This window comes from Spinacia oleracea, chromosome 4 (genome assembly GCF_020520425.1).
Source record: "Spinacia oleracea cultivar Varoflay chromosome 4, BTI_SOV_V1, whole genome shotgun sequence".
Lineage (NCBI taxonomy): Eukaryota > Viridiplantae > Streptophyta > Magnoliopsida > Caryophyllales > Amaranthaceae > Spinacia > Spinacia oleracea.
In genome coordinates, this window is record NC_079490.1 from 182,959,197 (window position 1) to 183,077,550 (window position 118,354).

The 118,354-nt window shown below is 35.8% G+C and overlaps 7 protein-coding genes and 1 long non-coding RNA gene across 13 annotated transcripts; 4 read left to right on the forward strand and 4 right to left on the reverse strand.

The window, feature by feature from the left end:
- Positions 1 to 7,123: 7,123 nt before the first annotated feature.
- LOC110783729 (uncharacterized) lies at positions 7,124 to 14,048 on the forward strand. 2 transcript variants are annotated; one of them, XM_021988087.2, is made up of 9 exons: positions 7,124 to 7,440; positions 7,932 to 8,909; positions 9,344 to 9,462; positions 10,291 to 11,250; positions 11,367 to 11,664; positions 12,505 to 12,670; positions 12,792 to 12,897; positions 13,024 to 13,114; positions 13,514 to 14,048. In XM_021988087.2, exons 2-9 carry the CDS (start codon positions 8,130 to 8,132, stop codon positions 13,613 to 13,615), a joined length of 2,622 nt encoding a protein of 873 aa, XP_021843779.1. In that variant the 5' UTR covers positions 7,124 to 7,440; positions 7,932 to 8,129; the 3' UTR covers positions 13,616 to 14,048. The 2 variants fall into 2 exon arrangements, with proteins under 2 accessions (XP_021843779.1, XP_021843780.1); XM_021988088.2 differs by lacking the exon at positions 13,514 to 14,048 and having other exon boundaries at positions 13,024 to 13,466.
- A 779-nt stretch (positions 14,049 to 14,827) lies between these two features.
- Positions 14,828 to 16,179, reverse strand: LOC110783684 (RING-H2 finger protein ATL57). Its single transcript, XM_021988026.2, is given in 1 exon segment — positions 14,828 to 16,179. A coding segment is annotated over 1 exon segment (813 nt). The 5' UTR covers positions 15,773 to 16,179; the 3' UTR covers positions 14,828 to 14,959.
- A 2,681-nt stretch (positions 16,180 to 18,860) lies between these two features.
- On the reverse strand, positions 18,861 to 21,437 carry LOC130459704 (uncharacterized). The gene is made up of 3 exons (XR_008919285.1): positions 20,422 to 21,437; positions 19,965 to 20,030; positions 18,861 to 19,259 (listed from the first exon to the last, which is right to left on the reverse strand). It is a non-coding gene; the product is annotated as an uncharacterized lncRNA (long non-coding RNA).
- A 2,532-nt stretch (positions 21,438 to 23,969) lies between these two features.
- LOC110783685 (uncharacterized) lies at positions 23,970 to 24,942 on the reverse strand. Its single transcript, XM_021988028.2, has one exon. It carries the CDS (start codon positions 24,785 to 24,787, stop codon positions 24,122 to 24,124), a length of 666 nt encoding a protein of 221 aa, XP_021843720.1. The 5' UTR covers positions 24,788 to 24,942; the 3' UTR covers positions 23,970 to 24,121.
- A 3,894-nt stretch (positions 24,943 to 28,836) lies between these two features.
- On the forward strand, positions 28,837 to 29,988 carry LOC110783686 (elongation of fatty acids protein 3-like). The gene has a single exon (XM_021988029.2). The coding sequence runs from the start codon at positions 29,033 to 29,035 to the stop codon at positions 29,849 to 29,851; it is 819 nt and encodes a 272-aa protein (XP_021843721.1). The 5' UTR covers positions 28,837 to 29,032; the 3' UTR covers positions 29,852 to 29,988.
- Positions 29,989 to 36,238: 6,250 nt separating this feature from the next.
- LOC110783731 (serine carboxypeptidase-like 51) lies at positions 36,239 to 49,239 on the forward strand. Of its 2 annotated transcripts, XM_021988096.2 has the most exons (13): positions 36,239 to 36,519; positions 36,595 to 36,689; positions 36,782 to 36,889; positions 36,997 to 37,237; positions 38,390 to 38,433; positions 38,888 to 38,955; positions 39,144 to 39,249; positions 39,678 to 39,889; positions 44,168 to 44,237; positions 45,413 to 45,463; positions 47,312 to 47,364; positions 47,441 to 47,573; positions 48,869 to 49,239. In XM_021988096.2, the coding sequence occupies exons 1-13, from the start codon at positions 36,378 to 36,380 to the stop codon at positions 48,935 to 48,937; spliced, it is 1,392 nt and encodes a 463-aa protein (XP_021843788.2). In that variant the 5' UTR covers positions 36,239 to 36,377; the 3' UTR covers positions 48,938 to 49,239. The 2 variants fall into 2 exon arrangements, with proteins under 2 accessions (XP_021843788.2, XP_021843789.2); XM_021988097.2 differs by lacking the exons at positions 47,312 to 47,364; positions 47,441 to 47,573; positions 48,869 to 49,239 and adding an exon at positions 45,552 to 45,906 and having other exon boundaries at positions 36,269 to 36,519.
- Positions 49,240 to 49,245: 6 nt separating this feature from the next.
- On the reverse strand, positions 49,246 to 82,624 carry LOC110783730 (uncharacterized). Of its 4 annotated transcripts, none has more exons than XM_021988093.2 (25): positions 82,145 to 82,617; positions 77,068 to 77,235; positions 72,539 to 72,613; positions 71,249 to 71,327; positions 70,227 to 70,291; positions 70,020 to 70,109; positions 68,417 to 68,506; positions 68,184 to 68,270; positions 66,824 to 66,907; positions 64,415 to 64,534; positions 63,868 to 63,896; positions 63,622 to 63,760; positions 60,694 to 61,248; positions 58,006 to 58,547; positions 57,861 to 57,924; positions 57,642 to 57,744; positions 57,325 to 57,500; positions 56,466 to 56,591; positions 56,101 to 56,171; positions 53,278 to 53,340; positions 51,454 to 51,526; positions 50,088 to 50,207; positions 49,917 to 49,994; positions 49,782 to 49,832; positions 49,246 to 49,612 (listed from the first exon to the last, which is right to left on the reverse strand). In XM_021988093.2, exons 1-25 carry the CDS (start codon positions 82,433 to 82,435, stop codon positions 49,496 to 49,498), a joined length of 3,456 nt encoding a protein of 1,151 aa, XP_021843785.1. In that variant the 5' UTR covers positions 82,436 to 82,617; the 3' UTR covers positions 49,246 to 49,495. The 4 variants fall into 4 exon arrangements, with proteins under 4 accessions (XP_021843785.1, XP_021843783.1, XP_056699161.1 ...); XM_021988091.2 differs by having other exon boundaries at positions 60,694 to 61,263; XM_056843183.1 differs by lacking the exon at positions 82,145 to 82,617 and having other exon boundaries at positions 60,694 to 61,263; positions 71,249 to 71,329; positions 72,540 to 72,613; positions 77,068 to 77,206.
- Positions 82,625 to 96,050: 13,426 nt separating this feature from the next.
- Positions 96,051 to 109,424, forward strand: LOC110783732 (vacuolar protein sorting-associated protein 41 homolog). The gene is made up of 19 exons (XM_021988098.2): positions 96,051 to 96,797; positions 97,669 to 97,938; positions 98,030 to 98,209; positions 98,371 to 98,631; positions 99,612 to 99,744; positions 99,948 to 100,038; positions 102,397 to 102,499; positions 104,521 to 104,624; positions 104,694 to 104,787; positions 104,882 to 105,037; positions 105,125 to 105,187; positions 105,305 to 105,370; positions 105,592 to 105,792; positions 107,034 to 107,111; positions 107,197 to 107,316; positions 107,487 to 107,567; positions 107,659 to 107,744; positions 108,518 to 108,599; positions 108,683 to 109,424. The coding sequence occupies exons 1-19, from the start codon at positions 96,537 to 96,539 to the stop codon at positions 109,100 to 109,102; spliced, it is 2,850 nt and encodes a 949-aa protein (XP_021843790.1). The 5' UTR covers positions 96,051 to 96,536; the 3' UTR covers positions 109,103 to 109,424.
- The last annotated feature ends 8,930 nt before the right edge of the window (positions 109,425 to 118,354 follow it).

Below are 118,354 nucleotides of genomic sequence, written 5' to 3' on the forward strand. Positions count from 1 at the left end.
TCAAGTTGCGTTGTTGACATTAATTGGATGGGTTATGAATAAAGGATATTTTTGGACTTGAATGTTGATTTGAATGACAATTTGATGTTGAAATAATGAGAAGAAAATAAATGAAGAAATTAAAACATACACAAATATTTGGTATTACTCTTCAATGGAGATAGGATTACAAACAGAAATTCTCAAAGGTGAAGATCAGAGAGAATCATATGCATGCTTAGATTTAGGGTTTCTACTTCACTTGTCTCTCTCTCTCTTGATTCCGAAAATCTTCATTACATTTGGTATTTATAGTGTTAGACATCAAAACAATCTAAGAGACAAGTAAAAGCCACGTCGATTGAAGCTTGCGGAGAAGAAAAAAGTTCACCCGTAGGGTTCGGTCGAACCAAGGTCAGGTTTGGCCAAACCTACCCAAAGTTCGGCCGAACCTCTAAAATCTTCAAGCTACTGACTATGCTCGAACCATCAAAGGGTTCGGCCGAACTTTCAGTAGGTTTGGTCGAACTTCAAACAGGTTCGGCCGAACCTCCGCTGATTCAGGACAACTTCCCGTAAAATAGTCATAACTTTCTCGTTTCTCATCTAAAAAATGAACGTATGGCCATACGTTGGAAAGTTATTGAACCAAGCTTTCACCTCCAACTTGAATCAACTCAATCTAATGAGTACATCATGAGATATGTCCATTTGAAGCAGGCCCGGTCCTGACATTTTGAGGGCCCTAGGCAACATACGGGATTTGGGCCCCTTACAAAATAATACGTCGTTAACTGAAATAATATCTTCTCTTTATTTTTTTGTGAATTTCATGAAAATCAATAAAAACTTACTATATCTTCTGTGTAGGATCCTAGAATTTCAAAATCCGGCTCTAGTCGATTTCTTGAAATATTTCAATAAAATAAATACTCACTTAATTACAAAAAAATTAATATGCGTAAAGAGATATTTTTTGAAAATAAAGGTTCATTTTGAGCATATAAAAATATCAGTTAATTTTGTCTTCATTAAAATGCTTATCTATTATAAAACTTATAAACCCATAGTCCATCAAATAAGCATTTTTTTGCTCACATCTAGTTATATCAATTAGAACTGAGAAAGTCAAATACTATGTACATAAACTCAACGTAAAACACAAAAATAAAAATATTGACAAAGTTTAAAAAGAAAAGAAAAGAGTTAGTAAGGGGAGTCAAACCCTAGACTTCTAATAGATATCAAAACTTCAGAAGTTACTTTCTACCAATGAACCAAGGACATAACATGTGTATTTAATGCGTTGTTTATTACTAGGACTAAATTACTGGATAGACAATTATTTTGGGCCCCTTTCCGCCTTGGGCCCTAGGCGGTCGCACCCAGGGGCGGTGCTAGTAAGGGTTCAGTGGGTTCAACTGAACCCTTACTAGCTACGGAGTAAACAAAAGTCTAGCATGTTTACAAAACAAAATAAGGTCAAGTATTAGTAATCGCAATATATTACATAAACAATTGAGGCGATGCAGTGGTATTTGCTCTACTCACCAAACTAAAGGTCAGAAGATCGAATCTCTTTCCGCTCTTTTTTCGGCTTTTCCTGCTTTTTTTTATTTGGTTTTCTAAAACAGTGAATAATTTTTATACTAATTTCTCCTTTTTTCGGCTTTTTCTGCTCTTTTTTGTTTGGTTCTCTAAAACAGTATATATTTTTTATACTAATTCCTATATAAAGTTACTTTTAAAATATGAAAATTTGCTAAATGCAACCATAGCATATTTTGTTCCCATTTATTTGCGTTCTAAATGGATTTTTGACTATAAATCGTGTTGCTAAAATTTCAATGTATCTTATATACGGTATCAAAAGTATTGTTCAATATTTTGTATAAAAAGATGACTTGAGTTTAAATTTCGAACCCGTAGTACGATTTTTCTGGCACCGCCACTGGTCGCACCCCTCGCCTACCTCTTAGGGCCGGGCCTAATTTGAAGTCAAATCTTCCACTATAACAACCTTCAGAGAGGATTCGAGTCACACTTGGCCATGGATTGAAGTCACGTGTTGTTGTTGATGTAGAACTAATTCTTCATGATGTAATGGGCGGTTCATTTTACTTAAAAATATTAAAAATGCTTAAAATCATTCTACATCACTTGCTAAAGATAGAGAAGATCATGTAAATTGGCGTTGGATATGGCTGAGACATGTTAAATTATGTGCTAACACGTATTTTTATCCCACTAATATATAATTAGGAAATTATAAAAATATAGTTAATGACTAATTATGCGTTATTTATTATACCCAAGCCGACATGTATTTCCTGCCAAGTTGCCAACTACTTCGAGTAAATGATTTTCAATTTATCACTATAATCTCCTCAAAACCTCAACCATTAACCTTGTTGTTCAGAGAGCAACAATTAACATTAATATAGGCAATATTGTTTGACACAAAAAGAAAACATACATTTTTTATTAGACCGCCTTAATTATCAAACAATATTTCGGGGGCATTTGGTTGGGAATTGGGGCTCCGGGTAATAATCTAACGGAGGTGATAAATCCAAGGAAATTCACAATTTTTCAAAGTTGATTTTCTTGGAATAAGTGAATTTTTCCTTGGATTTATCATTTCCCATAATCTAAGGGGACGAAAATGAGTCGATATCATTCTCTTTGTTGTTGTTTGTTAGCTTTTTCTTATCATTCTCTTCAACCATTTTTCTTTTTCACTTACCCCAAAACTCCTATTTATTGAAACCCTACCCCCTAGGTTTTTCCATTCCCTTTCCTTCCACACCACTCAAAATCGTTGACCACCATTGACCAACATTATAACACATTAACACCACCATCACCATATGAACCACCTTCACCATCGACCCACCCCACCTTACCCACCTTATTGTTTAGAGAGCAACAATCAACATTAATATAGGCCACCATCTTCTCCCTCGCCGCGCTGCCGCTTCTCCCTCCACCTCGCACCCACCTGAAACCATCCCTATAGGCCTCAATGCAACCACCCCTATCACATGCATTGTCGACGTCACCTAAAATCCACCTAACACCCCCGAAACTCCACCAGAACCACCAACTGCCACAAATCGTCCAACAAAAAAACCCAGCACACCGTCCAAAATACCCCCACAACCATGAAATATTACCTTTTTATATTAATCATTGCTTTATTTGATCAAATTTGACCATGAAAACTCCAATTAGACATTAAAATCTCACATTTTCCCATGAAAATGTGAGAAAAATAATAGGAGTCGAGAGAAATGAAGGGGGCGGCGGCGACGCGAGGGTGAAGAAGGGGAAGGCAGCGATTCGTCTTCTTCACCGAGCAATAACCAGTTGCTTGGCGCGAGGGTGGCGACTCTCATGTGGTGGAACAAAAGAAAAGATGTGTAATAAGGAGTATTGAACAAATGATAACCCAAATAACTTTTTAAATCAAAGTAATTTATTCCCATTCTCTTTTTTTCTCTTTCTTGATTCCATTCTCTTTACCTCGTGTGAACCAGACAACCCCTTAGTAATATGACACTTAGATAGGACGTTATATGCGGTATGACCTAATTGTCAAACAATATTTATCAATAATTTGTACCACGTATAAATGATATAACGGTAAGTAACATAAATACTTTGTTATTAAAGAATAACCCGTTCAGATATTGGTTAAGAGATAGATAAGATATCTAAACAAAATTAAGGAGTAAAGAAAATCAATCACATTGAAATCCAACAAGATCTCAAAATTCAAACCCAAAGATCAAATGAATGTGCATCTAACTTTGACAATCTTTAAAAAAAAAAGTTAAAGAGTGTACTTAATTACTACTCCGTACAAATTAAAGGATACAGTATACTTTTAAATTGAATTGTATACTTATAAGTTATAACTAGTTTTTGGACCCGGGCGATGCCCCGGGTTAGTACATTAATGACATTCACATATACTTATGTATAATTTTTTTTTGCAATTATAACATCAAATATCTAATAGCTTAGTGGTAAAAGCTTTAACGTTTAAACTCAATGTCAAGGGTTCAAACCTTATGCAAAACATGTTTGACATTTTTATGTACATGGAGCGAACGATGACTCATAAGCAGAGTGCCACGTGTCACGTAAACTTTCTTATAAACGCCTTTTAATATATAGTATAGATATGTTAGTCAAATTAATCAATAACCAAGACCGGGTTTTAGCGATTGATTAATTAGGATGATCAATTTCCTTAAAAAAATGTTTAAATATTTCATAGTTTATTTAAAGTTATACATATCTTAGAGTGGGTACAAATCTCCTTATTTTAACTATTTGAAGGGGTAAAAAGTTTCATATTGAGTTTTAAAAAAATACAAATCTCCGTATAAAATAAGTTTAGAAAAAAATAAGGTTTATATAAGTAAAAACTGAAGTATAAATTTAAAAATGTTATGATAATTTAAAATAAGGTGAATAGAACATACCTTTAGTTTGATTATTAAGTCATAAAAATTGTGGCTTACATTTGACCAAAAGGTTAATTTAAGAAAGAAAAAAGCTTACCAAATCTTGGAGAAAATAAAAAGGGAAATTAATAGTGGTGTGTTATTATGATCCGAAGAACTTTCACCTAACACCTACCAGTCTACCACTACTATCACTTCACAATCCAAGTATTAATAAAAGCTGCAACGACGTCGTCTTGCAGAAGCTTCATGCCTTCATACACTCGTAGACTTACAGTTGTACGTAGACCTGTCAAACGGGTCGGTCGGGTCGGGTTGTAAAAAATTATTTTCGGGTTCGGGTTAGATCGGGTCGGTCACTTTCGGGTTCGGGTTTACAAATGCTTGTTCAAGACCCAGAACTTTCGGGTTCGGGTCGACCCAACGGGTTGAGAGATTTTAAAACGCGCATTATATTTTCATTAATTTAGGTGATAAATATACAAAATATGGGCACAAATTAACAAATTTTCCTACACAAGTTTATATTTAGTCAAATTCAACCATAAAATGGCGTATAATTCAAATTAAAATCATATTACACACAATAATAGTAAAAACAGCGTGTTTATTATGCTTAAATTTTCTCATAATCGCATTTATTACTATAAATACAACGATTTTCAATCGGTCGGGTCCAAAACGGGTTCGGTCGGGTTTTGACCCATTACTTTTCGGGTTGCTCGGGTTCGGATAAAATCGGGTTACGGGTCACAAAATCTTGTTCAGGACCCAGTATTTTCGGGTCGGGTTCGGGTCGGTTTTCGCGTCGGGTCGATTTTTGACAGGTCTAGTTGTACGAAGTACTAAATATTAATAGAGCTAAATCAGGCAATTAAAACGGAAATAACGAAAATAAAAAAATAAAAACGGATATAACGAAACCTCTATCCTGTGTACACGCGTCTTTTTTTCTCTTGGATTCCCCATAATTATCGTTGGAGTTACGGCTAATTTTACTCCCCTTCTAATTACTATGACGTGTCTTTTGTTTGCTTTTATTAAGATCAAATTTCGGATACTAGTAGTACAACACTACAACTTATGGAAATACACTCAAACTAAATCACCTTTTTAGATATAATAAATGACACTTTTGATAATCTCTATTAGATAAGTGAAGAAGTGAAATTATTTAGTAAATTCACTTTTGGTGTTCCCTTGAATTACTAAAATAACCTCCACACTTATAAAAAGAGAATATAAAGACAACCTACACCAATAGGAAAAACCCAAAGAAGCATTTTAATCAATCATATCAAGCCCCTTAAATAAATTCTTACCATTTTAATCAATTTGTTTATATGCGTTCGGCTCGATCTAACTTATATGTTTCTTATATTCACACAATCGCACGCATCGCATTTATATTATATTTTTTACATGTTATGTCAAATTTAAATGTAATAACACAAATCTGTTTCTTATATTCGCACGCATCGCGTGCATATAAAACTAGTTATAACAATACTACAACACAAACCAGAATAACAAGCACATTAAAATCTTATGAGTAGATTCGTAACACCATGACCTAAATTCTAATATTCGTTGTGTGAACCCAGGTCCATAATAAAGTTTATTAGCACTTGTGAATAAAGTAGTCCTTTAAGGATTTTATTTGGCTTTTCTAAAGTCGGTATGAATAAAACTTGAAAAACTAACTTGAAATTACTACCTGTGTATTTTTTTAGGAGTTACATGTTGATCGACATAAACATTAATGTAGCATAGTTGAATTTGATATAATAATGATGCAAGTGGGGTAGTTGACAATAATAATAAAAAAAAAGAAGCAAGTGAGGTGTAAAAGTTACCAAAATAGAATTATTTTAAGTGGACTCACAAAAAAGTAAAAATATGAAGTAATAAACAATTGAGAAGTAGATGTAAAAGTTACCAAAAATAAAATTTTGACTTTTAAAAAAATTATGACCGAAAGTAGTGATTGTGACTCCTAAACAAATATGGAGGGAGTAAATAAAAAGTCACTTAATCATTAATATGCGGAGTATTTAACAAAAAATGACTATCCAATTGATTGACTTGATATGACTTAAAAGTCAAAATGATTTACTAGCTCTATCTCAAATTCTAAAATTCCTCTCTTTTATAAAAAAAAAAAAGGATTTTTTTTGTCATTTAACACCTTAAAAAACTAGTTTTTATAATTTAACACATTACTTATTTTTATTGTTTTTAAACACCTTAAAAAACAAAAAAATTTAGAAATCAACACCACTTGACAATTTTTGTTAGAAAAAACATTAGTTTTTAACTATGCTAAAGTTCCCAAGGCATGATATGGTGGTAAACAACTCCTTCTACCATCAAATTATGCTTTGGAAGTTATAGCATGATTAAAAATCAACGTTTTTTTCTTATGGAAATCGTTAAACGGTGTTGATTTATAAATTTTTAGATTTTTAAGGTGTTTAAATATAATAAAAAATAAATAAGGTGTTTAATTACAAAAACTAATTTTTTTAAGTTGTTAAATGACAAAAATCTAAATTTTCATTTCCCCCTCAAAAAATAAAAATAAAAATAAAAGTAAAAATCAATGTGTTTTTTTTTCGAATTTAAATAAAATGGAAACCATAATAAATATGGAGTAAATCCCTCCATCCACACTTCTCCTGCTGCTCTCCCTTCTCTGTCTCTCTCTCCTCCTCTCACTAGACTCCTTCATTCTTTCTCTCTGTCGTCTGTATTTTTCTGTGACCTTCTCGACAGCTTACTAAAAATTAGGGTTTATTTTTCAATTAATTTTATCCCCTTTTTTCTCTCTCACTAACTTTTCAGGATTCAAATTCAAGCACAAAAACAGCTTTCTTCTTCTTCACAGCTACATTTCCAACGTTACTTTCTCTCTCTAAAAATAAAAACTAGGAGTTTCTCTCTTTGCTTGGAAGTTTCAACGAATACGACTCCTTCCAATAATAAGGTTTAATTTTATTATTGTTATTATTAATTAATTTTACCATTTCTTGTTGTGCATTCACGATCTAACTTCTCGTTTTCACCAACATTTCTATTTTCATTTTTTTATTTCTATTTGTCTATATTTATGTAGATTGTTTCTCTTTCTTATTTCTCTTCATTTTCTTCAATTTGGGTTTTTGGTGTTTTTCAATGCCAATAATCTGAATTTCAATTTCTGGTCTTTTTTTGCGTGGTGGTTGTGAATTGTTGTTTGGAAATGGGGTTGTTGAGAGAATTCTTTTAGATAAATTTGGAATTCTTATTAAGTTTTCTGGGTGGAAAATATTATCTATTTGATGCAATTTTTGATGTTGAATAGCACATATGTATATGTCAATTAAATTTGAATATTTGCACACAAAAAAATTAAATTGGGTTTATTGTGAATTAAGTCAAATGTATTCTGGTTGTGTTGAGAATTGGAATTGAGGGTGTGCAAATTTTTTTCTGCAGATCCAATGATCTGATCATTTGAAATTCGAAAACGATAGCGGGCTCAGGTTATTTTTTCAATGCGTGCGCTGTTGGTGATATTTTTTTGATTTAGAGGTTTGTTTCATAAATTAGAGAGAAAGTTGCAATGAATAATTATTGTGGAGGTGAGGCCTAATTTTTTGAGGGGTTTTGGATAGTTGGTAGTTAAACATAGAGATGGCGATAGCGGGTTTGCACAATGTTCCTGTGATTGAGTCTTCCATTCTAAGGGAGTCTCAATCATCATCGGCAAGAATTGGAAATCCAGGGAGTATTAGCACCCGAGCATCCTCAATCCGGCAGATGTGGCTGGAGCTTGAGGATGAATGTGTGGTGAATCGTGTCCGTGACAGAGGAAGGTTAAGGTTGCAACAGGAGAGAAATGATGGTTTGTCTAATTGTCAAGTTGGGGAAGGTAGGGGTGGTTTGGAGGATTCGAGTGAGAGCGAAAATGGGTCTGTGATCAACTCTGAGAGCCTCACAGGGCCTCTAAATGAGCAGTATGATCGTCAGAGTTTGGCATCCGAGCAATCTCAAGACTTTGGACTTGTTGAAAGAGCGAGAGTTAGGAGAATTTTTCAGGAGTGGAAGAATACTGGTGTAGCTAACCAAGCAACCAATGTTCCCCACAGGAACCGAGGTGTAAGGTCTCAATGGCTTGGAGAGACTGAGCGTGAAAGGGTTCGAGTTGTGAGGGAATGGATTCAGATGACTAGTCAACCAAGAGAAGACCAAGTTTCTGAAGTTGGTTCTCCAATTGAACGAGTCCGAGATGGGCAAGTTGTTGATCATAATGAAAGTCAAGTTGAAAATAATCGGAGGCCAATTCGCAGATTATGTGGCAGGCAGGCTCTGCTTGATTTATTGGCCAAGAAAGAACAGGAAAGACGACAAGAGCTCCAGGGTTTGGAGGTGACACAACCTGTTAGTCGTTTTGCTCACCGCAACCGTATTCAGGTAAAATTTGCATTCCATATCTATATCTGAGCTGGAGTAGGAGCCAAGGACATTGAATTGAAGGCTATTCCAGACATTGTTTGGTTACCATCTGCATACTTTTACTGTCATCATGTAATTCTTATTGTAATTATTAGTTTTCCAATTTCAAACGACTTAGATAATGATCTCCATCGCAATTCCAAACCAATAATATGAGTCTATATTCCCTAAGTTTATTAGTCCTTTTCTGTTGTACAATGTTTATATAGTGTTGCGTGTTGTTAGACTATCTGTCATCGGACTAGAATAAACAAAGAATGCGGTCTTTAGAATGTGTTGGTTAATAATATAAGTACTGACTTCTTTTTTTTGCAGTCATCAGTCATTACCTAAACAAACAATGGGGTTTTCAGGGTGTGATGGTTAATCAGTACTATGTCTATGTTTTGCAGTCATTACTTAGAATTCGCTGTTTCCAGAATATGCGGTCAGCTGAATCTAGGAGGCCCAGTTCCACTGCAGAAAGTGAACTAGGGTTGCTCAGGCAGCGACAAACTGTGTCAGGTTTGAGGTATGTTTGTCATTTATCCATGATTTGTTGCAATTGGTGCTTTTGAGAAGTTTTGGTTTTTGATAAGTGTTCAGGTGTTTTCTTATAGTAGCTGAGTGATTTCCTCTCATGTTATATGCTGTTCTATGATCCTCTTGGATTTCTCTAGTGATTGTATGTAACTTCGTATATGTTTTCATTTTCCTTTAATGTTGAATGATGTTTCTACATTTCTCTTAGTATTATCTTGTGATTGTATGCGTATTAGAAGAGATTACTTGAACCTAGGTGAATCGATCAGTGATTTGAATCTGATGGAATGTTCATCAAAATTCATTAGATATGCCTTTTCTGGTTAAAATTTGGTGCTTTCGATGAAGAGTAGATGCCTATATCCCAAGACATTATTAACTACATGCATTTATTGCATTTTTTTGGTTGTGTCTGCTTACTTAAGGGTGTATTGATTTAGCTTCCAGAAGTGGTAAACCGGGGGAGGAAGTATTGATTTCATATAAACAGAGATCATGCCTTTTTTGACCTTATGTACCCATGGAAGTCATTTCTAATGCACACTTGGAGTGACTTCCAATTTATTTAAATTTTGTTGTTCTTTTTTAAAGTAGAGTACATTTGCTGACCAATGTACTGGACGTACTGAGTAAACTTTAACGGTGTAGTTGCCGTTTTATCATTCAAACATTTGTATATGATGTATATTGATCTAATCGTTTCCTTTATGTTTTACTTTGCCCATTAAAAATTAGGCAGCCATTTTCAAATGTCTATTTCTGTGCAGTTTACCTCTCTTTTCATGTATTTTTGTCTAAATCTCATGTAAACTTGCAGAGGAGGTTTTCTCTCCAGATTGGACAATGTTCAAGTTCAAGCGAGTGATCTGTCTGGTAGTTCTTTGGAAAACAGTCCTCATAGTTTTAGAGATGATCAAACCGAGGCTAACAGCGCAAACGAGGTTGTTGATGGTGCCCATGTGCCAAATAATCCTGCAAATGGGTTCCTTGATGGTGCTGATGAACAAAATCAGCCTGCAAATGAGGTCCTCAGTGGTGCTCATGAACAAAATAATCCTGCAAATGAAAACCTTGATGTGATTTGTGAACAAAGTAATGTTGAAGGAGATGCTAATGTAAATAACCCTAGAGAATACAGTGGAAACACTAATTTTCAAGAACTGGAAGTTCAAGTTGAAACGAGGCTGGAGGTTGCCTCAGATGAGGAGAACATATCAGAGACAGCTACTAGTGGGCCTGCTGATGGTTTTTCAGATGAGGGCTACTTGCTTATGAATTCTCAAGAACCTTCAAGAAGTGGAAGCGAGGAGTTTGGGGAGATAGAAGGAACCCATGAGTTATCCCGTCACTTTAACACTCATAGAGAAGAAATCAATGTGCTTAATCAATTAGATAATGAAGTCCACGAATCTGAAGAGGTAAATGACCAAGATTTCAGTATCCAGGTAGAAGACTGGCCGGAACAAGTTACAACGTATAATGAAAGCGGATGGCAAGGTAATGTTCTATCAAACCAATGGAGAGATGGTGATCAAGCTGAAACAAATAGACAACATGTAGATGGTGAAGAACACTTTGATGGTGCTCTAGAGAGTGAAGTTGGAGAGCAGAACGATGCACAAGAAGACTACTGGCATGAAAGTGGTTCTCTGGAGACTCCAAGAGAATGGTTGGGAATGCCTTCCACTTCTGGGGTGACTTCTGGTAGACTTGATACATACTATTTTTCTGATGATGATAATGTGCATCATATGGAGCTAAGAGAACTTGTGAATAGGTAAATGTTTGTTGTTATTTTTTTCTTTTTTAAACATAAGCAGAAAATTGTTCTTCTTTCTGTTGTTTGCTTATTCTTCGTACTTCTGTAATAATTGTAAATGTCATCTATTGCAGAAGAAGAGTTTCAAGTCTTCTTCATAGTGATTTCCGTGAGAGCCTAGATCAGTTGATACAGTCTTATGTGGAGAGACAAACTAATGTTCCTGAGGACTGGGAGCTACATGAAATGTCTCTTCCTCCTTTCACTACGCAAAATCAAGATCAACTAAGCACAGGCCACAGTGAGGAGTCAGAACCCATTCATGTGGAGGAAACTCAGCGAACCCTCCCTAGACCACCTCCTCTCCCTCAGGCACATTGGGGGCACCATGCCAATTGGTCGAGGCATGAATCACGACAGCGCCCTGGAACTGTAAGTTTTATAATTGCACTCTCCATTGTTGCTAATACTTTGCAACTTACTCCTTAATAGTGTTTTCTGTTAATCTTATGCATTCTAAAATTTGGATTCCTAGCTTGAGCTGATATTGCTTCAATTTTGAAATATTTGTGTTATTATTCCCCTTTTTGTTTAGGAGCCATCACCAGGAATTTTACTCTTAAGCCTTGTTTGTTTTAACGGAAAACATTTTCATTGGAAAATAATTTTCCATGGATAACAAGTTTCAAGGGAAAACACAATTGTAAATAGCTTTGTTTGTTTGTTTCCTTACAAGAAAAGTTATAGGGATAAAGGAAATGGAAGTGGGAAGTAAAGGATGGATGGGAGGAGAGACAAAAAGGATGCAAGGGAGTAGAGAGGAAAAGTTGGCACTCTTCTTTACTAAAGGAAAAAGATTCCACCTTTGGAGGGTTATCTTCCACCTTTTGGGAAAAATGTTTCCACCCTAAACAAAACAAGGAGCCTTAATGTATAACAAGTGTTCACACTGTTTCTGGCCCTACTCAACGAGACCCATTTTGGTTATTAACTTGTTATTATGACATAAGTCTGCAATTTCCGTACATTCTTCTTGTACTTCTCAGGACTAAATTGGTTCCCTAGCTTGTCTAGGAAAAATGAAATGGTGTTCTCGCTGATTCCCGCTAAAGTCCAATCTACTATTCTATTGCATACTTGATGTGCATCTTTTTGGCTACTGGATTACTCTATGATCCTCATCTGTGTTTGGGTAGATTATTCCTCGTCAATCCGTGGCTTTGCTGTTTAAAATTATATGTGGTTTATAATCATAGTTGCTCTTCTGCACAGGAGTGGGAGATCATTAATGATTTGAGGATTGACATGGCTAGGCTGCAACAAAGATTGAATAACATGCAAAGAATGTTAGAGGCCAGTATGGATATGCAACTTGAACTGCAACGTTCTGTAAGACAGGAGGTCTCTGCTGCTCTGAATCGCTCAGCTACTCCTTCAGGCAAGCTATTAGCAGCATATTGTCTCGTTCTTTTCCCCTTTTTGGTAGTCAGTTTATAATATGTTCTTGCAAATTCTTGAATTTGGGTGGGTGCTCATAATTTTTCTCATGCTTTCAACAGAGTTGTTCGAAAATGTATTGCCGAAAGACAGTTTCAAATGGGATTGTGTAAGGAAAGGCATCTGCTGTATATGTTCTAACACCAACATTGACTCTTTATTATACAGGTAAAAGAAATCATCTGAAAATCAACACTGTTATGTTGTTTTTTTGACAAGAGCATTTGTTATCATATTTGAGAATGTAATTTGTTGTATATTCATAATTGGAATTTTAATTCATTGATTGTGCAGATGTGGGCACATGTGCACATGTACTAAATGTGCGGATCTGTTGGTTCAAGGTGACGGGAAATGTCCAATGTGCCAGGCACCAGTTATTGAGGTGATCCGTGCTTATTTTATACAATAGAATAAAATGGAGGATGATAGTTGGTAAAAATACATGCCAACATAATCTTATTTCATTCTTTGGGCAGTTTCTCAGTGCTCATTCCTCCTTGTTTACAAAAAAAAAAACTTACCAGTACGATTATGATAGATTATACACATTATTTAAGTAAAGGAAAAACCACAGGAACAAATGGCTATATTGATTATATACGGAGCTTAGTAGAAGCTTCTGGATCCAGATTTTTGTTCTGTTTGTCTGATTGTACATATAATTTGTGCAATCTGATTGTACATATATTACTCGTTAATAGTAAAACTGGATAGAATCCATAATTTTGTTTGTAGTTGGTCTTGTTCATGCTTCATGCTTCATGCTTCATGCTTCATGCAGGAAGGATTATATCGCAATATTCTCAAACTGAGTAAATTGGGTCAGTCTATCAGTTTGCAGATGCCGGTGCTTACAAAGTCTCCAGTTTTCCTTTCTCTTTAATATACTTGTATTATAAGTCGCGTTATAATTACCGAGTATGTCTTAATTCTCTGCCGTACCTATCATCCTATGCCCCTGATTTTTGCCGCACGTTACATAATCCTCTGATGTATTCCTACCTATTTTTGTTCTTATTTTGGGACTTAAATTTCAAGTCTAATTAAGGTGGGGACTGAGACTAATGTAATTGCTTTATAAGGACCACAGTGTGTTAAGATTGCCCCTGAAGAGTGAAGACCATTTGTATATAAGTTTCTAGACTTCTATTGGAGACTTTGTGAACAAAACAACTATTGTAACACCATAATAGGTTCGGGTGGGTGATACCAAGTACTCCGTACCAGTTACTAAAAATGTCCACATTCATACATTTGTTTTTTTTTTCTTTTGTTGTTTGGTACACGAAATATTTACAGCTTTTACACCTCTTTCACTCTATCTTCCTCATTTAACATAAATTCACCATTTAGTCCTTAATAAAATTAGCACTTTGAAAGACGCACTATATAATTTCCCGTTAATTAAATGGGCTTAAAAGCTAGTTATCTTTTAAAGAGAACTCCTCCCTCACCACCGTATATTTCTCTCCTATTATGTTATCCAATCCGTACTGGTTACTGAAAGTGAAAACGCCCACATATAAATAACGGAATTATCTTTCAAATAATGTCAATGTCAACCACAATGGTGGTGGAGGGATCGGAAGAGTTGGTATGGGAAATCAATATAGGAGAGAGAATTGAAAAAATTGTGATGAGGACAAAGGAAAGAGAATATCAACTAAAATTGCTCTGGATTAATGAGAAAAGTTGGTGAATGACAACATACGAAGTTACGAAGTAGTATAATTTCCCATTTTTCATTTCAAGTTATACGTATATTAATTTCAAATTATTTTTTCCTTATGCTTTACGTGTTTACAAATTACAATAAGCAACTTTATATTTCATTACACTTATCATTACTCCCTCCGTCCCTTAATACTCACACCTATTTGACCGTGCGGAGTTTAAAACACTTGAATGGACTTATTAATTTCATTTATAGAAGCGGTGCAAGTATTAAGGAACGATTTAAGAAAAAATGATGTGCGTACTAAGGGACCGAGGGAGTATTACCTTAGTTCGTGTAAAGACGAAATATAACCATAAAATAGAAACAGATGGAGTATTTTTTATTTTTTAAAAAAGCTACTTAGACTTAAGTTGTAACTGCATTTGAAAAATAAAAATTGCTTTAATAAAAGCTCAAGTCATTCATTTTGTATGATTCTCAATTCACTGATTTACATGATGCCATTGCCACCCATTAAAACAGAAATAAACTGTTGTTGATACTCCGTTATCAAAAACTCAATGATCGATGCAATCTCACTCTACCCTCACTTGTAGGACCCACCACCCTCACCTCTTCATTCCACGTGTCACCACCATCCACCTCCAACCTCACTTCTCAGCCACCACTACTATCTACATCTCCCTGCTCCACCTCACCCGCATCCAATCCCCTCTCTTCTCCCTCCACCGCCACCGCCACCGCCTTTTCCTTCTCTGCCGCCACCTCCTCTTCAGTCAATAGTTTCGCCGTCCGACAAAGCGGACACGTCATGTGATTCGAAAGCCACGTGTCAATACACTCAACATGGAACACGTGACCACAATACGGAATCTCCTTTATCCATTCCTTCTCCTCGAACTCACTCAAACAAATGGCACACTCAACCTCATCAATCATCCGCTGCTTCGCTTCCTCAGCCCCAGGGAAGTATGCATACACCGGCAATGACTCCACCACCGCCGGATCCACCCCTTTCGTCGTATCCCTCGTCCTGGATAAATACGACGTCGCTGCAGTATTAGTACCGGACGAGTTTCGTCGGCGACGAGCGGTGTCAAAAGATGGCTCGTCGGCGAAGCGGCGAATGTAAATAGAAAAGAATCCCATAAAAAACAGAGCCGTCAAAAGCACTAAAACGGTGAGCGCCATTGCCGAATCAAACGGAGGGTTCAACTTAACGTTGTTGTAGTAATTAGTCGGATTTTCTTTCTCCTGAGCTTTTAACGGCGAAAGAGTCGGAGAATGTTGTGATGGTGATGTAAACAACGTTGGATCATGGTTTTCTAGTAATGGGAGTAATTTTCTGGTGTGCAGTGTCATTTCTTGATTGCTGGGCAACAAAATTAAGACAATCCTCTTTCAAAACTGAAGCTCGCCTTAGCTTAATTATAAAAGGAAAGAAATTAGGAAGATTTATTGTGGACGACGAAGGAGTCAATATCTTGATAGGTATCAATGTATGCGAACTCAAAACTATAAGAACAGAGTATGTAGAGTTTTATATTTATGGTATTGGGTTTGAATGGAAAGGAGGGGGAGATTGGAATGAGAAAATAGGAGAGAAAAGATGGAATTGGAAGAGAGGTAAAGTGGGTAAAGTATAATGAAGAGAGGACCCCATGTAGTGTTTTTAATTCTGGATTCTACGTGAATGTTTTCAGAGGTTTCTGGGTAATATGATCGAGTGAGAGAATCTTGACAGAATTTAAATTATTATGTCTATTATTATAATAAATGAGTGAGTACTGAGTATTGATCTTGATTGTTGATTGTTGATTGTGGGGTTTTTCTCAATTCTGCCCAAGTTTGTAAATTTGTCTCTAACCTAAAAAGCCAAACACAAACTGCACCTCTTGATGCCTGAATCTTATTACTTTAAATAAGTTATCAGAAGCTAGAAATTACAGTATGTTTTTCACTTATTGATGCCTGAATCCTGTTCACTAACTATGAGTATATGTATATTCTAGTGAGATTATGGTCGTCTGACTTATTTTGACTATCTTTTGATTGAAATATAACTCTGATAAGTTTAAACAAAATAAGAAACACGGAATAAAATTTAAACAAATAAGTTCCTACAAAGAGATACGGAGTAAATGTATACTCCGTAGGTTCTTTCTAGTACGAGTACGGAGTATTATGTACGAGTACGAGTACGTATTTCCTACAAACATATATCTTTTTTTTTTAAGAGATAAGGAACATAAATTTAGGAGGTCCTCTGCACGAGGGTAACTCCTAAGCTGTCATTAGTAACAATCAACTCTAACTGTGGATTATTACAAGGAATGATATATATGCATAGAATCACAATAATATGACCAATATTTGCTATCCAATCAACTGTCCTGTTAGCTTTCTTGAAGATATATTGGATATGAAAACTTTGAAAATGCTGAAGAAGGATCTTGATATATATTAATTATGCTACGTAAGTTGTGAAAATAAGTTATGGTACGTATATAGAGAACTAGTATTACAATAAAGTAAGTTATGTAATACATAGTAGTAACTTTCATATTAGTTCAAACGTACGATGGTTACGGTAATATAATTATACTAAGTAGATAATTAAGTTGAGATAAGTACAATCAATATTAATCCAAACAAATTACGTACTCCATAGTACGTACGTACGTACGTAAGTTGAGGAAACAGCTTTGAATCTATAACACCCTATTTCTTTACTCTAAGGAATTGGAAGTTTTCAATATACTCGTGATGAAGATCAAACTCTTGTACGTATCCATGTCATCATATCATAACTCATAATTATGGAGAATTTAAGGCAACGTATTGACAAAGTGGTCCAAGAAGGAAATTTGTGATCCTTTAGAGATGTTATTAGTTACGTACATCTCATGATCTCACCAGAGTGCTCAAGCAACCTCTATGTCTTCAATGTTATTTGTACACTTTTCTTCTTTGTACAAATCATACAAGGGTGCCTAGTGTGTGTGTGCTCTGTCACATTGTGAATTGTCTACCTCTAGTCCGATGTCAATGAGATATGTTTGGTTTTGTAACTTTTTTACATAAATTTAATTTCATTTTAGTGCTCATAAAGCGTGTACGGCATATAGATCGACCTGGTTATTGGGCATAGGTTTTTTTTTGATGCGAATGAGGGTGTAAAGACCCGAAAACAAACTAATATAATAAGTAATGTAGGATTAGGATCAAGTTAAAATAGTTCTTATTAGACATGGTCAATATCGGTTCAAACTATAATCAACAATTTGGGATCGAAATTAAAATAGTTAAAATATATAAAAAAAGCTATATACATCGTATGTCAGTTCTTATTTCGAGCATGTATTGGAGGAAAGTCTGATCACATAATTATAAAAGGATGATATATAGGGTTCAATCATAAAATCAATTGGTGATATGTAGAATAACACATCATCTTATTTATTAGTCAATCTTCCTCTATTTAATTATTCAACGTGGGACAATTAGTCTCAACTCACACGTGGTTAGTATTCTCAATGGGTGGAAATCCCAAATGAACTGGAAGTACTATCTTTCATAGTTGTTCTTATACTACGCTATCCGTATTTTTTTAGGAGTCACATATTGACCAGCACAATTATTAAGGAAGAGTAGTTGAATTTGATATAATAATGATGGAAGTGGGGGTAGGTGAAAATAAAGAAATGTAAAAAAAAAAAAAAACAAGTGGGCAGTAATAGTTACCAAAAATGGAATTATTTATGAATTAAGTGCGGTCACAGGAAAGTAAAAAATAATAAAAAATAATTATTGGGGAGTGAGTGTAAAAGTTAAAAAAATGCATTTGTGACCGCTAAAAAAATACGGCCGGAAGTAGTAATTGTGACACCTAAAAAAATACGAAGGGAGTACCTCCATTTCAAAAGGATCTACACTTTTCGTTTTATTTTGTTTCATAATGTTCTTTGCATTGTACTTTATACTAGTTTTGGACATAATATTTATTACCTTATCCCTATTTCCACACAACATTTACAATTTTCAACTCAATTTCTCTTACTTTATTAAATTCTTCTTACACCCACCCACTTTCAACACATTCCTCTTACTTAAACCATATTTTATTATATTCATCCTTTTTTTACACACGTTTTTTTGTTCTAAATATTAATTTGTGCAAGTAGTAACCATATATATCATTTTAAAACGGAGTAATAATTAATCATGCACGGTTTCTTGAAAAGCTACATATTATTAATTTATTGACATCTGAAAGTTGCAATATTAATATTAGAGAGGATGATCAACTAAATCGTTATAGTTTATTACAAGAAGTATCAATTTGACCGTCCGACTAAAAGCCTGTACAAACTGGGTTATAGTACAAGAAGTATAATTTTGTATTTGGCAACTCATAGGGTCAACAAACATAAATTAGCTAAAAGGGCCTTTAAATTTAGATTATATAATAAAAATGTGCAATAAATAATAATTAGCACTGCAATATCTTTAGCGCTATAAGTGGCGTGGATTTTTACTTAAATCCTTAATTTTACATGTAACACCCCGACCTCTAATTACATTATTAAAGCATAATTAGCAGCGGAATTAACCTAATTGGTCGGGGCATTACCTGTCGTAACTCCCTCTTGGGAATTACAAGGCAACCATCAATCATAAGATATTAAATCCCAAAAATTAATATAATAATCTTTAATATTACCAAAATAAAGGTGCATAAATTACTAAAAGTCTGTAATTAAACTATTAAAACTTAAGGCATAAACTAGGTGGGAATTATTAAAGTGAAATCCTCGCCACTACTCGTTCCCATCGTTCCCAGCGGTACCTAAAACAGAAAACAAAATAACGGTGAGCCGAAGACTCAGTAACGAACTATTCTAGCAACGTAAATTAATTTCAATTCATTTTATTTAATAACACAGGGAGAATAGAATAATGTAAAACATTTTATAAAGTCCTTTATTTAATTCATTTTCAACTTTAGGGTGCACATGCTAGTCGTGGCAAGTATGACATGGTGGAACGTCTTCCACGATGGACCGCTGTCCATAAACATGGGGCCTTGGCCCGAAAACATGAGAGCCTTGGCTCAATGGGCGGATGCCCCATGGGTACATGCATGACCGAGAATCGTAGCCTGTGAACATATACTGCCAAACGGACTAGGAATTTCACTTTCATTTATCATGTTTCGTTTAATTTTACATTTTAGCCTTTTTACTTCAGTAGAAGTAACATAATTCCTTTAGATCATGAGATCATGATAAAACATCATTTAGATCCTGGGATCCATAAAATATCATTTATTTCCTGGCATCATAGAGACATCATTTCATTCATGGTTTCTTATAAAGATCGTTTTATAAGAATTTCAATCAATCATATTATAATAAATAATTTAATCAAATCACATTTCATTTCCCGCAATTCATAAAACATGTCAAAGCATTCAATTCATAAATAGATCATAACATTGTATTTTCATAAACGCATTTATAAGGGAATTGCGGGTACTAGCAATAGCCGTTACCTTAATTCTGCGACTTTGCTAAGGGATTTTCGTTGGTTCGTTCGTCCTGAGCTCCGAGTCCAATTTCTTTAAAAAGTAGTAAATAAATGAATTAGTATTAGATTGATAAAAATCAATATCTTGTAAATCATAAATTTTATAAGTAACGAATTTGAAAATAACGAATTTTAATAAAACATAATTTCGAATTTAACGAAATATTATTATTGTTAACCGAATTTTCGATCAAAATAGATATATATATGCTTTATGAATCGATTTTCATGAAAATATTATTTCATTTTTATTAATTCAAGATAGTGAATTGATTTTGGTAAATCCTGAAAATTAAATACATATTTCTACTTGAAAAATAATAAACAATTTGATTGGGAAAATAACTAAATTATCAAAATTTATTAAAGCAAGAAAATTAATAATTAGAATTTCTGAACATGCAATTCAGTTGGCAACTCACCCAAAAGCCCAAAGGGATTATGGCCCAAATTTTTAATGTGGGATTTTAAGGAGAATTAAGACCAAAAATTAGAAACCAAAGTTTCTGGTTCTTTGGTTTCTGAAAAAGGGCACGAGTAGGGGAAGGTAAAGGGGCGAACGAGGAGGAGGAGAAAGAGGAGGGAGGAAGGGCGGCTGGCTGAGGTGGGTGACGCCGATTGATGCGACGGCGATGGTGGGTGGTTCTCGGCGGCGGAGCAGCGAGGGAATGGGTGGTGGGTTGCGCGAAGGAGGGAAAGGCAGGGGAGATTTTGTGTGGTGGTTTGCGGCGGTTCTGGGAGGAGTTGGGGGGTGGCTCGTTGGTGAAATAGGGCGGCGGAGGTTGGTGTGTGGGATGGTGATGTTGGTCGTTGGTGGGGTGTGATAGAGGTGGTGTGGGGCGGCGAAGAAAGAAGAAAACAGGGGAGGGGAACAGGGGAGTGCGAAGAGAGCAGATGAGGGAGTTGTGGTGGAGTGGTGGTGTTCGGTGGCTGGGGGCGTTTGCGACTGATAGGTGGTGAAGGTGGGTGACGGTAGACGGTGGTGGTGGTGGCTGCCGGAGGCGGTGGTGGTTCGATTTTAGGGAGAATAAGGAAGGATTGTTTTCAATTTTGTGGATTGATTTTGGTATTGAAATTTATCAGAAATTGAAGGAATTTTTGTAATTTTTTTGAAAGGATTCTAGAAGGGGAAGACCTTGGGGCTCAAGGAATTGAACATGGACTGATTTGAGGGAAGGAGAGGAAGTCAAAACTTCCTGGTTTGAGCGTGGGGAGCAAGAAAATAAAGCTGACATCTTTTTTTTTTTTTTTTTTAATAATAAATTCACAATATTTGGAAAAAAATTCAGAATTTGTAATAAAATGTTTAATTAAAATAATTCCTTAAAAATAAATAATTTATCGTTAACGAAAATAAATAATTCGGTTTATAAATTTATCGTTTAAAATAATTCGTAAAAACGATTAAAATAACGAAATTCGATTATTCGTAATTTAATTAAAACGAAATTAAGTTAATAAATATTTTCAATTTTAATAAATCGAATTTAAAATTTCGGGGTATTACATTACATTAGTACAAGACCTCCATTATATTTGGGACGGTCCTGAATTTGACTGAAATTGGTGGATTTGTCGAAGCTCTTATCAACAATCCGATGGATAAGGGAAGAAACACAAATTTTTGGAGATAAGAAAGTTACATATATAAATTGCAACGTCGATGATGCATATGAAGTCGTGCTCAATTGTTCTCGAAAGTGACACAATCATGCATAATGAGATGAAATGCGTCGAATTCATTTAAAGCGTAGGGTCCATTTTTGACATTAGGCATCTCTACCTCCCAACATTATGATTTGTGATTTGTGATTTGTGATTTGTGAACCATGCATTTTGTAACAGTAATACTTCCCCAATTTTGGAGGCACTACCATTGTACCATTATCTTTGTGTGTTACGTGCATCTTAGGTCACACAACCAACTTTTACGGCACCATTTGCAAACCCCGCTGTGTTTGAGTTTTGTTGCGTGGATCTCAGTCTTCCACCCCTTTCAAATACAGAAATAACAAAATATATTTTTCTGTCTCTACTAGTAAACTCCTAGGGATGTTGTTGTAACAGGTACCCAATTGCTAAAGGTAGATAGCTATTTCAAAAAAAAATTGCAACAAATTTCTAAAAATGTGAGTCGAAAGTCCGAAATCGAAACTGTTCGCCCCCCTGTGGGACGCACTTTTACATAAATTATCAAAATACCCCTCCTAAGGGAAAATACTCACATACCCTCAAACACAAACCCTCTAATGGGCTCAGACTATAATTTTGGGGCCCATATCCCAGTCTCCTGCAGGACCATGATTTCATACCCTTACAATTGCTCATATTTACTTATAATGCCCTACGGTATTACTATAAATATAACACATCTAATCATTACTTAGGTATGCAATTATTCTCAAACTCATTCTCTGACTACTTTCTCTCTCTAACAAGACCCGACTTGAGCGTCAGAGAGGGTTTTCTCGGAAATCCCCGAGCCAGTTTACGTTTGCCCTTTTGTAGGAAAAACGACAGCCGGATTGGAGGAAAACAACAGCCTGGTTGACGAGGCTTCTTCGGTATTACTATAAATATAACCCATCTAATCATTACTCAGATATGCAACTACTCCCAAACTCACTCTCTGACTACTTTCTCTCTCTAACAAAACCTGACTTGAGCGTCAGATATGGTTTTCTCGAGAACCCCCAAGCCAGTTTACGTTTGCCCTTTTGTAGGAAAAGCGACATTCGGATCGGAGGAAAACAACACCCCTGGTTGACGAGGCTTCCTTTATTTTCACACTTAGCAATTTCTTCGCAAAAACAAAATCTTATTGTGATTGCTTTCGGTTCGAGGTACTCTTTCATTTACAGATTTAAATAAATTGTTGACAATTTATTAGGGAAAAAAAGTTATGTAATGATTTGAACTTTGATTATTTTACAATTTAGACTTAAATTGTTATTTTATATTTATATTTTCTTAAACAGGCTTAAATTATTTTATTTTTTGGGCTTACGTTACATTTTCATTTGGTTCCGGTTATTGATTCTAAAAATTGAGAAATGAAATGATTCAAATGAACTATAGCAACATGTTCCCAATTTTTGTTACCCATAACCATAACCGAATCCTGAGCAACAGGTTTGGGAACAGAAATTTCAGCTTATTGGACAAAGTTGAAATAAATTTGTACGAATATAAATGTGACCAACGTCCAACATAACTTCCAATGATTGTGATAAACTGATAAGCCATGCCAAATATTAAACTAATTTGGCTAGCTGGCCCACTGGCCACTATGAGCTTGAATACTTTGGACTGGCGTGACGTCGTATAGAATATTCGATGATGATAATTAGTAGCAACTTTTAGTATTTGGCTATTTGCATATCTATCTAGTATCTAGTAATCTGTTAAGTAGTTACAATACCAGCCCAAGTACCCAGGTCCACGATTCAGTTAGTACTCCGTCCGTAACTTCTAAGCTTGGGGCTCATTTTAGTTCTCTCCCAAATTGGTACTCCGGCCGTATTTATTTAAGGGATACACTTGGCATTTTTAATAATTTATCAACTCCACCATTTAATTATATAATCTCGTATGTCTCTCCACCATATTAAACAAATAATTTCATAACTACACCCCCAACCCCTAAAATGACATGATCCCCACTTATTTTACATATTAAAATATCTACCGAATCCCACTTATTTTATTACTTTATTTTATTCAACTTTTTTTTCTTAATACTCGTGTCCGACCAAGTGTATCTCTTGAATAAAATAAATACAGAGTATGTTTTTAGAATTTCGTAACGCGCGTTGCATGTATTGTAAATCTGCAATTAAAGTCCCTAATTACAACTAAGTGTTGCCTTTTAAGCAAAAGATTGGTAAACAGAAACAAAAAGGATCCACCATACTACATCAATTTGTAGTTTTGTACAGTACAAAATCACTACAAAATTAGAAACACCATCTACCAAAAACAAACCTACCGAAAATCCCCTAATCAACACAAAATGTTGGGCATGTTACAATCTACATAAAACTTACACAAACATTGAAATTAATTACTCCTAAAACATTCCCTACAACAAAAGGTCAACCCTACAAATTAAATTATAATACATCATTTCTTAGAATCATAGGTAACATAATTAGTAACAGCTTTACTCCCTTCAGCAACTGCATGCTTACCAAGCTCTCCAGGTAACACCAACTTAACAGCACCTTGTATCTCCCTCGCTGTCATCGTCTGCTTCTTACTGTACGTACTTAATTTCGACGCTTCACCGGCTAATCTCTCGAACATATCCGTCATAAAGTTGTTAATTACCGTCATTGCCCCTGACGTAATTCCCATCCCCGGGTGCACTTGTTTCATCACCCTAAACACATACCTTTTATACCCTTCTCCCATTTCTCCCCTCATTCTCTTCTTCCCCCGTTTTCGGCCCGTTGTCGATGTTTTTGCCGCCTTCTCCTTTTTCACCTCTTGGGCCTCATTTTGGGCTGATGGACCGTCAACCTTGGTCCGGGCTTGGCCCTCATACTCTTCCTTCCTTGGAGGGGCCTCTTCTCTCGGCGGGGTTGGGAGTTTTTCAATTTCGAGGTCTTGAGTCTCGGTTTCTTGGTCTTCGATTGGGATCGACTTCGTTACCGAGGTTTGCTCCTCGGTGACTTCGGGTCGGGCTAGGGCTTGGTCTTCTTGTGACCCGATAACCGAAACCACTTCAACCGTTTCTTGTACAACTTTCGTGGTAGTCTTCACCACCTTCTTCTTTCTTGGAGCCATTTTTTTAAAATTTCTTACCTTGTAGAAAATTCTAAGCTTTTTCTCTTAGAATATGTTTGAGAATGTTGCGGTGAAAAATGAAAACCTAGCTTCAAAGGGAAACAAATTATAGTGGGATAAAAGGAGTGGTAGTTTCGAGAGGATGACACATGTGGGACACGTGTTGTAATGTGTTGCTACGTGTGGTGAATGTAAAAGGGATGAAGGTGACTAGCTAAGGTAAAGTACTGTTAAAAGTTTTTAAGAGCACAATCAGCTAATAGACTTTAATTAGCTTTTTCCTTGAGATTAATGACATTCACTCATCAATTAATGGACTAATTATACTATAGAATAAAGTTTTCATCATATATTTATAATAACTCTTCCTTCGCAATGACGAGTGGTCGGACAGTAGAGTCTTAAGATAATTGTTTCATATTTTATAAAATTTTATGACACATAACATATAATGTTACGTAGCTCTGTCTGATGGATTTAAAAATGATCAACAACAAATATATCTTGTTCTTGATAAATTTAGAATTGCGTATATCTAATAGTTAAGGGTATGTTTATGGGCTTACTATTTACCGCCCCATATTACTCAAAACTGCATCATTTATTTACCCATATACCCTTCTTTATTTACTCTCCTCATTCAACATTTACCCGCCTCAAATCTAACCACCACCGTCAGCCACCATCGCCGGCCACTACCATCACGTCGTAGGCGACAAAATGGCCGAGTCGATCTTCACAAGAGTTTTTTTTCTAATTTTTTTTGAAACTTATGCATTTTTAGCTTTTACCATGAGTCTTATGAATTTTAAGCTTGTACCATGGCACAGACTTATGAGTTTTTAGCTTCGACCATGGTATTGACTTATGCAGTTTAAGCTTGTACCATGGAAGGAGCTAAAAATTCATAAACATGTAACATGGTACAAGCTAAAAATGCATAAGTTTCCAAAAAAAAAATCGGTGGTGGTGGTGGTAGTGGTGGCCGAGTGGTTGGGAGGGAGACAACCACGGGTTGGTTGGACAGTGGTTGGGAGGGTGGCGACCACGTACGGGTCAATTGGATGGATAGTGGTTAGGTTGGATAGCAAGTGGTGTATTGGTAACCTAAGGAAAGGGGATACAAAAACCTAATTGGGGGGTGGGTGGGGAATCAATATTACAGTTTGGGGGGATAGAGAGGATAAAGGGAATGATTGAAATGATGTTATAAACAACAACAAAGGGAATGAACCCTGCTCATTTTCTTTCCCTTTCTTGAAACCGTACCAAATGGCCTTCAGTGTTTTCAAAATCGATCAAATGCCTTATAAAAAAAAAGTTCAATAAAACCAGTTTTGATAACTAGAGTTAATATTGTCATATCAATTAATTATATTAGAATAATAACATAAATTACTAAAAATTAAAATACACGAAAATTCGGTTATTACATTTATTCCCCCGGCCGTTACAATAATGAGATGCCCCTGAGTTTTGAGAAAATTAATCAATCAAGGTTCAAAATTCACCAAATACCCCTATTCAAAACTTATTACACAAATACCCTTAGTGATGTCATCAACCCGACAACCCATAATCAATCCAATTAATATCCAATTAACACCCTAATTTCCCTTTTCCCCTTTTCTTTTTCTCTTTCCCCTTCCTGCTTTCCTGACCTTTCCTCCGTGGCTGCTCACCTTGTTGATAATCCACTAAGGTAATCTAAGATAACTAAAAAGTCATCCAGCTCTAATTTAATTCAAATCCATTTTTAAGATACAATTTTCGAATTCGTGTTTATCTTGTAAACTCAATTCTCTCTCACATCAATACCTAGTCATCATTACCTAGTATTTAAAAAACATAACCATCTCCCTTTTAAGGACACATAAGCAACATCATTTTGAAGACATGTGGCGGACACGTAATCAATAACATTTTGAAGACACGTGGCCTTCAATCCTCCCTTTCAGCTTCTATAACCTCCAATTTAATTCAATTTAATTCAATGAATTAATGAATTAATTTCTTCAATTCTTAATCTTCTCATCTTCTCCCTCCACCTTCCCTTCCAATGTAACTGAAATGAGTTTGTCATTTAACTCATAACATCCCTTACAAATTCAACATCCCTTATAAGTACCTCACTTTCAGATACTCACTTGGATTGCATTTCTCATCCCAAACTTATCAAGGCACAATTGAACGTTGTCGACTGCCTCAAGATCTCTGGTGACTTTCTATCTCTTTCACTCAATTTTAAGTAGAATTCCATTTATATGTAGATATGAGCAGTTGATAGTTGATAATTATTATTGAAATCAATGTGCAGAATTCAACAATAAGATATTCTATCAAAGGATTGGATTATAAGGTGAGAAGAGATGATGTTAAACAAGGGGGTGATGAAAGACTATTTTAAATTTTTGGAAAATGGTTTCAGCTATGAGAGACTATTTTCTACAATTTTAGACAGCAAAATTATTGATCCATCTTAGATGAAACCATTCTTTTGCAGGTTTAAATTGACATTCTCTTTGTAAATATATGCATTCGTGTAGATTGCCGTTATTTTTTCTTGTAAGCATTATAATAGCAGCTTGTGCAATTGTGTTTAATGTAACTTATCATTTGTTTGAAAAATTGTAGTTTCTCCCTCAAAAAAATAGTTTCAAGTTTCAAGTGAGTTCCCAAAAGTTAGTTCCATTAAAAACTTGGATGCTACTTATATATATTACTCACAAATCAAAAGCAAAAGTACACACAACCATATGACCACCTTGGCAAATTTATGTGACAAAAACCAAAAACAATACAAGTATAAGCAAAACCACCAACACCACCACCACCAAAAAACGAACCATATGACCACCTAACACCAACACATAACACCAACAATGCTATATCAACATGATTAAAGAAGGATATTTGTTCATCCTCATCTACAGCCGCACATTCATTAGGAGGGAGAAAATCAAATTCTAGAAGAAAATCGAATTCAAATTTGGGGAAAACAAATCAGGTGATTTTGGAAAGAGAGATTCGAAGGTTTCAATCAAATTACAGAAAATAAAGCTTACAATATTAAGCACAAAATTTGAAAAACTCGGGCTTATAAACCTTCGAAGCCATAATGAAAAATTCCAAAATCGACCAGTAGGTGTATTGATTAAGAGGGGCGAGGTCATACACATTCGTCACCACTTCGGTTTCGATTTCTCCATTTTTAGTCGTCGATGATTCTTCATTCCCCATTTTTTTAATTTCCCCATTTCCCCCTAAAATAACAAAATTTCTCAGAAAATATACCGAAACCCTCCTCCAAGTACAAAACTTTGATTTATGGGGATGCAGATTTCTGCAAAATCCCCGAACACCCAGTAAAAATAGAGCTTTTGAAATCAGCCCTGCTGCTAGGTGTGGAGGAGAAAAAGATTGGGGGTTTTCTGAGAGAGGATTTTCTGAGGAGAGAGATAGAGATTGGGTTTGCGGAGATTCGAAGGTTTTGGGTTACTTAGGATAGTCGTTTCTGTATTTTTTTTCTATTAATAATTTGTTTTTCAATTAACAAGGGTATAATGGACTATTCTAAGGGGACACCAAAATTGATTTTACAAAAATAACCTCACATTTTCACTTATATAATAGAGATAAATTTGATCCGAAAATGGCATCAAAATTTCGCTATTTTAATGACATTCGATCCTCTCTTCGAGTTATATATTAGATCATTTTGTACCCAGCTTAATTAGTACGGAGTAACACCTTACCCATAACCAAATTTTATTGATTTAATAAATCCAATCATTCTCTTACACATTTCATTATAGATTATTAGATTTTGATTCCCAAATTAAGTATTATGCCTCTTCCAAGTTTATATATTGAAAAACATTTTCTTAGACAATAGAGTTGAACATTGATCGGCCCAGTAAGTTTTACAATCCTATCCGACCGATCTATTTAATAGGTCTACTTAGGTGCGACCGTGTGAGCCCCGTTAAGTTATACGGAGTATGAATTTTACCTTAACGGGGCTTACTCTCACTCGTATTAATCATTGTTCCATCTCCCTATGCACTAAAAAACACACGGTAGTCATTCGTCCACATGAACCCAATCATCATTAGATTCCTCACTTCTCCATTTTAATTCCTGAAATTCCAAAAGAAAGAGCAACTACCCAATTAACCCTAACAAAATTCTAATCAAAATCCCAAGTCAATTTCAATCAAAAAATAATTGTTGAAAGCAAAACAAATGTTGATAAAATCAATCAAATACTGGCTAGTTGATCACCCAACAATCACAAATTTCGAATGGAACCATGAAATTACACATTTCTCCTCCCCCCAATTCCTCATCCTCACCATCCTTACTTACCTCACTCTCACTTTCCTCCTTTCTCACTCATCTCTGTCACCGCTCCCACCACCGCTCCTCCGCTTCATCTCCGCCATCCACAACCTCATCATCCTCCTCCTCTCCTTCACCATGGCGGTCGGATGCACCCTCTCCAGCCTCTCCCAAATGCCCGCACCACACTGGATCTTCTGCTTCCCAGCCAACCAAACCCCTCCACGTGGTCCTATCTTCTTCTGGGCTTACATCTTCTACCTCTCGAAAATCCTTGAGTTTATCGACACTCTTCTTATCATCTTAAGTGGGAGTATTGGACGGCTGTCATTTCTCCACGTTTACCACCATTCAACGGTCCTGATTATGTGCTACATTTGGCTTGAGACATCACAGTCGTTGTTTCCGGTTGCATTGGTTACGAATGCGAGTGTACATACGGTGATGTATGGGTATTATCTGATGTGTACGGTTGGGATTCGTCCGTCGTGGAAGAGATTGGTGACCGACTGTCAGATAGTTCAGTTCGTGTTTAGCTTCTTGGTTTCTGGGGTTATGCTGTATTATCATTTTGCAAGGGCCCCGTGCTCTGGGGTTTTAGGTTGGTGCTTCAACGCTGCGTTTAATGCATCGCTTTTGTATTTGTTTATTGATTTTCATTCTAAAAATTACAAGAAGAAGAAACAATTGAAGATGGGAGGTGATAAAGATAAGGCATTGTAACACTTTTTTAATGCTTGTTCCGATGCATTTGCTTAATGTTAGAATTGTTTATTGTTTTCTTCGTAAGTTGACTATTTGACAATGTAGTTAATAATTTTAAAACGTTAATATAAACATGGTTTCTCCCTTTATTTTTATATTTTATAAATGTTTGGATGTACAAACAAGCTAAAATACGCCATTTTTTAAATATATTTTTTTTAATTCGTTTTGAATTTGGTAAAATATACTACCTCCGTTCCTTAATGTTTTTTACGCTTACTATTTGCACGGACTCCAATGCAATATTTAACGACTTATATATCCATTTTCGTCTGTGAAAAAAATATAAAAATTTGATATTTTGAAAATACATAATGAGACCAATCTAACAAGATCTTACATCATAACATTTTTATGTATACAACAGTGAGAATCCACGGTCAAAGTTTTCACACTTTGAACACATATTCCAAAGCCTAAAGAACATTAAGGAACGGAGGTAGTAATTAATTTTCTATATCTTTCAAAAAAGATTTTAAAGAAGTTTTGCTAATGTAAAGGTGAAAAAAAATATCTAACCAATTTTACGTTATAGACAACATGCACCATTTTCCAATCTAGGTAATTTTTTACCTTTAAATTTTCTTCGACAAACACTGATTTAGTAGTTGGAGTAGGCCATCAGTCAAATTGCATGGAAAAAAAAATTGTTTACATTGATTAATGAATTTATTTAAGTTAAAATTTAAATTCTACAATCACAAACATTGGTTGTAAATTATCATGTAGCTTAACACTTTTAGTTGCTTCACATGCTCGCTCCTTCTGCTTTTTAAAAAAAATATAATAACAATATACTTTGTATCTAGAATGAAAAGATACGGAACATAGCTTAATATACTCCGTATTTTAAACAGAACCGAGCTTAATAATTATGATGAATTACTATTATTTTCTTTTTGTCGAACAGAACAGAGCTTGATATACTCTGTATCTAAAATGAAAAGATTTAAAGTTGGATGAATTTTATGAAATATCCTTAACAAAGTACATGAATAAAATACTATTAATTCTAAAGCGACCAATGACATTATTTAAATAATAGGGATGGGGGAAAGAATTAAATAATAAGGATGGGGAAATTTAGGTGGGAATATGGTTAGAATCTTTAGGTATTTTGGTAATTAGATAGAAATGTAAGGGTATTTTAGGATAAAATGTATGTCCAAAAATAGAAACGGATACAACAAAAGGGAACGCTTAAAATGAAAACGGATACAACATTTATGAACGGAGGGAGTACAATAAATCATAAAATACCATTAATTAATATAGTCCTACCTACGGAGTATAAGCGTATTTTGAACTAGATAAATATGTTAAAACAAAATTGAAATGAAATACCCAGCAAATTCAGATATCGACCGCTATAAAATATACTTTATTAGAATATGAGATTTTTTTCTTAGGCATCTACTAACGTTTAATTATTAATTAATTTTTAATTTTAATTTTCAATTAACTTTTATTATTCATTATTCTCTATTTATTTTTTTATTGTTTATTGTTTATTATTTATTTTTTATTACATATTATTTATTATAGAAATCTAATATACATATATAAAGGAGGCATATTTGCTGAAATATTAGAGCGCCACCTAGGATTACTAATGGTTTCGGCCAATGAAAAATAAGATTTCTAATTTATTTTTGAATTAAAAAAATCGAGTGCCACGTAGATAATTAATTAGGTGCCCCGTATATATTGAAATTAATTAATTAATTACTAATATATACAATTCCATTCAAAATCAAACGCTCTAATAATTAAAAAATAAATCTAAAATAAAATCCATCCAAAATCAAACACTAATCTAAAATAAAATTCAATCCAAAATCAAACATTAATCCAACATTAGAGCGCCACGTAGGAAATCTAATGGTTTCAGCCAATGAAAAATAAGACTTCAAAATTATTTTTGAATTAAAAATTCGAATGCCACGCAGATAAATAATTAGGTGCCACGTAAATATTTTTATTAAATAATTATTAATATTTCTTATATATAATTTCATCCAAAATCAAACACTATAATAATTTTTTAAAAAAAATCTAAAATGAAATTCAATCCAAAAAAATAATACCAATTTAATCTAATCTAATATATATATATATATATATATATATATAAAGGAGTCATATTTGCTGAACTATTAGAGCGCCACCTAGGATTACTAATGGTTTCGGCCAATGAAAAATATGATTTCTAATTTATTTTTGAATTAAAAAAATCGATTGCCACATAGATAGTTAATTAGATGCCACGTAGATATTTAAATTAATTAAAAATTACTAAAATATACAATTCCCTCAAAAAAAAAAAAAAATTTCCATCCAAAATCAAACGCTCTAATAATTAAAAAATAAATCTAAAATAAAATTCATCAAAATCAAACACTAATCTAAAATAAAATTCAATCCAAAATCAAACATTAATCCAATATTAGAGCACCACATTGGAAATCTAATGGTTTCGGCCAATGAAAAAATAAGACTTCAAAATTAGTTTTGAATTAAAAATTCAAATGCCACGTAGATAAATAATTAGGTGCCACATAGATATTTTTATTAATTAATTATTAATATTTCTTATATACAATTTCATCCAAAATCAAACACTGTAATAATAATAAAAAATCTAAAATGAAATTCAATAATAAAAAAAAACCAATCTAATCTAATATATAAAATATAGCAGTTGATATATATATAGGTGTTTTATTTTAACGTAACAATTCAATAGAAACCGTGCATCGCACGGGCTAAAATCTAGTTATTTATTATTTATTACCCTCCCTGTATTGTTAGAGATCTTCTCATGTATGTTTCAAATTTTATAACACATGTACGAAAATCATCTTAAAAGGCTAATATATAGCACAAATTCTTATTTACAAGGGATGTACAATAAATATGGTACACCGGAATAAAAGTTGACTCAAAATGCTTAAAAGTTAAGGTCATATATGTAAAAGTTATATTTTTTTTAGTGATAAATTTTTTCATTTTAATAAAACTTATTTCTTCAAAATCACTAATAATGTATAAAATTAATCATTTAACCCTTTAAAATGTTTATCTATCAATTTTTTTTAACTAATATAAAAGTTAATCAGAACTAAGTTAAAGTTACAAAAAAATGGGTAAAAGTTATCTTGGTGTACAATAAATTTATTGTACACCTTGTGCGCGCAAGACCTTTAATAGTAACGGCATTCGGCTATTTTAGATTGACACAAACTACTTAAAAATTGACTTGTATAAGTCGTACTCCCTCCGTTTATTTTTGTTTGTTATGTATTCCTTTTAGATTGTTTCACAATGTTTGTTACGTAGGAGAATCTTTCCTTTTATAAATTTATTATACAATCAATTTTTGTGCCATCTTTTAATTTTAATTGGTCCAATTTTTTCAACTCATTAAATATCTTTGCAATTTCCCAAGTATGTTAAGTTAGCAATCTTTGTGTTTTCCCATTATTGGTTTATTTTGATAAATAAAACAATCTTATTGGTTGTAGTAATGATTAGTGGATTGAGGTTTTACTTGGATTTACTTTTTCTAATAAAAAAGAAAAAGAATCTTTATTATACGTTAATAAACATGCAAAAGTCCAAACATAACAAACAAAAAGAAACGGAGGAAGTACGTTGTAATAGGAATACCAGCATAATAATTAATGGTCATTATTTTTTGTAAGTCAATTTTAATGGTAATTATTGTTACTTGAAGTTACTTCAACGTACATGTTGGATTAATTTCGCAAGTTAATTAGTTGGCATTGACTTAAGCCATGAGTCTTCAAGTTTTGGGCCCATCTACTCAAACGAATTCATGTTATGGGCCAGTGACTCACTCAGCCCGTCACTGAGGCATTTTGATGGAATTAGTTTTTGATAAACAAATTAATTCATTGATAAAAAGTCATACGACATCTACATAAAGATATAAATCTAATAAATACATAACAATCGAATTAAATAAAAACTTCCTTTCACCATAGCTACGATCGTAGTATATCAAACATTCTGTATACCCTCTTTTATATCGCTATGATTTACAGCCTTCATTGACGAGGGGGTCAATAGATCTGTTGTAGCCATGACAAATATGATTTCCGTCTGATTCGTCTGATTGTAGTCGTGGACTCTTGAGATTTAGAAAATTCCTTTTGAGTGATTATGAGACTCTTTTTGTTTCAACTTCCTTCTGAGTGATGATTGATCTCAGGTTGAACAGGTGCACAACCTTGCTAAAATTGCAGTGGATTGTGAGATATGCTCGGAGGTTTTTTCGTCTATAGCCGGAGTAGGTTTTTTTTTTTTTTTTTTTTTCTTGGCTTTTAAAGTTATTTTATTTTGTTTCTTTTTCTGGTTCGTTCAGCCGGTGTCAAAAAAAAAAAAAATTATAATTTATTTTTAATAATGCGAAATATACAAATACGTTTTTTTTCCAGATAATTTTATTGTTGAAAACAAAATCGAGCCACGAATTGATTGGTTAATTAAATCCCACTGAACTATGGAGTACCAATAATATCATGGTCTAGTGGTTGACACTAAATGCCTAATAGCGATATTACAACTACATGAATGTTAGACTAGATCCAGAGTCGTTTTGAAGGGTTTATTAACTAAAAATAGCAATGTGGGAAGTAGGGTTGAATTTGAAATAAACCTTAAATAATTAATAATAATAATAATTATCAATTATAAAGGAGCCATATTTGCTGAAATATTAGAGCGCCATGTAGTAAAGAAATCGAATATTTTTTACCAATGAAAAATAAGATTTCTAATTTACTTTTAAATTAAAAAATTAAATGCCACGTAGATAATTAATTAGGTGTCACATAGATATTTTAATTAATTAATTACTAATATATACAACCCCATCCAAAACAAAACAAGACACTCTAATAATTAAAAAATAAATCTTAAATAAAATTCATCCAAAATGAAACACTAATCTAAAAAAACTCAATCCAAAGTCAAACATTAACCTAATATTAGAGCGCCACATAGTAAATCTAATGTTTTCGGCCAATGAAAAATAAGATTTCGTAATTATTTTCGAATTAAAAAAGTTGAGTGCCACCTAAATAAATAATTAGGTGTCACGTAGATATTTTTATTAATTAATTATTAATATTACGCATATACAATTTCATTCAAAATCAATCACTCTAATAATTAAAAAATAAATCTAAAATGAAATTCAATCCAAAATCAAAAACTAATCTAATCTAATATACTTCTAAATTCAATCCAAAATCATAATCTAATACAAAATACAACAATTGGTATATATAAGAGTTTTATTTTAACTTAACAATTTAATAGAATCCGTGCATCGCACGGGCTAAAATCTAGTAATAATAATAATAATAGAGATAAAAACAAACTGATTTATTTGAGCTTGGGACTAAGTTCTACAATTAGAAACACAACAATCAAGACATTAAAAAGAGTTAGATGAGAGGATTCGTTAGTGAGAGCATTGCTATCCGAAATTGAACGGATTACAAATAGTCGTTGAGCATCAAAATGAGGAATTTTAAGTTATGGGTATTTGGTGAATTAAGTTTCAGAATAGGAGTATTTGATGAAATAAGTATTAAAATATGGGTATTTGAAAATTAAGGATATTTAGGATACTAAGTCATTTGTGAGGGGCATTTGGTGAATTTCTGAAAGTCGACGACCATTTAGTGAATTTCCGAAAATCGAGAGGCATTTAGTGAATTACGCCAAAACCCAAGGGTAATCCGTAAATAATACTTTTCCGACCCCGACCTGACGGCCTACCCCAACCCCCTGTTTTCTCACACAAAACTATTACTTCCTCCATTTTTTTATAATTGCACCATCTTGGTTTTAGCACTATTCACATATTCTTATATAGTTATTTTTTGTGATTTATATGTAAGGAAAAATATATTCAAGTGGGATCTTGTTAGATTCGTCTCCAAATATACTTTAAAATTATCAAATTTTTATATTTTTTTAAAATGTATAATGAGAGATACTAGTGGTTAAAATAGTGCATTGGCAAGCGTGAAATTCAAGATGGTGCAATTAAAAAAAATAGAGGAAGTAGACAGTCTGCAATCTCACACACTATTATATCACCCAAAAAAACCCAACATTGAAACCCTACTAACCCCATTTATAGAAAAAAAATTCGTACCAAACTACCCAGTCTTTAATTACTAACACAATTGTTATTAACACAAGTCTACAACCCCCATTATTAATTTAATCATTTCACTTACTTTTGTATCCACGGCACGATTCCCTTATTATTATTATCTTTTCTTTTTAATTAAAAACAAATAAAATTAAAATAAAATAAAATATTTATACTAGACTGTAACAGACAATAGAAGCTTTTTGGATTCCCAATTCTATATAAACCCAAAAATCCAGCAGCTTTCCTTCAACTGTGAAACACTTTTACAGAAACAAAAACAAAAACAAAATGGCAAAATACTCTGTTTTTCATATAAATCCCCTGTTTTTTGCAACTCTGTTTCTTCTATTTCATGGAAATCTCGCTAGTAAATTCAGAAAAAAGAATAGTATTGGGTTAGAAGAATGGGGTTATGTTCAAGTCAGACCAAGTAAGTTCTAATTTTTTTAAAAAGTATATTTAGGCATTGTTTGGTTGATTGGATTAATTTGTTTGTTTTTCGTAGAAGCACATATGTTCTGGTGGCATTACAAAAGTCCGTACAGAGTAGACAATCCAAACAAGCCCTGGCCAATAATTCTATGGCTTCAAGGTGGTCCGGTAAGTGTTAGTGATTTTCGAGTAATCGTAGTAGTACTATAAGAAGGTTGTGTTCATCTGAATCTTGTTCGTATCATAAATTTGAAATGTAGGGAGCATCAGGAACAGGAATTGGGAATTTCCAAGAGGTTGGGCCATTAGATACAAACTTAAATCCTCGAAATTCAACATGGTTGAAGAAAGCAGACCTTCTCTTTGTTGTAAGTTGTAAACTCTCTCTCTTAATTAAACCTTATCTAATTATTATTATTATTATTATTATTATTCCAGTATAATTAAGTATCTTAATTGGGTTTTTTAATAATAGGATAATCCAGTAGGAACAGGATACAGTTTTGTGGAAGATGATAAATTAGTGGTGAAGAGTGATGAAGAAGCAGGGGATGATCTGACATCATTATTGAAAGGGTTATTTAACAAGAATGTTGAGTTGCAGAAAAGTCCATTGTATATTGTTGCTGAATCTTATGGCGGCAAGTTTGCTGTTACTCTTGGATTAGCCGCACACAAAGCCATTCTTTCTGGCCAATTAAAACTCAAACTTGGAGGTAATCCATTCCTTTTTCTTTTTCTTTTTCTTTTTCTTTTTCTTTTTGTTGGGGGAAGATAATAAGTGGAGTAGAGGCTAGCCAATAAAAAAAAGAAAAAAAACTGCATGTAGTTATCTTTTCTTGTATAAAACCTTCCTAAAATCAGACTTTTAATTCTATTCATCTTATTTTCACTTATTTTAGTAAAAATAAGTTCAAATAAGTTTAGTTAATTTCAGATAAGATAAATTCAGAAAAAAATAATAGTTAGTCAAAGTACAATTTATAACTAAAATAAGTTTTAATAAGTTTAGATAAATCCATTTAATTTCAGAGAATATTAGAAAAAATAAGTGAAAATCAGGTGAATAAAACGCTATATTTTTTAATCAAACATTAGTTTCTATGTGGAGTAACATGGAACATTACTGGTTAAATGATTTAGGTTAATCACAAATTCTTATTTACAAGTGGTGTACAATAATTCAATAAATAATTAAAAGTTACCCTTGTGTATTGTGTTGCTTTTTTCGTTAGCAAATATTTCTTGTATTTGCACAGGTGTTAGTTTTACGCAAGTACTACCCGTAACTTAAACTTAGTGAGCAAAGTTATCATTCAATTATATCGATCACCAATTAAGCATAGTTTCTGCAATACGACTGGGAATTGTTCATTCATCCAATTAACTATTCTTTATTTTTAATATTCAATTGAATTAGTGTAGTATTAGACTATTAGTTGCACTTTCAACCTTAATTTTTTTTGAGTAGGCGATCAACACATAAACTAATAATGAGGAATTATATCAAAATTTAAGAATTTCTTTTTCTACAATCTACACCACAGATATGAAATTAATTATTGTCGTCCATTAACGCATGGTTTATTATTAGATTTTCAATATGTAACCCATACACAAATCTTTAAATAAGACCGTGTTTATTTGAGTTGAATTTTACTGAACTGAACTGAGTTGAAATTCAACCAAAAAGAAAAGGGCATAAACATTCTATTAAAACAAAACATAACAAAAGTTCGAGTACGTCATAATGATAAACATCTAAGAGAGGATTTTTCATATTGCATTTAAAATTTCCCTCTAGATTATTATTATGTGTAAATGTGTTATAAATTAGACCTTGATTTTGTTTATTTTACATTATGTAGGTATTGCCCTTGGAGATAGTTGGATTTCTCCTGAAGATTTTGTTGTAAGTAACCGATTTCCATTTCTTATACCCCTTGTTCCGAAAATGACCTGTTTTCTTAGTAGGAAATCATTCTTTGCGAAAGGTAAAAGTTTATTGTGCAACAAAAGTATTTCACTACAAAAATTTGCATCTTTTATGACAACCTAATAACGACGGGTAAAAATCCCGTCGTAAAAGGGCTTTTGCGACGGGGATAACAACCCACAAGGACGGGAATAACCGTCGCAAATGTCTTTTACGACGGGTGAACAACGGGATTTTCCATTAACAACGATCCTCTTTTATGACGGGAAAATCCCGTCGTTAATTAACAATTATTGGTCTTTAATGACGGGATTTCCCGTCGTTAATAATACTAGATCGAAATGACAAAGAATGAATTTGAGTAACTTTGTTTTCCCCTTTGATTTATTTTCAAATATAATAAACATTGTTTGTGTATTTATTTGGGCAGTTTTCATGGGGGCCTCTTCTTAAAGATGTTTCAAGGCTTGATGACGATGGATTTCAACAAGCTAACAGGTAACACAATTTTTGTACACCTCGATCACTAATTAACAATAGTATTAGATGCTTAGTAATCGTTCTCGAGTACGTTATCAAATAATTTAGAATGAGTAAAAAACGATAAAGAAAATAGTACGTAGTCTTAATTAATTAATTAATTAATTAATTAATTAATCAATTATGTTGAATATGTGTAATATCAGTTTGGCAGAGCAGATTAAGCAACAGTTAAAGAAGGGACAATATGAGAATGCTACAAATACATGGTCTACACTTGAGAACGCACTTGGCTCTACTACTAATTCTGTGGTATGTACGTCCTAACTACGGAGTATTCCATATGTTCCATTTCATTTTATTCTTCAAAATTCTCCTCTAAATTAAATTATGTTTTGTATACCACTAAATAATTAATCTAGATAAGACAATTGCATTGTGTTTTATACCAAAGGAATTGTTAGGTAGTATTAGTATCCCTTCACCTGAATTTCACTTATCGATCGGAACTTAATAAATTATGCGCTTGTTTTATCTCAACTTAGCGCCACAAATTAAATATATATGTTTTGAACTTATATATATTACGATCGTTGGAATTATCTTATCTGGACTTATTTAAGAGTTTTAGGCATAAAAGAAGTGAAAATAAGGTGAATTACTCGCCTATTTGAGACGTGAAATTATGTTATGTGAGTGAAATTATGTTATGTGAGCTTAATTATGTAAGAAATTTGCAGGACTTTTACAATTTTTTATTGGATTCTTCAATGGATCCACTTACAACAACAACAACAACAAATGTGGTATTATCAAAAAAGCTAACGTTTGGAAGATACTCAAAGTACCTTTCTTCTTTAAGGAGTCTTCCTGCAGGAAATGGAGAGAGCCTTGGTACTTTAATGGCAGGTCCTATAAGAAAAAAGCTTAAGATTATCCCACACAATGTCACGTAAGCGATTACTTTTTATTTTTTGTACATTATATTATTATTATTATTATTATTATTATTATTATTATTATATTTATTATTATGGAAAACCACCAAAACGTTACAAGCTTAACAAGCTACAAAGATCAAGTAAACTACAAGAAGTTGGTGGGGAGCCGAGATACAATCTGGGCCCCCACTCCTCTAGCTATGGCGAACCCGATCCTGCTGAAAATGTGGGCAGCTGCCCGTGCCCCTATGTCTTGAGCCCTGGAGTACGTCTGGACCCGCTTCAGCAACGAAACAGCCCCTTTCTCTAACTCCCCAAAAGAAGAGAAGGAAAAAGGAAAGAAACCGTAACCCAAAGCCCTACAACGTGCCGCATACTTAACCTGCTTCCGCTGCGCAGCAACCGCCACAACCCGACCCGGAACGAAGTCTGACAACCCAGATTGCGTCATAGGTGAAGACCCAGTCAAGTCAACACACACATCTACACCGCCATCCCAAGAATAAAGCAATATATCTGCAGGACGAAGAGCTCCATCACTCTCACTAGTCAGCCCAACATCAACCTCCTTTCGAGCAGAAATCCCCGACCGATAGCAAATATCCAAAAGGGTATCACGAACAACATTATGTCGATGTTTGATACCCACGATCCCAGCACAAGACACGGCATGATCCCCATAAATATCCCCATCGAAAACCCGAGAGCAAGCAGAACACGGCGTCGAATCAGAGAACAACGGAATACCCAACCGATAGCAAAGAACCGAACGATAAGTCTTACCGTTCATAGTCTGGCCTAAACCCGAGATGGGGACTGCCCGCAACCAAGCTGAGGAGTGATCCCCCTGCTGGGATTTCCAAAGGGCAACATGACGCGAAGATAAGGAGTAGGCGGATACCGCATCAGCAGTAACCTTCGTGAAATATATGTCTGCCAATTTCTTCATGAGAGTGGGGGCAGCGATTTCACTAGGGCTACTCATAAGGTCGCTCTCCACGGTCCTATTGAAAAGACCAAGAGCATCATCAAAGGCCGACCCCGGACCATCAACACCTGAAAGCCGAAGAAGCGAATCCTGCAAACCAGAAGACTGCAAACGGGATGCAAGAAAAGCATAATGCCGAACATCACCAGCTGAATAAACACCCAATCCTCCATACGAATAAGGCAAGGTAGCAAGACGCCATTGCCAGTCACCGAACCCAGGTCCCGAAGCAGTCACGATACGCTCTAAAGAAGCCCGAAGAGCCACATCAAAAGATACTTGGGCCGCTTCAAAAAGATGAGGTGGACAAGTGCGCATAGCAAAATAGAGTTTAGAAACTCCAGTGCACGCACGAAGAAGCAACAACTCACACTGGGAATCATTAAGCTTAGCTACAGCATCCATCAACACAACAGTCTTCGACACCCGTCGCGAAACCAACTCCTTACAAAAAGAGGAATCCGTACTGACTGGACCACCAAGCAACTTAACACCAAGCGCGGGACGAGCAATATCAGTAGGAAAGACACCCTCTAGACGACTGCGTGGGTCCTCCGAAGGCCAGAAAACCTCTGTCTTCTCAACATTAACATGGAGACCTAAATGAGGACCCTCCTCCAAAATCAACTCCAAGACCTTTCCAACCACCAAACTGTCACCAACGATAGTGCCATCATCCAAGTACCACGCCTGCAGAGATAGATCAAAAGAGTCCCTGATTCGACACACCAATGGATGTAGAACCAAAGAAAATAGCAAAGGGCCGAGAGGATCCCCTTGCTGCACACCTTGACAAGACCACAAGGTATGCTCCCCATAATACAACCGTGCTGGAGAAGAGTAGCAGAATTCAACCCAACGCGAAAGAGCAGGACAATGTAGCCGAACCTCACGCAACAAAGCCGAACGATCAACCAAATTGAATGCATTCTGAAAATCCACCAATAACATAGAGAGGCCAACATCGGCCCCACGAGCCTCAACCAAACGATTGACAGCATGGAGAATAGCCTCACCACCTGCTGGAACCCCAACTCCAAACTGAAGCCCCCCAAAGTAGTTCCCTAAACGCGGACCAATCATAGCAGCCCCAACCTTAGAAACAAGACGCCTCCAAATAGTGCCCACAGCAATAGGCCGAATACCACCACCCGGCTTAACAAGTGGCGTAAGAGGAGCACTAGCAATATATCCACCAAGCTCAGCAGGACACTTTCCAGCAAGAAAGAGATTAACTACCTGAGTGATAGAGTCCACCAACTCATCAGAAACAGCTACAGCAGCACCACCCAAGCAATCCAAAAGGTGTTGAGCACGCAAGCCATCTCTACCGCACGAAGTACCACGCGGAAAGCCCCTAATCTGCTCCAACACAACAGCGGAGGAAGCAGTAAGGTGATGATCAACTGGGATATCCGGAAAGGTAGGTTCCGGAACTGAAGGGTGCTTTGCTTGCAAATCAGCAAGAGTAGCATCATTGTAAGGGGCAAGACCTGAGGACGAAAGAACTCTAACGGCAGCCGTGTAGTGACCGTCAGAAATTTTTCTCTTGCATTGCTTAATATTACGCTCCGCCAAATCATGGTCGTCGTCAACATCCAATAGAGGGGGAGACAGGCTAGCCAATGTGTCCATAACAAGCTGCTCAGAACCACCAGGCACACCCCAAGAACGAATAGCAGCGGTGATACTCTCTTCCTGACGACGACGCCTAACACCGGATGAACACTCACGATTACTCCGCGGAGAAAAAGTCGTGAGGACACAAAGAGGTAACACGAGCAACTGAACCCAACAAGCGATGTCATCTGATCTGCAAATCACCTTATCAAGCGCCCCTTTCAGAACCCGCGAAAAACCCAAACGACATTTGGGAGGGATGGATTTCACAGAACGCAACCGCTTAGACAACAAAGAGTCTAGAAGAGCAACATCAAAAGAAAAATGATGTTCCCGAGGCGCATCAGAAGAAGGCAGCTCGGAAGTAGGAGCTAGGGGTTTTTGAATACCATAGAGAATAAAACGGGGAATACCATCCCCAGAATCAGGAGGGTCCACAAAAACAGTACTAGAACCACTGCCATGTCGACACCTAGTACGATGAGTATGAGTCTTGAAACAATCTCCACATAGCCAAATTCCCATACGACGAAAGGTCACCTCAGCCGAAGTAAAAACCTGCAAATTGGTAGTAAGGGAATGACGGGTAGCATCCCGCACACCAAAGCAACAGTGACGATCCCGTAAGTGAGTGAGCAGAGAACTCCTCACCAAACCACGCCCACCTCCATCCTGGCACCCGCTAAGTCCCACAAAAGGGCAATGAAACTTCTCCACAGAAGCCGCCATATCAAAGCACTTCAACCGCACTGAATCTGAAACGGAACTCACCGAAACTGCCAAACTGCTGGAACGCAATGACCACCACACCAAACAACTACACCTACACGGCCTCAAACACAGTCACCGAAATTCCAAACACTGCCAAACACTGCCAAACCAACTGAAACACTGCCAATCCAACTGACTGAAACTACTGGGGACTGAAACTGCCGGAAAAAGGAACAACCAAACGCAGCAACGAACCAACCAAAATTCCACGCAATTCTAGAACAAACTCGCAGCCGAAATGAACCGTAGTGCCCTCCGTTGTTGTCACCGGAAACTGCCCACAAAAAAAAAACTGCCCTGACGGCCGCCTTCGAAACTGACCTTGCACCACTCGCAATGACGCCGCCAAACACCCAAAAACAGACCTTGCACTACTCGCCTGAGAATCGACCTGCAATAGACCCAAAAGTGCACCGAAAACTAGACCCAAGAACGCACCCAAACTGGTCCCAAAACGCACCGAAACTGGACCCAAAACTAACCCCTGCAACTGCCGTCTGAAAAGCAGCCACTACGTGCCCTTCACCACCCTACCACCGTCGGAAAAGATGCCGGAGAATGGGCCTGAAACACCCTGGACTGCCGCCTGAATATTGCACTCTGACGCACCAACACACTGCCAACTGCTCCAAAAGACGCACCAACTGCCCCAAAAACCACCCCCAAACTGGCCGAAAACCACCGACCAATCTCAGGCAGCCCTCGCCGCCGATATAACCGGCGGATTTGACGTCGAACCGCCGAACGTGAAAGCCCTAAACCCCCATAATCGCCCCTTTGAGAGAAAAACGTATTATTATTATTATTATTATTGGAATTATTATTATTATTATTATTATTATTTATTATAATGATGATGATGATGATGATGATATGACTAATAAGATATGTTAAATGATTGCATATATAGGTGGGGAGGACAAAGTGACCTCGTTTTCCAAGCATTAGAAAGTGATTTCATGAAGCCTAGGGTTGCTGAGGTAATTATTTATTCTTAGTTAACTTTTTTTTTTTTTTCTTCCAAAGATTTCTACGTATTCATGTTCTATTATTAAACCAAATTTTTCTTTTTGGATCATACCATAAATGATTTACTATCCTACATTTTGTTAACACGAGACAATATATTATTTAAGAGACGTGATGGAGGGAGTGGAATGATGGAAGGAACTAATAATTCAGGCCGGCACTACAAGAATTTCTATCTTTAACGACAACCTAATTACGATGGGTCAAAAATCCAGTCGCAAAATAATAACCGTCGCAAATATCTTTTACGACGGGTTTACGACGGATTTACGACGGGATTTCTATTAACGACGGCCCCCTTTTATGACGGGTTCGCGACAGGAAATCCCGTCGTTAATCAACGATTATTGACCTTTCGCGACGGGATTTCCCGTCGTCAATAGTACAATTTCTTGTAGTGCGGAGCACAAAGAAGTCAACAATAGTAAAATTACAAAGAAAACACGTACTATAACTATAATGTGGAGATGCTGAGAAATCAGAAATGTAGTTTGTCATTAGCTAATAATGTGTACGTACCACAGATCGAAGATACGAAAGAATGAATGATATTGTAGGGAGTATATGTTTTGGCATTATATATAGGAGGAAGTAAAAACACATATCTGATATGTGTGTCCAAATACATATCAGAACATAAGACAAAATAGGAAAAAGGACAAAAAAAATATTAAATGGTACTTTTCTAAACACAAATGGTACTTTTTTTTACAGAATGGTATTTTTTTTTTACAGAATGGTACTAGAATGGTACTTTTTTTACATGAATGGTACTTCCTTTTTTGTCTTTTAGCTATTTGTCTTTTAGTTGATATGTGTTTGTTGTTGCATGCCCGATATCCGCCTCGACGCACTCTTATATATAGAGACATAAACATGTTAGTTCAAGGAAACATCCGCATTCGTATTTGATAACGAAGCATGCTTGGTTTACTTATTTAGACTCTTTAGGTAGGTACGTTGGTGCATGTCCCTATTAACACTATCGAAAGTATTATTAGGGACAGATTAATTAGAGCTCTCTTTTTTTCTTACAAGTTTTTAAATTTTCTTGTACTAGTAACACCATTTCAATTTCATTTCATTTGATTTCAAACATTCTCGTATATTATTGTGATTAATGTAGGTGGACGAGTTGCTATCCAAAGGGGTTGATATCACTATTTACAATGGACAAGTAAGTCAATCTGTATACACCATACACATCTATTTCTTGTAATTAAAATTATATTTTTGATAGTGTTCTGGGGTTGAAACGATGGTAGGAGCGTCCTTGATATCTTGAGTTCCGGTCACGTACGGTGCCTGCAAGATGAACTCCGGGCCAAGGGGGGGTCCCCGAGGCGGAGCCTCCGACGCTCAAGTCAGTACAATTGATGTATAAAATGAGGTGTTTTGGGGAGAGAGAGAGTAGGGTGGCTTCTCTAGGGTCAGAGAGTGACCCCTTTACCTTGCCCTTTGAGGGGTATATAGTGCCTTTGTTGGGCCTTTGAGGCCTTATTTGTGGTATTGGGCTTCAGTGGATTTTATTGGCTGTTGGGTTAAAATGGTGGGCCCATTTTAACACCCCAACAGATAGTATGGAGTAAATGTATAATTTATATATATTGTATATACTTACTATGTATGGAGTACTAGTAAGCTAGGTTGCACCAAAACGGATACGGACACGGACACAATACGGGTACGGGGATACACCATTTTAAAAATGACGGACACGGGGACACGGGAAATAATAATATTAAAATAATAAAATATAATATAAAAAAAGAGATAAAATTACAATCATTTGTAAAATAATATGCAAAAAGTAATTAAATTTATTAACAGCATTCAAATAAGAAAATAGAACTATTCTACACGATAACCATCTCCTCCTACACCCCACATTTTTGTTCTTCCTTTGTAATAACTTTCACTCATTCTAGAAAGTAGACGGAGATTGTTGTGAATGAACACCAATCCTTCATAAACATAAGATCATATTCATGTGATGATGGAGTAATCCACAAATGAGACCTTAATTAATGTCATGGTGGCTTGTGAATATGGTCATTTGTTTATGAAGGTTGTTGATTAGGAGACATTCGAAAGAATTGTGAAAAAGAAAGAAGTAATTGAAATATGTGTTCAAGATGTGTCCAAAATGTGTCCATCGTGTATCCGGTCGTGTGTCTCGTGTACTAAATTTTCAAAAAGAACCGGACACGTGATTTCGCGTGTCGGACACATATTTTCGCGTGTCCAAGGCGTGTCGGTGTCCAATACGTGTCGGACACGGGACACGGCAGCCCAATGGCGTGTCCGTGCTTCCTAGCTAGTAAGAAGTGTATGACATCTCGGTACAAGTACATACGGAGTAAGAAATATAGAGTACGGAGTACTCCGTAATAGACATAGGTAGCACCATGTGCATAAGTACGTATGCCTGTATGGCGTTATGTAGGAGTAGACAATAAGTCAATACGTGCATTAGTGCCCATCATATTTCACTAACATTGTCATGTTTGAGTTTTCAACAACGCATGTTATGGAAATGATAATGAAAACACATGAAATGTTTTAGTGGCATAGTCCACTAAATGTATACGTACTATACGCGGAGTAATTATTTCAAAAATTTCAAAAATTTCGAGATTCTAATATTCTCCTTTATAGGAGTAATTATTAAGAAGAAAACGAAGGTGTTTTGTGCCTTTAAGCACATCTAATAAATTATTTAGAGCAATTTCTTTTTATAATTATTGCTCCCCAATTTTTATTCTTAAAGACATTTTATCAAGATCAAACTTGAAACAACTGTTTAAATTAATTAGAGAATTGCAAAATTAAACTTAAATTGGAAAAAAAAAAAAACGGAATTCTTAAGCTAATTAAGATGCCATAGTTCCATCATCGATCTCACGCTTTTGTAAGTAATAGTTGGCAATTTCCTTAATATAGGAAGCACATATTTGACATTTCCTTATATTATCAAAACAAAAATAAATTTATTTGTTCTAATTAATTTTGTTCGTTTGATTAGCTTGATGTGATATGTGCAACCAAAGGAACTCAAGCATGGGTGGAGAAGCTTAAGTAAGATTAATTGGATTATCGTGGATGAACTAAGAATAATCCTTTAGTTAATATTAATGAAAATGTGGATTTGCAGGTGGGAAGGTCTAAAGAGTTTCCTAAGTGAGAGTAGGACACCCCTATACTGTGACCCTAATGCTGGAACTAAGGGGTTTTTCAGGTCTTACAAGAATTTGCATTTCTATTGGATTCTTGGAGCTGGACACTTTGTAAGTTTCTTTCCAACTTATTTCTCCTAGAAATAAGAGTTTATCATGAGGGGATAATCTGGTGGGAGTATGTTCTTGGAATGATTTCGTACTCAACCCATAATTAATGTGTAATTATACACTGATGCATATCGATCTTACACTTTGATTCACTTAATTATTCGTTGAAATTTGAAAATTGCTAGCAAGGACCAGCTTTCATCATTAGTACTAATAATTTAATCATTTTTGTCATTATAACATTCATCATAATGTCTGATGTTGATGTATAGTCTCATCATCATTAATGTTCTAATGACCCTACATCCGTGCTGTTTCATCATTTGATTTACAACTGTTGCATGAGCTATCATGACTATCCTTTTTTTTTAAAAAGCCATCATATACTCACGAGTAATATGACCTACGATTGACCAACATAGAGTTGGCTCAAGTGGTAAGCAGCTTGATGTCGCTTAAGGGAGGTCTCGGGTTCGAGCCTTGCCGTATGCAGAAACTCTTGTTGGGAGACTCACCCACCATAAGCAAGGTGTGCGACACGGGTCGATCCGGATGTAGTCGGACGTAAATATGACCTACGATTGGCTAATTGTAAAACAATTAGTCGAAACATTGTAATTTAAAAAAACAACATTTCAAATAGGTCTTGCTAGCTCTTTTCACCTGATTTTGTTGATATTGTTCTTTTTATTTCTACTTATTATCTGTTCCTATTAGCATTGATTTTGGGTAGAGAATAATAGGGCCTTAGTTTCCAACTAGTAGAGAAAAATAGACATAAATACCATGAACTCATGAGCATCGTGTGTGAATTTTGGAAGTTGATCAGTTACACACTTTTACCAATCCAAAAAAGAGAGGCTACTAAAATCAAAAGGATCAAGTGATTTCCATCCAAGATTACCAAAATTGAATGAGTAGTGGGATACAAATATTAGCTCTAAGTTTGTTTGTATGAACACTTTCACTCAAACGTCATCCTTACTTTGACGGATCTTGATTTCCATTAATTAATTTTTGAGTAGGTTATTCCATTTCGATCCATACACATAACAAACTTAACTGGCCCTATCATTTATTACATGAAGTGTGACTCAGGATAGGACTGTTTTCTCACCAACCAGAAAACAAGCTAACTACTGAGCTAAACGTGTGCATTATTATCATCGCAATTTTGACTTCCTGAATCTTTGTACTTCCTTTCTGAATTACATTTATATCATGTTTTTAGCTATTATTATTATTTTTCCTATGATGAATTCCTTCTTTATATCTGTTTGGTATCGATTAAACAGGTACCCTTCGAGCAGCCATGTATTGCCTTAAAAATGGCGGGTAGCATCACGCAATCTCCTGCTACTTAGAAGACGCGTCTATTCAGAAAGAAGAACGATAAAGAAAACACACCTTGTGTTCCATAAATTACTATTACAAATTTAAAGAATGCCAGTGAAAAGGGTACATTTAGGGAATTTATGAAAAGAGAGTAATATTATACGGAGTACTACTATAGAAAGGAAGAGTTTGTATTTCTATGAAAGCTGAATAATTTTAAATCTGTTTTTTTTTCAAAAATTGTAAGCCTTCACTGCTTTTTTGTCTTTCACATCGGGAAACTTAAAGAGTTTAAAATATCAAATAAATAGGAGACTGGTGTACAGAGGGACGCTGCTGAAGATGAAAAAATTACTTGGTATATTATTATATGCTTCGTAAATTTCAGTGTGATCCAGAATTACATCTAAGTTCCTGTTTGTTCTCTCAAAAGGGGTGTTTCTAAACCACCTTATATATTACAGACTGGGAATTACATGATGTACAACCTTCTATCTACAGAAAAATGAAGATGGAAGATACTAATCCAATTTACATTCCAAGAAACAAAATAATTAGATACAGAAAACCCTAACACAATGTCCAACTCAAACCATGTTAGATGACTCAATCTTCTCAATAATTTCCAGTCTGGTTTTTCTCTTCCAACTTTTCATAGTTGCTACAAGGTTAACTAGCCCTACAACTTGACTTTTGCTATATTCCTGCACATAATAATCATATTTTTTACATAAGTTAATTGCATATGACAAACGATGATTGATTTCATTTCTTTTCTCCATCCATTATTCATGATGAACACAGACACACACACTGACACACAAACATTAAAGCAGAAGACAGATAGCAAAACAAAACTATATTTTTACATACCGGATGTGCACGGGCCCAGTAAACATACTCAGTTTCTGGAAGATAGTAGGCCTAACAAAAGAATAGATTAAAGTTAACCCCAAACAATTTTGCACTGATAAGCTTCATTACAATTATATGCAGACATATCCTTACCTTAATGAATGTCTCAACAATGTGCACTTTTGCTTTTACATCTTTTGACACGAAGTGCTGAAGTCCATTAATCAACACCTGAAGAAACACAAGTAGAACAGTACAGATAAATGTAGGGATAATAATAATATGGAACAAATGTCTGAATTGCAAAGCACTTTTGAAGAAAACCTGTAGATCCAAAGACATAAGAGCCCGGCCTTCATCAGTACATTTCTTTAAACGTGATAGACCCTCAACAAGTGTTTCTGCAACAATTTCAACACCATATTCCAAAAGGTGTTCTTGAACCTAGTGGCACAGAAATAATCATCAGATGTATCACAGTTAGATAATTTCATTTACAGACCAAAAGGAACTACTAACAGAGTCAGTGACAACTATTGGCCAGTAAAATCATTTCTCAAAAAAGTTTTTTTTACCTATGTTGATTAGAAATACCTCTAGCAATCATCAAGCGCATTATTTTTTTCATTTTCTTTCTGATCCCCCCCCCCCCCCACCCAGTATCTTCGGGCTGCGCGCTCAAAGATCCCTTAATTCCCTAAATCCCTGTCCAACCTTAACAGACCATAATTCTGACGTTCAACGTGAAATAACTAATTCAACAAATCATTTCAATGCTGATACTAGGGCTCGAAAGGAGGAATACTACTGAAACTAGTTAGTGGCCCGGGCGATGCCCCGGAGTGTGCATATAATTCGAGTTTTTTTAATCATTTCAAATTCACTTACTCCGTAATTTTTTTTATATTTGCAGTTTGACCATAATATGAATTTCATTACATATCCAGTTTAAAAATAAAATTGGTTAACCAACTACCGTTAAACTACTTTTTTGAGTAATTTTGCATGATTTGTGTAAATTTTTATTTTTTTTACCCACTTTGCTTATGACTTGTAAGAAAAATTTTAAGTTACAATTGTTTATTGTGTTACAAAGACGAAATACATTTTGGAGGAAAAAAACACATTTGATTAGTTAAAGAAAGCGCAACATTATTTTTTCCTATTCTTTTCTCTGTTAATTTCATGGTTTTATGTTTAGTCTAAATACATGTCTAGAAAAGATAAATGATTTGATTAGTAAATGAATAAAAATTAAGAAACTTTTTGTTACTATAAATTATTATTCAAATACATAATTTTGGGTATTAAAGGTTTATGCATTCATAAGTATGATTTTTCTCCTTTTTAATTGTTTTAGAGTCATAAGTTGTGTCATTGGAGTGATGGTTAAAACTTTGCATTAACATATAAGAGTTCATGAGTTCAAAGATGGATAACAACATTTTTTTTATGAGGACACAATAAACGATGTGTGTGTATGACATGGCACTGCTATTCTATGTCACTTGCCAAGTTATCATGACACATGGAGAGATGTCATGGAATGCCTTGGAGTTTAAATATATATATAGATAGGAAACCAGTTACCTGAGAGAGTACCATTAATGCCACAAAAGAAAATGCTCATTAGCCTGAACTATAACAAAATAAAAATCACTGGAGTTATTAAACTTGCCGCTCTAATTACCTCCATGTGAATTCCGGCATGAGCAAGCCTCGTCTTGTAGTGTTTAAATTCTCCCAAAAGCAAATCAACATAACTGTTCATATATGGAAAACCATCAGACTACTTGCAGTAATTTTGAAGTGCTTGTCGTATAGGTAACTGATAGACAAGCTTTAATTTAAAGTTGAAGGGGGCTGGGGAGAGAACTGCGTATTCCATTAAATAATGCTCTTTTTCTAGTACTGAAGGCTTCCTTAATCAAACAACAAGCAATTGGATTGTTGTATCTTATTAATAAAGGGGGGGGGGGGTGGATGAACATCCGGCGGATCATAAAATCTATATCTTGTTCTCGGTAATAGAATCAACAAATAAACAGAGGATCAATTTTTTTTCTTCATGCGATGATAAATTGTGTACACGGTCGTTGACGGTTTCTTATGACAGTTCATGTTAGCCGACCCCAATCATTTTGGGACTAAGGCTTGGTTGTCGTTGTTGTTGTTGTTGTTGTGATGATAAACTGTGTAAACTAGAATGCAAGGAATACACCAAAGTACGACATTCTAATCCAAGTTCCTTTTCAAATGTTTACTCCCAGATAGAGCTGATCAACATTGGCCAGGCCCGACCCAAAAATTACCGGATTTTGGGCAGAATTTTTTGGCCCGATGTCCGGTCTAGTCCCGGATTTTTTTTTTTAAATGTGGGTTTTGGGCAACGTAAAACAACAATTTTAGTTATGAATTTGTCCCGGCCCGAAATGGCCTGAAAAAACAGCTATTTTTGGCCCGAAATAGTGGGTTTTGGGCATATAAATTTGGCCCGAAGCTGGGCCGGCCCGACATAATGGGCAGATTTTTATGGTCCCGCCCTGCCTTTTGTTCAGGTCTACTCCCAGATTACTTGGAAAATATTGTGAAGAACATTTCCACAGGTCATAGGATTTAGTACACAGGGAAGTGTCATTGTGTCAAGATACCTTTTCTAGCAAAATGATGTATCATAGATGGAGACATCTTGCTAGGATGTTGGTGGGCTCATCATGAATTAGGTCAGGGTGGTTGGTGGACTTCTCCTTTCATGATATGGGTAATCATACTTTATCAACATGAGGTCAAGTATTGAAATTCATCAACAACATACATGTCCACAGGTATAAGGGTTCAGTACACAGGAAATCTCTACGACACCATCTCTCACAAAGAGACAAATAACAGTAAGAGAAAAAAACCAGATTTCTGATTTCAAGAAACTGTAGACATGCTTTCTTGCCATATTTTAGTGGTCATTCACTGACAAGTTGTCCTCAATATTGGCACAGAATGTAAGTTCCTTCGAGTGCTCAAAGGAAGTTGATATTCAACATGTGAAAAAGTATTTGATTTCAAAACTAAATACAGTGGTGTGGCACCTTATAAAACTGCATGGTAAGGCCTAAAAGGCTACAACCAGAGAGTATATTTTTTAGCCTAATGAAGGTATATATTAGAGCTTCAGAAAATACGAAGTAAGAAACATAGTACATAGACATTTGCTGTCCGTGATTAATGGATAAAGGGGTAATAGACAGCTTTATAGAGAGACTTTAGAGTTCAGATTATGGACAGTACAAATGTTATTGTGGTTCTGTATAGATGAACAAGAGAAGCTTAACATTCTTTATCTTCCAAACTACATCCTCCAAAACACTAACATTCCAGGTGACTTTCTCCACAATTTTTTCCTTTTTATTTTACTTTATTTTTCTGTAGGGGGATGACAATGGGGGTTTGACTGGTTGTAAAAGAGAATAAAAAAAATGTAAAACAATGCTAAAACTTGCAATAATTAAGATAAACTTACCCATTATGCTCAGTTCCAAGGTCTTTAATTTCCCATTTAGCATTCGCAATACGCTCAACGTACCTGGAAAACATTTGCCATGATTAGTAAATCCAGAAAAATATGACTTAATAAAAGAAAGCTTGTGCCCACGACACTACAGCCATGTCAGAACTTGGAATATACTACAGCCATGTCACAAATACATTGATGGCCCTGAGGCCCCTGAATGTAATAAATAGGTACTCGGTTTAATATAATACCACCTCAAGGTGCATGTTTGCAAATATCAATATTATTATCCACGTAGCTGACAGAAAATAAGATTTGTTGCTAACGCATTGCTAGTGAAGACTATTTAATAGGGAGCCAAAAAACAGTCTATTCCAATAGCTGAAAAAACTATCTCTCCTGATTTATCAAAACAAAGGCCTTCAGATAAACCATCCTGCTTCAATTCAGATAAGGGGGGCTATCCATTCTCCCAGGGAGTAGTCCCAGGAGGCAGGACAAAACCTCATTATGCCATGTTGTAGCCTACAATAGGGAATTAGGGACACTGTTTCTACGTCTTACTAGTAATGAAAACAAAAATGGTAAGCTCCTATCAAGTCAATATGTTTTATTCTTAAAAAAGAAGAAGTTATACAATTAATGAGTAAAAATAGAGTGCCAGCTATTAAATAATAAGAAAATAGAGTCAAAAGGCAACTCCATGATGGAAATCATAAAAATACAAAGGCCAACAACCGAAAATCCATGAAATGAAAGGGAGAAAATAGAAGTAGCAATAAAGAAAACAAAAGAGAAGGCTAAATGTGATATGGTTACAAAAAAACAAAAAAAACAAAAAAACAAAACAAAAAAGATGATGAAAGGAGATAGCACAACTGTACAAAGAAGAAATTGAGAAATTTTAGTATGGAGATGAAATGTGTAGATGATGTTGAGAAGAGAAAATAAAAAATAAAAAAAGGAAGAAAACGACCAAAAAGTATGGATAACAAAGCTTTGATCAGATGAGCCCCAGGTGAGTATGGTTTATAAAGCATAGTCCCAGCTTGTATATATATTATAACATTTCTAAGCAACTATAGGATATGCACAGGACCCACATCGCAGTGTGGATTCGCGGCATACACCTAGGAATTCTTACATTATTCACAAACTTGGAAGTTACGATGTTCTTCTCACAATGATGAACTTGACTCCAGCCAGAAAATTATAGAAGAAATTTGTGGCCTTAATGTTTGTAGGTACTTCTATTCGTGTACAACGTAATATAAGAAGGAAACAGGTTCTGCAGATTATGCACACAGATGGGATGTCCAGCTATTTGCATCATTTAATCCAGGCCCAAAAAAAATCATTGTCAATCTAGCTAAAAAATTTTAAAAAAAAATCTTTAAGAAACAACTGAAATATCACTGGACAGGACACTGATGTTTTCTAGCGATATGAATTTGGAAATTTGCTAAACAGGTCTTCCAATACTTCTAAATGCTATTATATACTTTTCCAGTTTCCAGCATAATTCACATTGGCTTCCAACATGCTTGCTCGAACTAACTAGAGATGATGGTGGCTCAACGTTACAATGTTACCATGTTAAAAATAGATCCAATTCATAATGCCATAAGAAATCTGACCATACATATTAATCCAGTACCCCAACCACCAGCATTCAAATCATTAAACAAATGAACTAAATAATACAATAACAAAGCAGAGATAGAGCAAGCCAATATTCTTCATTGTAAACTAATATTGACTTCATCCCGGTATTTAAGTGAAAATCATGCATTTAGGTTAACATCATGCATTTAACTTTAATCTACTTTTGAGAAGATTTTCTCTCTATTTTCTCGGAAGATGGAACCCACACCCAGCGACCCACCACTTTTTTCTCTACTTATTTGCTTTCCTTAATCTCCACAAAAAAAGTAGATGATACATCAAATCAATGTATAAAAAGGCTCAAGGCGCAACAAGGCTATTTGGATTTCCCAGCGCCTTAGGCGCACCGAGTGAAGTGAGGCGCCCTAATAAAAAGTTAAAAAAAATTTGTGAAAAATTGGCGTGTGCCTCGGGAGGTGCGCCTTTTTGCGCCTTAGGTACGCTCGAATCGCCTCGCCCAGACAATAAAAGGCACTGGCTCCAAACGCCTTGCGCCTAAGGCGCACCTTCTTATACACTGGCTCAAATACAGAGCACAGGGACTATCTTTTAGCTGGCTCCAGCAGTATCTCATTGAATTGCATTGAACTCTTGAGTAGCAGTAGTTTCAAAGAGTCTGGATCACAAGTCTGGGATCTACTAGCAGTATTTCGTTTTAAAGAGTCCCGGGACCTTCTAAAAGATGCATCTTTAAGGATTAAAAAAAAATGTCGGCTTTTCCAGTGCTAAGGCTCCTTGCATTCAAACCCTTCCAAAACTTTACATTGGAGTCTCGGTATGCAGTTTCTGTTTTGGATGACATACATCTTTATTGTATACCATTATTGAACTAAATTCGTTGCAAGTTATTTTAGTGGAGACATTTAGCGGATAGAAAATCATCTTATGTAATGTTGCCATTCACATATCAGTGTTGATATTGTTAGTGAAGCAAACAATTCTTATCCCACCATCCAGCAACACATACCAAAAATAAAAAAGGATTCAAAGTTACAAAAGTGAAAAGTGGACAAAGGAAACAAAAACAAGGACTTTTACACACATGTTCTGATGCCAATTGTGCGAAACACCGTAGACACAAAATAACATACTCCGTATTTATGATTAATAAAATCATATAAAGAAATACACCAAGAAATCTTCTTTTAATTATATTGAATGTCTTACCCATTGATGTGAAGAAGAGATCTTGCAGTTGATCTATAAATATGCTCTGCAAGGTCTGGCACAGAATCAACCTGAAACCAAAAAGTATCATATCATCACCGGTTATATAGAAGTGATTAAGAGAAATAGATGCGAAAAATATATTAAAAACTTATTTAGCAAGATTAATTAACCATTTTTAGCAGCAAAACAGAAGGTAGGGTTTCAGCAATAAGGCTCATGCTTTGAGATTTCCAAAACAGATGTCCAGGCCATTATAAATTTATAACAAAAATTTAGAGATTAACATGTAGCAATGATATGTTTCCCAAGTGTATAAGGATCTATACGTGTCAAGCCACTTGTGGTATAGAAAAGGTACATACCAGAAACACGAAAAAGTCTTCAACTACAGCTGAATTATTTTGCCAAAGCATGGATTGAAGATGAGGCTTTGATCTACGCAATATGCGAGCAATCAGAGATACAGTATTAACCGCAGCACAAGTTTCCTGCACATCAGAAGGATATTAGGCAACATAGAAACACAAACTGCAGGTTGTCTTTTAACAGATAAAAAATGAAAAATGCATTCCTTTAGCAGAAGAGCCAAATTTTATGTTTTCTTATGTCAAAGATGGGGGAAAAACCTTCATCCAGTACACGTATGATTTGCAGACTGAACACATTCAATCTAGCTACTTGTGATGCGACACAGCAATGTAAAATAGGATATAAATCTATTGAAGGGGGTCAAAAAGAAAATTATACAGTTAAGAAAACCGATAATGCTCAGAGTGAAGCTCTTAACAATACAGAAAAGAAACAGTTGAATGACAACTTTCCACTTCTTAACATGGCTGGAGAGTACAACAAGAACACCAAGGATGACAATGAATTTAAAACTACCAGTTAATAACAAAGTACAACATAGAAGTACACAGGGTTCAACTGAGACTAGGGGACACGTAGCCTAATTGGCTAGAGATGAATTAGCTAATTTAGATGAATTCTTGATGCTATGTTTCGTCCGTACTTAATACAAATTCGCAGGTTAATTGAATGTCTCATTATTTCATCCGAAAATCCTTGTACAGGAACCCTCACACCCCCAATTCCCCAAGAAGTGGAAGAGGTAGACTAGACGGATGGGGCTTTAGGAACTTGTTTGTGCATCTTTTCTATTCCAGTTAAAGAAATTCACATAAACAATGATAAAGATTAGGGGCCCTACTAAGCAAACACCTTGAGTCCTGGAGATTGACCAAAATTTGTGCCAGGAGGACTTGTAGGTGTAAGATCCATGTTCTTCGATGATGAATTTAGAGACACAGGCAACGACAAAGAAGAGCTAAGCTGCTTAGGCTTTAACCATTGTTCACAGTCTTGTGTTATTCTGTTAACTGCTGTCTTCAAACGATCTGCAAGCCATACCAATAAGAATGATCTTTGAGTGACTTGATACAGGTAAAAACTAAAGGCACTGGAGGAAACAAAACATGAACGTCTTAAGACATGGGGAATTAAAGCATTTAGGAAACAACACGGAATGTGGAGCTTACGATTAAGAGTCTCAGCAACACCTTTTCCATTTGCATAGCTGTCTTGATGACCAAATGTGTCGAACACAAAATAATAATAGATCTCAAACAATTGGCATAATCCCTAAAAGAACCATAAAACAAAAACTTAATAGATAATTAAAAAAATTAAACCAACAAAAGGGGGGACAAAGATTATCACTGCTTAGAATTGCATAGGATATACTTTTGGGTACACACCTTGAATAACTCAACATTGACCATTCCTAGCTTCTGCATAAGCCTTGCATATTTGTCCATGAACCTAGTGAAGTTAAACTTAGCAAAGTGAATTATTTTATGTCTGCAAGCTTAAGAATCTCAAGAGTAGGAAAACCCATTTTACCTCAAGAGACAAAGTGAAGACCCTGTTTGTGCGGCAGCCTCATCATCTCTCCATTGTGCAGAGTGATTACGCGGAAAATGGTGTTTAGATATCCGGCTGGGGAGTTGACTATCCTCATCAATGAAGTCAGCAAGAAGATCTTCATTTTCATCATCTAGAATAGAAGTCCCGCCGTTGGCATGATTCATGTAATTTTCAACAGGAGATGCCTTTTTAGTTTCAGATTCAGTAGGGATTCCATCAGGTTCTACAGAACAAGATGCCCCATCAACAAATGGGGATGGTGTATGACAGTTCATAGGAGATGAAACTTTCATTAGGAAAGGGTTTCCAGTTTTAAGCCAGTGAGAAAACCCACTCCTTTTAGGCCCAGCAGAAGGCACCGATTTGTTAAAATGAAGTATCCCAGCATTCATTGAACCAACATCTGAGGAAGCAATTAAAGGTGCTCCATCACCAACAAGACCAGAAAAACTGACTACTTGAATAGCATCAGGTGGCAACTTCTGCCAACTTTCCTTTTCCAAAACCATCTTTAACGCCTGAAAATATAACGAAATGAATTAATAGTGCGGCACAAAGAGGACAATCATACAAAGTGAGTATAGCTGATAAAAATGAGCATTGGGCACTAAAAGAGGCAGTATTATGCTAAATGCAAAAACATGACCATGTGCACAATGTGATTCATAACATGTATAGAACCACCTAGCATTACATCCTCCGTTTTTTTCCTTCAGTTATTCTACTTTGACTTTTGAGACTATGCATCCACCCCACTTTGTCCATCTTGTGCTAGTTATACATAATGAGAAACATAGTTTCTCTGGATCTCATCAGATTCATCTCAATATATATTTTCAAAATATATAATTTTTCTAACTTTTACCATTACACAATTAAAACTATTAAGGGCCAAAGTTGTGTGTTGGCAAACGTGCCAAGTCAAAGTGGAACAAGTAAAAATACACAGGAGAACTGTATAAACATGAATGAAAAGTACAACCCATGGACGAGAAGTCCTCACAATTGGAATGAGAAAACAAAAAATAAACAAGGATGTGTCATTGCAAATTGTTTCACAAACACACTAAGCATGCCCATACTAAGAGCTTTAAAATCAATATAAGGTAAGTCGTCTTTCTCTATGCTATTCATTCTGAAACTTTCCCATGTTTGTTATTCCACCATTCTGAAACTTTCCCATGTATGGTTGCCTTATTAGTAATCACTAGTCATCCATTCCTTGTCCTTATTCACTGTACTGGTTTTCCTTGTCCTTCTCATTGTACTTTCTATTCCCTCCATCCAATTGTTTATAACCCACTTTTAAGTAGGTAATCAGAAGTACTTGTACGACAATTGCTTTTCCCAAAATCCCCTTCAACAGATGATACACTTTCCAAAATGGCAATGTCCAGCAGTTTAGGACATGAAAGATGGAAACCATGTGACATAAATTGGGCTGGAGGGAGTTTTTTTCTATCAGTGATAATAGCTCAGAGGATTGGACCACATCGCTACGAACTGCAGTATTGGGGGTTCAAATCACTTGCCATTTCTTCCATATCCAAAAATAATTAGGGCTTTTAAACCAAGTTTCTTTAACAGTTTTAACGGTTTAACCATATTATCCTGAAAATGCCAAGTACATATCATGTTATATAGGGTAACTTCTCCAAACATGCAGGTTTCCTTTCTGCACCCACAATATCCATTTTACTGTAATATTTATGTCCATTTTCTGATAACACCTGTTTCTTTGTACAACAATGATAAAATCCAGGAAATCACAATATCTTATCCCAGCAACTTAGGGCTATGTTTGTTTCAGACCATACAGGTAGGACTAGAACAAGGAATCTAGTATTGCAAAATGTCTATCAATTCAAAATTCCAGGCCATATTAAGGTGGACCACCACAAACCAGCGCTCATATACCACAAATGGTTATACCTTATACAGAGAGTAAATCATGAGCTTAAAGCAATAGTAAGTCTGGAAACAGATGTAGCTTGTACAACAAAATAATAATGTTCTTTTGAATCCAGTACCGGAAGAAAAGCAATAACTAGCAGAAAGCGAACATGATAAATAGAAGAGGAAATAAGTAATTCCTCTCTCGTAAACAGAACATCGTAGTTGACTTTTGCACAAGTTTTAAGAATAGTTAATGAATGTAGAAGGGGAGAAAGTGTTGTGAAAGAGAAGGTATTGATGTGATGGAGAGATTGAATTTTTTTATTGTAGAATTAAGGACAGAAAATAAAAGCACCACTGCAAGCTTTTTGAAAGATTTCAGATTGCATGACACTGATGCTTTTGGGGGTCCATTTCTCTTCTTACAATGCCATTTTTCTCATGAAAAGGAAAAAGAAATTCAGTTAAGTTCAGGAAAAATAAGAGCTACCCAAGTACACTTAAAACTAAAATAAGTTTTGATAAGTTTTAATAAGTTCAGATAAGTTCATAAGTTCAGATAATATAAGTTCAGAAAAAATAAGTGAAAATTAGGTGAATAGTACGCAGCATAATTCACCAAAAAAGAAAACAGACGTTTTTACAGAAATATATCTTGAGATCCTTGAAAACACCTTTTGAATTTTAGCTCCCTAACAACAACTTGGATAAATTTCAGATGCTAACTGTAGGGTAATGCATCCTAAGAACTAATGAGAGGAAACTTACATATATATTCTGCTTATGAAAATTACTCAAGTAACTTTCACATGCAGCCTTTAGTTTTTTCCTGAACTCAGAAGCTTCAACCCCACAGAATGCTTCCCCGGCCAAAACATATATATTCAAATCCTCATAATTTTTGAGGAATTGGTGAATGCTTGTCGAACAAAATGCAGCAGATGAAAGCAATACTGATACACGACTTGTCATAAGTTGCCAAAAGTTTTTACATCCCCTCTGAAGAGACTGAGAAACAAGAGCTGTAGCATCCCTTCGCAGTTCATACCAAGGAGATCCATTGTGGGAAGCGACATTATCATCTAGGGACAAACTCGATAAGTTATTGGAATTTCCAGGATGGGAACCATTAGTTCCAGAAGCATCAGTAAAAGAACTTCTACTCTCATATTCACCATTGGAAGACCGTTCCAACATCTCAGCAGTGGCAGCTATTGATTCATTATCTACTCTATCTTCATTAGTTCCTGAATCTAAAATCATTAATTGAACCTCTTCTGGTTTCTGAGAACAATCGCATTGTCTGTCCAAGTGCTCTTGCATCTGAGAAATGGGAAACTAAAACAACATAGTCAGCAAATAATACTCTTGTACGACAAAGAGCAGATAAACCTACAAGGATATGAAGGCCAAAATAATCCAATGACCAAGGAAGAAAAGGGGAAAGAAACTAAAAACAGCAGTATTGTTTCATGTGCTGACCGAACTCTCCCCCCCCCCCCCCCCCCTCTCTCTTGAGGTCTTACAAACTACCAACAACTCCACAAGAGGGGGATTAAGCATATCAGCCGCAAAGTGAAGAAAGAGAGGATAGCCCCTAATACAGCCCCCTTGAGGCCTAAACCACCACCAACAGCAACCATTAAAAAATAGAAAAGCAAGCAGACAACAGATGATTGACTCTAATTCAACATGCAAACCCAAACCTTCTTACTTCATCTCCTTATCAAGGAAACTCCTAGATTATCATAAGCCTTCTCAAAATCAATCTAGAGACAATGCCTTCTAATGATAAACATCATTCAACCCACCATTCGCCAATAGAGAAATCAAAAGACCTGCCTTTACACTATCACACAAAACTAGATGACGACACAACACCATCAAACCAGTTACACAGAACCTTCTTTATAACATACACACTTTCCATCAACCTGAAATCCTTCACCTTCATAGAAGTATCTCTTAGACATGAGGAGAGTAGAAGTCGGTTTTGTGCTTACAGCTACAAGCCCAGCAGTAAATAACTCTTTAACATACTTAGATGACCAGCCTTCCCCACCTATCGATTAAGTATAACAAAAAGAGAAGTAAAACATCCATCAGGACCTAGAAACTTATCTCATCCATACATAAAAAACTGCAGAACGAACATCCTCCTAAAATTTTCTCAAACGGCTTCCTGTTACAGAATTAAAACTCAGTCGTTCTGGAACGGATTTTGGAGTGTCGTTCCAGGAAACCCTGTTATGGAACACTGGGATAAAAATCACATCTGTCCATTATGAAATGGTGACTCGCCACGTTAGAACATTTTCTTCCGGTTATGTCTGTTCATTTGTCAAAATTGGCCAAAAAAATTGTCTATTAATTATGATGTTCATGTAACTTGTTATTTAAAGCAATACCAAATGTATAACCAACTCATATTATGATAGGATTAGTTATATTATGTTGAAAGAATAGTTCTTAACCATAAAAACAGTTTTTCCTCCAAAAATAAATAAATAAATTAGCTAAAAGCATATAATTGAGGCTAAACCGCATTAACGGGAATTTTCACCACGTAGGTTGCAAGGTGTGACATTCATTTGTTATAAGCCGCTATCGCGTCAAAGCTATCGCACCCGATAGTTTTTTCCATGCTCCCTTTCAACATTAGAAATCAAAAGATCAATCACAGCTCTCTGACATTGGACTATCTTCCAACTGCTCACAAAAAAAGGCCTTCCTTAAAAGAATAAATCATTACGATAGCTCTCTCCTACACCACCATAACTCCACCCTCAACTTCTGACTCCTTGATAGATCCCCTTCATCACATTATGAATAGCAAGAAAGGACCAACTAAATCTTTAAAATATGAAATAAAATATCAAAGTCGATTTGAGTTGTTCTTTCTGTCAATAAGCAAACTTTTAGCTCTTTTAACCAGTTGAGTCTCTCCCATTGCACATATCCCTCTTTTATCTCTCTATCTATCTCCTCTACACATGGGCTCATGTACTGTATCTAGCAAGTACAGAGAACAACAGTTCAGATTTTATAAGTGAACGAATAGTAAGTCACCCCCTTTGTCATACTGTCAGCCTGTCAGGCCTATAATACATGGTAAAAAGTTGTTAAAACAATCAGGTTTTCTCCCTGATTAATCATTTACGATAATTTTAAAAACAGATGCTTTAAGCAGTTGACCTTGTTTATTCCTGGTCTTAAAGGCTTTCAAATTAACGCACCACAATTTAACATGTGGGGATGTGGTATCCAATGAAATGGACGGAAACTACTACTTTTCTTTCCCAAGAGAAATAACAGAAATTTATTCCTATATTGTATGAAATGTCTATATGAACATATGTAAAGGCAGTTTGGCCAGCTTTTAGAAGGAAACAAATCGGGTGTATTCCATCCCAAGTCACAAGATTAAGGTAAGCCAACCATACTACAGGAAATTATGTACATAATACTAGAAAGTATGATCACTCTTAATCTTTTGAATTGACTTAGAAAGCATAAACACATGCAACTATGCAAGTGCCCAAAGGATAAGCAATGATAATAAAGTAGGAGGCAAGATCATATATATAACATATGTAGCTAAAGCGCTGAGATTTGTAACAAGCAACTAAGATCAAGAAATCAAGCCCAAGCTCATCATAACCAAACTGAGCATCACTAACTAAAAAATTATTTTACCTCATTCTCTGGCCGAAAGCTCATTATAGCATTATAAGAACACATCAGCCTAAAAAGTACAGCTAGTGTTCTTAGCAAGCATTGTCTGAACTTAGATTCTGGTATCTGGAGACATAGGTCGCTGTAGGTAAGTCTTGAACTGAATAATCAAGCAGGATGCACATCAGAACTTTGTGCACGAAAACATAAATTCAACTTTGTGCAGAAAATACAAAAACATTAATTTATTTAACAAAGATTACTTGCCTATTTTGAAGACTCTCTCTATCCTGATCCTGCAAAAAGTAGTCATCTAAATAAATATCTCCTTCAGACAAGAGGAAAAAGAAGAAGAAAAAAATACGATATCAAGAAGCCGAAGAGATTACAAGAATCTAACAGAAAACCTGAAACCTACAACGACTCCATGCACTCTCACACCGCTACATATAAAAATTTAAAAGAAAAAAATCCACTAGGGGCATGAATATGTTACCCCTGTAGCCAAAAATTCTTATTCCTACAGATCTTTTCATGTCTTGATACCACTAGGTACCCAGTAAATTTTGGCGTTTATCTTACTCCGCGGAGCAATTTGGAAAACACATAACAAGACACTCAAATTTTGAAAATGCATCTTTACAGTAGCTAACAACACTGAAATGAGGGTTTTTCCAAAGCACCAGAGAATAGAATCCAACCAAGACAGAAGTCGTTATTTCACGTTGTTTATTTGAATTCCTTGAGAATTGGAGAGCCATCACATCAGAAATATTAACACTAAGCATCCAAATTTCATCCTAACAGTTGTTACCTCTTGAACTGCAGTCTTCAGTACAGAATGAGTCTCTGAAAGTACTTCCTGCATGAAAAAGCTCTGTATCTTTTCGGCAAGACCAGACACATCCCCAATCAATGCATAAGCATCGACCACCTGGGGAAGATGATGAAAAGAAAGATGATTAGGTCAGAGAGCATAATTTAAGATCAGATTAATATCAGTGACAAAATAGACAATATAAGGGAGGAAACTATAAAGAGCAAACACTGAAACAAAAGCATGAGAAGCAAAATTGCTCACAAGAAGAAAAAAGTTGCAAAATAGTGCCACTCTTACAATGACACAAAATTATTTTATCGTTCCCTTCCAAAAAAACCAGTTCAACTGAAAGATGTTTCAAAAGCATCAAATCGAATCTTCCCAATTATCAGGAAATCTCGAGAAGTTAATAGTCCATGCTTCGGGGCTCTTGTACTCAAGACAATACATGATGCCTAGGAGAAGAGGCGACCCCCCCAGCCCAGAACAAAAGGAGAAAAGGAAATGGGAGATGCAGCAGACCAGGCCTGATTGAAGATACAGGTGGGTGCAAATAATAGATTATGGAAAACCCTAAAGACATTAACCAGTCCACTGTCAACACTGATAGATCGTGTAGATCAGAGGGCGGCTCTAAGGTTTCGCAAGGAAGGTTAGGCCAAGCATTTTTGCAGCAGACAGAGCTCATTGGTAGAGACACATAGAGATAAAGTGAAAAGAGACCACATTTTTAAAGGGGGTTTTCTTCAGATCTGAACTTATTTCAAAGCACATTGAAACAATGTTCTGCAGAAGTTTCATAGGGAAACACACTTCAAAGTACACTGGAACTTTTAGGATGTTTCATATCCATTAATCATTTTAGGAGCGTTTCAGACACCGAAATACTGAGTGACGTCGAAACATTTGGGTCGCAGTGTTTTAATGCTTCATAGGTTTTCATCAAGTAGAAGGGTAAGCATGAAAAATATGACAATTGGTTATATTTATGGAAATAAGATAAACAAGATAATTATATTCCACGACGAAGATCTTGTTAGCACTTAGCAGCCTACAGTGGACAATATGTGTACATGCAAAGTAGCATTATTGAGATCATGGATATGATGAAATGGGATCGGGGTAAGAAAAGCATGGAACTAAATAAGAAGAAAAACCTAACACTTTCAAGACTTATTGCAATTTGCGGTAATATATCTGCCCTTCTTTCCGAAGTGATGAATTAGAAAAATAGATTGATTTTATATTGATGTTTAAGATCTACTTCTTCTCAGGAATGGTCATTCTTATAGTTTTATAGATGTCATATGGCTTCCTTCACATGCCACAATAATAATTTTCCTCTTCCATCCCAAAAACATTTAAATAATGAAAACCCTTGCTTCCAGCTCCTTAGAGGAAAGAGTAGAGACCTTTAGCAAGTCTAATACTTCCAAATCATATTGTGGAACTTCATAGATATTGGATTGGCTGCAGATTTCTTTAGGGGGGTTTGGTAAGGGTAAGGAGAAGAGATTGGTATGGCGTGATGTGTTCATTGCAATTATGTGGTGTGTGTGGTTGGAGACAAACTCGTGACTTGAGGGTCTTTTCACGAGTTTTGTTACCTTGTGAGTTATTGTGGAATATAGTCACATTTTTAGCATCTTTATGGGCCAAGGCCAGTGGGGCTTTCAAGAGTTACTCGGTTGGGGAGATACAAAGAAATTGGAGCAATCTGTAATTTTGCTTTCTAAAACAGAGGACACCTTGTCCTCATTGTTTTCTCTCCTTTTTTCCTACCGTTAGTATAATATAATCGCTTTTCTTATTAAAAAAAGTACTTTCATTACACACTAAACCCCTCTTTCTACCTCTAATCTCTCAAAAGCTGAACAAGAAACCTCTAAACAAAACTTGAACTATGGGATATTTTCAGTGGAAATAAATGATAAATGATAAATGATGATGTGCTCGGCTGCTCGCTACATGAAGCTTCAAAGGTTCGTATACCTCTATCTCCCTTTGCTTGCATCTTTGTGCCTTAGTCTGATAAAGGCATCTTTCATGCAATTATGCAAATAGATTGAACTGTCTTCAGATACAACCTCCAGAAACAGTGAAGTTTTCGGTAGTTTTTGGTGTTTAGGTTGACACTTGGGTTACGTTTTCTATAACAAGTAAATGAAAAGGTAAAATAACGCAAGACACATGAATCATGGAAAGGAATTGGTTTGATATGTCTATGAAACGGGAGAATCTTTTTACATCTACATTTTAATGACAGACACTTTTGAAGAAAACCACAAGTTGCTAGATGGCATTTACAGATACCATACATGACACATAAAACAAAAATGAGGTGGCAGATCACTTCAGTGACTCCCTCAATCATGCATGAAGTATAAAGGAAGATTTACATACAGTTACATATTTCTCCTCTTTGAAAACCTGGCAAACTTGTAACAATAAGGAATCCAGCTTCTGAAGAGTGTTTTCTAACCAAACCTGTGGATATATGTGGAAAGAAAAAGCATATAATGTTTTATCGTAAGACCCATGTGAACTGTAAAGTATACAAAGAAGAAGAAAAGGTGCATCTTAAACAATGATATAGGCGAAAAAATGGAATTTGAAGCAGTGCAGTCGAATATTATTGATTACGTAACAAGAAACATTTGCTGACAAATGATAAGGCATCAACGTGCACACACTCACTGATGATTTTGGAGTGTATGCACATCATCATGACCAGATTAGAAGAAATACTAAATTTTACCCTGATCCAATTTGGTTCAACATTTGCATGCAGAAGTCCCAACAATATTATTCATGCTAATTACAAAAACATAAACATCATGCTATCACATATTATTCATTTACTTTGTAGCTATAGCAGTACCTTTGTACTTACAAAATAAGAACCAATAATTCTATTTATCTGTAAAGAACATTAGAAAATAATAAATTAAAGAATTAATTACTCCCAAAGTTTTGCATTCAATAATGACAGTAGATTGTCACTACATAAAAATCAACTATTCTGATACCATGTACGAAAATATTACTTCATACCACCCGTGTCTGGAAAAGCACAGCCAAACTCTAATGCTCTAGGCACATGGGGTGGAGCACTTTTTTCAAGCTAGGCAAGGCGCAATCAAAAAGGCGCATGAGACACACGACTTTCTTTTATGAACAATTTTTTTTAGATTTATTAAGTGCCCCTCACTTCAAAGAGGAGCACCGAGGCGTGCCTAGTGGCAGCAAGATCCCTATCGCCTTAGCGCGTCTTTAGCCTTTTGATACTTTGTGTACCATGTTTACTCTTTCAAATATCGTTTAATTCACCTATAGGTACAAGCGTACAACGATGTAATCATATTTAATTAGTCATACAAGCCCCTTCGACATAAATCTAGTTCATACTAACTGATGAGTTGGAAATTAATATCCTATTAATTTATAAATCAACAACTACAAGCAAAATTAAGTAACCCACAGAAGAATAAGATGTCACGACTCTGGAATTCCATAGAGAGATTGACTGAAGCTAACTGCGGCTTTGCATTACCAGCCAAGTCACATATATCCAACATTAATGAAGACAGTATCAGAAAAAAAAACATAAATTTTGACAAGGAAAAGAACTTAGAAGCATAACGGAAAATAAGCAGTTTCTTCGTTGTTTATATGAAAGCCTTTTGTCCCCACCACCAAATCCAACTAAAGACGGACACAGATAGGAAAATAAATATATCTACCTGACTAAATTAATATTTACCTCAACACTGCGGCTCATTACTTGTATAGCTGAAAGCTCTGTAAGGGTATCTAGAAGCTGCAAATATTCAGAAAGTACTTGAAATGCCTGCAATGGGGTAGTTTTCAGTGAGAAGCAAGTGGCACACTATCTTGCACTTAGAGAAGTAGAAGTAGGAAATGAGGTAGATGATGACTGAACTGATAACCATTTGGATACAAAGGAATAGCAGTGAGATCTATACAAAAATCAACCTTACAGAAATTCCCTTCCTCGACAAGTGTTTCAAGCTCTTTCTGCATGTTCAGAGCATGGCATATTTCAGTTAATACTGGAAGCACATCCTGCAAAATAAATCCAAAAAAAAACGACACCATAAGCTAAAAAACATTGGCTTGCGTCTTACTTTTCACAATCTAAGTGCCAATATCCATAACATCTCGGGGTATTAAAGCAAGTCTATACCACATGGCCCGCTATACTTAAGTGCGCTGCACATGCATACACACACAATACTTTCATATTGTCCCAACCACACATAACTAAAAAAAGTTGGGTTATGTTTTAGAAAAAGAAATAGTTGGATTGGTTACAATTTCCTTATCATTGACAGTAACATTTTGGAAATTCATTAAACCATTACTACCTTAAAAATTGACCCAAAATTTCAGGACATTGTAAAATAATACAAGCGAATATGGAGTATTATAACAAAGGGAATACATACGTGTGTTAATATTATAAAAGGTTATAGTTGGCCTATTGATTAACATGTACTAGAGTATTTACATCGTGTTAATTTATGGTACCTATTCTTTCATGCCAGGATGAATAATCTTATTCCGACTTTCTTCAAAAATTGCCAACCCTACTTGCAACAATTTTTAAACGATATTAGAGGCCCCATATATTCTATGAAATTGGTAAGCTTTTAAGTATCTTATAAAGTTACAAAACCAAAGTCCTCTTGTATTTCTTTGCATATGAGTTTCAAATTTTCATATTAGAGGCTTATTTCCTTTTCCAAGTACCCAATTTTCAAATTTAACACAGGTCTCATAAGTGTTAGAAATGACCCTGCTCGGCTGCCTTGCCCTGAGAAGCATCATTACTCAATAAATAGACGATTGTTCAAGATCATATGCCCGTATATTTTTAAGTGGAAGAAAAACTAATAGGATTCCCAATCAAGTTTTTGTGATAAACCCAACCATGTTATAAAAACAAATTTTGACCATTGATCTGAACATACAGTACGACCCCCATCTGGAATTGATTGAGACATTGTCCCTACCCCTCATAACTAAAGATACGACATATTTCTACCCAAAAGTAATACTTTTGTAATCTAGAAAAATTCCCACCATTCTCATTACTTGGCCTTAGTTAGGGTGTTTAGGAAACCACTAGCAAGCCTTACTATTTTAGGAAAGGTGGAAACTATTCAAATACATCTTTCTAGACAAAGGGGGCAACTAATAAAGAAATGTATTGAAGAGACATTAAGCGGATGTCCATCTAGGACTCCCATTCCAAAAAACAAAAAACCTGTAAACAAATACACAAGTCCTCATTCTATAAAATCATTCTATTGGTTTTTGTTGGTTCTCTTAGTTATATTAAAAGCACAAACAGCAGGATCTTTAAGGCTACTATAATGAAAAGTCAGACTGACTACAGTCAACAGCCCGTTTGTTCCTTTTCTTTTATTCCAGTGTTAGGACTCAACTGCAGCTATAACACAGGCAAAACATCCAAGCAGATCAAAAAAAAATTAAACAAGCCTTATCTAAGAACAAACCGCGTTAAAGTAAAAAGCGCAGTTCAATGAAAAAACATATTAGGAAAGGTTAATACCAAGAGAGCTTGCTTCTTTCTTGAATTTTCTGTAACAATGAGATCCCTTGAAACCTCATGCATAGAAGAAGTCAGATGCCTCCTCCCATTCTGCAAAGTAATAAAGTCTAATATAAAACATAGTTTATTGCGAATGCTAAAGTTAAATAGAGAATAGACCCTCGTTGCAACCAACAAGTTTGTAGAACTTAAAGAAGTTTTGGATACCATGCAGATTACAGTGGCAATCTTCAAGTCCCTCTCCAATTCTCTGACCAATTGCATTCCCCTTACTGCAACAAAGAAATTTCAATATGATTCAGTCTATATATTTTAACCCAAGTCATTAATCAGATAAATACATATTTATCATTGTGAAAGCCTCAGTTGTTTCATTGTAAAAGCCACGGTTCTTTGACATAACTTTCAACCAAACCATATCAATAGGCATTTGACTCGTATGCTAACTAAACAACAACAGCAATGCTAAAGCCTTGAACCCAATAAGATGGGGTCGGCAGCATCAATCAAGATTTCTTTCTAGTGGCACTCCACAGAAACCCTCTGCCTCCATAAGAGCATCTCCAAGGGTAAGCTACAAGGCGTTGTAGCTTACCTCGCCACATTAAATAGGTAGGCTACTACACTTTCTAGCTACAATGTACTCCTATGTTGGCTACAAATATAGAATAAACTTTATAATACAAATGTCACATTTTGAGTGGATCTTGCTTTTCTTTTTTCCAATCAAGCATGTAGCTTGTTTAAGCTACAAGCTTTTGCAAGCTAATACATTTTTTGATCTTCAATGGCAAGCTTGTAGCTACACATTTTATTGTAATTGGGGGCAGCTCCTTAAAATGTACCATTGTAGTTGCTCTAAACCTCTATGAAGTGTTATATGCTTCTGCAGACCCAATTTCTTCATATCATTCTTAACACCTTCCCTTCAAGTCCTCTTAGGCCTCCCTCGACTTCTCCAGAAACCCCCAAAATCCAAACTCTCCTCTTTCCTTACTGCTGCATCTAACTGGTCGAAGTCTCACATGCCCAAACCAATGTAACCAATTCTCTCTTTTCACCAATATCCACAACTTAAAATTCTTCCTAGTATATTCATTCTGAATTACATCTCTGAAGGTGTTCCCACACATCCATGTCAATGTACGCATCCGATGATCCGAAACCCCTATCTTCTTCTAAATATGCCAACAAAAAGTCAAAAAGTTACAAAAGAAAAAAATGTGTACCCATTTCTTCATGATGCTCCATGACATGGCGGGATAAACGTGCAGATATCTTCTCCAGCTGGGCTAGCCTAACTGTTGCCTGAAAAGGAGCAGAAATTAATCAAGCAGAGAAGCATATCAAAATCGACTTTATCAAATATTCATTTTAGGTGGCTCGGAAGGAAGATCGTATTCTGTGACCACGATATAAAGTCATAAAACAAGAATAATAACTGTCAGGTAAGAACCACGCTGGTTTTGCTCTTCTATATAGATCGTGTTCGAAATAAAGCAAGCTCAAGTTCAGAAATTACAGGGGGTGAAAACGAAGATGCTTCGAAGGAGGTCTTACCCTATTGGGATAGTTACTATCAATAATGTAGTCATTATGAATAAAGAGACCTCTAATAAAGGTACCAAAATAACTTCCATAAAAAGGATCAAACAATATAAGCATGTTAAGAGCTAAAGAGAAAAAGAGGTAGACACACATTATTGAAGGTAGTCAGGCATTCAAGATCTGAAGTCACAAAGGCATATAGACATGGCCCTACATAAATGTTGCGGCACACAAAAATTCAACAAGCCAGCCAAGTAAGGATCCACATTTATTGCTTTTATCTAGGTTCTTGCATGAAGTACGCTTTCCCTCCACCTTATTACCCTCTTCTCGTATATGTTCACTTAGTATATCCAGTGTCTCTACTTTCTACAAGAATTAGTAAACCTCCATCAGATTTCCCTCTCATCTTACTGCTGAAAGTTTGTTGACCTCATTTAGGGATCTGTTTGGTTTCCCTAATTTTGACTGAAATTAAATTACCTGAACTTATTTGAAATTATCTGGACTTTTTTCTGAACTTATTTTGTCTGAAACAAAACATATTTGCTTGTTAAATTGTCTGGAAAAAAACTTTAACTTATTTTGTCTGAAAAAAAAAGTTTTTGTGCTGAACTTATCTGAACTTATTATTCCTAAAGTAAGTCAAAATCAATTAAAATAACTTGAAACAAACAGACCCCTTATAATACCTAATAATTTACCACTTACAGTTCTACTGGCAGTTGCATACATCAAACTGGGGGGTCCATTCTAAGCATGTGTCCTTTCATTCTCAGAGCTTACTATTCCTCTATATTTCAGATCTCATTTTAAAAGTGTATGCACGCCAAAACAATTGGATCACCAAAGCTGGCTGAAATCAAACTCATTACACTAGTACATCATATGCAACAATGCCAAACAAAACCTAGTATTTAACAATCTGCATTGTTATAAACAACAACAGCGAGAAGCGAATAAAGTCTTACCTTTTTTTCATAATGTTCCAATTCATCTTCTTCTGATGGAATGTGCTCTAGAACATACATAACTGGGTCAAAATCCTGCTGACAGAAAATCACAATGACATTGCATAAAATGACTAGATTACAATATTCAAACAAACAGGTTTTACAAATGTATAAAAGCCTTCAATTACAGAAGAGAGCCAATACATACTTGCTTTCTAGTAATAGTCTAACAGACATATCATACATAGTACGATAGAATGAAGACATGGAATGTTCCCCGCCATAAGAGGATGAAAATTTGAAGTATGAACTGATCAAGCCAGGATTAAAATGATTACTTGGAATAAAATTTATTTATAAGTAAACTTTTATTGGAAATAAACCAACAAGAAAAAACCTAAAGGTGAGGAACATAAAGTCAGACCCAGAGGAAGCCTTTCTTTTTAAGAAACAGGAATATTTTATTAGAAGACTGAGATATACTTACAACTAAAGGACAGATGGTCATTAAAACTAACAAGAGAAGAACCAAAAACATCAAAACCTAGTTTAAGGATACATCTTTTAAGACCTCGTCTCTCATATTAACATACATCTTTTAAGACCTCGTCTCTCATATTAACATCCATATTCTAAACTTCACTCCAGGAAGAACAACAATGGAAGTCTAGTTAAGACCACGGCCCTCATATTTAATTCTGGATTTTATGTTTTCCAAATTCCAAAACCAAATATTTTACATGAAACATGGAAAACTAGCCTCAGAGTTCTCTTTGCATAAATAAAGCTCCATCTTTGTAAAATGGTTATGTCCACAAGTATACACTCCCTCTGGGTTTTTTTTAAATGCATTGGACCGCCTTACTTGTCAATGCATCATTTGACCATTAAATATCTCTAATTTTCTATTTGTAAAAATTATAAAAAGTTGATATTATGAAAATATGTATCGTCACTAATACAACAACATTTCACATAACATTTGATTTTTTTATATATTAGTAAAAAAAAAAATCAAGTCAAAAGTATATGAATAGTGTCAAAGTCAAAGTAATGCATTTAAAAAAAAACGGAGGAAGTAACTCATTTTTTATTGAAGATCACGGGATAAAGCCAATGAAAAGGGTCAACAACCGTTGGCGTCCAACCATAACCTTCAGCCTCCTACTTATGGCCTTTTCTCTTCATCTTATTTTACTCAACATAAGTTATTTCTAGAGATAAATACTTATTTTTACTGATTGAAACTAATTAAAACTGATTTTTATGATTAACTATTGTTTTTGTTACATGAAATTATGTATTGTAGTTGTTAAAACTATTTATTTTATAGAATACGGAGTTATGGAGTATAAATTTTACTGAATATAACTGATTTTACTATTTAAAACTGAATTTTAATGTATGAATCTTGTACTTTTACTGTGAAGAGAACAGGATCTACGAGTGTTTACTTCTTTCAACAACACAGACTTCTCATTTTCTCTTTCTCTAGAGATACTTAAGACTGTGTTTCAGTGTAACCTTTCTCTGTTTCTTGGAAAGTCTTAATATCTTGCAAATCAATGCTAGAAGTTTCAAAAAAAAACGTGTCCGTTACAACAGTTTTCCTCCATTCATCATCCTCAAATCATCCAACAGAAGTTCTCACCTTCTAAGATCCATCATCACCCTCAAAAGGAACTCAAATCATCCCCTGGACTGCCACCTTTGTCCGAGGCGTCTAGTACCTTTTCTCATCTCACCACAAACCAAACTTGATCTTAGAACCTTCCACTATGGAAGTTGTAACATTATTTCTCTTGAATCTTCAGGCTGCAACTGCTTCCTTACCAACTCAATAAACAGAATTTGAGAGAACACAATTTGATTAACCAGAAGCTGAAGACCAATTAATATCAGATTATCAGGTTATAAACCACACAATGAGATACTCCTTTTACACACCAGACCCATCTAAGGGAGGAAAATCTCACACCCAACACAACTAGGGTAAGCCACTAAAATTACTCTCAGCCATATAATTTATGAACTGGTTAGAACAAAACAATAGTTTGGTCCAGTAGACGTTTGACAATAGCTTCATTTCCTTTGTATTAAAAAAGTCTTTCAATTATCTTCAATGCGTATATAACATGGTTTTAAGCACTGGCTAGGGCTATTGTGATTCAAAAGTCACAGTAGAGTTGGGAAGTCAGATTGGGGATCTGGAAAAAAAGATAAAAGATGAATACAACTCCCATCAAATGGCAACAACAGTAAATAGCGTACATCTATAGACCAATAAAATCAAAGAGCACACAACAGCTAACTGCATAATAAATCATTGGTTAGAGAAGAAATCGATTGGATAGATTAGATTAGTTGCCAACTTGTACAAATAGAAATATTCAAGTTACTGGTTGCTTGTTTAAGCATTAGGTCCATCTTTACTGACGTCGATTGACCTGAGGACGACAGTTGGATGGAAAAAAAAAAGAGGGAAATTGTATTGGACTGCAAAAATGGTGCTTAAATGGTCAAAATAAGCCTATCTCCAATTTATAGCAGATTGAAGTATATCTTGTCTAATTCTATTCTACATTCAAGAACAATGTAGTAGTAGCCCTTGTATACACACAACCAACTAATTTTGAGAAAATTGTAGCAAGACAATTATTAGGTAGCAATCTAAACTGGTGCCTGATCTATAAGCATGATGAAGAAACATCTAGTCATCACTTCACAAGTCTCAATTACTTGAGAACCCAGTAGTCGACATATGAATGGTTATCGGGACCTTGAAGCTCATCCTAATTACAACAGTTACCTACAATTCTACAAATCAAAAGATAAGACAAGGTTCTTTGAGCGTGTTCAATAATCATTGGTGTGTCATTCCTCAACAAAAATCACCAGACTACAAAAATTCGCATATACTTCCTTTCACTGCTAATGAGCTCACTGATGCTTCATGCTTCTACAAGCAATATAAAGAGAACTCGCCAAGCGTGTTGACTATTCAACGAAACTTGTATATCCCTTTTTTCGGGAGGGCTACCAAGAAAAGAAGCAAACACTGAATTCTGTCATTCTTTTCAAGTAACGAGCACATAGCTTGTCCAATCAACATTAGTCAGATATTTCAATTATTATTTATTATTGTTATTATTATTATTATTATTACTATTATTAATTATTATTATTATTATTGTTATTATTATTATTGTTATTAATTATTCATTATTATTATTATTAACTTATTATTATTATTATTGGCAATTTATTATTATTATTATTATTATTATTATTATTATTATTATTTTGTTATTATCTTCTTTCCTTGGATTCAAAACAAAATTAAAACTACAGGAAGGAAAAAGCAAGACCAACAAGGATTTGCCAGACATAAAAGGTAGATATCTTATAGCCAACAATGCCTGTCAAACCTTCTGTAAACAATTCACTCCGTTTTCAAACAGTTATCAAAGATTCAGATGGAGGATCGTAGGGTGGAAGCATTCCATGGAGCTTGGTACATGTCCATGCCATTTTCGTGGTGCTTTGAAAGCATGTGTTGCACTAAAATGTGGCAAGGAGCAGCAAATGCAATGAGGTTTTAAAACCCTTGCAGCATAGCAGCAGTGCAGATTTGTGGCTCACATATCTCAGCTGGTTGCGATAGCTAATTTTGACTAATCCTTTCATTTAGGGCACTATTAGATGGCAACAGATAAAGGTCAGGGGTGTTGAGTAGATTTGTTTTGAAACTTATCTAACTACACGTTTCTACCTAGCTTAGAACAGCTCGACTTATTTTCAAATTCTGTAGAAATAATGTGAGCCCAATATTTAAGGGACTTAGGATTTAGGACTATATTATTTCAGTGCTTTATTTAACTTAGTATATGTTTAAGGCTAGAGAGGTATAGGATTTATGCAAGCAGAATATTAAAACCTAATTGTTTGCTATGCTTTATTTTAGATGTAGTTGATTAATTATACTGAACATTTCCCTGGAAAAGTTTTAAGTTGTTTCACGAACTTGAGTGTCCAATTAACTTTTATTTTGAGAGTAAATCCAAAACGCACATCTTGTTTACGTTTATGTGTGTTAAGCTGATACTAAATACATATACGAAGTACTAAAATATGAATGAGATAAGCTTGAAAATAAGTTGTCTACTGTTGCATTTAGTTACGCCGTCACCGTTGACCCTGAGAAGCAACAACAGTTCCACAGAGTGAGGAAACCTCTATGTCAAAGAGGCACTCATAAAACAAGACAAGAAAGATGGGAGAAGGCAAAGATAGACCAAAATTATGTCCAAATCCTCAAAACAGATCGGCCACTCTCTGGTGGACCTAAGGGAATACCAGGCATCAAAAATCATATTGAATTATACAAGAAAGGGCCAAAGAGGGGGGGGGGGGGGGGGGGGGGGGAGGAGGAAACTGCAGTGAAATACTCAAATAACTCTGGTGTTCTACTACATACACAACAAGACACGTGAGATAACTATAGAATAATGGAACTAAAAAGTAAAAACCAAGCAGCAGTAACAAACCTCTTCATAGAATTCTTCTTCTAATTCCTCTACAATTGGGTGTTGAGGCCTGCTTCCGTATATGGAACTAAGTTCTGCAGAACTTGATGGCAGATTGAACCTCTGGTCAGGGGCCAGAGTTGCAAGAGCTCGAGCAACAGCTGCTGCTGCTTCTGCCCTAGCAGGAACCTGCACAAAGTCAAACAGCAATGGACACTAAACAATCGCTACCAGTGACAAATAGGTCGGTGGAGACCCCTTTATTTACGAGAAAATGTTGTTACAAAGAGGGAGGAGCAGCAGTCTTCCAAAAACTAAGTAATTCAAAATAGCATTCAGAAGCCTTAAGTCAATTAAAAAAAGTGATCCTGCGAAAACCTCACTAGCATGTGAACAACGAGAGTAAGAAACAGTAAGCATACAACTCAGCTACACAGACACGTTTCTAAACACCCACCTAAAACTAATCATTCCTTTCCATCGCCTTACGCATATAACAGCAACGACAAAGATTGCCATACAAGCTTTCTATCCTTATTCCTCTCAGAGAAAATACCCAACTTACCCCAACCACACATAGAGGCGATATAGCTAGTTTCGCAGGAAGGACAACAGCTTAAAATGCAAAAACAAGAGGAAGACATCTTCCCGTTAGCACCGCACCAAAACATACACATTAGATGACGATAACTTGGGTCTCTACACATGCAGCTTATCAAAGAACTGAATTTCTCCCTCTTGGCTGCCCATAGACAAGCTTTTGGATTAGACTTCAGAACCTTAGCGAATCAGTGGGTCTCTCAGAAATGAGAATTCTGCAAAAAAGAACTACCATCTCCCACCAACAATGGAGGCCTAAATAATTAATAATTGCAATCAGCTGACAGTGGCGTCACCTGAATCTGCAGGCTTATTCACACGCATCAAATCATCAGCAAGGAGACTACATAGCAGAGACTGAAATGCTTTTTGGCTATGTACTTCCAAGTTCCAACCACAATCTCATCATATACTCCCTCCGTCCCAAAACTATCTTCCTGCTTTCCTAAACGAGCGTCCCAAAATTATCTTCCTGTTTCTAATTTTGGCTACTAAGGCCCCCACTTTCTCATGTACTATATTAATTAAAATTGAATTGAAAACCCCACCCATGTACTATATTCCACTTTTCCCATGTACTATATTCTCTTTCACATGTACTTTATTCCACTTTTCCATATAACTCAATCATCATTTGTACTTTATTCCACTTTTTCATGTACTATATTCCACTTTTCTTAAAATCCGTGTTTTTGGTCAAACAGGAAGATAATTATGGGACGGAGGGAGTAGTAGAAATAGAGAAGTAAATAGTGTTTCAAGGCAGAAGGACTGCAAGCCAAAGTACTTTACACCCGTCACACAGTAATACTGTGAAAGACGAAATGAATACCATTATTTCAAGAAAATATAAACAACAATAATATTTTCTACTGACGGAAGCTCGGAAGTCATGTCTTGCAGTACTGTATTGTGTACTCATTTTTAAAAAATCTATTGACAAAAGTCAGGTCCACAAACCCCCCAAAAGAAAAAATGTTGCAGACACAACCTCAAATAAGAGATGATCTTGTTTCTCAATCAATGGAGATTAGTTAGATCACTAATAACCCTAATGAAGCGATTGACCCCGACTGTAAAAATCCTAGAACGTAACTTAAATATGTTCTTTGATAAGTCCTTAGTCAAAAACATTTTTGGCTCCTCTACTTCCATGTACATCACCAAATAATCAAAGAACTAGATTTCACAATATTGCAATTTTGTAAACCCTTTACTTCGGTGTTCTCTTTCAAGCCACCTAACATCTTTCACTTATCCGGTAAACCCAAGTAAGTGTGAACAGAGACAAACTTAGTGCCGCAGAAAAGTATGAGATGATCCACTGACTGTTCATCAGATTTGCAAAAAATGCATCTTTTAGCAAAGCTGTCATTTCTTCACTAGAATTCATATCCTAACAAGATCCTTGCCTTTGTAGCTTCCCAAGCAAAGGAACACATCATATGAGAAGCCCTAGTCCTCAAAATGGACTCAAAAGGGAAGTCAAAGTTTATCATCTCCTTCAAGCATGCTAAGGAAATTTTTCATAGAAGGACACCTCCCAGAAATACAACCATGCCACAAGTCATCATCATCATCAATTATCCAGAAGCCAAACCTTCTTCCTACTTTTTTCTACACATAAGGTTCCAACTATATCCATTTCCGATGGAGCCAAAGATTCATTTGTTCTTTGGCTCTGGGATGTAATGGACTAAACCAAAATGGCTCTTAAAACCTCTTCGCTTCCTTTCCATGAAGTAGAAGATGGTCGTCCCATTGTCATCCCGTTATCACTTTTGGGTCAATTGGAAACAACCTCTCTGCACTTGTAGGGGTAAGGTTCCGTACATCCGACCCCCCTTACCTCGCTTCTTGCGGGAGCTTCTTTGAGGCAATGGGGTAATGATAATGATGATAAGGTTCCAACTCAAATAATCCTCGTCAGTCATCACCTACCACTAACCAAAGAATTCTCACACAAAACTGACTATGTACCACTAACCAGAGAATTCTCACACAATATTGACTATGTCATAAGCCACACCATTAGGAATACTAAAAAGGAGTACCACAAAAAGTTGGTAGGTAGTCTAATGATCGTGATAGCCCTCTCCTACCCTCCCTCCATTTTGCGAGAATTAAGTTGTCTTCCACCATATAATTTTTAAAGACTTTAAAAGCCATCGAGAATCAATGTCAATATTACCCCCATTTCCTATAGGGAGCTACCTGCTTGCACAGTAAGTGGGTCGGAAGTATATAAACTTACCCTTGCCAAGTTGCAATATTCAAGAGGCTATTTGAAATTAACCCATGGTATGATTATTAAAGAACCCCTCGAGTATCAACATTACCCCCATTGACTGTAAATGTCCACCAGCTTGCACGGTATGCTGATAGGAACAACCTTAAGCCCTTAACCTTGCAACAACCAGAGAGTATAATGAACCCATGATCTGATACGCGATGAAAATATACTACTCCCTCCGTCCCAAAATTAGTCCTGTTTTCCAAATCGGACATCCCAAAATTATAGTCTTGTTTCTATTTTTGGCTATTAAGGTCCCCACTTTATCATGTACTATATTAATTAAAAAATGCATTGAAAACACAACAAAACAAAAACTAATACTATATTTCACTTCCCCTTGTACTATGTCTCTTTCCCATGTCTTTTATTCCACTTTTCCATACAAACCAATCATCATTTGTACTTTATTCCACTTTTTCATATACTATATTCCCTTTTTCTTAAAACCCGTGTTTTTGGTCAAACAGGACTATAAATATGGGACGGAGGGAGTACTTGATAACAAATACTCCCTTCGCCCGTTTAGTTGTTAAATTTCCTTTTCTGGATGCCCCCTTTTAGTTGTCATGTTTCTGATAATAATAATAATAACCTAAAGCAGTAGGCCACAAAGCTAAGTAGATATTGATTAAGAAATAATATAAATGGTAGGAAACATCAACACATGATGCTCTTTTAATATTCTTCATTCCCAAAGTATGACAAGTTTCGCGACTAACATGAAACAAAGGGAGTAAATATTGCACTCAACGATTTTAAATCAGTTCATTATGATCCAAAAACAAGAGCGGGTAAATCTTTGTCTTCAACAGAAATATACATAAAATTAATCTCTCTCTCTCTCCCCCCAATGTCTACGCAATAGATTTTGTCACTTGAAGGTCTTGAACAAGCAACTTTACCCGGCAAGTCCAGTGTCATTTGGGCGTGTAAAGGCTGATTAAATTAGCTATATTATCCAATTTTGGCTGCATAAAAAGAATTAAAGTGACGGATGTCATGCTGATGAAGTAAGGGGCAAGGTTTATGATTAGTTTGCAACTTGGTATTGTATTGTCTACTCAAACACTCTATCTTACTTGGGCTACGAGAAACAGAATTTTGCGTAACATAACAACAATATCAGTCAAATTACAAACCCATTTTTGCTGCACCTAAGTGAGAGAAGAAGATATGAGCTTGAAAAGACCAAAAACATGGAGTCAATGACAGTCACAATTTGGGCAAAATAATTGTCATGTAAATAATTATATGTGCTCAAAGGCCTCAATTTTGCTCATATAACCTCATAACATCATGTTTATCATATCCATCAACATCTCCAAGTAATTAAATCGTCGAAAATCAGATTGCATGTAGCATTGTTCCACTAAGTTTTTACATGCTAATCCATGAACTCAATTATCAATTTATCATAACACATTTTTTCACATTCTAGTGGACAAAAAGTTGTTAGTTGATAGTTTGTTACCAGAAAAATATTCCCAAAGTCAGAGTTCAACTAAAAATAAAAGGTAGTTGCATGACTTGCATCTATATTAGTATTCTAAAACACAAACCATTTAGGCCAAAAAACTAGTTGTACCTTAAAGCTGGGTATATTTCTAATCTTGGAGTTGCTTGGTGGCATGATAGTTTTTCAAGCAACGATCACCTAAAACCATCACTCAGTCCTCATCTCCAATCGACAAATATTCAAGCAAGCCAATATACTCAATCGAGGTAAGACTGAAATTACATCCCCCGTCTCAATGAAAGCAGATTGAAGCAAAAAATCATGACCAAATCTAAATAATCCAAACTTCTACGGAGTAACATTTTTGCACTACAACTAACCCAATTTATCAGCTTCTATCATCTAATAGAATGTAATCCACGTCAAAATATTTTGATCACAATAAGTTTGTCACTTATTCCCCTAATTCAACTTTCATCTTTGAATCACGAATACTCAATCGAGGTACACCAACGCCGAATCAAACTGATAACACCCAAAACAACACTTTAGCATAAACATCGCCAAATGGACAACCAAATGAACTCAAAAAAAGATTCCAAAACTAACACCATTGAACCAAGATTAATTTAGGACATCAATTAGCTACAAAAATTAATACCAGATAATTCTAATCACAGTAACCTAATCACATTATCACAATCAAACCCAAAAAAACGGAAATCAGAGAGTGGGAGATTAAAAACCTCAGGACGATCGGAAGTAGAAGGAAGAAGACCAAGAGACCGAGCCGAACGAACCGAACTTAGTATTTTCTCTCCAACCTTTGAAAAATCCATTGAACCACCACCACCGCCGCCGCCGCCTTCTTCACCACCAGCACCGCCTTGAAACAACCACAAAGAAGCCAAGAAAAAAACCCTAGAAGTGTCGAAACCTTCAATGGCGGTATTGCTTAATTCGCCATTAATACTGTAGATGAAAGGCAGTGGACTCAACGAAAATAGCGATGATGATGTTCCACTTCCTGGCTGCATTTCAGTTCAGAAATCATGGGATTCAGAAATTGGATTCCCATGCATTGAATTTCATTTGTCAGTTGATTTTTTGGATTTTGGTGTTGACGAATTTACTCTAAGAAGCTGCTGCAGATCTGATTTTCTTATTTTTTGTTCTGTTTTTAAGTTTGGATAAATGGTTTCTTACCCCTAAAAAAAGCGAAAAAATGTTTTTTCAACCTACAAACTACTTTTTTTTTTCAACTTACAAACTTTAAAACCTGTATTTTACGGTACCACTTATACAAAATATGGAGTAAAACTTGTTTTATACCAATTGATAATGGTAAAATTGATGAAACTATATGAGACCCATAATTCAATTTCGCTCCAATTTTCTACACTCCTTCTGTGATTTTCTTTAACTCTTTCGCTCTCCTCTTTTTAGTGCCATTAAATTTTATTCATTTTTTTTATCATTTTTGTGAATTTATGGGATGAAAAATTGTATGTTTCATGTAAGAGGAGGAAGCACGAGAAAAGAAGGGAGATAAATACATGAAATCGTGGAAGAAAGAGAAAATATCATAAATATTACCGTATTGCGGGCCCCACATAACGGTTTCATCTATATTTCATTTTCAGGTGGTAAAAAACAACTGTACTTTTTTTAGGTGGTAAAATACAAGTTTTAGTTTTTTAGGTAGTACGGAATAAAAATCAATTTTTCGATTTTTTTAGATGGTAAAAAACAATTTTTCCTTTAAGTTTTAACGTATTTTTTGTCACATGTTTTTAAAAAATAAAAAATTTCTTAGAAATGTTGGTTGGTGAAAAAGTCCAAGTCTATAATAAATACAACCATTTTTAGTACCAATAACACAGAATATATCAGTATCAATAACGCAAATGACTTGTATTGGTATTTCTTGACAATTTTACATTTTTGTTACTATCATATTATGTATTGGTACTGAAGATGATTGTATTTGGATCACTTGTATCCATATAGACACAGTCACACAAGCCACTTGAGGTTTATTATTCCTCGTTGATCTCCAAAATTAATATTCAATATAAATTTTGAGTTATGTGTATTTCCTCTAAAACAAATTTGAGTGTATTTTTTCAATATCTTTTTTTCTACATCCAAATTTATCAATTTTTCCTTCGGAAAAAGTACTTATAATGATGACAACGTGTTATCAATCCTTTCAACTACTAAATTATTTCGACTACTCCCTATACAAACAAATTAATTACCACTTAATTTCGCATGAAATGTAGTATGAAGATCATTTACGATATACTTGACCAAAATGTCGAAGTTATCACCTCGACGTGTGTGCAAACCAAGAAGTGGTCCTCCTCGGCGCGTGTGAAAACCAAAAATTAATCAATCCCACAAAATTATTTTAATGCCAAAGAGGTCTTGTTCCGGTGGTTAAGATCAAGGATTTGTGTACTGTCTCAGGTTCGAATTCTCGCCCCTATTTGTAATTTATATTGCCTTTGTGGCTTAATTATTCGCAACAAAAAGAAATAAAAATAACATAAAACTAACCCATGTGGCCAAACTAATCGCGTGGCCACAAATTGTTTTGCGCCAACAACAGTGAGTGAGTGAAGCTTCAGATAATTTTGTAGGTAGGGTAAAAAATAGTTAGACTTCTGTTGAATTTTAGCTCTCATCGTGGTATAGATTTCTGTTGTTTGGGCTTCTACTGTGGTGGAATCTTAAAACAAAGAAATTTCTGTCATGGTGGAAGCTTAAAACGCAAAAGCCTTCATGTTAAAATTAAAAATTAAAAATAAAAAAAAGTATTTTTTATTACTGATATTAATTTTTTTTTTTTGTAACTTAATGTTAAATATATATTTCTATTTTGCAAAATAGTTAGACTTTCTCCTTTTGAGCTCGCACCATGGTGTAGACTTCCACGGTTTAAGCTCCCACCATGGTAGAAGCTCAAGCAGCGCGCATAAGTTATTTATTAGTGTTGGTTTTGAAATTATTATTCGGAAAAAAATTAGTTAGACTTTCGCCCTTTGAGCTCCATACATGATGTAAAAAGGACTAATAAAAAAAGAACTACTCAATTAGGAAAATGTGTCCATTACAACCCCAAAATTTTACCAGTTTACCAGTTACAACCTCAAACTTTCATTTTTGTTAATCATAGCCTAAAACTTAATCACACATTTTAAATTACAACATCGGGTCGAGTTTCGGCTAACAATGTCGGATATGATGTCATTATTATTATTTTAATCACTTTCTCTTAATTAAATAAATTTAAAAAAATTTAAAAAACTAAACTATTTTTTTATAAAAAAAGTCCCTCGGCTTTCTTGCAATTTCCCCTAATCAATTTTCCCAGCCCATTTCACCTTGATTAAATCAGTCCTTCGATACAACCGTTAACCGCAACTCGCCGGAAACACTCTACATCAGGCGATGAAGCGGTGGAGATGGTGGTATTGCACCAAGGAGTAAGGTGGCGCTAGTCGCTGGTGACAAACACGGTGGTTGAGGACACCCCGTTAACAAAACCATCAACTCCTCTCCTTAATGCAACCCCAGTAGACCACCCGTGAAACTGTAATCCCCCGTAAAATTATAAATATTATTAATATATTTTAATGTATAGTTAATTATATTAAATGGAATTTACGAATTTCAGAAATAAATATGTAATTAACGAATATTTATTTTTATACGTTTTAAATATTTCAACGATTTATGAAATTAAAATAATTTTAGAATTTTATGTTGAAAAGAATTCGAATTACGAAAACACGTTCGATTGAATTTGGAAAAACAATGCTAACCATTTTGGTTTCAAACAACCCCAATCTTAATTCTAGCCCAATTAGGTGAAGCCCAAATAACAAAAACCCAAAACTCTTTACTCCCTCCTTATTCTATTTCACGTAAGAAGCAAAAACCACCAAAACCCTCCTTCTCTCCTTCAACAACCTACGTGAAGCATCAAACCCTCAAGCCTTCATGTTGCCGTCCTAACCGCCGTCACCACCGCCGGCGTTTTTCCCCCTCCGTCATCCGCCTGTACCGCCGGTAACTTCTCTCCCCTCTTGTTTCGTTTTCTTCCCTTTCGTTTTCCTCCCCTCATTCGTTGTTCTTCTTGTCGAACTAGCACAGCCGCCCTCGACAGCCACCACCACACCACCATCGACCAGACACCACCACCACCAGTCGCGCAACCACCGCGCCACCCTGCTGCTGTCGCGCCCTCCACGCACAACAACACCCTTCTTTCTTCTCCGCGTGTTCGTCTTCCCTTCTCCACGTTGGGCAGCAGCCCTCCTGCCACCTGAACCACCATCGCGCCGCCAGCCTCCGCGACCACCTGCTCCTGGTGCCGCCGCCCCTTGTCGCCGACCAGCTTCTTCTTCCTCTTTTCTTGGTTATTTCTTGAACTCTAAGCAATTGAATCAAGTATTCTAATTTAAATGTTATTAATTTAAGTTATATTTTAATTAAATTGAATTTATGAATTTATGATTTAATTTAGAATTTCAGAACTTTATATTTTGTCTAAATAATATAATTCATTTTCAGATTATATAAGTACATGGAAATATTAATTTTTGATATCTAAAGTATGAATTTCAAGGTTTTATTATTTGTAAATCATGGTAGGACGATTGTGGGTTATTAAATTTATTGCTTCGATGTACTAGGAACGTAGATTGGCCTCGGTGAAGTTATAAATGAATTTATATTGCTGAAAATTTAAAGTACGATGTTTGCAAAAAGTTTTCAAGGAATTTCAATCACTAATTCAATAATTATGATGCTTGGAGAGCAAATATTCAAGTTTCGATATTGGGGAAGGTTCTAAAGATGTTTAGGGTGCATTTAGAATGCTTTATTATGGTTGCCAATGATTAGAAATTGATTGGGATTATTTGTTGGTTGTTTTAGGCGGAGGATTCTCTTTAGGCGACTTTTGGAAGTGTTAAAGTGGCCTATTAATTGTTTACACAAGGTACGTACATACCTGTGTGCTTGGAATGTGTGCTAATTGTTGAAACCATGTTGAATTTGTTGTTGAACTTGGCTATGTTGATAGTATTGTTGAACTTGGTGATGTTGATATTATTGACGAACTTAGTCAGGTTGAAATTGCATGTTTAATACTGTTGCATGAACATATTGAACCTATATTGCATTATGAGAATTATAACATGTTAGTATGGCTGATTGATGCAAACATGTTTGATTGGGAACACTAGATTACTTTGTATATATTGATTCAGATCAGTTGATTGTTGTTCCCTTTTAGCTTTTCACTACTTTATGAGGGCCGAGGACCTTGTTTAGTAAGTTGAAACCTTATACCCATATAGAGGGGTTAATCAGTATTAAAGGAAAGGTTGGATTTAATTGGAATGAGTCTTGTTTGATCCCTTTATGATCACTTACTTAATTCCAAGATAAAAACAGTTGTGAATACATGTGGTTTGTATGCCTTATGTGATTGTTGAGTCATAACAGAGTTTCAATTTGTAAATCATGTAAAGTGAAACTGAGTAGCAATAGCTTTAGACTGTGCACGTCTAAAGTGACAGACAAACAGGAGTTGGGGTTCATGGTGGTAGCCCATGGCCTTTAATTCGGACCGGATTGATCACCGTGTCCTATTTTTATTCAAACGTTCCTCGATATCGCAGGTCACTGAGGTTACGGAGTCGCGCCCGTACCTCGTCTTCCTTAGTGAAGCCTCTAGCTAGAAAACTCGGTCCATTGTCTATTTCAACTAAAATAATATTATTGTTATAAGTCTAGCCTAGTCTAGTCAAGTATGGTCGTCAAATTATCATGTTTGTCTGCCCTTATTTATGTTCATTAGTATCATGTTAGGATGGTTCGTTTAATAGTATCATGTTAGGATTATTATTGTTTTAGTATGTAGTACTCAGCTTTGCTGATTACGTGCTTTGTTTGTGTGTGTTGATCATGGCTATGCCTTATTGATCCTGTGATGACCCAACTTTGGTGAGCAGTCTCTAAAGATCAATAAGCGTTGCCCATCTACAGGTTTGAAGATGATGCATCATTGGGATCGGGATTAGAGAACTTGTAGTTATATTTGTTTTATTAAGTGATTTGGTTTGTTAACTTAGATTTGAAAGTTGTCGTACTATTCGTATTTCCTTATTTCCGTTAATTGGTTTTGGACTTAATATGTAATCGATTATTTATGAACCTAAAAGTTAGTTTTATGTTTTCCGCTGCAAAATTCTGAATAAGCCGTACGTTTTCACACGGACGATAATGCCTTGATAATTCTCTATAGTTATATTTATAAAAGGGTTGTTTTAGAAAAAGGGAATTGTCGGGGTGTTACAGAAACACCAGCAAACATCCACCACACCGACTGCAACACACCGGTAAAACCCCAAGTAAACCCCCTCTAAAGTCTCCAGCAACACACCATCAAACATCCCCAAAACCACTAGCAAAAACGCCCCAACTCACCATAAATCCTCTCAAACACACTTAATTTTCAATTCCGATCTTTATCTCATTTAATTCAACCAACTCGCGCATTAATTGGATCGATCTTGAGCTAAATTAGTGATCCAATTTTCATGAAATCGGGTTCGTAATTAATCAATTTGGGGGAAAAATTAGGGTTTATAATTTTGTGTATAAAATCAATTCAAAATCACCTTGACCTGAACTTGGGGGGGGGGGGAGAGATAGAGCGTGAAGAGCATAGAGAGAAAAGAAGAACATCCATCGAAGAAGAAAGTTCAGATATGTAATTTTGAGTTCTTATTTTTTGAGATGATGATGATGATTTGAGTGCTTGCTTTCTGACATAATTTAGTTTTTTTTAAAAAATTTTAAATGCATATTAATTGTAAACCCATATATGACGTCATTATCAGACATCCGTGGCCGAAATCAATTGGTAGGTTGTAATTTAAAGTGGTGGATTAAGTTTTGGCTATAATTAACAAAAATAAAAAGTTTGAGGTTGTAACTCGTAAAGAGGGAAGTTTTGAGGGTTGTATTTGGCAAATTTTCCACTCAATTAAGAAAGGGGACTAATATTCAAGAACGGAGGGAGTACAAAATCTATTACAATTGCCAAATTCTCTATTCTGTATACAAAAAACTAAAATTACTTTTGTCATTCTTTTGACTATAGACGTAGTGTGAGTTTAACCAATTCAAAGAAAAAGGAGTAAATCAAACAAACATAATATCGAGGTCATCCCTAAACACTCCACCATCGTTTCTCCTTGAGATTGAAATCGCGCCGATACATGTAAGATTATTTCTCTCCTGAATCCATGCACAAACTCATTAATCAACAATGGGAAAAAAGTAGTGGAACACTTCCTAATGTGTTGTTTCTAGTCTGTTTTAGGTGTTGAGGTGCAACTCCTAAATAAATATTTTCATCAATTTTGTCTTCTATATTGAAAAAATTCATCCTTTTCTAAAATGAAAAATCTATACCTAGTATATAAAAAGGATAACCATGGATTATTGGAAGCTATGTGTTTTATTGGAAGCCATGTGTCATCTCAAATTTCATTCATCAATTCATTATTAGTTTTTTTTTTAATTGTTTCTATGTTTTACAACTTTAACTCCTCTTCCACTTCATCTTCCTTATTCAACATCAATTACTAATATTCCAATATACACATTAACCTCTTCCACTTCACCCCTTTAACATTCAATATTAATTCAACATATAATTTTTATATTTTTTCAACCTTCAAATTAGGGGTGATAATTTTATCAAAGTCCGTCGGATATTCGAACAACCCGAACCGAATTTATGGTTGAAACCCGATAAACACTGTTGTTAAACGGGTGGCGCGTGGATCGGGTGATGGGTCGGGTCAGATTTGGGTGGAGCTTCATCCAACCCGTCACCCGATCCATCATCTGATCCATCCATCCATCCGTTAAAATTATTAATTTTGTTTACTACAATTACTTAATTATTAATATAATCATGTATGTATTACCTAATATTTTTTATTATTAGCATTTTCGGTTATTTTATAATGTAAATGTATCAAAATTATAATTCATTGTCCACTATATTAACACATATTACTTTGTATTGATTGATATTATAAATAAAGTTGACGATAATTTTAATTACACCGGCTAATCATCCGATCCACCTGATTCATCCACGGATGCATGATGGATGAGTCGGATGTGGATGGAGGGTAAATGGAGTGACAGATGGGTTAGATGATGGATGAAAAGTTGACGGATGGAAGTGGATGAATCTCCATCGGCCCGATCCACCTCCGATCCATTGCCACCCTTACTTCAAATTACACCTCTATTTAATTCATATATTACCAAAAATCACAGGTACTCACTAATTAAAACTTTAAAAGATAGCCGAACAACCATTATAAAACCGTCCGTTCTATGAACAGGCTCAAAAACTAGTTGATTATAAAAGTATAACCTTTGACCCGTCTGCTTAAAAATTGCCAACTTTTGAATTAACTAAGAAAATTACAACCTTTTGCACTTGTCTTCTTTTATATGGCTGGAATGACCAGTAATCGAAATTTGTTCATACCCAAAAGATAGATCGGATGGAGTGCGAAATATTTTACATTGCAATAAACTTTCAAAACAGACTAAAACGGCAAATAAGGCAAATGAAAATAGTTCGAACGGAGTATGAAATATTTTACATAAAAAATAAAAAGGTACCCCCTTCGCCCCCTTTTTTTTTTATTTTTTTTTTTACGTTTGGTATTATGAACGTAATTTAACGACTAATTAATATGTATTGAAATTCCTCTATTTTTTTAATTTAAACAAGGAAAATTACGTTTATTTATAATATTTTCACTTTTATCAAAAATCTGATATTGGGAATGAAAAAGATTTAATGCCCCAAAGAATGTGAGAGATTAAATACCGCAAATAATTTAATTGGTTAAAATAATTTTCGGACACAATTTTTGATAGAATATTAAAATATTTATGTGATAATATAAATGGAAATATAAAGAACATTTTGGGCAGTGGTGTATGCAGGATTTTAAAATAGGGTAAACATTTTTAATAGAAATAAAAACTACAAATTTACTATAAAGCATATAATGAAAATGACAATTTCATAGTTCATCTTATATAAAATAAACTAGAATAGATGCATACAAACTTAGAAATTCTTGTTCTATCAAAATAATAGTGTAAAAGATGCGTAGTACAAATTAAACTATCTAATAAAAATAAGGAAATTTTGTGAAACACTACCTTTAAGTTTGGTGGTTTTGTGAATTGCTACATTTGATAAACTTTTTAAAATTTTACTACCTTATAAATTTGATTTGTTTGACTAACATTACCATTTGACGTTTTCTGTTAATGTTTTCCGTCGTGTATTTCTTCTATTCTTTTAAATAGCTGCTTCCTTTGCCCGTTTTGTTCATTTTCCATATTAAATAATCGTTGTAGTGGAATTCAAAGACGGAAAACATTAACGAAAAACGTCAAAAGGTAGTGTTAGTCAAACAAACCAAACTTATAAGGTAGATATTTGTCTACCCAATGTGTAATGGAATACCAAAATAGAATACGTAAAGAACATTGTGTGACGAAGAGATTACTCCGTAAGTATTTTACATTGTTAAAGTCAAATACTCATTCTGTATATATTTTAAAAAGAGATACACTTTTCTAAAATGACCTTTTTTAAAAAAGAGATACACTTTTTTTTTTGACATGTTTTGGTCCCCACTTCCGATTATGTTAATATGTCTCTCGCGATCCTTACACTTACTTACATTATCTTTTTACTACGGAGTATAATAAATAATCCACCCACTATCCCACTTTTATATTATTTTAATAAATTCAACAACAACATACCCTTCAAAGTGTATCTCTTTTTAAATGCGGAGTAGTAACTGTTCTTATTTTAAAAAAAACACCCAAAAATCAACCATTACAATCAGCAACGTCAGGAACAAATCGAAAAGGCTACATATACCCACTAGGTATAAAATAATAACATACCCTGGACAATTGGTTTAGAATTTTAAATTCCACGTGGGGTTGCTATTTTGGATTTAAACTAAATTAGATCCCGTGCATGCACGGATTTTGATCATTTTTCCACAAAATATTTAACTGAATATCCTCCAAACTACTGCGTAGTTATAACATTTTTTACATATTCATTTAAATTAATACATCTAATATGCATATTTAAAATGCTAATATGGTAATTTAACCTAAATATTGAGTGGTGTATTTTCCATTATTAATATAGCGATTTGACTAAAATATTACCAATTTAGAATAATTATTATTACGTCGTATCTATTATATTGTCATAATTTATAAACTAAATTTACTTTTCCATACATAAATAGTTTATAAAAAAAGTAAAGAATATAAATAAAATAAAACAGATACACCTTTTAGGAAAGTGAATTTTGGCGGGAAAAAGTCGCACCAGGAAATGACACGTGTAATCCCTGGTGTCTCTTTTAGTATATAGTAATAGTAATAGATAATAATAATAATAATAATAATAATAATAATAATAATAATAATAATAGGGCAGTTTCTCTCAAACAGGGGCGATTATGGCGATTATGGCCGTTTAGGATACGTCCATTCACCGGCGGATTCTGTGGCGGCGGCGGGTCCGGTGCAGGAGGTTGACGGCGGCGTTTTCAGGCCTTGTTTTGGTGCGTTTTCCAGGGAGTTTTCGGGCGGTGGTTTGGATCGTTTTCCAGGGTGTTCCACGCGGTGTTTGGGTCTTTGGGTGCGTTTCACAGGTGCGTTTTACAGGGTGTTTCAGGCGGTGTTTGGTGGTCTGGTTCTCGGAAATTCACAGGCGGCAAAGCAGTCATCATGTACGTTTTGATTTGAAGGAGTTTTGAAGGACGTTCGAAGGAGTTTCGAAGGGGGTTCTGGTTTGGTGGTGTTGCTAAGGAGGTTCTGGTTACGTGGTTGGTGTGCGGTGTTCGGCAGGGTGTAAGTCGTGCATTGGCTGGGTGCAGTTTGGCGCTGGTTGTTTAGTTGCTCGGGGGTCTGGTTCAGCCGGCAGGTTGTTTGGTCCGGTACGTTTTTGGTTCCGGTTCGCTGTTTGTTTTGTGGGTGTCATTTCGAATTTCGGCAGTGGTTATTTGTTGGTGTCTGTTCATATTTTATTGGTGTCAGTGCATTGTGGGTGTCATTGTTTATTCATTGTTGGTAGTTGGTACGTTGGTGTTACTTTTTGGTTGAAGTGCTTCGATATGGCGGCTTCCGTGGAGAAATTTCATTGCCCTTTTGTGGGTCTTAGCGGGTGCCAGGATGGAGGTGGGCGTGGTATGGTAAGGAGTTCTCTGATCACTCACTTACGGGATCGTCATTGTTGCTCTGGTGTGCGGGATGTAACCCGTCATTCCCTTACTACCAATTTGCAGGTTTTTTCTGCGGCTGAGGTGACTTTTCGTCGTATGGGAATTTGGCTGTGTGGAGATTGTTTCAAGACGCATACTCATCGTACTAGGTGTCGACATGGCAATGGTTCTAGTACTGTTTTTGTGGACCCACCTAATTCTGGGGATGGTATTATTCGTTTTATTCTCTACGGTATTCAAAAGCCTCAAGCTCCTACTGCCGAGCTGTCTTCTTCTGATGCGCCTCGAGAACATCATTTTTCTTTTGATGTTGCTCTTCTAGACACTTTATTGTCTAAGCGGTTGCGTTCTGTGAAATCCATCCCTCCCAAATGTCGTTTGGGTTTTTCGCGAGTTCTAAAAGGGGCGCTTGATAAGGTGATTTGCAGACCAGATGACATTGCTTGTTGGGTTCAGTTGCTTGTGTTGCCTCTTTGTGTGCTCTCGACTTTTTCTCCGCGAAGTAATCGCGAGTGTTCCTCTGGTGTTAGGCGGCGGCGACAAGAAGAGAGTATCACCTCTGCTATTCGTTCTTGGGGTGAGCCTGGTGGTTTTGAGCAGCTTGTCATCGACACATTGGCTAGCGTGTCTCCATTGGATGTTGCCGAAGACCATGATTTGGCGGAGCGTAATATTAAGCAATGCAAGAGAAAGATTTCTGACGGTCACTACACTGCTGCTGTTAGAGTTCTTTCGTCCTCTGGCCTTGCTCCTTACTGTGGTGCTACTCTGGCTGATTTACAAGAAAAACACCCTTCCTTTCCGGTCCCTACCTTACCGGATATCCCTGTTGATCATCACCTTACTGCTTCGTCCGCTGTTGTGTTGGAGCAGATTAGGGGCTTTCCGCGGGGTACTTCGTGCGGTAGAGATGGCTTGCGTGCTCAACACCTTTTGGATTGCTTGGGTGGTGCTGCTGTAGCTGTTTCTGATGAGTTGGTGGATGCTATTACTCAGGTAGTTAATCTCTTTCTTGCTGGAAAGTGTCCTGGTGAGCTTGGAGGATATATTGCTAGTGCTCCTCTTACGCCGCTTGTTAAGCCTGGTGGTGGCATTCGGCCTATTGCTGTGGGCACTGTTTGGAGGCGCCTTGTTTCTAAGGTCGGGGCTGTTTTGATTGGTCCGCGTTTAGGAAACTACTTCGGAGGGCTTCAGTTTGGTGTTGGGGTTCCAGCTGGTGGTGAGGCTATTCTCCATGCTGTCAATCGTTTGGTTGAGGCTCGTGGGGCTGATGTTGGCCTCTCTATGTTATTGGTGGATTTTCGGAATGCGTTCAATTTAGTTGATCGATCGGCTTTGTTGCGTGAGGTTCGGCTACACTGTCCTGCTCTTTCGTGTTGGGTTGAATTCTGCTACTCTTCTCCAGCACGACTGTACTATGGGGAGCATACCTTGTGGTCTTGTCAAGGTGTGCAGCAAGGGGATCCTCTCGGCCCTTTGCTTTTCTCTCTGGTTCTACATCCACTGGTGTGTCGAATCAGAGACTCTTTTGATCTATCTCTTCAGGCTTGGTACTTGGACGATGGCACTATCGTTGGTGATACTTTGGTGGTTGGAAAGGTCTTGGAGTTGATTTTGGAAGAGGGTCCTCATTTAGGTCTCCATGTTAATGTTGAGAAGACAGAGGTTTTCTGGCCCTCGGAGGACCCACGTAGTCGTCTAGAGGGTGTCTTTCCTTCGGATATTGCTCGTCCAGCGCTTGGTGTTAAGTTGCTTGGTGGTCCAGTCAGTACGGATTCCTCTTTTTGTAAGGAGTTGGTTTCGCAGCGTGTGTCGAAGACTGTTGTGTTGATGGATGCTGTGGCTAAGCTTAATGATCCCCAGTGTGAGTTGTTGCTTCTTCGTGCGTGTACTGGAGTCTCTAAACTCTACTTTGCTATGCGCACTTGTCCGCCTCATCTTTTCGAAGCGGCCCAATTATCCTTTGATGTGGCTCTTCGGGCTTCTTTAGAGCGTATCGTGACTGCTTCGGGACCTGGGTTCGGTGACTGGCAATGGCGTCTTGCCACCTTGCCTTATTCTTATGGAGGATTGGGTGTTTATTCAGCTGATGATGTTCGGTATTATGCCTTTCTTGCATCCCGTTTGCAGTCTTCTGGTTTGCAGGATTCGCTTCTTCGACTTTCAGGTGTTGATGGTCGGGGACCGGCCTTTGATGATGCTCTTGGTCTTTTCAATAGGACCGTGGATACCGACCTTATGAGTAGCCCTAGTGAGATCGCTGCCCCCACACTCATGAATAAATTGGCAGACATATATTTCACGAAGGTTACGGATGATGCGGTATCCGCCTACTCCTTATCTTCACGTCATGTTGCCTTATGGAAATCACAGCAGGGGGATCACTCCTCAGCTTGGTTGCGGGCAGTCCCCATCTCAGGTTTGGGCCAGACTATGAACGGTAAGACTTATCGTTCGGTTCTTTGCTATCGGTTGGGTATTCCTTTGTTCTCTGATTCGGCGTCGTGTTCTGCTTGCTCTCGGGTTTTTGATGGGGACATTTATGGGGATCATGCCGTGTCTTGTGCTGGGATCGTGGGTATCAAACATCGGCATAATGTTGTTCGTGATACCCTTTTGGATATTTGCTATCGGTCGGGGATTTCTGCTCGCAAGGAGGTTGATGTTGGGCTGACTAGTGAGGGTGATGGAGCTCTTCGTCCTGCAGATATATTGCTTTATTCATGGGATGGCGGTCTAGATGTGTGTGTTGACTTGACTGGGTCTTCTCCTATGACGCAATCTGGGTTGTCAGGCTTCGTCCCGGGTCGGGTTGTGGCGGTTGCAGCGCAGCGGAAGTTGGATAAGTATGCGGCACGTTGTAGGGCTTTGGGTTACGTTTTCTTTCCTTTTTCCTTCTCTTCTTTTGGGGAATTAGAGAAAGGGGCAGTTTCTTTGCTGAAGCGGGTCCAGGCGTACTCCAGGGCTCAAGACATTGGGGCGCGGGCTGCTGCCCACATTTTCAGCAGGATCGGGTTCGCCATAGCTAGAGGAGTGGGGCCCAGATTGTATCTCGGCTCCCCTCCAACTTCTTGTAGTCCACTTGATCTTTGTAGCTTGTTAAGCATGTAACGTTTTGGTGTTTTCTTATAATAATAATAATAATAATAATAATAGATTGTAATCCCATGTGGGTTGCTTATGTGAAAACAACTCAGGTAGGTTACTATTTGATACCTAGGGTATATATATCAGTTTCCGGAACAAACCCACGTCTTCTGACCTTCTGAAAATAAAAAAATCGAACAAACCCAGATCAACTATTCCTCATCGCAGCGCCACGCTTCCTCTCCTTGTTGCTCTCTGCCCCTCTTCTCGCCGGATTAGCGCTTGAGGTTTTATGGGGTTCCCCTTTTATCTTTAGCGGCAATGCTGAATTTTGAAGGGGGGAAAATGCGCCGGAGTTCTGGGTAAGGTTACCCGCCGGAGGTCTAGGAAAGGGAGAGTTCTGCCGGAATCTGGGTGAAAATAGAGTTGGGACAAGAGATTGATGGAGAGAGGAGGATGATTTAATAATAATAATAATAATAGGGTAATTGGTGTTATTTAATAGGACGGGTAATAGGGACCACAAACTTTCCCAAAATTGACAATCATACCAGCACTTGAAAAAACATTGACAACACAAAATCACCATCTTCCTCTCTCCTCTCCTCTCCTCTCAAGGTCTCCTCCATCATTCATCATCACACCTTCTAAAACCGTGATCCAAATGGCCCCACTTCCGTCGGAAAACGGCGTCGACGGCGATGACGAACGAGACGAAGAAGAAGACGACGATTTATCAGAAGATGAAGAAACCACAACAATTGCTGAAGAAGAAGAGCCGAAGCTCAAGTACCAGAGAATGGGCGGCAGCTTATCCTCTTTGTTGTCGACTGATGCCGCAACTTGTATTTCAGTTTCCGACCGTATGATCGCCCTCGGCACTCACTGCGGTGCCGTTCACATTCTTGATTTCCTCGGCAATCAGGTCTTTTTCTGTGATCTTATTTGTCTTCATGTTGCTCAATTTGGTGTTTTAATCTTGTTAGGGTAATTTAATTTTCATCAGCTTCGGAATTGTGTTATTAGCTGAAATTTGCAATTTTTTTTTTGTTTTTCCGTGTCGATTTTTCGGTGTTGTGATGGTTATGATGTGTGGGAGGAATTTTAATAATGATCAGCATCACCTAGAAATTGAAATTCAGGAGCTCGGATTGCCGAGCTATATAAATATTGTATGTAAGACTGATGCATTTTTTAATGAGTAATTCTTGAATGGCAAAGTTTGGAAAAGCATAGGGAGTTTTGTGCCTAGTGCGTTTTCCATAATAGTTTGTTTTTTCGTGTCGGAACTTGACGATGATGATAATGATGTGTGGGAGTGTTTCGAATTATCACCAGTATTTAATCTCTGTGGAAAATCAGTTGTTGTTTTTTGGGTAGGTTGTTTGCTCATTGAGGTACTGTATAATCTGGAGTTCAGGACTCTTCCAAACTCAATCTTATCTTTGATCCAGGGAATTCCCTACAATATCATAATTTGCTTATATTCATATACTAGATATAATAATTACATAAGGTAAGACAATCATTTTAAAAGAGTACGCAAAAAGTAAGGACATTTTAGGTACTTTAGGTGGACACTGGACACTCAGCTCTTCAAGAGTTGGCTTATATAATAGAGATATCCTCTCTTTCCTTTCACGAGCTTAGTTATGGTGAGAGATGTTTTTCAGTCTTAAGAGGCTACTCTTTGTTGTTTTCTTTCTGTTGGAATAATATCTATCCTGCGTAGTTAGAAAATTCAGCTGAAATTCTCTGATTTTTTTTATCTGAAAGGATATGATTGGATTTTACAGGTGAAGGAATTTCATGCACACAAGGCTGCTGTAAATGACCTTAGCTTTGATATAGATGGCGAATATATTGGGAGTTGCTCAGATGATGGATCAATTGTTATAAGCAGTCTCTTCGCTGACGAAAAACGCAAATTTGAGTATCATAGACCAATGAAGGCAATAGCTCTTGATCCTGATTATGCAAGAAAATCGTTAAAAAGATTTGTGGCTGGTGGATTATCTGGTCAATTGATATTCTACACCAAGAAGTGGTTTGGATATCAGGAGCAGGTTTGAAATTGTTTCTTGGCTTATGATAGATATATAGATGATCTAATTTCATTATTAATACATTTTAATCTAATTATGTATCTTCTTCTAGGTATTGCATTCTGGTGAGGGTCCAATACATGCAGTGGCATGGAGGACAAGTTTCATTGCTTGGGCTAATGATGCAGGTGTGAAGGTTTATGACACTGCCAATGATCAGCGTGTGACTTTTATCGAGAGACCACGAGGAAGTCCACATCCCGAGCTCTTGCTCCCGCACTTGGTTTGGCAGGTTGTCATCTTTCCATTAGTACTTCCAGTATGCATGATAAAAATTATTTCTTGTCTCTTTGACATTGCACGGCTTTTGACTCTTCACATATTTTAGGCTTGTTTATTTGTGTCCCAACTTTTGACTTCATGCTTTTTCTTACTTAAATTAGCTGAATTCAGGATGATGAACTTTTGATTATCGGCTGGGGCACATCAGTGAAGATTGCTTCTCTAAGGGGTAATCAACATGGAAGAGGGAATGGGACCTACAATCCTGTGTATGTATTAAGCTCAAACCAGGTGGATATCGTTGCATCTTTCCAGACAAACTATTTTATTTCAGGCATTGCTCCATTTGGTGATTCTTTGGCTATTCTAGCCTATATCCCTGGAGAGGAAGATGGAGAGAAAGATTTTAGTAGTACAGCTCCATCACGGCAGGTATTTCTTTTTTGATGGATCTGATTCTTTTAGTACTTCTGACATTTTATTTTCTTTTTCTTTTTCTTTTTTCATAATGAGTACTTTAATTTTAAGTATCTGATGTTACTATTTTTTGGTGGTTCATTACCTGTTGGATGCTTATTTTTGTTTTAACTGTAGTCAGATTTCGCTATCAAGGAATTTTGAAACAGAGATCCTCGATAAAAAATTTGGCGCCTCTTAAACTTCTGATCACCAAGACTAGCTAAGCTAACTTATGTTGATACTTGTTTCAAGAATATATGCTTCAAGGGAGAGGTTGTACATGTACAGATCTATTTACTGACTTAGATCATGGTTGTGATTAGGTTTGGGAATAGTTTAGAAGTAATGTCACGCGAAATTAGAAGGCACACATATACTCATTGGAATGTTGGTGAGAGATAATTTTTATCATTTCAAAGAATAGTTGTGATAATTTCACAGTATAGTTGTGATTAGATAGATTGTGCACCCCATCTACTTAACAGTTGTATTTACGTATTGGTTTCAGACAAACAGAAATGTGATTTGTAACATATTAAGCTTAACTTGGTTGTTTTGTTGCGATTTTGTGTTTGGGGTTTATGACAGTAAATGCAGAAGATAACATGTACGATAATATAATTTGGAGAGACATGATCCTGTTCTCTTTTATGGAATGTATGGTATGCTTAGATTATTGGCTGAATTTGTTGTAATAGTTCTTGACCTTGTTGTTGCTATTACACTAATAACTAAATGATGGAAAACAATTACTTTATAGTTAGCCTGTGTTATTATGAGGAGATATTATTTGTCAAAATAGCATGGACAATTTCTCTTCCGTAGTTATTTCTCTTTCTCTGTTTTTCGCAAAGTTGAAAATTTCGTGAGCTTGGCATTGGGTTTGTAACACATTACCAATTTTTCTGGTAAGTAGTCTTCGACGTGCTTGATGTTTTTGGCTATTTAAGCAGGCTAATGCACAGAGGCCAGAAGTACGCATTGTTACATGGACTAATGATGAGCTGGCAACTGACGCTTTACCAGTTCATGGTTTTGAACATTATAAAGCAAAAGACTACTGTCTTTCACACACTCCTCTCACAGGTTAAGTATATTAAATCTTTTTATTTTCCACAATTTGTTTTCTTTCTATTTCCTTGTTTTTTTTGGGTGAGGCAAGAAGGGAATTATTGGCGAGGCTCCGTTAGGGACTAAGGTAGATGGGATGGGACTCTTTCTGCCTTTTCTTTGAGTTGACTACCCCTTTACAACTTTGATTGGACGTCTAACGTTTGTTATTACTGCAGGAAGTAACTATAGTAATGGCCGATGGGCTGCTGGTGACGAACCACTATACTATGTTGTATCCCCAAAAGACATAGTAATTGCAAAACCAAGGTTAGTATTTGTTGTTCCACCCTCTTCCCTTTGTTTCACACGCTTCACATCTTCCCCCTGCATCTCTCGTTAATATGTCTTATGTTAGATTTGATTAAGTGGTTGTTTTTCTCCTTTCACTCTTCTTTTTCCCTTTTCTACTCCTGTCAATCAAAATGAAAGTAAGTGAATGGAAATGGAAAAGCGAAGAAAGCTAAAAGATATAAACAATCGGGTGTTACAGGTTATTTAGGTAGTGTTTGGCCAAGCTTCTAGAACAGTTTCTCAACATAAAAAGTTAAAACAAGGCCAAACAAGGGTATATAGAGAAGCAGTTTCTGTTTCACAAGAAGGCCAAAACAGCTCCAAAACCCTCTAGAAACAGAAGCATCAATTTATGGCTTCTCAATATGGTTTCTCGGGGAGTTGTTTCAATCACTTAAAATCATTTTCTTCTGGACAATAATACCCTTGTGAAAACAAAAAATGACATCACATATTACAAAAATAAGAACTCTCATACAATTACCCACCTTTGCTTTCTCTCTCCTCCCACCATAAGATTGTTCCGACCCTTCTTTCATCTTTCCAGTAAACCACCTACGGCACGGGCGACCCCGATCCTTCTTCCACCACCGCTTGTAAATTATTGGTCCGATCCTTCTTCATTTTTTGTTGGTCTCTCTCGAATTTTAGATCTAAAACTGTGTAAATGACAGTACGTGTTGGGCCTCAACTGTTGGCAGCCATGGTGAGAATAGCTCTCATCCGGCCGTGGTTGTCGACCTGCGGGGCGGTGACGTTAGGTGACAGGGAGGAGATTTATCCAGTCTAGTGCCGTTCATACTTTTTAGATAATTATCAAAATAACCACCACTCTTTATTTTATAAAACTTGCGAATTTGCAAAATTGAAGAGCACATAAATAAATAAATAAATGGAAACGCATCAATGGTGTAATTGGTATAAAAGTTTATTAGCCTAGAAAACAGGCCACCGGAGAAGATGAAGTCAGGTTGTAAATATGTCTGTGAAAAATGTTTAATTAATACTATTTTGATTTTTATTTCCAGAATATTTTATTAATAGATACCTCTAGAATAAGAAATGGGCAAAACACTTGTTTGTTAGAGTATTTCTAAAACTTTGGGCGAAACACTTTTATTTCCCTCAAGTATTTCTCTAGAAACAGTTTCTAGAAAACTACTTCTAAAACCAGAAATTGTTTTCTAGAAACTTGGCCAAACATACCCTTAAGTCCTTAACTAGCTGCTAATTTGCAAGTCATTTTGGACTGATTTGGGAAGACATTTCGAAAGTTGGGACTGTTCCTAATTAATTGAAAGTTGGGATTGTTTAAAAAAGGATGGAAATAGTTGGCATTGTTTTTATCTATTTCTCTTTTATTAAACGAGCCAACTTCAAGCTCAAGCTTGGCTTGTTTCTACACAGGCTGGCTTGGCTTGCGACCAGCCACTGCATATGGCATGTCGTATCACGTATGTATGATCTGCACATGGTTCGAGAGCGTTAGAAACTGAATGTTCTCCTTAACAAATACACTTGGAATAAAAAATAAAATATCTGCAGAAATTTGTTCTCAGGTTTCATACTTTTCTGGGTGAGTTCTTAGTATAATGATCATTATATATCCTCGAAAGAAGTCAGTGGTTTGCTCAATTTTATTCTCCCTGAAGAAGGGCGGGACTTAGGAGGCACATTAAACTTTTGACTTGCTCTGGGCATTGGCATTTAAAAACCAGGAGAATGCTAAAAGGGGGTTTCTCCAATGAGCTAAATGCATTAGTCTTGCCCAGGGAATCAGGGATATGACTGTTATACATGCCATTTTGTTATAGAATGTTGTCTGATTTGTACAATATCTCCTTTGAAGAAGAAAATTTGCTCTAGTTATTGCTTGCAAGTAATATTCTCCATAAGTCCAACTATGTGATTCCATTGCAGTGTTTTGTTCATTTTAAAACTTAGTTTATGTAATGTGTTTAGTTGTTTAGAATTTTATGTCAACTTGGAAAAAGCTACATGTTGCATCACGTCAGAAAACCTTTTCATATCACACTTGCAGCTTCAAGACATTAATAATCTTTGGGTCATATGCTCTCCTAGTCTCCTGTGGTACTTGCTCTAATAGTACACAGACAAGTAACAGCTTATCAAGATATATGTGAATTATCTTTTGTTTTTGTGCTGTCCAAATCAGCAAATCTAAATCTGGGGAACCAACCAATGCGGGCCCCACAAGAATTTCTCCTCCTTCTCCAAAACTCAAAAGTGCTTTTTGTTTTTCATCAATTATTGCTGCATCATCCTTTAACAGAATTAAATAGTGTTTGGCTGATATGACTTGTGACTTACCAGGGATGCTGAAGATCACATCAATTGGCTTCTTGAGCACGGATGGTATGACAAAGCTCTAGCAGAAGTTGAAGTAACACAAGGACGAAAGGAACTTTTTGAAGAGGTTAGTGGCTCCTCCTCAGACTGATTAGTTTTCTATGATTAGAGTGGCATTCACCTATTTGCCACGTCTTGCTCCTTTGTAGTTTTATTGCCCTAGAATTATCTGCAAGGCAAGTGTCCTAATACAAAGGAATCTTAGCTTTGGTGGCTTCAGGGTTCTATGTGCTTTCCCTCCTTAACAACTCTTCCTGTCATAAACGTTTCCAAATCCATCATAAATGTATACCTAGGAGACCATGTTGTCAATTATATTTTCGAACTGCATTTTTTATGGATAATTTTTTTTTCTCTAGCTGTCTCTTAGTCTCTTAGTTAGTTCACGTGATCCCCAGTTTCTCATGTTCTCCGCAGACTCCACACTTCCCGTATCTCCCATTACCTTTTTCTTCTTTCCCTAGAGAATGTTTAGTTTTAAAGGGTGCGAGGGTACTAAGGTGCAAAAGTCCATGGAGCCTAGGCGCAAGGCACAGGCGCGCGCCATTCGTAGGCGAGGCGCACCAAAAAGTACCCAGAACCTTAGAAATGATTTCTAAAACATATTTTGTACACAAAACAACATAATACTATTATAAGTGAAGAAATTCACAAAGGGAAGCATAATTTGTTTCTATTGGTGCAACATTGTTTTTTAATTTTAATTATATTATTTTTCTATTTTTTATTTTACTTGTTTGTGGGATTAAGGAAAAATATAAGGGGGTGTTTGGTTGGGGGTCTTCACGAAAGGGAAATGTAATCAACCTACCTTTTTCTTGGTGTTTGTTAGACCAATTCAATCATTCCCTTTACCCACTTGATTCCCCAACATCCCTCTACCATAATTCCCCCCCCCCCCCCCCCCCCCCACACCCACCCCCAAGGAATCCCCCAAACTCCTCTTCACCCAACCAACTTAACTACCACTTTGACCATCCTTTACCACCACACCACCACCTACCCCCTGCTCCGCCCCCACCAAAACCCGCTGAAACTCCTTACAATCACCGAACCACCACCCAACACCACTCTATAGCCACCGAAACCACCTACAACCACCATATCACTGTACAACACCATCCTACAACTACTATAACCACCATACCACAACCAAAACAACCCTAATACCATCGAAATCATCTCACCCAGCACAGAAACCAAGCATCCAACCCCCGAAATTGACCCAGCTACCCAAAACAAACCCTAATCTCGCCGGAAAACTAGATCTAAAGAGAGATGAAAAATAGAGGAGAGAGAAAGAGGGAGAAGGGGCGCCGCCCTGGAGAAAGTGGAATGGGCGGCGCTCGTAGGGGTGGCGGTGGAGTGGGCAGGAGATGAAGTTCAGTGATGGTGGATTGGTGGTTGTAGATTGAGGGATGGGGTGGTGGGAAGAATGGGTTTCCTTTTGAATTTTGTAAACCAAACAGCTCGTGATAATGTAGGGATTTCCTTTCCACTCCTTTGCAAACTCTTTCTTGATTCCATTTCCTTTACCCCGTATGAACCAAACGGCCCCTAAGTTTTTAAAAACTACTAAAAGAAATTTAAAAGAAAAATCAGAAGCGGTCTTCACTTTCACGTGAATATCAGTAAAAACATATGGAGAAGAAAAACAAAAGTGAAAACTATTTTTTTTAAAAACAGATAATGATGTGCTACATGAAACCACCGAGGGTGTGTAATGAATATGATGTAAACTCAGAGTTGGTGATGAAATCTTATTGTGGAGACTGTCTGTTCATTTCTTCTTTCGTTTCTCTTGTATGCTTTTAGCCTTTAAACTTAATACGAAGTATTATATTTCCAATACCTGCTTTTATGTGATCTTTTGAGATTCTGAAACTACATCCCTGGAGCTGTTTCTGTCTGCTCTTGCAGTTATTAGACTATATATTTATCAATCCATAAACATATGTCTTATTTTAAAATGTATATAAAGATTACCATAGAAAGTGCCAGGTTTTTGAGATTGGTATTATTGAGAACTAGTTTCACTGTTAAGTTCTCGCGAGTTCCTTATATTTTGTTTTTCATGTTGGTGATTAGGTGGGATCTAGGTATCTTGAGCATTTACTTGCTGAGAAAAGATATGTTGAAGCTGCAGCTTTGTGTCCCAGATTGCTGCAAGGGTCTGCTTCAGCATGGGAAAGGTACTGGACTTCCATTGTATCACATTGTATGTTTTCCCCTTTGTATTGAGGGTTGGTTTCTCTTTATAGATGGATTATTCGCTTTGCTCAGCTTCGTCAGCTGCCAATTTTAGCTCGTTACATGCCAACTGAGAACCCTAAACTCAGTGATACTTTATATGAGGTTTGTTGTGCGGCTTGTGCCTCAAAATTTGTTGCAAAGTTGATATGATTGTCATATACTCAAGATTTTCCCTTACATATCTGTTATGATCCAGCTTGCCCTTGTGGCTCTTGCATTGAATCCTACGTACCACAAGGATTTCTTATCAGCTGTGAAGTCTTGGCCGCGATCAGTTTACTCTGCCTTGACTATTTTGTCAGAGATTGAGCCTCAACTTAGAGCTTCCTTGATGACCGACGACCTGAAGGAGGTCATACTCTTTTTGCTCTTGCTTTCTGTATTTGAATGCAATGCTTTTCACATATTACATGTTTTGTTCTCAATGTCAAATATCCAGGCACTGGCAGAGTTATACGTGAGAACCGGGCAAAACGAGAAAGCATTTTCATTCTTTGCTGATGTAAGTATGTGTCTAAATAGTTTTCGATCCTATCTGTAGAAACGCTGAACATGCAGCATTGCTGTCAATAATGATGATCATTGCTTAACCAACTTTTCTGGTTGCCTCTTTTCTCAGCTGTTGAAACCAGAAGTTTTCGACTTCATTGAGAGACATAGCTTGCATGCCGCTGTTCGTGAAAAGGTAAAGTGATTTATCATGACCTTTGGTATTGATTTCGAGTCCTATAGTGTGGTTTGTTTGGTTATGATTGTCTTTTTGCATTGGAAGACATCGATGTATTTGTAACTGCTCCCTATCTGTTTCGTGGACATTCACCATGCAAATTTATACTTGACTTGGTAGTCATAGTTCCTTAGCCGTTTGCATATTGCTCACTGAAAGCTTTCTTTTGTTCATCACAGGTTGTCCAGCTGATGATGCTTGACACCAAACGTGCAACATCCTTGCTGATCCAGCAAAGGGAGCTGATTACCCCATCTGATGTAGTGTCACAGCTTCTAAAGGCTGGAGATAAGTGTGATTTCAGATACTTTTTGTATCTGTATTTGCATGCTTTATTTGAGGCCAGTCCTCATGCAGGAAGGGATTTTCATGATATGCAGGTATTGTCGAAAATCCAAATTCCTTGGCTAGGTCAATTTATAATATTTTTTAAGGATGCTTAGGCCTTGTGCGCTATTAAGTTCTCAAAAAAAAAAAAAATCGCCCAACTTTCTTTTCTCCCCTTTTTCTATTTCTTGGGTGTGGGTTTTGGGGAATAAATCTGTGGTCGCAGAATATACACCGGGGAACTTTAGAGCCCGACCTTGCTCAGCCTCATCTTCTGGAGTTCACTTTTGAATCACGACTGTCATTCTGTTATAATGTTATATAATCTGTGGTCAAATGTTTAGTTGTCTTGGAAAGTAGATTCTGTTCTCAAAATTTCAGCGGTTTCTCTATTTTAAAATCATGAATAGCTCCTCTATATTTTAAAATCATGAATACCTCCTCTATGCGGAATTTCAGCGGTTTCTCTAATTTAAAATCATGAATAGCTCCTCTATATTTTAAAATCATGAATAGCTCCTCTATATTTTAAAATCATGAATAGCTCCTCTATGCGGTATAGGGTAGCTTTTATCTGGCATCTTAGGAGTCATTTGACCTATAGGATTTAGTGTGCTGTCTTATTCTTTGATTTTGGAGTGCTGGATAACAGTATATTCTGGAGTGATTTCTTGAAATTACTACTGTCTAGTTAAGGCAATTCCTGCCTGTTTGTGCTTGTATACCCAGAAGGAACGTTATATCTGTTAAAGTAATGCTTCACTTGTCCCAGAAATGGGGTTTTTCCCCATTTATCTGCTAGAATTGTATTCTTGTGGTTGTGTTCTTAGCTATGTTTCTTTTTGGCACTTTCATCTGCATGAAGTTAGAAATTCATTTTTGTATATGAGTAGCTGATGCCACAATTTCAGTGTCCTGTCTATATGGGAATTTTATCACATCTCTGGATTCATTTTTATAGTGGTAATAAGATGATATTCTAATATAATTTGTATTAATTTTTTCTGTGATAAATGGAGTCTATCAGTGTTTATTAAGGTTAGATTAGAATGATTTATTGTGTATAGTTCAATGCGTAACTCCTATATGAGAATACATCTCTATTGGTTATTTCCCATTCTGTAATGTCGTGTTCTCTTCCAATTTTTAGTCACTGTAGAATTCCGAACTTCCAGTTGTTAAATCACGTCTTCATGTTCTGGTACAATTAATTCATATCTATTTTTGTTGTTGTTTGTACATGTTGAGTGTCTGTCCTTATTTATGTTTTTTTTTTTCAAATTTTTGCTAATAGGTGGAGCTATATGCAGATTATGATACAAAAATGCTACTTCCTTTCCTCCGTAGCAGTCAACATTATACGCTGGAGAAGGTATGCAGATTCATCGAACAGTTAATTCTAGTTTTACTTAAACATCAGACTTGGTTAAAAATTAACAAATTCTTGTTGAATGCAGGCATATGAACTTTGTGTGAGAAAAGGTCTACTGAAAGAGCAAGCATTTATTCTTGGAAGAATGGGAAATTCAAAACAAGCCCTTTCTGTTATCATAAATGAATTAGGTGATATGGAAGAGGTAGTTTTCTTTCCTCGGATATTGCAGTTTGCCAGTTATCTATTTATAAAACCAATATATGTATGTGCATGTGTGTGCCCGCGGGAGTGGGTGTGATTCAAGTGCTTGTGTGTGTGTGTGTGTGTGTTTTCTGTTTGGAGTAGTGAACAAGGGTTGATTGCTGTTTGCAGGCTTTAGAATTTGCTAGCATGCAGAATGATGATGAAATTTGGGAAGAATTGATCAAGCTATCTACCCAGAGGCCTGAAATGGTATAATTAGTGTTGTATTCTGAAGACAAATTTTCCTTGATATGCAGGAAACAATCATCGTCTCATTTCTTCACATGTTTGCCGTTTGCAGGTTGGGATGTTGCTGGAACATACTGTTGGCAACCTTGATCCTCTTCATATTGTAAATGTTGTGCCTGATGGACTGGAGATACCTCGGTTAGTACTGTCACGCCCTTGTGATACTTGTAAATGTAGATATACCTGTTGTATTCTGAGTTCAGACCCCCAAAATGCATATTTTCTTACATCAACTTAGAAGTTCCTTTTTCTGAGGTTATTTCAATGTTGCATTTGAAGCCAATTTTTTTTGTCATTTCGTGCGTCTTAACATTTTACATGATAGCTTGACAGCATGATAGAGTTTGCTTTGTCCTGTTGTACATGGCTTTGGTTTCTTGACTGTCTTCTTTAATATGTTACCTCTGCCCTGTAGTAATTTGCATGTTACATTACATTTGAGGTGTCCCTTTGTATGTTATTACATTGTGAGATGTCCAACATTTTCTTTAAGATAAGTTCAGATAATAATAGAAGTTCAGACAAAATAAGCTGAATAGAGCAAAGCCTTAAAGGGCATAGCGCATGATAACAGAGTGAATTAGACTGACAGGACTTGAGAATTCCTTTTCTCGCTAGGAAGAAGTGTTTGTTTTGCATGGTTCTGTACATATACCTACTATATCGAAAGTTGAATTAATGTTTTGGCAAATAAAACATGGGAGCTTATCTCCTAGCATATCTCAAGTTTCTTCTTTTGGTTGAGCATATGGATTTGCATTTAAATTTTATACCCTTGTCAATGTGAGTCTACAGCAAAAAATAGCCATTTTATTCTTAAAAAGATTTTTTTTTTCGGGGGGGGGGGGGGGGGGGGGGGGAGAGGATCTTGGTTCCTTTGGTTGCTACTAATCATTCACAATATTTTACAGGCTTAGGGACCGATTGGTCAAAATCATAACCGACTATAGAACAGAAACTTCACTTAGACATGGTTGTCAGGATATTTTAAAGGTAAACCTTCAATTTAGTAGACTTGCTGTTTAAATCTTTTTCACTTTGCTCTGAAATTCTTGGTGCTTTGGTTGAAACAACAGGCTGATATTGTCAATCTTTTGGTTAAGTACTACAAAGAAGCAAGGCATGCAATTTATATGAGCAACGCAGAGGATGAAGCTAGAACCAAGAGAGATGAAAAGAGAATGGAAGAGTCCGTAACAAAACCACCAAATTTTAAAAACATGGATTTGAAGTCCAAGACTAGGGTGGGAGGCAGATGTTGCATGTGTTTTGATCCTTTTTCCACCCTAAATGTCTCGGTTGTCATTTTCTTTTGCTGTCATGCATATCATATGACTTGTTACATGGATTCACTAAATACATATAGTGACGAGAAAGAAGCTCGAGATGGTTCCCTTGATTCAGATTATGGTGAATATGATGATGAAGAGAATGGTGAAAGTCAATCAGATTCCTCTCGGATGCGGTGTATTTTATGTACTAATGCAGCTAGTTGACTAAGATGTTAGATAGGGTGGTTTGTTGTATCTTGTGTATCTGTTTTTCTTTTTTTTTTGGTTCATTTGCATTTGTTCACCTTTTTGTTTGTAGCATAAGTTTTCAGTTTTCAGTTTTCAGATCGAGAGAGTGGGAGAGATGCTTTGCTTGTCGTGCAACTTCCTGTGAAAGCAAGGTTTTTGGTGATCGGAATTCATGAGTGTATTATTTATCAATTTTTATTGATGATGGTTCATTGTAATAAACTTGTTTGGTCGTACTTGTTCAAATGTATATTATGGATCTCCAATGGAAGTTTGAACATCTTTCAGTCAAAGAAAACCTTTCGTTTGTTTAGTACAAAAGAGTCCACTCCCAGTGATGAGCTTCAAAAAGGCCAAATAGATAACATTCTTGCTTATAAAGCGCTCCAAGTCTATTCTCTTGACCCAAAGCAACTTCAAGGGACGGTAGTGTGTTCAAAGACTTCCAAGACAACACTAAAAAGCGAGCGGATAATTATATAGAGAAGCGTAACAGACATTTTGAGACTTATTGTACACAAGCTCTTAGTCTTAAGCACTAAGTCAAGATATCATTGGTTACTTATAGCTAAATTATTGATAAACTAACAAATAAGTATAAATTTTGCTAAATTTAATAATAAACAATTAAATTAGTTACATACACACTTTATGTTATTTAAATTTGTTAATGACTAAACAATCCAATTGCCACATAAGTAAAACTAACCAATCACACAATTAACTGCTAATAAAAGTAAAATCATTATCATTATAATTACCCCATTGCCTCAAAGAGGCTCCCGCAAGAAGCGGGGTAAGGGGGGGTCGAGTCGCAACTTTACCCCTGTAATTGCAGAGAGGTTGTTTCCAATTGACCCAAAAGCGACAACGGAACGACAACAGGACGGCCATCTTCTAGTTCATGGAAAAGAAGCGAATAGGATTTAAGAGCCATTTTGATTTAGTCTATTACATCCCACAGCCAAAAGAACAAATGAATCTTTGGCTCCATCGAAAATGTACCGGTGCTAACAAAAGTTCAAAAAAAAAATTGTATGACATACTCTTACCAAAGCTGACAAAATAGGTCTATGATAAACAATACGTTTTTAAATTTTTATTTCCAACATGTTAAAAAAACCCGCCATATTTAGTATTGTACAAAAAAATTCCGCTCTTTGGGCCTGCCCTAATTAAATAGAATAATTATATTCTTTACTCCGTACTTGATTTATGACAATATTTTCCCTTCCCAAATTAAAAAGAATAATTGTATACTTTACTTGATTTATGATACTCCGTAACATTATATTATTATATTATACTCCCTCTATCACAAAATTATAGTCTTATTTGACTAAAAACAAGGATTTTAAGAAAAGTGGAATATAGTGTGTGGAAAATTAAAATATAGTACATTGATGATTAATTTGTATGAGAAAGTAGAATATAGTACATGTAAAAAGGAATAAAGTACATGTAAAAATGAATAAAGTATATGGGGAATGGGGAATATATTACATGAAGAGGTTTCCCAAACATTTTTTGTCGTCCCAAATGAGGGTAATATGGGAAGTATTTTATGTTCAAATAAGAAAACATAAATATAATTATGGGACGCCCGATTTGGAATAAAATACTATAATTTTGGGACGTAGGGAGTATATGTTAAGAAAATATGGATTCCAACTAAAGAAAATCTTTTAAATGTATTATTTATATTCTAGATATGTGAAAGTTTTACCGATTTTTCAATACTATTTTATACAGTACTAAACATGACTTTTTTTTAACATGTTGGACATAAAATTTTTAAGAACGTACGGAGTATTGTTTATCATACACATATTTTGTCAGCTTTAGTAAAAGTATGTCATAAATTATTTTGTTGTTATTTTTGTTAGCAGTTAAGAAATCTTTACTATATCATGAAAGCTATATTATATTATTGCAACTTTATTAGCGAATAGGGGTACTAAAAGGTACTTTATTAGCGAATAGCGAATAGGGCTATATTATATTATTGCAACTTTATTGCAACAAGGTACTTTTTGACAAATAATCTAATCTAGTATATATCATTAATTAAAGCGGACATATTTATTGATTTATTAGAATGTCACATAAGAAATTATTAGAAGCCGGTCAATGAAAAATAAGATTTGTAATTTCTTTTAGAATTAAAAAAATCCAATTGCCACATAAGTAAAACTAACCAGCCACATAAGACGTAAAATTAAGTTTAAAAAATCAAATACTTATGTAAAAAGATAAATATTGTAAGTTAAATTTTGTATTTCAATAATTAGAGTTCTTAAGATGATAAACCATATTTTCCTATGATGTTTATCTATTAAAACCCATGCCATCCAAATAATTGTCGTCCCTGATGAGGCCTAAGCACGTCATTAAATACTAAGGCTCCACACAAGTAATATAATTTAGTCCGCTTGACTCAATTCCATGGCATTACAACAAAGTGTAGTAGAAAAGGGGAAAGTAACGGTCAAACTCTCGGAGATCAAGCTTTTTCTATACTAGCAAGACACGTGTAATCACTAGCACACTTCACTTCAAAAACAATCAAAGATTGGGCTGTTTGCACAACTTGACACGAATTGAACAAACGGGGTAAACTATATTAAGGGATAGGACTAGGTAAATTGTGAAAAAAAATTAAATTCTTTAGATCATTTTGATTTTTAATTTATACAAACTTAATATTTGCAGTTTTAAATCGTGCAATTGCACGGGTACTATGCTAGTCTATACATACTGTATATTAAAAGACGTTTCTACAAACGTCTACATGTCACGTGACGCTCTTCCTCAATCCATAATTCAATGTTATCAATCCACTTTCATTTAAAGATATAAATGGTTTGCATAAGTTTCTAACTCGTGACCTCCACTTTCAACACTAGAGTGTTATCCAATTGAGCTATGATTTTTTGTATGTTATCTTTGTAAAATTGATATTAATATAGTACAGAAAATTATATTGTGAAAAAAAATCAGACATAATTCCATTGTATACGGAGTAATAATTAATTGTTATTCACATAATACGTTCGGGCATCGCCCACTCCAAAATACTAGTATTCCCTTACTCCCTCCGTCCCGGAATACTTGACCTGTTTTCCTTATCGGGCCGTACCTTAATACTTGACATGTTTCTAAAAATGGAAATATTCTAACAATATTATATTATTTCTCACTCCACCCCTATTAACCCACCTACCCCCTACTCCATAGAAAAAATAATTAAAAATTCAACCCCTACTCTCCCCCAACCCCACCTCTTAACCCACCTCCCACTAACTACATTAAAATAATACCCCACTATCAACTACTACCTATTAAATTAAATAAGTCAATTCAAGTCCCTTAAACTCTGTGCCGGTCAAACCGGATCGAGTATTCCGGGACGGAGGGAGTATTTTCTTACACTAGTCGTCATCGTATTATTTAAAATTGGTATTATATACAGCACATACCTAAGGTCATATTCGGAGTAGCACACAATGATTGTTGGTATTATTCATAGCACATATCTAAGGTTGTACTCTTATTTAGCACCCATCAGCCACAGTCGGTATTAATTAAAGCACATTTACTTATATGTGTTTTTATTACTTAAAGCACATTTTTTTTTTTATGTAGTTGGAATGCTCAGGGTTACTACATTAATAACATTCACATTTACTTTTTTTTTTTTACAATGATAACATGAATACATATAACAGCATAGTGGTAAAGGCTTTATTGTTTAAATTCAAGGTCAAGGGTTCAAACCTTATGCAAACCATGTTTGATATTTTTTTTAAATGTATATAATATTACATGGAGCGAATGACCGATAAGAATAGCACCACATGTCAAGTAAACTTTCTTATGAACTCCTTTAAATATATGGTATAGATAACGTCAAAATCATATAAGTAGTAACTCTAAATAATAAAAGGCACAACGTAAAAATCATATAAGTACTAATTATAGATAATAAGAGTAGTAACTCTAAATATATAAGTAGTAACGTCAAAATCAACAACTCTAAAAGTATGAGTATTAACTTCAAAATCATACTTTGTACTTTATATGTAGTAACTCAAAATAATTAATACGAGTAGTAACTCTAAATTATACATGTAATTCTAAATAACACGAGACTATTTTAAAAATATTAGGATAAAAATGGGATAGTTGGTTGAATATAGTAAAATATGGATTAAATAAGAGAAATGTGTAAAAGGGTGGGTGGGTGTAAGAAAAAATGAATAAAGTGAGAGAAACTGAGTGGAAAATTGTAAATATTGTGGGGTAAGAATGGTAAGGTAGTCTAAAAATAAAATAAAACAAAGTGTAAAAATCACTATTAAAATGACCTAAAACAGAAAGTGTAAAGATTATTTTGAAACGGAGATAGTATAAGTAGTATCTCTGAATAATAAAAGGTGCAACAGTTAATATAAAATAAAATAGAAAGAAAACTCTCATTACGTACATTATTATTGTAACACCTAATGATTACTTGCTGTTGTAAAACTATTTTCCTGGATAAATAAAGGAATTACTAGAATATTACCGCCACCGTGATAACGGTTAAGCCTAGTACTAGAATTACGCAGCAGAACTAAATAACTTTCGAAATATAATTAATAATGTTAATGGCCTCCATTACAACTTGGAACCATCAAAGCCCAAACCAAACCCACATTAAAATAAAATCCATTAACTAAAAGCAATGTCTAGGGTTTTATTGAATTAAAGTTCAACACATGCAAGTAAAATACTGTCAACATCCCAATCCCGATTTCTGACTTCACTCGCAAGCTACTTTTAACAGTCCTGCTTAAAAATTAGTACTCACCAACAAAGCAAGTGCAATAATGGATCATCATAGGGTCATTATGGAATAGGCCATGACAAAAGACAAATGAACGCACATAATCAACAAAGTTGAGTACTTACAAACTAAAGAAAATCATAGAAACTAATCATACTTCACTCCAAAGTAAACAAATACATTTCACATGCATAAGCCACATCCATAAAACAATTCAACATAACATGACAAGACTTGACTCTTGACATGACTCTTGACTTTACAATTTAATTAAGATTGGAATAAGCATCGAACGGGTTTCCCTTTCTCTTGTGTCCAAAATGGACTAGTGTTGAGAGCTACCGAAAACTAAACAAAATAATAACCTTGGTCACAAAGTGACGGATTTCCAGCGCATAAAAGAATAGTACATCTTCTTCTATCACCATTAGGAGCAAACGATACTGAGACTGAGTACTCCCCCCATTATTCATACTCGAGGTGTATATGTTCCAAGAGTTTTGAAGGTTATCCTCTTTCACTTTACGTTATTAGTATTTTATTTAAAAGGCCGACTCATGACCCAATTAAATAAAACAATCATCAATTAAATAAACAAACAATTACCTTTATTATCCTTTAGGACTTGTGATCAAAGAACACTTCACTTCCAATTAGACCTGGTTATCGGGCGGGTAGGGTCAGGGTCGGTGCGGGTCAAAAGAGGGTCGGTATTGAAAGGGTCATTTTTAGCGGGTCGATAATGGGCGGGTCAAAAGCGGGTCGCGGGTCAATAGCGGGTCATTAATGGGCAGGTCAATAAACAAGCAATGAAAAATGAAAAACAAAAGAGCCATGTGCAAGTACAAGTGAATACGAGCTATACACGTAAGTTTTTGTATCATATTTTAATTTTCAAAATAATTATAGTATAAGTTTGACCCTATAATGACCCTGTCCAATAAAGGCTCTGTCCAATAAGAGCCCTGTCCAATAAAAGCCCTATTAACTTGACCCTAACCCTATATCCATTGGACTACCCTGTCCAATAACCAGGTCTAGTTCCAATTATTAATTCCTTTCTAATCTTCTCAACATTATTAACATGAGAGCTCCCGTCATGACTGAATTAACATGAGGGTTGTGTCATAAAAGATACGAATAAATCCTAATCCTTTCCTCCTTCTCAACATGATTATATTACCATGTGAGCTCCCGTCACGACTAGACCTGGTTATAGGGCGGGGTGGGTCAGGGTCGGTGCGGGTCAAAAGAGGGTCGGGTATTGAAAGGGTCATTTTTAGCGGGTCGATAATGGGCGGGTCAAAAGCGGGTCGCGGGTCAAAAGCGGGTCGCGGGTCAATAGCGGGTCATTAGTGGGCGGGTCAATAAACGAGCAATGAAAAAAGAAAAACAAAAGAGCCATGTGCAAGTACAAGTAAATACGAAGCTATACACGTAATTTTTTGTATCTGTAATCCCCCGTATATTTATAAAGCTTATTAATATAGTTTTACGAATAATTAATAATATTTAAATTATATTGGTGAATTTTAGTAATATATATACATATTTAATGTATATTTACTTATTGAAATGCATTTTAAATATTTTAAGAATTTTTGAAATCAAAAATAATTTTAGAATTTTATTTTGAAAAGAAATCGAATTACGAAAACGGATTGAATTTATAAAACGATCCTATTTAGTTTTGAATTCGAATCATAAAAACCAATTCTACTCCTAGCCCAATTGGGCAAAGCCCAAACCAATAAACCCAACAAATACTCCTTTCCCTCCTCTACTCTTACGTGAAACCAAAAGGAAAAAACAAAAAAAAAGAGAAACCCTCCTACTGCAATTCACGCACAACTCAGCCATCTCTCCCGCCTTCACTACTCGCCGTCGTCCCAGCCGCCGACCACCACGCACGGTAATCTCAGTCCTCTCCCTCCTCTTTCGGTTCTCCTTCCTCCTCTGCTTTCGTTCCTCCCCTTCCCCTCTATTTTTCGTGCTTCCCTTAATCCTTTGCGTGTTCGCAGCAACCCCGTTCGCGCAGCAGCCACCGCACACAACCACCGTGCCCAGCACCTTGTCGCGCCGCCTTGCTGCACGTACGTCAACCACCACTGCCGCCCTACCGGCCAGCGCTCTTCCCCTCCTCTTTTCTTGGATTCCCATTTGCGCACCACCATTACAAACACGCGCAGCCACCGTTGCTGCCACCGCCGGCCACCTTGCGTCAACCGACTATCTGCCTTGCTACCGCCGTCCCGACCGCCGGCCAGCCTCCCTCTCTCTCACTTTTGGTTATTTCCTTAAACCCTAAACTAATTAATGAATTTAATTACGTTTTAATAGTTTAATTATGTTTCTTGAATTTAAATTATAAATTTTATGATTTGATTATGAATTTCAAGAATTATATGTTTGCATAATTGAATTATTAATTTTAGATTATATAAATGCATTGAAATATTGATTTTTAATTATTTAAAGTATGAATTTTAAGGTTTTTAATGATTTTAAATCATGGTAGGATGGTTAGGAATTATTAAAGTTATTGTTTTTATGCTTTCAAACATGTTAATTATGTTTTGGAGTAGTTTGAAAGTAGTTATATTGCTGGAAATTTAAAGTATGATGCTTTGAAGAGTTTTCAACGAATTTCACTAATTAATATAATAATTACGATGCTAGGAGATTAAATATTCAAGTTTCGATATTGGGAAATGTTCTAATTATGTTTAGGAAGGGTTTGAAGCTCCCTAATGTTGCTGAAAATTCAATATGAATTGATATGAGTCTATATTGGTTGTTGTTAGGTGGAGAATTCTCCGTAGGCGACTTTTGAATTATTAAAGTGGTCTTGCAGTTTGTTTACACAAGGTACGTACATACCTGTGTGCTTGGAATGTGTGCTAATTGTTGAAACCATGTTGAATTATTGATGAACTTGGTTATGTTGATGTTGTTGATGAACTTAGTCAGGTTGAAATTGCATGTTTGATACTGTTGGATGAACATATTAAACCTTTATTGCATTTTGAGGATTATAACATGTTAGTATGAAAGATTGATGCAAACATGTTTGATTGGGAACACTAGATTATTTAGTATATAATTCAGATCAGTTAATTGTTGTTCCCTTTTTAGCTTTTCACTACTTTATGAGGGCGGAGGACCTTATTTAGTAAGTTGAAACCTTATACCCATATTCAGGGGTTGATCAGTATTAAAGAAAAGATTGGAGTTAATTGGAATGAGTCTTGTTTGATGCCTTTGTGGTCACTTACTCAATTCTAAGATAAAAACAGTTATAAATAAATGTGAGTTGCATGCCTTATGTGATTGTTGAGTCATAACAGGGTGTCAATTTGTAAATCATGTAAAGTGAAACTGAGTAGCAATAGCTTTAGACTGTGCACGTCTAAAGTGACGGACAAACAGGAGTTGGGGTTCATGGTGGTAGCCCATGGCCTTTCATTCGGACCGGATTGATCACCGCGTCCTATTTTCAGTCAAACGTTCCTCGATATCGCAGGTCACTGAGGTTACGGAGTCGCGCCCGTACCTCGCTTAGCTAGAAAACTCGGTCCATTGCCTATTTCAATTAAAATAATATTATTGTTATAAAAGTCTAGTCCAGTTTAGCCTAGTCTAGTTAAGTATGGTCGTCAGATTATCATGCTTTGTCTGCCCTTAATTATGTTTAATAGTATCATGTTAGGATTATTATTGCTTTAGTATGTAGTACTCAGCTTTGCTGATTACGTGCTTTGTTTGTGTGTGTTGATCATGGCTATGCCTATTGATCCTGTGATGACCCATCTTTGGTGAGCAGTCTCTAAGGATCAATAAGCGTTGCCCATCTACAGGTTTGAAGATGATGCATCATTGGGATCGGGATTAGAGAGTTTGTAGTTCTATTTGTTTAATTAAGTGATTCAATTTGTTAACTTGGATTTGAAACTTGTCGTACTATTGGTATTTCCTTATTTCAGTTAATTGTTTTGGACCTAATATGTAATAGATTATTTATGAACCTAAAAGTTAGTTTTATGTTTTCCGCTGCAAAATTCTGAATAAGCCGTTACGTTTTCACACGGGCGATAATGCCTTGATAATTCTCTACGTTTTATATTTAAAAGTTATTTTAGAAAAGAGAGAATTGTCGGGGTGTTACAGTATCATTACTATTTTCATTTTCAAAATAATTGTAGTATAAGTTTGACCCTATAATGACCCTGTCCAATAAAGGCCCTGTCCAATAAGAGCCCTGTCCAATAAGAGCCCTGCCCAATAAAAGCCCTATTAACTTGACCCTAACCCTATATCCATTGGACTACCCTGTCCAATAACCAGGTCTAGTCACGACTGAATTAACATGAGGGTTGTGCCCCTAGGCACGAATAAAATTA

Bases quoted from the DNA above. Each gene is read 5' to 3' on its own strand.
- LOC110783729 (XM_021988087.2), top strand. From the start codon at position 8,130: ATGGCGATAGCGGGTTTGCACAATGTTCCTGTGATTGAGTCTTCCATT. The intron at 9,463-10,290 runs GTATGTTTGTCA...GTAAACTTGCAG, and splicing joins CAAACTGTGTCAGGTTTGAG to AGGAGGTTTTCTCTCCAGAT. The intron at 12,671-12,791 runs GCAAGCTATTAG...TGCTTTCAACAG, and splicing joins TCGCTCAGCTACTCCTTCAG to AGTTGTTCGAAAATGTATTG.
- LOC110783685 (XM_021988028.2), bottom strand. From the start codon at position 24,787: ATGGCTCCAAGAAAGAAGAAGGTGGTGAAGACTACCACGAAAGTTGTA.
- LOC110783686 (XM_021988029.2), top strand. From the start codon at position 29,033: ATGTTGATAAAATCAATCAAATACTGGCTAGTTGATCACCCAACAATC.
- LOC110783731 (XM_021988096.2), top strand. From the start codon at position 36,378: ATGGCAAAATACTCTGTTTTTCATATAAATCCCCTGTTTTTTGCAACT. The intron at 44,238-45,412 runs GTAATTATTTAT...TGATTAATGTAG, and splicing joins TGAAGCCTAGGGTTGCTGAG to GTGGACGAGTTGCTATCCAA. The intron at 45,464-47,311 runs GTAAGTCAATCT...TCGTTTGATTAG, and splicing joins TCACTATTTACAATGGACAA to CTTGATGTGATATGTGCAAC.
- LOC110783730 (XM_021988091.2), bottom strand. From the start codon at position 82,435: ATGCAGCCAGGAAGTGGAACATCATCATCGCTATTTTCGTTGAGTCCA. The intron at 63,761-63,867 runs GCAAGTAATCTT...TTGATTATTCAG, and splicing joins AGAGAGAGTCTTCAAAATAG to TTCAAGACTTACCTACAGCG. The intron at 58,548-60,693 runs GTAAGTTTCCTC...TTATATTTTCAG, and splicing joins TTCATAAGCAGAATATATAT to GCGTTAAAGATGGTTTTGGA.
- LOC110783732 (XM_021988098.2), top strand. From the start codon at position 96,537: ATGGCCCCACTTCCGTCGGAAAACGGCGTCGACGGCGATGACGAACGA. The intron at 98,632-99,611 runs GTATTTCTTTTT...CTATTTAAGCAG, and splicing joins GTACAGCTCCATCACGGCAG to GCTAATGCACAGAGGCCAGA. The intron at 107,568-107,658 runs GTATAATTAGTG...TGCCGTTTGCAG, and splicing joins CTACCCAGAGGCCTGAAATG to GTTGGGATGTTGCTGGAACA.